At 38.6% G+C, this 144179-nt stretch overlaps 1 protein-coding gene across 5 annotated transcripts; it reads left to right on the top strand.

Moving 5' to 3' along the window:
* Positions 1-38749: 38749 nt before the first annotated feature.
* On the top strand, positions 38750-117424 carry LOC131038527 (uncharacterized). Of its 5 annotated transcripts, none has more exons than XM_057970978.2 (3): positions 38750-42893; positions 55226-55408; positions 116746-117424. In XM_057970978.2, exon 1 carries the CDS (start codon positions 39316-39318, stop codon positions 42763-42765), a length of 3450 nt encoding a protein of 1149 aa, XP_057826961.2. In that variant the 5' UTR covers positions 38750-39315; the 3' UTR covers positions 42766-42893; positions 55226-55408; positions 116746-117424. The 5 variants fall into 5 exon arrangements, with proteins under 5 accessions (XP_057826961.2, XP_057826960.2, XP_057826962.2 ...); XM_057970977.2 differs by having other exon boundaries at positions 116737-117424; XM_057970979.2 differs by lacking the exon at positions 116746-117424 and adding an exon at positions 109431-110646.
* Positions 117425-144179: the final 26755 nt, after the last annotated feature.

The following is a 144179-nucleotide window of genomic DNA, read 5'->3' as shown; positions in this document are numbered from 1 at the left end:
TTCGAGGTATGGTGAGTAAGGAATTACGGGCTATGGTTGAGGATTTTAGGGTTGATATGTATGTTGCTAAAGAAGTGAATTGCACTTTTCTTGCTTTGATCCCAAATATTGAAAAGATTCAATCCTTTTGGAGATTTCAAACCAATTTCTTTGTGTAACATAGTGTACAAAGTCATTGAAAAAGTTAGGTGCAAGGAATAAAATAGGTCTTATGTGGCATCATCTTTGAATAACAAAGTGGTTGTGTCCCTCGCAAATCAATTGTTGAAGGTATAATTATAGCTGATAAAGTTATTCATACAATCAGAAAAACTAAAGTGGATCGTATACTTGTTAAATTTGACATTTGGAAGGCTTATGACAAGGTGGACAAACATTTTATTTTTTCAAATCATGTACAGGTTCAGGTTTTGTTCACAGTGGGTAGATTGGGTCAAGATTTATTTTACAACACCGTGCTTCTCAATACTTGTAAGCAGGAGTCCATAAGGATTCTTCCAAACTTCAAGAGGTTTGATACAAGGGGATCCTCTATCCTATTTTCTCTTTATCATTTTAGCGGGAGCTTTAGGGAGGCTCATTCAAAAATTAAGGAGGGAATGGAAATGGAAGGGAGTAAAAATTGTGGTTGGTATGGAGGCTACTACTCATCAACAATTTGTTGATGATACCATCCTCTTTGGGGAGGCTTCTCTGAGGGAGGCCAGATGTATCAAGAAAGATTTGAATAGTTATTCTGACATGTTGGCACAATATATCAGTTGGTTTAAATCAATTTTTTTTAATACTGATCTCTATAAATATAGCTTGGAAATCTCAATAATTTTGGGTATTCAAGCTGGAAGCCTTCCGGATAAGTTTCTTGGAACCCCTCTTTTTGCGGATACATGTCAATCAAATCTATGGTAAAAACTAGTTTATAGTTGTGTAGGGAATCTAGAAGGTTGGAAGAGTAAATGGTTAATTGTGATAGGTAGATTGCTAATGCTCAAAACAATGATCTTGGCTTTACCAATTTTTTCTATGATGTGCTTGAAAATCCTGAAGAAGATCATTAACATTATAAATCAAAGAATGAGGAAGTTATTTTGGAAAGGAAAAAATGAGCAAGATAAGATACCTTTATTGGCTTGGGACAAGGTTTGCTAATCTAAAGCTGCAAGTGGTCTTAGGTTGAGGAAATGGAACATCATAAATGAGGCTATGGAGACCAAGATGGTATGAAACATAGATTCAAATCCAAACCAGAAATAGGCTAAAATTTTGAGATATAAAAATCTTGACTCTCATGAGAGGGAACGTATTCTGACCATTTAGAACTCTCCGAGAGGATATGCAGTTTGGAACTTCATGATGTCTTCTCGAAGTCCTATCACAAATCATGTTACTTTCCAATTGGGGAATGGAGAAAATATGGATTTTGGGGGGGATTATTGGGAGGGATATTTACCCCCTAGAAAGGAGAATGATGTCGCAGAGATTAGGCATATTGCATAAGCAAGGTAGGGTAATAAAGTTAGTGATTATGTGGAGAAATTTAGGGAAAATGGAATAGATGTTTGGAGATGGAAAAATATTTAATAATTAAATTTGAATGTGCTTTAGAAGACATATTTTAACAATATTTTATAGTCTTGATGGTTAATTATTTCAAGAGGCAAAGATGAGATTATATGGTGCGGAGCTAAAACAAAGAGATATTTGGTTAAAGTGGGGTATAAGATATTGTAAAGGGAGTTAGAGGAGGAGGGATGGCCCTTTAAACTATGTTGGAACAAAAAATTCCTCTCTAAGGCAAGCACCATTGCATGATTTTATTTGAGATGATGAATACTATGTTGGAATCAAGGAACACTGAGAGGGGGGGGTGAATCAGTGTTCTTCAATTTTTAACTTTATTAACTTGTTCTTTCAACCACTTAATGTGAATGAACAGAGGAAAGATACATAAACACAAAGCAAATAGAAACAACACCATAACACCAAGATTTTCTATGTGGAAAACCCAATTAAGGGAAAAACTACGGTGGGGATGAGATCCACAATATAAATATACTCTGCAGAAGCATAAAAGTATTACATTGGGAATGCACATGCATTCAGGCACACTACCTAGAGCTCACTGCTCAAAATATCAAGGGCTACAACCCTAGGAAGACTCATTGTCTTACAATATCTTTTACAAAAGATAATTGGAATATCTGAACTGAAAAACAACATCTACGAATGCCAAAGTACAGTTCTGGTTAAGCACAAAACACTTAATCTCACACTGCTCTGCTACACTGCTATGTTCCATTGTTCTGCAATATTCCAGAGAACAAATCCTTCACTTACGCATGTGAACTATGCGCAATTGATCACAAACACTTTCCACACACATTGATATCCAAAATTATCATATCCATCGGTCTTATATATCCACAACATAAAATTAGGTCTTCTACATGTCAGCTTCAAGAACACATAGCATATAATAAAACATGCATACATAATTGGCTCAATCTAAACTCCATGCATATGCAGACCAAAAGAAATTGTCTACACACTTCCCAAATGTTGGCTAAACATACTTGATCACAAAAACAATCACCAAAATTACTCCATCAATTTCGCACAATGATCAACTATTCAAAATGGTCATACCACCCTGTTCAACCCAAAAACCCTATACACCCGATCTTCTAACTCACATGACAATCATCACCAGAGGCTAAGATTCTGTAATAAGGTACTCTAGACATCTTACTATCTTCCTCTAGCTCCACAACACAAAAAATTCAACATAAATAAAATTCCAACCAAAATACTACATTCTGTCAGATGCTCTATTCACCGAACTTAACCAAATCTTCATTTTGACTTCCGAAAGGATCAGATCACAAACTACAAATGGAATATCTGACTTGAGTTGCCATTAGTGACAACACCAAATGACATGTGCATTGTCTCTTTCCAACAATCTTCCCCTTTGGCATTGATGACAACACTTAGTGAAAAATGACTTAAGTGTCAAAATCGGTACCAACATATATATACACTGCAAAACTCAAAATCTCAAAATTCCAAAATTTTGAAACTCCCCCTTAGATGAATACAACAATTTCCTATACTCCCCCTTTGACATCAATGGAAAAGATAGGGATCCACATGCCAAAAATTTACATAAAATTCTATATACATTGGTATATGTACACACAGACCTTACTAACTTATAGAAGCTGGAAAATATCTGCAAAAGTATTTTTCCAAAGAGCTCAAATGGTTGTCCCATCCCTTCTTGAGACATTCAAGAACTGATATGAGGCCAATGAAGAGGTATTCTTTCATTTCTACCAACTTGAGACCAGAGGGGTCACTTGTAGCTATGGCATCCTAAGCATCCTTCAATGCACTGAGCATTGTGTCTAACTTGGGAGTGATGTGACTCTAAAGTTCACCAACTCTGCCAACAATCTTTTCCTTTTCATATCTTAAGCACTTGATTTTTTCAAGTAGAGATATTACTTGATCTTCATAAATGGCCGCAGAGACTGACAAGGGATCAAATAACTGAAATATGTCGACTACTTATTTTTCATGCTCCTTGGACTGCTTCTCAATATCCTCAATTAACTTTGACAATGATAAAAATGACTTGTAAATATTGCCACCTTCGAATATTGCATCTTGAATGCTCTTGACACGGGTATCTAACACAATTCTATCATTTGCAATCATCCTCTTTAATATCCTGGGCCTCTTGGCATTAAATTCATTGTGGACCTTGACCTCAGTTGACTTCTCTAATGACTTAAAATGAGTACTTATGGAATTGATCAAACTTTTCAGCTAGCTGGAAGGGGAACCAGATGTATCCTTTTGAAATGTAGGCATTATTTTCTCCAAGATACTAGATGCAAGACTCACAAGCTCACTATCCTCTATGCGAGACTTTAAAATCTTCTCTCTTGCTTTAGCCTGTGCAAGTGATGCTAGCTTTATCTTATGAATGGGAGAGAGAGAATCCAAGTTAATTCGCCCATGGGACAATGTTGAATCATCAACCATTTGCTTGTCCTTTTCAATAAAATCTTTCACATCATCTGCAGTGTCTCTTGCTTCAACCCTTTTATCTTATGCATTTATTTCTGCCTTGACCTCTTTAAGACCTACATCACCAACAATCAGAGATTGAGTCTCAATAGAGGGTGTTATATCCATGGGATGATCAAGAGGATTTTGTGTATCCTCATCCTCATTACCTATCTCCTCTTTACCTTTACCCAACTCATCTCCTTGCTTATCTTTAACTACATCTATCTTTACCGGAACAGAGGGAACACTTACATCAGCTTGATCATCTTTGGGCTGCTCTTTTTGTGATGCTAGAGCAAATCAAACAACATCATACTGAGGGAATACTTACCTCAATATCCTTTATCACTTTATCTACTTGCCCAATCATAATCTTATTTATCCTAGTTTTACTTCTAAAATTTTGATGGGCTTCCTTGAGTATTCTTTTTATTTCCTCTGTTGCTATTATCAGACATATGATAACTATTACATATTCCTTCAACCTTTCATCTTTATCTTTAGCAATTTTTCTTCTCATTTCCAAAATTTTATATAAACCTTTTGGAATCTCAGACATTATTTCTATAAGTGCCCTACTGTAGATGTTCAAATATTTAATTGTAGATTCCTCTAGAGTTCTTTTGCCATCATCATCAAACTTTTCATAGAAATAAGAAAGAGGCTTTAGATTACCTTGTACTATTAATGGTTCTTCCACCTCTTGGACTGGCATTCCAGGCTTGTCAAAATCTGTCTTCACCTTCTTCTTGGCTTGGCCTTCACCAAAGGTCTTGTCTTTAGTGACCTTTGAAGATTTAGTGGCCTTTTGCTTTATTTCCTTAACAACTTCATCTGATTTTGTCTCCTCATCATCCATTATAGAGACATTAATTCATGTGCCCTTTTCCTTCTTCCTCTTCTCACCCTTGCCGAATGGCTTGGCTGGAGATTTTACCGTGTTGGCTACCTTTTGAGAACAAAAGGAAGGTGCAGAGCTCCTTGTTTGATTTGGCTTAGGAGCAGAGACTTTCGGTTTAGCCTTCTTAACAAGCTCCTCAGTAGGTAGTATGTTTCTCTTTCTTGCTTCTTGTGTTCCTGGACAACCTCCTTAGTGATCCCAATACTCTCTGCATATGCTTCCACTTCCTTTCTCACTTTCCTCTGGATTTTCGGTTTCTTGAAATAACTATGCAGTTTTAAGCTCTTCTCAACATAAGTTCCAAATCTCTCCTCAGTGGTGTCCACCGACTTTCTTAACAAATGTTGAGCATATAGCTCCAATATTTTCTCATCTACCTCATACCCCATGGACATGATCCATATAGTCCTGGGTTCAACAACCTCCATCAAACATTGGTCTGTATCCACCATGAAGCAAATGGTGTCCTGATACTTCTCAATTACTAACTTGGGGATTCTCTACCTTTCATGCACTTCACTATGAAATTTTTTGAAGTAACCCCATAGAGTGGCCTTTTGGACCTTAACATCACCAACCTCGTATAAAAATTCTCTGATTTTCTCTGCCGCAGGTCTATCATAATCCCATTGGACTTTACCAACTCTCGGAACTTCATTCATAAAGTAGAAAAACAAGCCTAGGATCAAAGTTTCGTATTTGAAATGATGTTTCTTGTCCTGTTTGATTTTGGCCAAGTTCTTCATCGTCTCACTCTAGAGCAAATCACATAGGTCATACTTTTTGTTCTCCCGAACCATCTCATAAGCTACATATATTGTTGCTCCAGATACAAAATTCTCTTTGCTGAAATATTATATATTATACCCAATCACCATTGAAGAAAATTTGACATCATACTCCATAATATCATTGATTGTCATGGCTCTTTTGTTGAACTTCAAACCGATTGCATCTATGACAATTTGGTTCTTCACCAACTTCAACAAGGGCAGTTCATCGAATGAACACAGCCTTGTTATGACCCTAATGGCATTTTCAATGATCTTGAATGGCTTAATGAACTCATCATGCATTCTGCTAAGAACATACCAGACCTACTCTTGTTCATTAAACATTGTAAATTTGATGAATTGCAAAAACCCTTTTCCTCCAACACTTGGAATTTTAGTTTTCGCCTGAAATTCCCATCAATCAATTGCTTGTTGTAGAGATTCAATAGATGAGAGCTTCTAAACTCCTTGATGTTGCAATGAGTGTAAACTCTAATATCCTTGATATGTACAACATCGTATGAAACTGATGAAAATGCACTCTTCGGATCATCTTCCATAGAAATAAATGTGTGTTTCTTGAAATTTGGTTAATCCCTCTTAGTAATGTCTACAACTAGTGGAGTCGCCATACCAAAAGCAGCCATTTCAGAAATTTCAAACTTGAAAAGTTTCACCGACAAATACCTCAACTGCCAGATTAGATTTTCGCTTAGAAAATCTCTTTAATGTTTGATCTTGCTTGTCAGTCTTCTTGAAGAGTACTCCAAACCTCTTCTCTTCGAATGAAAAGTGACAAATGAAAGATTTAAGTCACTTTTTATCATCTGCATACCTAGCTTTTTGGTGTAATAATGCACTTTTCTCTAATTCATTTGGGTACCCTACATAAACAGAGAGTCTCACAATAATTCTTCTGCATATCTTCAAATTCGCTCATACTCTTTCAGAACTCCTTCCAAAAGATCTGCACTACCAGAATGCAGCTACTAAAAATTTGTCGATCTTCCAGCATCATTTCTGGCAGGGGAGAAAAGGATTTGCATGAAAACTCCTCTTAGGCCAGAGCCCTCAAACTAATTCCCGAAGGAATTTCCAGCACTAGTTTCGAGTGCGGATCCATTCCCTGCATCTAAATCACTCTTCTTAACCCATGTCTTCTTCATTTGATCTCTGATCTCTGATCTCCTCCACTTTCGTTTTCCCTTTTTCATCTGACTACACATTCTTATTCTTATCGATCGGACCATTCCTATTAGCATTTCTACTTTTGTAGAATCTTGCAATATGACCAGATTTGTTGCAATTATAGCACACCACATTTCCTTGTCTAGGCCTGAAATTCCTTTGATTTCCTCTTGATCTACATTGATTAGAGATATGTCCAAAGCTACCACATGCATAATATCTGACATTCCTTCTATTTGTAAAGTCATTCATCATACTTTTGCATTCATTTGACTTATGTCCATACTTGTTGCATTTAAAACATTGACCAGAGAAAGATGCACCATTCTGATTCATTCTATTTCTACATTGACTAGCCATATGGCCAAATTTATTGCAAACAAAATAGTTACCATTGAACTTATGAGTATTATGTTTCCTTACTAGAGACCTTTTAGCTTTGTTCTTCTGATGTTGAGACTTAGGATTGCTTTGACCGGATCTGGAGCTTTCACCTTTCTCAAATCGAAGTCCTCGCTTGTCATCTTCACTCTTTAGACTTTCAAGCATCTCATTAAGTTTGGTTGAACTGATCCTAAACTTCTCCTTGTACTCATTTGCAGCTTCAAGATCATATCTAAGAAGAAGGATCTTCTTTCCAAGCTCTTCCTCATGTTGTCTGGATTCTTACAAGTCAAGCTTTAGTTGGCCATTCTCGCAATCAAGTCTATAGCATTCATCAGATTTACCTTTCAATAACGGAGCAAGCTTTTCTTCACTTTTCTTCCTACCTTCAATCTCCTTTGTCAAACCCATCACTATAGATTCCATCTCATGCTTCAAGGCTTTCTTTTCTTTTGCAATTTAGAGACATTCTTCTGATTTCTCCTTTAGGACTTGAGCATCTATGCTTTGCCTTTCTTTCTCCTTCAACTTATCAACAAGTTCCTTTCTTTTTTCTCTTGACTTGTTCAACTGATCTTTCAATGACTGGATGAAGTTCTCAACATCCTTAAGATTTGCTTTCATTTACTGGACCTCAACTTGGGATTTATCAAGATCCTTAAGTGCCACAATAAGCCAATGTTGAAGACTACCAGAATCCATTGATTCACCTTCCTGGATCCTCCTCAAGCTATTAGGATTCTTCTGAGAGACTAGGCTCTGATACCAATTATTGGAATCAAGGAACACTAAGAGGGGGGGGTGAATCAGTGTTTTGCAATTTTTAACTTTATTAACTTATTCTTTCAACCACTTAATGCAAATGAACAAAGGAAAGATATAGAAACATAAAGAAAACAACAACACCATAACACCAAGATTTTATATGTGGAAAAACCACGGTGGGGATGAGACCCACAATATAAATATACTCCACAAAAGTATAAAAATATTGGGAATGCACATGCATTCAAGCACACTACCTATAGCTCATTGCTCAAAATATCAAGGGTTACAACCATAGGAAGACTCATTGTCTTATAATATCTTTTACAGAAGATAATTGGAATGTCCGAACTGAAAAACAACATCTACAAATGCCAAAGTACAATTCTCGTTAAGCACAAAACACTTAATCTCCCACTGCTTTGCTGCACTTGAGTTGCCATCAATGACAACACCGGATGACCTGTGCAGTGTCTCTTGCCAACATACTAATGGGGGAAAGATTAAGCAAGTTGGGCTTTGATGACCCTTTTAGATGCCTACTATGTAAAGAGGCAAACAAAACTTCAGATCATCTCCTTCTAAATTATAAGTTTTCTCAACATTGCTAGAAGTTTATGTTGCAAAAATTAAATTGGCCTATCCCACTCCCGCTCAAACTCGTAAATTTATTCTAAAGTTGGAATTTAGAGTATTTGGTATGTTGTTCCATCCATCCTAATTTGGAAAATATGGAAGGAGAGAAATAGGATTTTTTTTAGGAGAAAGAGAAAACTTGGTAGCGTATGTGTGCACAAATAGAGAATGCAATTTCAAACATACTGAATGTGGCAACTTGTAATCATGATTTTCAGAAATACCCATTCAATATGGTAGATAAAATCTTATAGTCTTAGTGGTTACTATTGAAATTTAGGCCTATTGGTGGACCATCTAGGGTTGATCCTCCTCAATGTGCAAATAGTAGTAAAATTTGGATGAAGCTGGAAGATGGATGGATTAAGATCAATTTTGATAGGGCCTCTGAAGAAAATCCAAGATCCTTGAGGTTTGGTTGTATTGAAAGAAATTACATTGGTGAAGTAATGACAATGGGAGCACAAAAAATGAAGGATGGAACCAATAATGAAGCAAAATCCCAAGTGGCATTCCTTGCAATCTCTTTGGCAGACAGATTATCCATGTCTATATTTCACTTAGAGGGAGATTCAAAAATAGTGGTTGATACCATTGCAAAAGGGGAAGCACAAAGTTGGAAGTTAAAAAAGAATAATTGATATAATCATACTAAAGCTTAGCACCTTTTAAGATTTCATAGTGTGTAGGGGAAAAAGTGAGACTAAGTATGGAAACCCTAATCCCACTCTCATACACACTCCTGGAATACGAAAGAGCCTAGGGAGGTAACACACATCGGCTACTTCTTATGAGAAAGAGACGGTCATGGATTACCTCTTAGGTTTTCTATTCCTTTGTTGTAAATGAGAGAGAGAAATGATGCAAAATGCAATCTAACCTAGAAAGCAAATAAGAAAACAAACCCTAATCTAAGAATGCAGATCAAAGAACAACTGATACACTATTGAAAAGTACAGATCAGAAGGAAAAATTAGAGGTGCACCTATGTCTAAAATCTGAGCAGAAATATTCAGGACCAAGGTGCCATGCCACTGTCCTGATTCTGCAATTCTAGAGCTGCAACTAACAGGAGGGATTCTGAGATCTGCAAAGTATTGTTCTGTCAAGTCCCGCTGACAAAGGGAAGGACCATGGTGTCATGCCACTATCCTGGGTAGGACTAGGGTGCCATGCCCCTGTCCTTGATAGATTTATGCACTTCTGAGACTTTTGGGTGGTGTTGATGCCTTTTCCAGATCCAAAACTACCTTTGGATGCATGTTTCTGCACCTGCAACTAAAAATGGAAGGTTTCGAGTGGCTATATAAGGTTTTGCCTTAGTCAAACCCCCATGTTGGTGATTTTCACCTCCACGAATAGCTGATAATGTACTGAAAATGTGTGTGCAAGATCCTAAGAATGAAAGTAAACAACCTAGAGCAACCCTAAAGAGTAAACCCTAATTGCTTATAATTGACAAAGTAAATGATCTAAATCCACAAATGATCTAAATACACAATGCAAAGTGATCTAAAGCATGAATATGAATCAAAATGAAGCTTATGCAAAAACATGAAAACAACATGAAACCATACCCAACCCCAAGGGAGAGGTACAAGCCAATCGTCGGTTGGTGATCTCCTATTGTTCTTCTACATCTTCAAAAGCCCCCAATTTATAAAAATGATGCTTGATGAATGTTTAATGGATGAATGTTGAATGTTGTTGAAGACTTCAAAGATCTACTCTTTCACTACAAATAAGGCTCTAATACTCCAAAAAACATGTTCTTAGATTCTTAGAAGAAGACCGCTTCAAATGAAGAAAGAGAGCTCTTAAGTATGAAACCCTAGATCTTAATTTCATGTTTAGGCTGACCTAGGATTTGAATTTCCCGCTGATATTTTGGGGTTAAGCATTATTATATCATAAAATTGTGCTCTTGAAATTTTGGGGAAAAAGTCACGGACCATGTGCATTCCCACCACAATCCGACCAACTTTTCACCAAATTTTTGAGGTTGTTAGATATGATGATATTAGAGCGCATCCCAAAGTTATAGCTGATTTCGAGATGTTTTGATATGCGAAATCGGGCCTAAACTGTCAAAATAAGACATAATTAAGGTTTATGATTAAATGATTCATTGGAGAAATAAGATGAAAAGGGGCACACTTAGGGTAAAGGGCCCAACTTTATAATGCATAAAGTGATGAGACACGACCTTAGATTTAATTAAATTAATTAATTAAATGCTTAAAGGGGAATGAGAAATGCAAGATGCAAGACACACTAAGACAAGTGCTAACCTAAGTGTGAAATTGTACCACCCTAGCAAGGGTGTACAATTTACGACACTACATTTAGCCCCCACTTTAGCAGTCATATGACACTACGTGCATATGCAACCTAAAGTACATAAAAGTAAACATCATTTGAAAAAGGATATATCCATAAGTTGTCAAACGAAGCCCCCAGTGGTATCTGCAATACACAGTTAGGAACCACACCCTACAAAACCACATGTTAGATCACAAATTCACCTAATGCTTACTAAGGAAGGTAATGAAATTCACAAGTAGCTATATGACCCCCCTATTTTGACTTGCTTATTAGTGAGGTGAAACAGGGTATCATGTTTTCCACAACGAATTGTGATAAAGATTTTGATGAAGCAAGTTCACAACAAGGTTTGATTACTCATCCAAGCACATTATGGAACTAACATAGAGCAAGAGGACTACTCACAATTTTGCCACCAACGATGTGAGAATCAAAGCTTCCTAGCTCAAGATATGATAGATTGAAGAAAAAGTGCAGAAATTAGGGTTTTAACTTAAAAACATAAAGTCAAAAAGTGTATAACACATAAATATGAAAGTGACACCTTCATTTGTCACTTTCTAAATTTTTGGTACTATTCACTGCACAGGAGCCCACAGACAAGCCATCATGCCTCGATGCCAACTTGAGCGACCTATGCGGATGGAGATCCTACACCAGTCTGTAAATGTCGATCGATCGCTCGACGAGGTGAGTTGACCTTTCGTTGACTCCATTTGACTTTTTCATCTTTTCACAGTTTTTAGAAGTGATGATGTCATTACCTATTCCGGGTCGGGGCCCTCCCTTTGGACACCTAGGGGTCATAGGGCGCCCTAGTCCTCCTAGGGTGCCATGGTCCCAAGGGGATACCATGGTCCGCTCTAGATGCCATGGTCCCAATAGGGCACCCTGGTCCACTCAGGGTGCCCTGGTCCCTGTTCGGGGCGACCAACGGCGACACAGGATCAGACGATGAATGCTAGAAGTGATAGAATGATTACATTGATTAGATAATGATAGATGATTGATTGATTACTGATGATAGATTGCTTTGTGTTTTGCAAACACTACCGTACATCTGCGAGCATACCATTGGTCTCACCTTTCGAAGCCTTTGGAAGCAGATCTCGAGGCTAACAACGGGAGAGAGGGATTTGCTACACACTGTGGGCTTGTGGGATTTAATGACCATATCGGCCATCTGATTCCATGTTGATGGCATTGATGGAGAGGTGGGATGCAGACACCTCGACATTCTCACTACCTATGGGGGAGATGACGGTCACCCTTGAGGATGTATACCGCATTCTGTGCCTACCCATTAGAGGAGAGACTATTAGATATCGATCCAACCAAACAAAGGAGGATTACAAGAGAGAGAAGATATATGTTGTGGGGAGATTGGTACACAGCAAGAGAAGGGGTCGCATTATGGTCAGCTGGCTCATACACCCTATAGGAGAGGTTCCATTGGTGAGGCAACTCATGATTGCGACCCTTGCATTAGTTGTGTGCCCTAATGGGTGTGGCACACATATGCATGGAGGACTCATCTACACCATATGATCTATGGAGAGACATAGGAGAGTATACTCTTGGGTTTGGAGCATGCTTGCGCATCTCTATCACAACCTTGGGGAGTATGTGTTCGGACAGGGATGCACACTACTGCAGGTGTGGATGTTGGAACATATTACCTGCACTAGACCTGGTGGAGCCCCCATAGAGCTAGTCCCAGAGCAGCCTAGGGTATATGCTTACTCTCTTACCCATGAGTGGCGATTTAGCGATCTCCTATATTGGAGGTTGAGCTTGGATAGATTGACAGCGGGCAGGATCATATGGAGACCCTACCTCAGGATGTCCATGTGGGTAGGGATACGCAAACAAATGTTCAACATGCAAAGGAACCGTCTACTAGAGGAACGATATAGCCACATAGTCATTCCCTTCTACTTCGACCAAGTTCAGTGGCAGTTCGGGTTCAAGCAATGTGTTCCTACTAACGTGCCTGTGTACATCTGACACTGATGAGTGATGTCGAGGCTAGGAGCCATTCCTAGGCCTACCAGTGATGAGATCGACATCACATATTCAGATGGGTCAGATTAGGACATAGCGACATATTATAGAGATGATTTAGGTGCGCACCAACGGTACATCACATGGTGGGGGAGAACATACCCGGGAGGCATTTTCCCAGTAGACTTCCCTAGAGGGAACCCCAAACCATGGAGACAGTCAAGTGACAGAGAGGGATCTGATGCATTCGAGGAGGATTCAAATGATCAGGATGATGACATAGAGGAGCGGGATGCAGGCGGAGATGGAGGCGATCCTAATACTGGAGAGGGAGATCGGGATGGAGATGATGAGGAGGACGAGGAAGAGGAGGATGGCGAGGAGGATGACTAGAGGAGGATGAGGATGAGTCAGGTATATTTCATCACTCCAGGGAGGATACCAGAGCCCTAGATCCATCGATTCTCCCACTGCAGGCAAAGAGAGATCCCATAAGGGATGTTGAACTTGGTCCCCACCGGTCCACACCTACTATACAGAGATAGTATGAGCGCAAAGAGCCTAGAGGGTCCCAGTCTCAGGCATTCATTGTCCATGATCCCTAATGGTGAGAGGGAGATCCAAGTAAGGTGCTCTATTGTTGATTAACATATGTATCTTACCTACTTTAGATTTGATGATATAGAATGTTACAGATGAGAAATTTCTCTCTATCTTGCAGCTACCGTCCAAGAGTGGCGTTCTCTGATTCAAAATGCAGTGACAGACTTTATTGTGACTGTGCACGTTCCAAGTTCCTCACAGATAGTGCAAAGATCCCAGAGGAATACAGGATGACACGAGGACCTTTTCTCCCCTATTCGGACGAAGGTGGAGGTCCTACAAGAGAGATTATGACAGACAGAGCATGACCTAGCGGTGTAACAGACAAAGGCAGTCACATACCGAGGGATCATGATGGAGAGGGATCGCAGGAGCTCCTTGCGGAGTCACTCATGGTCTGTATCATGATACACCCCTATGGGGCCACTCCCACGACCAGATCAGGAGGGGGAATCTAGCCACCGTCCTCCAACTACTAGTCCTAGGGATAGGAGATGATTTTGATGTATTGATGTATATATTGTTGGCATTTTGATGATTATGTTGTGATTGTCATTGATGGACACACACTTGCCAATCTCAATCTCATAACAGAGATTGAGATTCCTAACATGATCTGTTCTGGTAAAGAACATTGTATGACCTTAACCGGTCTAGTTACTATTCTGCAAATAGTTACTTGTGAGTTTCATCTCACCGTGGTTTTTCCCATTTGGGTTTCCACGTCAAAATCTCTTGTGTTATGGTGATTGTGCTTCTGTGGGTGAATGCATTATTTTCTATTTGGTTTACATGTGTGTTAACAGGTTTGTTTGCTAAACTGTTTTACCGATTTACTGCTAGACTATTAAAATGTTTAAGTACATTATTTTTGGGTATACTAATTCACCCCCCCCCCTCTTAGTATTCATCAATTGGTATTAGAGCCAACCTTTCTATAAGTCTAACGACTTGGAAAGAGATATGGGGGAATACACTGTGACGGAACTTACTCATCGGTTCACTCAGTCTGAGCAAGCTTATGATGAACTTATGGTCAGATATAAGGCCTCTCAGGCAAAAAGAAGAGAGCATGCTGAAAAACCGATGGAGCTAACTGAAAACAGTTCTTCTGATGAAGCAGACATGGAAGCCCTAATTTAAGAAGTTGAAAAACTGAATGAGTCCAATGCCAACCTAAGAAGGGAACTTGAAGGCCTAACTATCAGAATGTGTCAAGAGCTTGAGAACTGAAGGAAAGTTGAAGATCTAGTAAAAGACAAAGATCATGAGATTTCCAAGTTGAAGCAAGAGATCAATGCACTTACTGCTCGTCTTCATGGAAGCAAAATGGAAAAAGAAGTGCAAGGTGAACTAAACATGGCTATCTCTGAGAATGCAACCTTGAAGGAATCCAATGCTGCCATTTCCAAAGAACTCACTGAGTCAAAGGAAATACTTGCCAAATTCAATAAGAGCTCTATCAAGCTAAAGCAGAAGCTTGAATCAGCTAAACTGGTAAAGAATACCAATGGAATTGGTTTCTCTGAATATGAGGAAGGTGAGACCTCTGGAAGAAAAAGTGGAGTATCAAAGAAACAATCGACATCAAAGGATAAAGGTAAGCAAAAGTTCAAACCTGTTCGCTTTAACTGTCTCAAGGAAGGACACGCTGCTAATGTATGTATAAGTAAGGCTTACAATAATTTTCCTTATTTTCTAAACGATAAGCCTAGATCCAATAGATTCAATGGTAATTGTTATGCATGCAACAAGTTTGGGCATAGAGCATTTGAATGCAGGTCTATCATGCACAATACCGAAAGGTATCCTCAAAGGAATCAAGGAGTTTTTCCTGAACCCTCTGGGAACCGGAACCCAAACCAGTTTAATACCTATAGTCATCAGTCAGGTAGCGGTGGCTATCAAGCGGCAACTAGATGGAGAGCAATCTGTGTGATTTGTCATGGTCATGGTCACACTGCTGCAACATGCAGAAGGAAGAATGGAAACATGAATAATGGACCTTGGAGAGCACCTGGAATGGTTTGCTATCACTGCAACAAACCGGGTCATACAACAAGATTTTGCAGAGCAAGAAAGAGTATATCGGATGACATACCAGTCACTCCAGAAGGAAAAATTGATGTTAAAATTGTTCAAGCAGATATGAAGAAAACCTGGAAAAAGAAGCCAGAAGAAGTGATTCAAGAAGAACCGGTTTCTGCACCCAGTGTGGAAGTCGCTGAACCGAGAAACTAAGCATCAAAAAAGCTTAGGGGGAGCAAACGGTGAAATATCTCGAACCCCCGGTAAAAGACCTTAACCGGTATGAGATACCTGTCAGATTGGCAGAAGATCGCAAACGATATAAGGCAAAATTAGGGTTTACACCCTAATAGTGGAGCATTTATTATGGTAGGTGGAGAATCTGTTTAAAAGGAATTTTCAAATCATTTCTCACTATCATTTTTTTGAGCAAAGAAGTTTTCAAGTTCAGAGTGAAGAAAAGCGATTTACATTACGATTCAAAGAATTTATCAAAATTCTGAAGAAGAATCTGAAGCAAACATCTGTTGGAGAAGTGTTGAACGCAAAGCGGTATTTCAATAACTGAAGGAGTGTGGAGCGAAGTTTAAATTGCGAAGCCCTAAATTTTGATCTACGAAGGTATTTTTCAAAATTCCCTGTTTATCATGGCTTCAGCATCACATGCTATCTCTACTGCACCCGTTGATTCTGTAGATCTCATTCAACGGAAGGCAAAATACAATGCCCTATCTCAAATACCCGCTGGTGTCATAGTGGAAGAAGGCATTTCAGATTTCATTGATTGCAAGATTGAAGACCTAGGATCTATGATGATCCATTCCTAGTTGAGTTTGTTCTGCGGAAAGGATAAGAAGATTAAACTAGAATTTAGCATTCTGGAAAAGAAGAAACTTCACAATGCAGCCTATTTTCTTGAAGTATTTTTGGATGATCACATTCGAATTATTCTGAGTAGAGTACACAGTGATAAGATGTACTTAGAGCAGACACATGATATCACACCAGAAGTGATTCATGTTGTCATCGGTTTCTACAATGTCGATGAAGTGTTAGACCTAAGAAAGATTAGCAAGACAGAAATGACTAAGCTCACTGGTTCTATGAGCGATTCACTAGGAATGACTGTCAATTCAATCAAAGATGATCTTGTCAAATATGCATGTATGGTGATAAGATATCGGACGTTCCATGCCAACAAAATCAACTCTGTCTCTGTTGCAGCGGTAAATGTCGCCTACAAGATGATCAAGGAAGATGCATCATTTGATCTGTGCACCAGTATGCAAAGACAACTTCTGTTGAACCTCAAGTCGATCAAACAAGACAATGCCCTGATGTTTTTATTTGGACAACTATTGGTTGGGTTGTTCTTCTACTTCCAAGGCTACTTTCCAGGAGTAGGTGATATTCAGTGGTCTACTGACCAACCGGTGATGAAGCAAATCAAGGAAAACCTACAAGCGGTTGGAACCGACTATCCAGAAGTGCTGAACAAATACTTTGATGAGTTCAGATGCAAAATGAACCAAAGGGTTAGAATATCCAGTGGTATAGTCAAAAAGTATGAGGAAGACATCTACTTCACCATCAAAGTTGATGAGTGCATAATGGAGGCGGTTGAGCCTAGACAGGAAGAAGTGGAACCAATGGGATATGAGGTGATGAATGTCATGTTAGATGGGTATGCCTCTACCCTAATCGCCTCGCCTCTTGATCCAAAGGAAAAGAGAACCGACACCTATCTAGAAAGGGTTACACCTGTTCAAGAACCCTCAGTAAAGAAGGGAAAGGCAGTGCCTTCAACATCAACACGGGTTACCATAGCAAGTCCCAAAGTGACCAAGCGAAAGACAAAAAGTGATACACCAGACTCAGAGGACACTGTCTCTGAAGAACAGTCTAAGAAGACCAGGCAAACGAGGAAAAAGATAAAGAGTGAACCGGCAACATATGCATCGGTAAATATTGATATTTCCTCTTACAAACCTTTGACGCATTGTCAAAGAACAATCAAGCATATTAGAAGAAAAGTACTTGGTGATTTGAAAGAGTGCTTTGATGATTTTAATGATGATGAAAAGAAAGAAGTTGAACAAGAAGTCATCAATTATTTATGTATTAATGACCGGTGACAATCAAAAATTAAATCTGAGACGCCTGATTCTTTGTATAATTCTTTAGACAACAAGTAGCGCATTGCCATATAAAAGGAACAAGAAATAAGAGAGGAAGTATTTGCACAATACTTTCCTGATGTGCCTAAAACAGAACTGTATGAAGTGGTGGAGAGATATAAGGGCCTCTTCTTCATGAGAAGAAGAAGACTCTTGTTATTGGAAGGAAAAGTTCTGGAAGTGGTCAAAGATACCCACTCCCTTGCTCAATCAGCTTTAAGACTGCATGAAGTGGCTAAAGCCAATAGGAAACCAGAGCAAGAACCAAAAATCACTCAACCGAATGAAGTATACAATAGTGAAGGAGAATCGGTCACCACTCAAATGGAACCGATTGATTTTTATGCCTTAAACGGTGACAATGTTACTCTGGATGCACCAATAGAAATAGAAGGTCAGGAGAAACAGGAAGAAGACAAGAGAAAATAGGCAGAGGAAGAAAAGAAGAAACAGGAAGAAGACAAGAGAAAACAGGTAGAGGAAGAGAAGAAGAAATAGGAGAAAGAAAAGGCAAAACAGGCAGAATAGGAAAAGAAGAAAGAGGATGAGAAGAAAAAGAAAGAGGAAGAAAAGAGAAAAGAATAGGAGAATAAGAAATGAGAGGATGAGAAGAAGAAGGAAGCAGAAAAGGAAGAGGAGAAGAAAAAGGAAGAGGAGAAGAAAAAGGAAGAGGAGAAGAGAAAGGAAGAGGAGAAGAAAAAGGATGAAGATGAAGAGAAGCAGAAAGAAGAGGAGAAAAAGAAGGCAGAAGAAGACAAGAAAAGAGCCAAAGAGAAAGAAGAAGCGACACAAAGCACTTAGATGGAGACTCTAAAGGCAACTGGTAGTCAAGCCAAACCGGCTAACATTACCAGTCCTATTAACCTCCAGTCTGCAAACGAATCAGAGCTACTACAGAGTATTAAGATTGCTCAAGAGCGATTGGATGCTCTAAGGAGGAAAAAGGAGGAGGATGTTATCCAAACTGCGGTGGAAACACTCACCAATTTGATACCCAGTACAAACCTCCCCAGTACTGATTCCTCACTTGCCCAATTAAAGCTTCTATGTACAGTTGTGGAAGACCAGGTCCAAAGCCTGGAAGAAGTTGCAGAAACAAATGCCAAAAAGGAGCATGAAAAGGCTCTGAACATTGCCTTGGTGAAGAAGTTGAATGAGCTTCGATCAGAACTTCAGAAGGCACAAAAGGACATCAGAGATGCAATGGATGAGGGCAATCTACTACTTAGTAAGATTTGTCAACTTCATTTATTCTGTGATGATGTGCTCACTCAGAAGGACAAACTGCAATCTGATATGTAGTCATTTATTAGCACCTTCAAGATGTCATATGATTACTTCTCCACATATGGACAAATTGCTCACCGGTTTCAACTTCAGTCTGCAAGAATAGAGGCAGAGATAAGCAACTAGACACATAATCTGCAGGAACTTCAACTGGTCCTACTGCCAAGACTGCAAATTCTCCAGAAATGCTACCTCAATATAGATGCCCTAACGGTTACTCAAGAGATGAGTGCCATGGAAGAGCAGGTTTATCAGATGCAAATGGAGAATGAGGTTGCTACCTCATTGCTTGAATCATTGTCTTTATCCATGAAGACATTTACGCAGGGTTTTAAATCAGTTTTTGACAAGTTTCACTCTTTATTGTCATAAACTTTAAATCAGTTTTTAATGCTAATGGAACAGGGGTTTTCAACTATACTTTGTCATTGTTGGCAAAGGGGGAGTAGTATTCTGTATTTTGTATTTCAAATTTTGATGCATGCTTTGCATACTCTCATGTTTATCTCAGTAAGGAAGTAGTATAAATTGTATTTTCTGCAAAAGGGATAGTGTATATGCTTAGGAGGAGTAATTTTACTTATGGCATAATTTTGTTGTAAAACACTTAGATGTCAAAAAAATTTCCTAAGTGTTGTCATCAATGCCAAAGGGGGAGATTGTTGGCATTTTGATGATTATATTGTGATTGTCATTGATGGACATACACTTGCTATGAGATCACTTTGAGAATGTATGAATTATGCTCAACCGGTAATTGTTCCAAATCGGTATCATGTTGTAGTCTTTAGACTACTGTTGTTATGCAGAAAGTATTTATCGATCTCAAGCGATATAAAGACCCAAGCAACATAAAGAGATCAAGCGGTTTAAGGATCTTAAGCGGAGCGGAGCAAAGGAGCCAGAAGCGGCAGTTACCTTTTTCCTAGTCTTCAATTTTTGTCAACCGGTAATCCGTTAAACCGGTATTACTCTGAGTCACCAACCGGTAACCGAAAAGTTGGACAAACCAGTAATACTCTGTGATGAGTTACAAACCAGTATATTTTTGTGATGAGTTACCATCCACCGACACTTTGACGGTGATTTTGTGTCGTGTTACCAAATGTGTCTAGATACAACGAACCTAGGAACTTGCAATGTAATCCTATTGGACCAACATGAAATCAGATTCCTTTTAAGGACATCATGTCTAGGGTTTTAATATGTGTGTAGCTGATAGGGTTTGTGGTGGTTGATGAGCTCTTGAATGTGTGATCTTAATTGAGAAGATCAAGTCTGTGAGTTGTAACAGAGTAAGGAGTTACTGAAGACTGAAGTAATGTTGAAATGCATTAGCTATGAGCTACAATGGATCTAATCAAGCAGATTGTGCCATTTTCTAGATCACTCACTTGTTGATTACTCACATCTTTGACAAGTTAGAAACCCTTAACTGGGTAGGCCCAGAAAAGCCTTTGTAAATCCTCTAACAAGGTGGTTCATATCTGTGGATCTGAAATCCTCTCACAAGGTAGTCTTTAATCGAACTTATCTCCTAACAGAGATTGAGATTCCTAACAAGATTTGTTCTGGTAAAGAACATTGTATGACCTTAACCGGTCTGACCTTAACCGGTCTGGTGACTATTCTACAGATAGTTACTTGTGAGTTTCATCTCACCGTGGTTTTTCCCATTTGGGTTTCCACGTCAAAATCTCATGTTATGGTGATTGTGCTTCTGTGGGCAAATGAATTATTTGCTATTTGGTTTGCATGTGTGTTGATCGGTTTGTTTGCTAAACTATTTTACCGGTTTATTGCTAGACTATTAAAGTGTTTAAGTATAGTATTTTTGTTGGTATTTTGGTATGGTTTTGTCATTGATGTCAACACCTACTAAAACTCTAGCACTTTGGAGATCCAGCAACATTCACCGACAAGCAAGTAACTTTTGCACAATCACCGGTATATGGTACACCGGCAGGATATAATGATCATCGACACTTGGAATGGCGTGGAAAACACTTGGTAATGTCGAAAACATCGTTTTGACATCTTGTCTTGAAGAATTGGTTATTGGTATATTCACATTTGCATATTTGCTATTACCAACAAATAGGTCCAGGGTATACACCGACAAGTTTATCTTTTCCAGATCAGCATGGCACGCTTTGGAGATGATTAATTATTGTTGTAAATGCATTAAGCCGACATGTTCAATTGGTTATTGCATCGGATATTGTTTTGTTTGTAAAATGCTTTTATTGTAAATATCTTGTAGAGCTGACCTACTAAAATTGGTCTTAGGTTATGGTATAAATGTAAGATCTTATTTGTAAGATCAAGTGTGAAATGCGAAAAAGGATTATGTGAAGGTATATGCGAGAATAAGTAGAGCTATACACGCAGACATCATTTGAAGATTGAAGAAGGGTTTTTGTGAAGACAATCAGAACTACACCGGTACTGAATCCAGCATATGAAGATGCTATTTTGTGCAGTACATTCTTATTGGATTTAACCATCCAACTATAGTCAGTGTGACTCCCATTTTGTGATTAAGCAGTGAGCTCTAGGCGCTTGGCCTTTCTGCATATTCACATTTGCATATTTGCTATTACCAGCAAATAGGTCCAGGGTATACACCGACAAGTTTATCTTTTCCAGATTAGCATGGCACGCTTTGGAGATGATTAATTATTGTTGTAAATGCATTAAGTCGACATGTTCAATTGGTTATTGCATCGGATATTGTTTTGTTTGTAAAATGTTTTTATTGTAAATATCTTGTAGAGCTGACCTACTAAAATTGGTCTTAGGTTATGGTATAAATGTAAGATCTTATTTGTAAGATCAAGTGTGAAATGCGAAAAAGGATTATGTGAAGGTATATGCGAGAATAAGTAGAGCTATACACGCAGACATCATTTGAAGATTGAAGAAGGGTTTTTGTGAAGACAATCAAAACTACACCAGTACTGAATCCAGCATATGAAGATGCTATTTTGTGCAGTACATTCTTATTGGATTTAACCATCCAACTATAGTCAGTGTGACTCCCATTTTGTGATTGAGCAGTGAGCTCTAGGCGCTTGGCCTTTCTGCATGTGCAGACCCCATTTATGTACACTTACTATCTGCAGTAGTATCATCTGATTGTGGGTAAGATTTCCCACCGTGGTTTTTCCCCTTACAAGGTTTCCACGTACAAATATTGGTGTTATGTGTTGTGGATGACTTTGTATTTATGTTTCATGCACTAATCCTTACTGGTATAGCAATTAACTGTTAAATCTGTCTACCGGCATATTGAACTAGTTTACCGGTATTAAGCATTAAGTTGGTTAAGTTGTTTTGGTTTAAATTTATTTGACAGCTGATTCACCCCCCCCATCCCCTCCCCCTCTCAGTTGTCTCCGGGACCTAACAATTTTTTGGTATACTAATTCACCCCCCTCTTAGTATTCATCATATATGATGACACTCATGATTATGTTATTTTTAATGCTTAAATAATGTACGCGTTGCTTAGATTAGAAGTAACATATTGAGTAATGAGCATGTATATCTGATTTAATTTCCATGTGATTGATTTCTCAATGCTTCATGATTAAATTGATACATGTGTGATTTAATTAAATAACTAAGTATTTTATCAAATTCTACCTTGATGATGTAAAAGAAGAATGTATTAAGCCTGAGAAATATATGACTAATGTGATTTAATTAACTCTAATTAAACACAACATGATATAATCTCTATTTTACACATAAGAAATGTAAATCCATTACAATTTACATAAAAAGAATCCAAGACAAACAATATAGTAATGAAACATGCTTGTCAAGAATGAAGTAATGTAGACCAAACAATACAACATCATTTAATCATACATACTTTAATGAAGACATGCTAACATATTATCCAATTTTGAAGAAAAAGATGATACAGAGAGAGAGAGAGAGAGAGAGAGAGAGAACTAGGCATAGTATCTATGAAGGTGCATAGCATTATGGGTTCCTTGAGAGGCGTACCTTCCACATCTGCTATCTTGTAAGCACCTGATCCATAGACCTCCACAACGATGTATGGTCCAAGCCAATTAGGACTGAACTTTCCTTTCTCCTCAGGTAAGGCATTCATGTTGTGTTGATTCTCATAAAGGACTAAATCCCCTATCGAGAAGGAACATTGAATAACCTTATCATTGTAGCTTCGTTGCAAAGTTTTATGATACGCTTGAATATGATTGAGGGCATTTATACGTCGTTCATCAAGCATCTCAAGTTGTTGAAGTTTTTTCTCTCTATAGGAATCATCATCCACTATGCCCCTAAGAGAAACTCTCAAAGAAGGAATTTCTAACTCCAAAGGCATAATGACATCAACACCATAAACAAGATTCTAAGGAGTACAACCTGTAGCAACATGTACACTCGTGCGATAGGCCCACAGAGTATAGGTCAATTGAGTATGCCAATCCTCACCATGCTTGTTTATAGTCTTTCGAAGAATTTGTTAAATTATCCTATTAGAAGACTCAACTTGACCATTTGATTGAGGATAATAAGGTGTAGAAAATTTATGTTGAATATGATATTTCTCGAAAAACTTCTTCACATCCTTATTTTTTAATGACGTTCCATTATCTGAAACTAAGGCGGAAGGTATCCCAAATCGAGAAATATTTTTTTCCAAAATGAATTGACAAATTACTTCAGCGGTAGTGGATCGAAGAGGAACATATTCCACCACTTCGTAAAGTAATCAATGGTGGTTATGATGAAAGTATGTCCTTGAGATGAAGGAGGAGATATTTTACCAACAAGATCCAAACCCCATGTAGAAAAGGGCCAAGATGCTACCTATGATTGAAGCTCTTGGGCAGGGGCATGGATCAAATTGCTATGTTGCTGACACTGATAACATCATTTAACAAACGCAAAGGAATCATTTTCCATGGTTTGCCAATAATATCCCATTCGGAGCAATCTTTGAACTAAAGACCTACCCCCAAAATGCCCCTCGCAAGCACCTGAATGTGCTTCTTCAAGAGCAATAGGGACTTCAACCTTGTTTAAGCATCGAAGGAGAAGACCATTATAACCCCTCCTATAAATAACATTAGAAAGAATAATGTATCTAGCAGACAATTTGTGAACCCTAGCCCTAGTATTCTTATTCACAGAGTTAGGAAAGGTGCCATCACTCAAATATCTTATGATATGTGAGTACCATTCATAAGAATCTATAATGCAACAATATGCCACATCATTAGGATTATCAGTAATAGTCGGGGTGGTGAGGTTGTGAATAGTGAATTGAAGATCTACCAAGGGGTCCTCTAGAGACACAAGAGAGGCAACACATGCCATCGCATCAGCATGTCGATTATCTTTTTGAGGAACCGGCTCCATGGTATAGGAATCAAATTTTACAACAAGGATAAAGCTAGATCTTTATATTGTCATAATTTGTCTTGCTTAGCTTGATAAACTCCTGTCATGTGTCTTATGATTAATTTAGAATCTCCATAAATACGTAGATGTTTCACATTCAACACCAAGGCTGTTTTAATTCCAGCTATAAGATCTCCATATTCAATAATGTTGTTGGTACATAAGAAATTGAGATGATATGATAAAAGAATAGGCTTCTTTTTAGGAGAGATTAAGAGCACCCCTACCCCCAATCTTGTACGACACTTAGAGCCATCAAAGTATAGCTCCCAAGTCTCATCAACCTCAATGGAAAAAATGTATTCATCAGGAAAAGACTTTGGATTAGGTAGGGAGAAGGGTGAAGGAGCATCAACTAAGTGGTCAGTCAACGCTTGACCCTTTATTGCCTTTTGTGAGACAAACTTAAGGACAAACTTAGTCAACATCATAACCCACTTAGCTAAGCATTTGGAAAGGTCAATTTTGGAGAGAAGATGTTTAAGAGGATCAAATTTAATGATAACATGGATCTCAACATTCAAGAGATAATGCCTCAACTTTTGAGTTGCAAAGACTAAAGCAAGGCACTGTCTTTCTATCATAGAATATCGGACTTCGTAATCGAGTAGAGTGCGGCTTATGTAATAAATCAAGCATTCTCTACCATCCTTATCACATTGTGCCAATAAGGCTGCAAGAGCTTGAGGGGAAGCAACGGTGTATAAAATAAATGGCTTAGTAGGATCAGCAGGTTGAGGAATAGGAGGATTGGCCAAATAGGTTTTTAGGTCTTCAAATGCTTGATGACAATCCTCATTCCATTGGAAAGTGATATTCTTTTTAAGTAATTGTATGAAGGGAAAGGTAGGATCTGCAAGTTGAGAGACGAACCTATGAATAGCTTGGATCTTTCCTTGCCAACTTTTGAGTTGGGAAACATTCTTAGGAGGTGGCATGTTAACAATGGCATCTATCTTCTTCGTATCCACCTCAACGCCACGATGTGAAACTATGAATACTAATAGTTTTCCACTATCCACACCAAAAACACATTTTTGGGGATTCAAACGCATGTTATACTTACGAATTCTCTCAAAGATTTGACAAAGGATCTTAACATGATTTGTATGAAGGACGGATTTGGCTAAGATGTCAACGTAATCTTCTGAGGTCTTAAGCATATAATCATGGAAAATGAGATGTCATAGCACGCTGATAGGTTGCACCTAAGTTTTTCAATCCAAAAGGCATCACAATCCAAGAAAACGTACCCCAAGGAGTGGTGAAAGCAGTTTTATATTGATCTTGGGGATTGATGAAAATTTGATTATATCCTGAGAAACCATCCATAAAGGATAGTAAAGCATGCCTTTCTACCGAATCCACTATCATATTAATATTTGGGAGGGGAAAATCATCCTTTAAAGAGGCCTTTTCAAATCATAAAAATTAGTACACGTCCTAATCTTGTTTTCGGCTTTGGCCACAACCACAATGTTTGAAATCCATGGGAAATAATCGATAGGACGAATGAATCCAGCATCCAACAATTTTTCAATCTCAGCATTAACAAGTAATGCCACTTTAGGGTGAATTTTTTGAATCTTTTGCTTCACAGGTTTAGCATCAGGAATTAGGACAATGTTATGAGTGACAATCTTAGGATCTACGCCAAGCATGTCAGAATATAGCCAAGCAAAGATCTCAGGAAATTCGTGTAACAACTCAGCATATTGTTTTTGCTCTTCTTCGTCAAGACATTTCCCTATCTTGAAGATCTTATCTTCAACACAAGGATCCATCTTGATATCAATGGTGTCATTTATTAGGAGTTTTCTTTGTTGAGGAGCGTCTTTCAATTGAGGAAATTCTTTAACTATCTCATCGTTATTTCTTTCTTTCCCAAAGTAGGCTTCTGCATTTAAACAATAGGGAAAACTATGATTATGACGATAACGAGGAAGGTTGTCATAAGCTCCCAAAAATTCAGCTAAGGAATCATCGGTAGAAAAAACATCCAAAGAAAAGACACAAGAAGGGTCACAGTCAATATATTCTGGATATTTTAGTGAGAGAGAAGTAGAAATGACATTAACAATAATAGATGGTCTCTTAGAGGCTTTAGTACGCTTGAAAGGATCATAACCAAGCCCAAATGTCATATCACGAAAGTTGTTTTCCAAGGGAACCTTAATCCCTTGTTCTTGAGCACCACATCCATTTCCATTATATCCACACCTAGCCAAGATGTGAAAACCAGGACCATAAAGGTTAGTCATTTCCGAAGAAGAAGGAGGATTTTCAAAAAGTGAAGGATCAAAATCCTCTAAACCAGAAACTAAGGGAGATGAAATCTAAGAAGCCGCCACAAAGTTATTACTCAATGGCCCATACAAAGTAGATTGATTTTTAGGTTCTTCTTCTTCTTTCTTCTTTTCGACCTTAGGTTCTCTAGGGGGAACCCTGTATTCTCATACGAAAGTAGGATTGAAATCAAGGGATCCCCAATCATCTTCGGCAAGAATCTGTTTAGGAGAGAAAGTATTCTCAATCGTAGAGTCGGGTTGAGAAGATTCTTCCTCAAGAACCTTAGGTCCACTTGAGGAAGTATCGGGGATCGATCCAGATATAGGAGACATGTTTGATGAACTAGTCACACTAATCAGAGTAGAAGCTTTAGAAGAATTATCTAAGAAAGGGGAAGAATTGATTGAAGAGGATTTAGAACTTGATGTTTTTAAACAAGCCTGGAATCTTGTGTCACCTAACAAGGTGTATGTTGTATTGTTGTGAATGAACTTAATTTCCCTATGCAATGTATAGGGAACAACTTGCATGCTATGAATCCAAGGTCTCCCTAGCAACAAGTTGCATGTCAACTCTCCAGACATGACATGGATAGGTGTGGGTAAAGTAACATGACCTACCTTAATAGGCAAGGTGATGATACCTAGTGAAGATTTAGCAACATTATCGAAGCCACGGATGGTAAGAGAATTGGGCTTAATAAGAGACGTATCAACATTGATCTTATGCAACAAGTTAATACTACAAACATTAAGGCCATAACCATTGTCCACTAGTGTTCATCTTATCGCACTATCATTTAATATAACCATAATAATTAAGGGATCATATTGTTGTTGAACTTTACTAGAAGGTAGATTGTCTTGTGTAAATACAATTTGAGCCTTAGGTGATGTAATAGAAAGAATCAAAGAAGCCATATTATTGGATGTCACCGCGGGTGGGACATTCAATGTTTTCAAGGCATCTTGTAGCATTCCATGATGAGTCAAGGAAGTTTGAAGCAAATCCCAAAGGGATATCTTGGCAGGAGTAGCTTTAAGTTGTTCGACAAGATCATATTCCTTACCAAGTGTTTGTGAAATACGAGTTTCTTGAGGAAGAATGAGTTGAGGATCAGGTAGAGGAGTCAGAACAACCGGAGGAGGGTTAGTTTGCCTATTGTTTCTCATGTTATAGGTATAGGCAACTACATTATAACTCTCCTTCGTTAGTTGTCTAGCATAGCTATAAGGACTCTTAATGGGATTCCTTCCCTGAACCATAATGATAGGTTTGTTTGGAGTGCTAAAGGAATCATGACCATAGCCACCTTGAACTGTGAAAAGAGGTTGATTAGGAAGAGGTTAAGTTGGAGAAGGACAAGCACCTTGGATAACAAAAATTGGTTTGCTATGTTAATTCACATTGATCATATTGATTAACCTTTTAGATGCATTATTCTTGTTTGAAAGTTTAGGCAAAGACATAAAGTCATCAAGGGCATCATCCAATAAAGCATGGTCATAGTGATTGAAAGGCTTATCTTTGGACTCAAAAGGAGACATAACATCATAGAGGGAATCATGGGAATCAACTATGTTTCTAGATCTAGTGGAGGAGTTGATAGGAATGTACCCATGAGAGGAATCATTCAACTTATCTTTCTCATCACCACGAAATGGCATAGTAACAAGGTTGATTAACTTTTGGCAAAATGAGGGTTTAGAAGGCTTAGGGTTTAAAAACTCATCTAGAGCCTCATCTAATTCATCCTTACTAAACTCATAATCAATAAAATTGCATACATCATCAAAAGCATGAACTTCTTGCAAATAGAAATCTGACATTTTGAAATGAAAATTGAATGAAACGTAAACACACAAAGCAAGGAAAATGAAAGAAACCTATCTCTTCTTTTTTCTGTTTTTTTTAATGTTTTGAAAGAAAATGAAATAAAATAGATCTAGATCTAACAATGCAATGCGATGCAAATGAAATTGGGTTCACATTGGGTTCACCAAAGATGTGTAGGGAAAAAAGTGAGACTAAGTATGGAAAACCTAATCCCACTCTCATACACACTCATGGGATATGAAAGAGCCTAGGGAGGTAACGCACGTCGGATTCTTCTTATGAGAAAGAGAGAGTCATGGATTACCTCTTAGGTTTTCTATTCCTTTGTTGTAAATGAGAGAGAGGAATGATGCATAATGAAATCTAACCTAGAAAGCAAATAAGCAAGCAAACCCTAATCTGAGAATGCAAATCAAAGAACAACTGATACACTACTGAAAAGTATAGATCAGAAGGCAAAATCAGAGGTGCACTCGTGTCTAAAATCTAAGCAAAAATGTTCGGGACCAGGGTGCCACGCCACTGTCCTAATTCTGCAATTTTGGAGTTGCAATTGACAGGAGGGATTCTAAGATCTGCAAAGTATTGTTATGTAAAGTCCCGCTGACAGAGGGAAGGACCATGGTGCCACGCCACTATCCTGGGTAGGACCAAGGCACCACGCCCCTGTCCTTGACAAATTTATGCACTTCTGAGACTTCTGGGTGGTGTTGATGCCTTTTCTAGATCTGAAATTGCCTCTGGATGTTTGTTTCTGCACCTGCAACTGAAAAGGGAAGGTTTGGGGTGTCTATATAGGGTTTTGCCTTAGTCAAACCTCCATGTTGGTGATTTCCACCTCCATGAATAGCCGATAATGTAATGAAAATGTGTGTGCAAGAACCTTAAGTGTGTGCAAGATCCTAAGAATGAAAGTAAACAACCTAGAGAAACCCTAAAGAGTAAACCCTAATTGTTTATAATTGACAAAGTAAATGCTCTAAATCCACAATGCAAAGTGATCTAAAGCATGAATATGAGTCAAAATGAAGCTTATGCAAAAACATGAAAACAACATGAAACCATACCCAACCCCAAGGGAGAGGTACAAGCCAATCGTCAGTCGATGATCTCCTATTGTTCTTGTACATCTTCAAAATCCCCCAATTGATAAAAATGATGCTTGATGAATGTTTGATGGATGAATCTTGAATGTTGTTGAAGACTTCAAATATCTACTCTTTCACTACAAATAAGGCTCTAATACTCCAGAAACTTGTTCTTAGATTCTTAAAAGAAGACTGCTTCAAATGAAGAAAGAGAGCTCTTAAGTATGAAACCCTAGATCTTAATTTCATGTTTAGGCTAACCTAGGATTTGAATTTACCATTGATATTTTGGGGTTAAGCATTATTATATCATAGGATTGTGCTCTCAAAATTTCGGGAAAAAAGTCGTGGACCATGTGCATTCCCGCCATGATCCGACCAACTTTTCACCAATTTTTGAGGCCGTTAGATATGATGATATTAGAGCGCATCCCAAAGTTACAACTTATTTTGAGATATTTTGATATGGGAAATCGGGCCTAAATGGTCAAAATAAGACATAATTAGGGTTTATGATTAAATGATTCATTGGAGAAATAAGATGAAAAGGGGCACACTTAGGGTAAAGGGCTTAACTTTATTTTGCGTAAAGTGATGAGACATGACCTTAGAATTAATTTAATTAATTAATTAAATGCTTAAAGGGGAATGAGAAATGCAAGATGCAAGACACACTAAGGCGGGTGCTAACCTAAATGTGAAATTGTACCACCCTAGAAAGGGTGTACAATTTATGACACTACACATAGTTTCTCATATATGGAGAGAGGGGAATGGGGAGGCATATTTTCTTTCTAATAAGAGGTGTGTTTTAAATGAGCAAGAGGTGAGATGGTGGAAGGTTTACGTGATAGATAGAGGATAGAGGAGGTGGTGGAGGGTGACGTCATGGGGTGAGTTGGAAGGCTCCCAAGATGACGTTTCATGTGAATCCGATTCTCCCATGAAAGTCCTCATGCTTTAATGTTGGGCAGTCACATCCAATAGAAATATTAATGAATGAACAAGGAGATTACGAGGCCAAAATTCAAAATTATGTGGGGTGGTGCAAGCCTCAAGTAAATTTATTATGATTGGTATATGTGAACTATTATGGCAAGGTGAGTTGGTGGCACACATTACACGACTTTTACCTTGAGTGGATTTTAGTGAGCTTGACAAGGCTTTGTCAACAGTTGCAAGGTGATATAGAGGAATACATTCTTGGAGCTGAAGCAAGTGGGGTGTATATCTATGCTAGTTTGAGGGTGGAGATTGTAGATTGTTGGTTTGTGCTTGGTTGGAGGGTGGAGAAGACAAGATCTTGGTGGTCAAACACTAGAAATGGAGGCAATTTTTTCTCAAGTCACAACAAAACATTTGGATTTCATAGGAGAGATATCAAAAGAAAGAACGAGAAATGTATTGAAAATTGAGTATCTAAAATTCTTCTAGATGGTGGATGTCTTGTTGGGGAAGGAATTCATGGAATCATTATTTCAGTATAGAACCAATGCTAATTTGGTTTCTATATTTTTTGCATGGGGAATTGAGTTAGGAATGAAGGAGGATGTCAAGTGGGTAATGAGGGAGAGTGTCAAGGAGTAATGGAAGTTGAAAATTGGAGACATTCATGACCATTGCAAGGCTATGGGAAGGATTTGTGTCCACAAGTGGCAAATGGATTCACTCTGCAAAGTTTGTGCCACCTTTGAGACCCTTTCTGATTTGGGGGGGTAGACATGGACCGGGAAGCTCGTAGGTAGGAGCTACAGGTGGGTTGGGAATACATCAAGGATTACCTAAGAAGCGGAGAGAAGATGGTAGAGCTGCTAGGAGCCGAAGAAGACAAAGAAAAAGAGTGCTTTCAAGAAGGAGGACTACTGGTTGCGCTGTAAGAAGCGAGTGATTTGAAATTTCATAATTTTTTTGTTTATCTTTTCATAATGCAAAGTTTTAGTGTGATAGGGAGTTTTTACTATGTATTAGGGACTGCAAGTAGAATATGGTGTGTAGGTATGTTTCTATGAATAGGGTTTGTTATGGTGGTAGAAATATGTATCTAAATATGTTAGATGGGGCTTTGCAGATTCAAAAACTGTGAATATATGTAGTTAATTTTGATAACATTAATAAAATATATACTATTTACTGATAAAAAAATGTTATATTTATATTTATTTATTATTATATATTATATTTCATTACGGAACTGATTAAATATAAGATATAAATATATTTTTATATGATACAAATTAAATCATATCCCTATTATATTTTATTTTTATATAATGCAAAATACTAAATTTATTTGAAAAACAATATTATAATTTTGCTACATCGATCAATTCGAAATAACCTCCTAAGATCATTGGACTCTACGTGGCGATTTTTGGCCCCACTTGCTATCTTTAGACATTATAGGACTTGTATATATCCCTCTCCCCTCTCTCTCTCTCTCTACATCTCTCCCTCTCCTCCTCTCTCTCTCTCTCACATATCTTTCCCACTATATCTAATCCTCTATCTCTCCCTCTTTCTATCCCTATCTCTCCCTCTCTCCCTATCACTCGCTATTTTTATCTCTCTACTCCTATATCCTCTTCACTCCCTCTTTCATTTCTCTTTCTCCCTCCCTCTCCCTCCCTCTCTATCTATTTATATATGTCTCTCCCTCTCAATCTCTACATTTTTGTTACTCTCACACACTCTCTCTCTCTCTCTGCTAGTCTCCGTCACTTCCTTTATCTCTCACTCTTTCCCTCTCTCTATCCCCATATCCCGCTCTACCTTTTTATCACTTTCTCTAATTCAATCTATATCTCCCTCCATCTCTCCTATTCTCTCTCTATATATCCCTTTCTCTACCTTTATGTATCACTTCCTATATCTTTATCTTTATGTCTTTGTCTATCCCTCTCTCATTGTCTCCCACTTTCTATCTCTCTTTTCCCCTTTCCATATTCTTTCTCTTCTTCCATCTCCCCCCCCCCCTCTCTCTCTCTCTCTATATATATATATATATATATCATATATCTCTCTTTCACTCATATGCACATACTCCTCTTTTCTCCCTCCCTATCTCTATCTCTATTTACACCTCTCTCTATGCCTCTATCCATTACTAGTCTCCATCACCTTTGTTCTCTCTCATTCTTGTCCCCTCTATCTCTATCTCCCCATCTTCCCCTCCCCCTTTCTATCTATATATCATTATCTCTACCTCTCTCTCTTATCCACACCATCTCTCCTACTCAATATCTATGAGTTATCTATTTATATATCTATCTATCTCCCTCTCTCTTCTCTCCCTACCTCTTTCTATCCAAATCTCTATCTCTTTCCTTATCCCTCTATCTCTCTTTATCTCCCTATATATATACCATGCCTCTTTCTCTACCTCTCTCTCCCTATCTCTCTACCTTTTTCCCCATTCCTCTCTATCTCTCTATATTGCCGTCAATCTATGTCATCTCATGGCTTGCTATGATTACAAAAAATGCACCAAATGGATTTGTTGAAAAGTCATTATAAATTTTTAAGCAAATGCAATTGACATATATAAAGACAATATTTGCAACCTTTGCTTTCTTTTTCCTTTCTTGTGCCAAAATGAGAGCTTTAGAATAGAGTATAGCATATATCACAACAATTGCCTTGGTAGACATGCAAGAAAAATGTGGAACCATAAATATGTCACTTTTACAATGTTAGTCTCTCTTTCTCCCCCCACTGCTTGGGCTCTCTATCTCTCTACCCTTTTCATTGTCTCTTTTTCTCCATCTCTCTCCATGCCTTTCTCTATCTCCATTTATTATCATGCCTTTAATGAGCATTGAATTTTTTAAAATACATATCATGTTTTGTATAATATTAATTATTAGATGTGTTTTTATCTATGCTAGATATATTATGTGTAATATTTAATTGTGTTTTTTATATATAAAATCTACATATGAACTATACTTACTATTACTTTTATACATTTTGTTTAATATAACACACATTATTAAATAAAAATATAACATAATATATAATTAATATAGAAAGAGGGGATATTTAGGACCTAAAGAGAGGAACAAAGAAATAGAGAGAGAAAAAGGGAGAAAGAAGTGATAGAGAGAGATAGAGGAAGAGAGAACAAAAGATAGATATAGATATCGCTCTCTCTATATCTCTATATCTCTATATCTCCCTCTATCTCCCCATCTCTCTATCACTCTCCCTATCTCCCTATCTATTTCCCTATTCCTCTTTATCTCTTTGTATCACCCTGTATTTATATCTCACGTTCTCTAAATATAGAGTTATCCCTCCCTCTCCTCCTCTCTTCCTCTCTCTCTCTCTAGATCCCTCTCTATCTACCTCTGTCCCTTTGTCTTCATCTCTACCTCTATCTTCCTCACCTCCCATCTATATCTAGACGTGTCTCCCCATCACTATTTATCCATCTCTTTCCCCCTCTCCCTCCCCCAGTATTCCTAGACCTCTATACCTATATCTCTTTTCCTCTCTATCTCCATCTCTCCATGTTTATTCTTCCATCTCTCCCTCTATTTCTATCTCGTTTATCTCTCCATCTCTCTCTACCACTATAACAGTTCCTTTCTCTCTTTATCTTTCCATCTTTCCCTTTTCATTATCTCTCCCTCTCTCTCCATCTATATATTTATCTCTCCCATTTCTATCTGTCCCTCTCCCCCTTTCTCCCTCTCCTTCTCCACGTCCATCTTCATCTTCATCCCCATCTCCATCTATATCTTATTCTCTATATCTATCCCCTATTACTATCTCCTTGTCCCCTCCCTTCCTCCCTCTATATCTCCCTATCTCTCCTCCTCTCTTCCTCCCTCCTCATTGCAAACATAACATGAACCTATTGGTAATAGAGCTTGATTATTTTCCTAATTTATAATTTTTGTTTTGTTTGTGTTTGGATCACTATAAGTGGATGCATAGTTGATTTGAAACTATCACTTCTCCATTGATACCTTTGTTGCACATCAACATTATTTTCTAAATCGACTACCAATTAACCTCATGCATTGCATTAGTATAAAAAAATACACCAATTTTTTTCCTAATTGACCTTCCACACTTATTAGGTGTACCCCTTGCACACCAAGGTGCAATTTCTACTTATTATATCCACTATGAAGAGGGATTGAATAAATATGATTTCATTTGTGATGAGCATATAGGTTTAATGTGGAGGCTGTCAATATGATGATAAAATATGGCAATGGGCTTTCCACTTGTGCATAAGGCATATTGGGTGTATACAAAGAAGGTGACATGTATTTGGAATTTGATAATACTATGGACACCACAATATGTTTGAGAGCCAAGAGCTAGTAAATGGTGTTTTGGGGGAAAATTTCTAATATGTGGCTTCAAATGGTCTTCAAAACTAGCTCACAACAATGGTTTTGCATGCAATCAAAATGGTGCTAGGTGAAGCCTATATTAATTTTGCTAACACATATTTTTTTTTGATCGGTAAGTGATAATTTCTATTGATTCAAAAGATTTATACATGAAGTTTTTCTGTCAAAATTTCCAAGCATTCCCTCAAAAAAACATTAATCGACAAGTTTAAACCATAGAGTAGCTACCATCCGGATCCTTGTTCACCCTACTATGCTTTATACATACTAATTTCAAAAAGAGAACCTAAACAATAAACCAACCTACAGACCACTTGCAATGGCCATTTCTTTGCCTTTGCCTTCATTGTTTTCTTCGTCCTCCCTCTGGTCCTCAGATTCATCCAGGTCATCGCGGTCCTGTGGCGGGAATCCAATCCATAATGTGCGTTTCTGCACCTTCTTTTTGGAACCCCTCAGATGCCCTCTCTTCCTCTTGGATGACAACCCCTAGCCCGAGTCCTCCTATGTTGACTTACCATCTTGCAGCCCCCACTTTGCCAGCTCCCGTCGGATGTCCTGTCTCTCCCATGACTGAATGTATTCTTCAACACCATGCAATCCAATTTGTGTCGATGCCCTTCTCACTTCTTTATTACTATCTGCACTCCATAGCAGATAAGGATGTAAAGGAGGTCTAAATTCTCTTGAATGAAGAAAAAACCCATTCGGGAAAACAAACCCACAGCCATCCCTCAACATGAGTAAGAAGCTCTCCAGGCCTCCACGCCATTCTTCCTTCACCGAATTAGTGACTAACCACTGCACCTTCTGAACTCTAATCGACTCAAAACACCATGCCGTGAACATGACGGTGATGTCTACGTTTGACCGATATTTGTATTGTGCCTTCAGATACTCCTCTCCTAGCATGATTTTGATCCGGGTCAAGAAGTCGTGGTCCTCAAAACGAAAGACATTAGAGAGTTTCATTTGAGATCTGGCCCCAAAAGGCCACCTTTGTCTCGCAGCCCGCAGGGAGAAATTGGGTTCCATGCCTTTGTGAGATATCTCTGCACTCACTATTCTTCTACACCACATACCATAGTTAAGCTTTGTCTTGTAGAAATAACTTAATAACTTCTGGCTTGTTAATGAAGCCGCTACACATCTCTTACCATAAATGACATAGTGTCATCCAGGGTGGTGGAGTGTGTGGAAGGTATTTCATCTTAAATGTTATTTCATGTGATACAATTCATTGACCGCCAACCTTGCCAATTGCCCTCACCACCCTGACTGAGGCAATCCTATTAGGTACCCTTGGGTACTTTTAGACTTTCAAATTTTGCCATTCGCCCCCCGTACTGCCGTAAAAAAAAACATCTTTCGATGACAACATTAATTCCACATTACCTCTGCCCTATCAATGTCCACTATTTCAAATCTTTTCGACCCTCTTTTAAAATCTTATTCAAAAACTTCATCTTCGACGTGGAGTTCCAAATCTTTGTTTGCATATTTGTCTTCATTCGAGTTGCCTCCTCTTCGTACATGGGACACTTTGAATTCATGAAACATTGCTAATTTTGCCTTAATGTCTTGGATCTCCCAGTTAATATTCCAGTATTGTGAACCCCTCGAATTATAGCATGCATGACGAATTGGGAGTCACCCTCAAGATCTAACTTTGACACCCCCATTCTTTGCGCCAATTGGATAGCCATTGAAGCTACCTTCACTTCTACTTCATTATTCGTCCCATGTGGAAGACATTGCTTCCCTCTAGCCATTATCACCCCCTGATAATCCTTAGCAACACACCCCGCACCTGAAGGTCTTAGGTTTCCCTTTGCCACATCATCGAAATTAATTTTAATCCAACTTGGTTTTGGTGGAGTCCAAGCTGAATCTTTCCCATCCATCTGCATCGACTTAACACGAGAAAGCCCATTAATGGGCGAATTTTGCTAACAAATATTGTGTCAATTCATATACAACTTTTATGTTCATGGCCATGGTTCTAGATGCTAAGGAAGACAAAGAAAGCATGAAGAAGATAATGGAGGCCCTGATATGGTCTTGATGGTGGTTGGGTATGTAAAGTTTCCTAGATATTGTTGTCATCGAGCTTAACCTTCTTCCACAAAATGGAGCTTGGTGGAGAATATATCAGAGGTTGAATGGGCCATGAATTCTATTTGTGATTGGGAGATGAGAGAGGATGAAGATGTAAGGAAAAACAAACATAGTGGGGAATTGACTTCCCTTCAGATGGTGATGCATGCCACCCCCAACATAGTCATTAACTCAACCTTTGCCTTGGTGGAATTAAAAATAAAAATGGAGATGGAGGAGAAGAAGAATGATCAACATGTAGCATGAAATAGCTCTACACACTTTGATATAGGCTAGGAGATAGGTTTTATTATTGTGCATAAGTGATGATTCCACGAGGGACCTTTTGGCTATGTCCCTTGTTTTCTTCACTATCTGACCTAGGTTTTGGTTCTTACTAAGCATTACAATGATGTATTGTTGGTGCTTGTATTCAGGTGTGGTCCCTTAGCCATTTAATAAAATAAATAAAAAATAAATCATAGAATAAAAATTATAATATTTATTATTGGAATGTTAAGATATATAGAAATTTGTTTTTGATTGGAATTATGATATAAGTGATTGATTTTTCGTTTTTATTTATTTTTTATTTTTTTAAGCTAAATTCATAGCCATGTTCATATTGATATCTTTTTGTACAAGGGAAGAACACCAATTATTGTCCATGTTCTAATAACAATTCACTCCTTGCACACCCAACCCCCCAATTACTAACTTTAAAGAAACCAAGAAAATGAAAATAAAAGCCCATTAATAAGTTTCACATGTACCAATAGTCGCCCATTTTTTAGTATTTTTGGACCATAATTGGCCCTTTTGTGCACCTTTATTGGTATCCATAGCGTACAACTACTGGGGCATTTGTGCATAAGTATTGGCAATTTTAAGTGAATGAATTATTAGGGCATCTTTAAGTAGGTATCAAGTGACACTTTGAAATGTATATTTTTTGACCCTTGCGTGCATAACAGATCTCACATCGTGCATTGTTACTACCTAGAAGCCAAAACAATAGCTATAAGCAGTTAAGTTGCATGTAGAGAGAACGAAAAAAAAATCGTCAATCGTCAAAATCCAATATATCGTAGAATCTGTGGGTGCACAACATTAGCTATAACAACTATTCCTACACTTCCCCTAGACGAAAGTAAGGTTTACAATTCAAAGTAGTCCAAATTTTACAAAGAATAGATTAAAATCTTATCTTAGAAAACATTAGCCTCTACATTTTTAGTTTTGAATTTTCAATTATATTTTAGATTTAGACCTTTTTCTATTAGTTTAAAGATAAAAATTATAATTATAATTATTATGATTAAAATCCATCAAAAATCACTAACTACTAAAAAATTCTAGGATATAAAATTCATGAAAATATTTTTTCAATATCGTTTCTTTCCATTTAAAATTAAAAAATACCAGTAACTACCTATAAATTTATGAAACCACTTAATTATCAAAGAATTCGTTTCAGAAAAAAATTGAGTGGCGGGAGAATTGTTGTGGCAGCCGACTCACCGAGTGCTATTCTGTCGTTCATTTCGTTTAGCAGAGAGAGGGCACTCATAATGATCTAACTGCATTCTCTTCCTCGTTCCAGCTCAGGAACAGAAATGCCTTCTTCAGAATATTTGAAGCGAGCACGAATGTTTTCCTCCAAGGCAAAAACAAACCCAAAGTACAAATGAGAAAGGGCAAATGATTTCATTGGGAGTGCAGCGAGGGCCAAATTGCTAGGGTCTGTCATGGGTGAACCGACATTACACATACAAGGACTCTGCGCTCGGAGATTTAAGATACCTATATTGGCTGAAATGCTTGTGCAATTCGACTTTTTAATGAAAACAAAAATACATTTTTTACCATACTCATATTATTGCATGGTTGAATGCATGGCACTCTTATGGAGTCTACAGTTTTCAGCTGGCTTGCTGTAACTTATATCAGTCTAGATTTGGTGTTAAAGCAGGAGGAGTTGTATAGAAGTAAAACATCAAGTCTTGGTGACATGATCTGAGTGACAACGGTTCCTTCCATTTCAGGCAGATGAGAGGAAAGGAGGGACATGAGTTGGGGAAAATGGGAGAGGGAGAGGTAGAAGGAAAGATGATGGTGCGGGGTGCGTATGAAGCAGAAGATGGATTGGAGAGGGTCATGCTGGAAGCATGGAGGGAGAGGGAAAGGAAGGGGCAGAAGCATTTTAGTTGTACCCTCCCTCAGTCCCCTCATGAATACCAACGGCTAATCCAAGCCCTTCTCTATGCCATCTTGACCCAACAGCAGCACCAAGCCCAAATTGACCTTACCTACCTGAAAGCTATAGTTACAGATGGCTATGCCGCATTGGTCCACCTCCTTATTAAGCTGGTGAATGAATGCTATCCCAAGCTGCTGGAGCATGCAAAGCGTCAACTCATCTGGATTTTTACACAGCTGGTGGAATTACAGGCCACGGATGTGCAACTCCTCTGTCTTTCTCTGCTCAGAAGAATTGGCGGAGGGGACTTTACTCCGCCTAACCTCTGGTTAGCGCTCGAGATGGTTCGCATACTGCAGAGCAACTGGGTTTGGGTTACGGGCAACCAGGGAGTGCTTGCAGGCGCGCTTTTCACTTACTTATGTTTACTGCGAGATCACTTGAAGTTAAAAGGGGCATCTTTTAGTGTTTTGAAGAAAACTGAAACTGAGTTGTGTGTTAGGATTTTGAGGGAGAGGTTTGAGGATTGTCTTTGTATTGGGAGGGAACTTGTGAGGCTTTTGAAGGACGTGGCCTGTGTTGTCGAGTTTAACTTGATTTTGAAGAACTTGTTGGCCAATCCAGGGGTTGTTTCCCAATTGTATTCGAGCAGGACACCTGTTAGGTATGTGGTGTCCAGGGTGACGCCAGAAATGGAAATCCAAATTCGGTTTATGTTGACCCATGTTAAGTGGGGTAACCAGATAAGGTACCAGGCATGGTTTGCTAATCGGTTTCTTGTTGCCCCTGAAAGTGAAACCCTAATTTGTGATCTCATTAGGTTTATTTGCTGTGCACATCATCCCCCAAACGAGATACTTCAGTCCGATGTTATTTCCAGGTGGGCGGTTATTGGGTGGCTTTTGAAATGTTGTAGGAGTAATTATGTCAAGGCTAATGCTAAGTTGTCATTGTTTTATGACTGGCTTTTTTTCAGAAATCAGACAGATAATATCATGAATATTGAGCCTGCCATTCTTGTAATGGTCCATTCAATTCCCAAGTATAAAGATATTACACAATCACTTTTGGAGTTTTTGTTTCTTCTGATGGAGAATTTTGATCCTGATAGGAGGGAGCTTATTAATCGAGGCGTGTCTGCTTCGTTTGAGATATTGATCAGAAAGGGTGTTGTCCAGTCATTGGATCCGTTATTGTCATGTAACCTTATTGCCCCTTCCCTTAGAGAGAAACTTGCCTCCTATTCCGTGGCAGTCAATACCAAGATTGACCACAGTATTGCAGTAATCACCGAGACAAAGATGACAGAGGCGGCCACCAAGACCAAGATTGATTGTAGCGTTGCAGAGATTCTTGGAAAGAAGACCACAGAGGTGGCCATGGTAAGTAGTAGAGAGCAGTCTGTGTTCGGGTTGCAATTGGTAGGTCAAAGTTCAGCGTCTACTAAGTGCCCCAGAGGGAATCAGTCTCATGTTCCAGAACGTAGGAAAATAGATTCAAGCCACAAGAATTTGGATATGGCTAGCACTGAGAAAATAAAGAGATCGCGTGATGATGATGTAGGTGATACTGTACAACAGAAGAGAATGTGTTTAGATGATGTAGAAAGTACTGTGCAACAGCATATAAAATGTAGTGATGATGTAGTAACTGCGGTGCAGCAGAAGAAAATGCCTGTTGACGAATCAAAAAACATTTCTGTAAATAATCTTCTTGAAACTGCGAAGAGGTCAGATGAGTCTGCCATTGACATGCTTGATAAAATATTAATGTTGTTTTTGGGCATTCCTGAGCAAGATGTTGATGGTCCGGTAGGAGGATATAACCTTTCCAATCTTTCTGCAGACTCTTCTCCAGAAATCACTGGAGATTTAGCTCTGCGGATAGAAAATACATTAAAGGTTGGTGGGCATGAGATGTTTTTACCACTTACTCATACAGCAGATGGATTGGAAAGGGATGAAATATTGTCTGCAACTTCTGTTGTTCTTCGCATCTATACCTTGTATCAACACCCAAAATTGCAAGAAATGCTTTTATTTTGGCATAAAACTGGTTTAGCTGTTGGTCCACGATTACTAAGTTATGCATCTACTCTTGCTAATGAACTAGAGCAGATATCAGGTATGAAACCTATTATGGACAAGTGTTCTTTAAACCAAAATTTGCATGGATTGGATGACTTATTGACAAATGCTATACAAGAGGAGCATGGATTAACTGACATAAACAAGGGTTCAGTAAATAGTAGATCACAGAGATCACAGTCTCTATTGAAGTGGCAAGCTCAAAAGTACTCCCTTTATGCATGTGCGAAGAAAGCTACTTTCAGTTGCGTACAACTTACAGAGAATATTGGGATGGAACAATTTTCCATTATGGTGGAGGAAGCTTTTAGAGCATATAAACAGTTTCTTGTTATGACTAATATTTCTACGCCCATGCCTCCAGTGTTTGATTCGAACCAGAACAGGATGCTACTGGTAGAAAAATTAGATGGATGCTTAGGAAATCATGAAGTTCTCATCAATCAAAATGCAAGTAATGCATTGTTAAAAGATTTACGAATATTGTGTTTATGGAGTGTCAGAAGGTTACAACAGGTTTTTAGAAGCATTTTCTGTTACCTATCAGATTTATCCACTGGAAAAGAAGGTGTAATTCGGTTGCTTGTGTGCTTTATGGTTCCTGCAGAACTCTTGAGATTTGAAATTAAACTAAGCCTGAAGGAATTTTCTATTTTTGGACAGGATCCTCAAAATCTTTGTGCTTTAATAAAAAGTTCAGTTGACTGGGATTTTACCGAACAGCAGTGTTTTTGGCATTTACTGATATCTGAATTACAAGTCTGCCAGGTTCCATTTATGATGACACTCTTGAGATTTTGTGCTGACACTTTGAATCCTTTGGTGCATGCTGGCACAATTTCTGGTCTTCTCACATTCTTAAGGTCCCAGACTCCATCGGCTGAGCTTTTAAATGCCATCGTATGCCTACCTAAAAGATTTGCAAATTTTGCAGCTTCTGTAATAGCAAGTTGGTTGGTGTCGAAAAGGTCAGCAGTCATCCCATGCCTAACAGACTGGACAAATGCTTGCATGGACGACATTCAGACTACAAATGTGGGGAACGGATCTTGTACTGAGAAATTGAATTTGGCTACAATTAGAGCCTTAATACATTTTCTTGACAGTCATGATGGGGATGAGAACATGTGTTCCAAAAGTTCAACAATTTTATGTTTTCCAGAAATCAAGGCCAGCCTATTAAAACTGGTCAGCAATATTGGCTTCAGATAAATGGTTGCTACAAACAACAGAACTTGATCTGTGAAATTATTTTGGAAACACCCAGCTTGCTGATTAAACTGTATTTATTCAACTTTGGTGCAACACTCGTGTTATAAAAGCATCTTCAGGTCTTCAAGGTAATATTTTAAGTTATTAAGAGGAAGTCTCCTTTTCCTTTAGGCCTTTAAAAATTTAAAAAGTGACTTTTGGGGTTCTAATATTAACTGTTGCAAGAGAGTTTTTCTTGAAAGTAGGCTGCATATTTCATATCTTCAATCGACTATAGTTCATACTTATAATTTTTTTCTAATTTCAAGCATTGACAAATGTTTGCAGTAAAGGGCTTTTTCCATTGACTTTCTCATTGTTTTTTGCATAATAGAAATTCATCAAATCTGGCAGCTTAGCCAAAGAGAATAATCATAATTTTGTGTATGCGGTGTGCTTTATTTGGGAGCTTTTAACCAAAAAAGAAGAAAAATTAGAATGACCTCTTTGTTTTGTTCAAAGAGAAAGTGGGAGAGAGGAATTGCAGATTTTGTTGAGAAAAATTACATATTCATGTCAAAATTTTAAACACAAATGCCATTTCCCAATGACTGGAAATCAACTAGAGCCCTAAATGAGGCAAAAGGGTTATAGACACACCATTTATGATTATTCATATAACTTATAAGTGAATTGAACAGGGTAGTGTTGTGACCTTTTCACACATCGCCCCATTGCAAATGGGGACCCCCTTCTTTTTTGGTCCTCTCGGTCTTTTGGTTGTGGTTTTCTAGGTCTTTTTGTAGTAATCCCTTTGGTCTCCCTAGGTCTGCAAATGTTCAGACAAATTCTGATGAAGTTTGCAAGTGTTTTGAGTAAATTTGGCCGAGTTTGGAGCTTGTTTTCTCTATTTTAGGGTTTTTGCCCTTTAGAATTTGATTTGAAACCATTTGCTTAGGGTTTTTGGAAAATCTGAACGTTGCAATGAAGTTAGAACCCTTCAAAGAAGCTACCAGTGAAATTTGAGCAAATTCTGAGCTCTTACTATTTTTAGTAAGTTTCACTGCATCCTGGATTGACTTGTTTTTGCGTGTAAACAAACATACTATTTTTAGTAAGTCTATTTTTGGTAAGTGTCATCTTGTCCTGATTTGCCCTAATTTGATGTTCGGAAGTACTTACTATTTTAAGTAAGTCTATTTTTGGCAGGTCCATCTCTGGTAGTGGTCAGGACATTTGATGACAAAGCATTCCTAAAAATCCAAGTCCAAATCCAGAAAGTTGAAAAAGCAGGCAATTGATCAAAAAAATGGTCTGGATTTCTTTCCCGAAGTGGAAAAAACATGAAAAATGGAGACCCTTTTTCACACATCGCCCCAACTTGGCGCTAAAACCATGAAGAGGAGGAAATTCCGCTCAGTATATGACCTCAACTTGGCGCTAAAACCATGAAGAGGAGGAATTTCCTCCCACTTGCAAATTCCTCCTCCATGAAGAAATGCGCCAAGTTGAGGTCATGCAGGAATTTCCAAATTTGCGAAAATCCTTCACCATGGCAAAATGACGCCCAAGATAGGAGAAGGGCTCTAAAAAGGGGTATATAGGAGGTGTTGTGACCTTTTTCACACATCACCCCATTGCAAATGGAGACCCTCTCTTTTCTTGCTTTCTAGGGTTTTTGTTAGTAGCTCGTGGCCTTCCGTCTCAGTTTTGCCAAGCCTTGCCTAGTTTTAAGCGGCTCAAGTCCTAAGGATTGAAAGTTAGTTTTTGCAAATCATGTGATTCCAGAATACGAACACCACCAAAGTGCTTAGAAAGGCCAAAGGACGAAGATCGCAATTGATTTGGACGAATTTGGACAACTTTCTATTTTTAGAAAGTTTGCTTTTTTGCTTTTTCCTATTTTTAGGAAGTTTTGTTTTTGCCGTTTTTAGCCCGATCCCTGGTATGGCTATTATTTAGAAAGTTTTTCCTATTTTTTAGGGATACCTGCTTTTTGCTTTTTCGGGATGGGAATCTAGGGTTTGCACTAACACCACCGACCTGCTTCGATCGGGACCCAAAATTTCCAAGTTTTGACCTTAAAAGCTAGTTCGCTACATTTTAGGGGTTGTATTGCTTCAGATGGTTTGCCTAAATATGGATTTCAAATTTCAAGTCAATCGGGTTAAATTTGGTTAAATTGTGAAATTTTGAAATTTTCTAAATTTTTCTAAGTCTGGCTAATGGAAGGTGTTGAGTGTTGTGGCAGGTGTTCATCAAAAGTCCGCCATATTGGAAAAGATGATCAAGGACCGCCATGAAGCTATGCTTGAAAGTCCGCCATGCAATGAAGAAGGAGCATCAAAAGTCCGCCATGTTGGAAAAGATGATCAAGGACCGCCATAAAGCTATGCATGAGACCTTCCAAAAGTCCGCCATGCCTTGGTAGTCATGCCTCAAAAAAGTCTGCCTTAAAGGTTGTCCTCCCTAAAACTCCGCGCTATGATGAAGGGTCATCAAAAGTCCGCCTAGAGGAGGTAGACCAAAACTCCGCCATATAGGAGAAGACATAAAAGTCCGCCCTAGGAGATGTATTGGAGAGACCCACCAAAAGTCCGCCATGCCTTAGGAGATACCTTAAAACTCTGCCCTGCGTAGGAGATGCCTCAACAGTCCGCCCAATTTTGATGGATAAGATGGTGGGGTCAAGAAAGTCTGCCCTCATGAGAAGTTGAAGCCCAAGCAAAGTCTGCCTTGCTTGAGGTAACATCAAACTCCGCCTTCCTAAAGTCCACCTTGGAGAGGGGGTTTGAAAGTCCGCCATGTTGAACACTTGAAAATCCGCCATGATGAAAAGGAAAGAAGTCTGCCAAACATGAAGTCCGTCCGCCATGAAGAGAGCTTCAAAACTCCGCCTTATGCCTTGGAGTCAAACAAAGTCAACAAGTTTGGAGTGATGTCATCAAAATCCATAAAGATTTCGAACTTAAAAAAACAAAATAGAAAGTTTTTTTTGAAAGGGAGTATTGGAAGATTGCCAAAGATTTCGAACTTAAGAAACCAAAATAGAAAGTTTTTTTTGAAAGGGAATATTGGAAGATTGCCAAAGATTTCGAACTTGTAGCCAAATTAGAAACTTTTGGAAGATATTTTCTTCAAACTTGGAGAGATGGCAACACTTTCCTAAAGAGTGAAGTTAAAATTGGAAACATGAGTTGGACGATTTTAAGGTATTTCTAATTGAAGATTCAACTTTGTAGTAACTTCATTTCTACACTAAGAAGTTCGAAGTTATTAAGGAGAGCATAGTAAAGTATTTTCAGATTGGAGTTCATCTGAAGAAATTTCGACATTACTTACAATTGGGCAAGCTTTTTTTTTTGGCAAGAGTTTCACAGATTTTCGAGAAAAGCCAACCAGTATAAGGAAGAATTGTTGAATCCTTCCTGAATTTTCTGAGTACTTTTGAGAAATTTCCAGCCTTACTTCCATCCATTCGAAGGTGAAATTGAATTCATGATGCAGATTTATGTATTTTCTGAGTATTTTTCAGAGTTTGAGAAATGATGCTTAATTAATTTATTCGAATTTCTAGGGGAGGAAAATCATTTTTTGGCTAAGTATAAGAAAGTTTTCGAAGTTATAACACTTGGTGTTGATTTACGATCACAACCATCCTTGAGATTGAAGGGTTTTCAAATGAAATTTCAGTTTTTATGGCTAAGTATGAGAATAAAATGAAAATTTCAAACACTTAGCCATTTCGCAGCCCCATTATTTTCTTCAAATTACGAATTAATTCCTAACTTAAAATTTCATTGTCTGTTTGCAGATCCTAGGCACTATGAATTTCAAGTGGATAAAGATGCTCCTCCGGAGTCAAGGATGACTTCGAAATGGAAAAATGTTAGCGACATCAACCTCGGACACATCAATCTGAGGGAATTTAAGAAACGGATGTTTGGTCTGGACAACCTTGTGCCTACCACAACCGCACGAAAGATGATGAAAAGTGGCATCGTGCATGTTGCTGGTTTTCTCCCCACCATGCAATGCATTGAATTAGTAGTTGAATGTGCTAAACATTACAACCCCGCCAGTAAGGACATTGTTGCACCTGATGGAAGAGTGCTGGCGAACATCAGTGATGAGGCCATCAGAGAGGCCTTCAGGATCCTAGAGTACCACAACACGGTGTATGTAACAAAGGATGAAGCTGATAGCATGTATCAGGACCACTTGGAGGAATTTGATGCCATAGTCAACCATTCTTGGTGGACAAGCCAAGGAAGGGCGCCTCCAAACTTCAAAGGAAGAGCCTGGTAAGAGCATATTTCAAGGAAGACATTGGAGACATGATCGTCCTGCTCAACAAAATAATGGGAAATCCGCAAGGTGCTCCATTCGAGCCCTGGATGTATTATCTCGTTAATGAGATAATGAATGGAGCAAAGATGATAGACTGGGCCCAGATGATTAGCGACAGCCTAGACAGCCAGCTGAGGAACCTAGAAGTGAATAGGACCTTCTTCATGAGCTCGTACCTGTTTTATTCTTTGGCCATAACCTACAAATACAGAGGTCTCACGTGTAGAGGAGAAGTAGGGAACAAAGAGAACCAGTTTCCAGTTTATGATTGCTATCCCCAGCTCCATATGGAAGAAAAGTTCCATTTTAAAAGAGTGAATGATACCTTCCTCATGCACATCACTCGGACATTGCAAGGTGGACTGCACCAGAGACTCTCTCAAGAGTCTATGGACTTCATCAGTCAATTCGAGTATTGGTATATCCAATATCCAAAGTTCACTTACCTCCGAATTCAGGGATTCTCTGGGTCTCCCTACAAACTTCCAGCTTACCCTACTAACCGAGTTGTGTTGCTCGAGGTTGTGAGGCAATTGGAAGGGTATATGGCGATTTAAAGGGATAAACAGAAGAAGGCAGGAACTTCCTCTCTTACAATTGGTAATGGGCTGGAAACATGTCCATCGTTACAAGCTGCTGCGACTGCTGAGAAGGAGCTAGCCTGGTATCCCTTTTATCAGTACAAGGCAAGAAGGAATTTCGATCCATTCCACAGAATAAAGAAGGTCAAAGGAATGACATTTGAACACAGGGCTGATCTAGAAGATTATTGGGCTAACGCAGCCGATAGTTTTGAGATCAGGAAGAGGTTTTGGTCGAGAATTCCTTTGAGCATGGTAAGAGCAACAAAGGTATTCAGAGTTGCTGACCAAGTAGAGGATAGCCTTGAGCTTCAGCAACCAGGCTTTGAAAAGATGAAGAATGAACCACTAGTTTTGATAGATTGGGCAGAAGGTGAGAAATCAGATCTAGCAGACCTCATGAGGACGGTGGTTGAGTATTCTAGGTGGTGGACATCTGAAAGGACAAGGCAATTAAAATCCAAAGGTGTGACCTTGACCTATGAATTGATGGGAGTGGATGACTCTTTGTCCTCCAAACCTTGTACCTCTGCAGGTAATGCCCGAAATCCAGAAAGTGTTGGGTCTCAGAAGAGGAAGGAGTTAGTTGGAAGCTCTGTAAAGGTCACAGGAAAGAAGATTGTAGGAGAAAGAAGGGAGTCCAGTGAAGGCCAGTCCATCCTAGGTGTCACTTCTATCGTACCCGATCATAACGCAGTTGGGGAGCAGGAGATGAACATGTGCATGATTAATGATGAAGTGAGAGTGCCTTCTCCTTCGGTTGAGGACGTAATGAAGGAAGTTGTCCAAAGTCCGGACAGAGAGCAAACTGAAGCGCCTACAGTCTTCTTAGATGGCATAGCTGCAAACCCGGGAGGGATAGATGATGAATTTGACCAGAACACCGTAGAGCAATCAACTATCCCGGATTGGCTAAGGGAAAGAATAAAGGCTAAGGTCCCTAAGGAGGTGTGTTCGGAAGAAATCACAGCAACATTTCTAGAGAAGGTAAATGAGCCAGCTATAGCTAAACCATCTAAGCCTGCCAAAAAGTTTTCTTTAATCCAGAGAGATAGTGCAGGATTCAGGACAGTCCAGATAACAGTGCCTAAAGAAGGAAAAACTAGGGACAACGTTGCCGCAGATGATTACAAGATCACCACCATAGAGCTGGGTAAGCCCACCCAAGACCAAGAGGTCTAGTATTTCGATGACTCTTGTAACGCTCTGAAGGCAAGTTTAGCTCAGGAGAATGAGAAGAGAAAGAAGGTTGAAGAAGAGAACCATCAATGGAGAAAGTATGTTCTCCATCTTACCGGGCCACTTAACCATGAGATCCCGATTACCCCTCCACAGCCTCTTCAGCAAGAATCGATGAAGGATTATGAGGATATGAAGGGTACGTTCACACAGGCCAAAGAGTGGATTTCAGATGCTTCAGCACGTGCAGATATATTGGTAGAAAATTTAGTGTCAGCACATGAGTCGGCCTCTTCACTGGTCAGTCGTATCCAGGATCTAGCTACCAATTGGGAGGACATGGAGGAAATTCAAGATGAAATACTTCCTCATCTGAAGGTTATTCGAGGTTTGTCGAAGAGAAGTCTGGTAGATGCAGGTGTCATACAAGCTGGAGATAGGTATGACTTCAACACCTGGTATTATGCCTTTTACCTGATTGAAGTTTTGAAGAAATCCGAGACCAAGTGCTTTGAGACAGAGGAGAGTGTCAGGGAGATTTTGAGCAAGGTGTTTCATGTAGCGTCTGAGATTTGGAAGAAAGAGAGTATAAGGGAAAAGCACTTGCAGGCAGAGAACCTGAGAGCCAGGATTCAGTCAAGCTTCTTCAAGGATTCAGGGATGATTGACAAGGGCGATCTTTCAAAGATTGCAAACTTTCTCTTCATCGATGAAAACTTTCTTGCCTAGGCGGTTGAGTGGGAAGGTATCCTCGCCACATGTACCGATGATGTGGACATCATCGACTTCCAAATTAGCAGTTTGCCAAGTGTCACTATGGAGGAGGTCAGGCTTATTGTGTCTAGGTACATCAAATCTACGAAAGAGGAAAGTAGGCGCTTACCCTAGTGAGGTTAGCAGCTGTGCCACGTGTCACTTTCTTTTTCATTCAAACTGATAGCGTTTTAGGAAACCCTTATTAGGGTTTATAGCTTTCAATCTTGGCCCTTGATCACTGTTTGATCTTGGTTGTTCATTTATTTTTGAAAAACTATATAAGGCTACCTCCTCTTATTTGGAGAGTGTGAGGTTTTTTGATGTATTGTTGCGTAAGGTCATTTCCAGATAATAAATTGCATGTGCGCTTGCTTTGTAATCCCTATTGTTTGAATGATTTGCATGGTTTCAATTTCCTCAACACTCAGTTAAAATTAATCTAGATTTGCTTTCATTGCTGTTAATTTGAATGAAGGATTTTGATATTTGTCAATCAATGGTGTATCTCCGCTCATACTTTTGGTGAATGGATGATTTCCATTTCACCATGCAAAGTTAGTCTGAGCTCATCCTCTGTGCATCCCAACATCTTAATCATAAGCACAACCCATTGAAGATTGCACCGGCTTTGTGTAGTTGTCCCTAGTGTGGCGAAGCAAGGTTTGGTTTCTCAAGAGCACCCAATTGATACCGTCTCTGGAGTTTGTAGGATTAGATTAGCCCTCTCAAACCCTATCCCTTTTTCCTTTTCTTGTGAAAGTCTAAATCCCTAGAAAATCTAAAAGAAAAAAGAAGAGCCTAAAATTGCTAAATCCATCCAAGTCCGGCAGTTCAAGACAGTTGTTAAACGTAAGTCCCCCTTGAGATTTTCAGCATACACTACCCAAGAAGTTATTTCACTAAAGTCGCTTGTTCGCACATATAGACCTTGGAATCAGTAGTGATTTTTCAGGAGAGGATAGAATACCTTCGTGTATCCTATTCTAATGTTTGGTAGATGATAAAACAGACACCAACAGGAGGAAAATCCTCCTTAGACAAAAAATCATCCTCCATGTGAAAATTACGCCCAAGATAGGAGAAGGGCGTCAAAATGGCATCAAGGAGGAAATTTCCAAGAGCCTCAAAATTCCTTCTCTAGTGCAAAATATGCTCAGGTTAGAAATAGAACGTGGAAATCAAGGACAAGGAGGAAAAGGTTCAAAGTTTAAATTCTTTCCCTCCACTCAATATGTTTTCAAGGACAAAGAAGGAGCAAGGATTTCATGTTAAGGAAGATTTTTTCATCTTCACAAGAATTCCTTCCTCTCCTCAAAAGTGCGCCCAGGTATGCACAAGGCTTTGCAAAACATAAGACTTGACTAAGGTATGAAGAAATTCCTTCCTCGGGGGCAAAATGAAACCAAGGTCAAGATAGGGTGCCAAAATGATGCCAAGGAGGAATTCTTTCCTTCAACCAAATTCCTCCTCTCTTGAAATGCGCTCCAGGACAGAGGTAGGGCGCAAAAAGCGTGGTCAGGAAGGAAAATTCAACTTCGACAAAATTCCTCTTCGGTTGAAATGTATCCAAGGCAAGAAGAGGGCGCTAAAACCATGTTGAGGAAGAATTTTTCTTTTGAAGGAAATTCCTCCACGACACCAGAAATGCGCTCCAGGACAGGTGGAGAGCGCCAAAATCTAGTGAAGGAGGAATTTCTAGGTTTCATAAAATTCCTTCACCTCATAAAAAATGCGCCCAAGGAAGACAAAGAGCCACAAAATCCAGTCAAGGAGGATTTTCCTCCTAGGATGAAATTCCTTCACCCTAGTAGAATTGAGCCCAAGTGTGAAAATTTTCAAAATTCTTGGAAACAATGAAAAATTGGCTTAGTGTTGGAAATTCCTTTAGGATAGAATTCTTCAAAACAATGAAAAATTGGCGAAGTGTTGGAAATTCCTTCCTTCAGGACAAAATTCTTGGAAACATTGAAAAATTGGTTAAGTGTTGGAGATTTTCTTTCTCCAGAACTTCGGACAGGACAAAATTTCTTAGACATGGAAAAAATGGTCAATTGACAGAAAATCTTTCTACAGGACGAGGTATGCACGAGAACACAAGAAAATTCCTTCAGGACAAAAATCTCTCTAGAAAGATTTTCTCTCTCCTAGAATTCTAGGTGTACAAGATTCCTGTAGAAGTGGAAAAAAATTCTTCCAAGGCGGAAAATCTTTCAAGTAACGAGGACACTTCAATGCTGGAATTCAAATTGGAGACTGTGCCAAGTGTGTCCGTAGGAAAGTTGGAGGCCATCATCACCAGATTCGTTGCATTCGCCATAAATGAATGGGATAATGGTCGTCCATTTTTGGACGAGAATCTATTGATTGCATGAAGGCATGGTGTTGCATTTATTGCTAGTGGATACTTTGTCCTAGTAGTGGTTTATTCAATGCATGGCAGTCGTCATATTTGAGGAGGTAGTGGCTCATTAATGAATGTTGGGTGATTTTGGAGGTAGTGGTGCATTTAATGCATGTTGAGCGATGTTGCATGTAATAGGGCATTTAATGCATTATGGATGCCATTTTAAGAGAAAGGAGCAATTAATTGGTAGTGGATGTGATTCCTTCATTTATGATTATTCCCACTACATGGCGTCATGGTTGGGAATCTTTGGTCAAACCCTAATTAGGGTTTTGCATGTTTAATCTTAGCCATTGATTGGTATCTAATCTTGGCCGTCCATTTTCCTCTTGGAGGCCTATAAAAGGGGATCACCCCTTCATTTGTAAAGGGGGAGATTGTATGAAATTGTTGCGATAAGCTATTGAAGTAATAAACAGTGATATGTTGTTCTTTGATGGTATGCACTTGCATGGTTTCACTTTCCTCACTTAGTCTAGATTTATTCAAACATTTAGATGAACAAAGTTGATTGTAGTGTTTTAAGGTGACGATCGCTTGCTCATACCTTTTGTTGATAGATGATTTTTATCAACAGTGTAAGGTTGGACTGAGCTATTTTATGTGCGCTTAATTTGATTTATTGGATGAACATTGTTCTCTGATGGTGTTCATCAATTGTTTAAAATCTTTCAAACACAACCTCTGAAGATTGCACCCACTTTATGTAGTTGTTTGCTAGTAGTGAAGTGAAGTGTGGTAGATCTCATCCGAATCATTGCTATCTATTGAGTTCTTAGATTAGAATAGCTTTCCTAAACCCTTTCCCATTTTATTTTCCGCATTATCTAATTGAAAAGTCCAAAAATAAAGAGCCATTCATAGCCAAATCATTTGCCAAATCTCTTTGAAAGTTTAGAAATTTGTTAAAATCTTCTTCAAGTGTGCGTAAGTCCCCATGGATTACCAACAACATCGTCAAACGAGTCTATATCCATAGTAAAGTCGCTAGTACGCAGTTGGAACCTTGGAGTCAATGTATGATCTTCCTGCAATCTTAGCATACATCTGATTTTGATCAAGAGAGGATAAAGTGACCGCTGGAAAACTTTATTCTGTGTTGGTGTGGTCACAAAACACCGGCCAATAGGTAGGTAGATCAGTGGAAAAGTAATGCTCCATGCAAAAGTGTATTAATGGTGAGTTGAACACACAAACATACATGGATGGTTTAGGGGTGTCTATGTAAAGAAAATGAAGAGAATAAAAAGGATCGGTAACAATATTAACTATTGAGGGAAAATTAGTGCAATGAAACAGACAAAATTTGACAAATGCCTCCTTCTAGAAATTTAGTAGGTTGAAGCCTTATTTAAAATCATTGATCTGTTGAAATAACCATTTTTCTAATCAGTTTCTAGTTGTCTGAGTTCATATAACAATTACAATCCTTGACTCGATATAATTCTCAAATAATTTTTCCAGGGAACAAAAATGCTTAGAAGGCAGATATAATCCCTCAAAACTATAACTTGAGAATTCTCAAATATTTTTCCGGGGAATAGAAATGCATAGAAGGTAGATATAATCCCTTAAAGCTGTACTTAAATAAATTATGTGATAGCTTACTGCTTTAAGGTTGTCTTCATTAAGGACATACAACACTTTCTTCTTGTTGCAATCTTTTTTTTTTTCCCTTTCTATAGATAGGTTAAGGACCCAACTACGTTGAATCTTAGCAAACATGGTTGGCAGTCATATATATACACTAATTTGCATGTAGATAATAACGTTGTCATTTCATCACCTGCATATGCACATGCAAACAGCAATATGACAAGATATAATCATCCTGACCCTGACAAATAGCTAACTGCTATAATGCTAAGTATTTGATCTGTGTATTGCCAATTCCTTGCCTTTTTTCTTATTTTGAGCCTCATCTATTATATGTTAATTTGTAATTTACTTGCATAATGTTTTAGTTTTGATTACCTCATATACTTGTATAGTGTCATGTGTTAAGTTTTGTGACCCAGATCAGTAATCAGATTTTCAGTATTTAATCGTTTTCTAACATTAAGTAAACTATAAACAAGTAAATGAAAGAATGAAAGCAAGTGCACAAGAGACCAACACAAATACCCTGGGAAAACCTCCAAGGAGGAAAAACCCAGCACTAAAGACCCACAGGTCAGATTATGTATTCAATCTTAATTATACCAATACAATACTTAGCTGGACTCTTCAGATCTGCTCCTTTTTATCATATCAGATCTGCCCCTCTAATTACACCAAGTCTGCATCAAGTCTGCTCTATAACCGAAATTAGGAACACCAAATGCCTTTAATCTCCTTGAATAAATTCGCCCAATTCTCTTCTAAATTTCGCACACTTAGTTGCAGAAGAATTTCGCTAGTTGCATGAGAATGAATGAATGATTTGTGTTTGGCAATTGATCTTTATTTATATGAGCATTTAACCCATATAACCCTAAGTCGGCCTTGATTGAATATATGCATTTTGGCGCCAAGTTAATTTAGTGTGGCGTGGTAAATATAGGGCTGGTCTTGTTTTAGGGGCACGTTATCCTTTTAGGACCGGTCCTACATGTTACCTTTAAGGGAAGGCCCCAGTCCGATAGGGGTTCGGATGTTGCCTTAAGGCAATCTGAACCTCTTTCCTAGTTACAAACAACATCATGTCCCCTCCTTGATTGTTATAGATTCTGTTTTTTGGCCTTCATTTTGTTATGGTATACACCCAAAACATTTTTGATCCCAAAATGTTAGTTTTATTTTTGTTACATTTGTCTGAAGCCAGTGAGAAGCTCCATGCCACTTCCAGCTTCTGACAAAGTTTTAACGTTAGATCCCTTGTGTGTTCTGTATTTGTAGTTTTATTTCCAGCATAGAGATGCTGGATAGACATTGTGTTACTTTCTTTATTATGGGAGGTAGGTGTTACCTTAATTATCAAATTACTTGTAAGATACTCTTAATTTTCTTATCTTTCAATTATGTTCTTCCTTTCAATGATTTTGAATAGCTTATTCCTAATGCTGACACAAACATACAGTACAGCATGGTGATTTTTATATCAAGCATATGCTAAGTTACTAACAGTGCAAAAACCAATGCTATGTAATCTGTTGACTAATTCTTCATGCATTATATATCACTCTTGACTTATTTCCCAGGCTTACAAACATTTTTTTTTGTACATTCCAAGGTATTTGTAGCTTACTACAACAGCGTTCTCTAAGAAACACTATCTCATTCAGTCCAGGAGACAAAGACACATGCAGACAGTTCCATTGGGAAATTTTGAAATAAACATGTGCTTGGGCTCCTTTTGAGTTTTGACCCTCTGCTTCAGGACCATTAATCATTTACCTGGAACAAAATATTTCAGGTTGGTGTAAGCAATTATTAATGTGCCATCACATTTTTTTTTCTTAAAATGTGAATACAGAGTTTTTGTGAAATTTTTGATGTTGTTTTAAACTTGCTGCCGACTCGCTGAGGGAACTGGGAAGTAATTCTACCGTGTTTTCATTGTTCTGACTAAACATCTTATTTTTCCTTTCTACAGTATTCTTGAGATTCCAGTTCATCATGTGCATTGCTAATTTAAAAGAAAAAATGATGCAAACACTATGAAATGTTCCCTTATTAACCTGACTGGTTTACTCATTACTGCCGGAGTGAATTCAGTTATCTTGTACTTAGTTAGGGTGTTAGCAGACCAATATTCACTGATGAATCCATTTACAAGCTTAAGCAGGTTTGAGGCAAATTGATGTCAATATATATATGCTATTTCAAACACTTGAAAGTCTGATTACTTTCTTCAGGTGGGTGTCAAACTCTTTGTGTATCAGTGTGTGGAATACATTCAGATAGACTCTACACAACTAATGATATAGCGAACTCACAATTTGACCTGCTGCGCCTCCCAGGGGGTGTTAATGACACAAAATGATGGAATTTTCCGTTGACAGACTTCAGTATGCTGCCTAGATCTGGGTGTGGTCTGCAGAGGTTCCTCCAATACTCAGATTTGGAATTAGTGAACCCAGGTCAGCCTTTAAACAAATCAAAATTCCTTCCTCGACCTCTCAAAATACTGTGTGGCGACTTTCCCACTGCTGATGAGATCTGGATGGTTGATTGATAGTCCCTCCTTTGTGTCCTTACTAGATCTTGCCCTGGAAATAAGCGGTTGGGGGTGATCGGTCCTGTAGTGAACTTACCCTCAATCTTTCCCAGCGACTAGGTTATCATATGGCCTCCTTGTGCAAGATTTATGCAACCCCGGTGAATGAAAAGTCAGTGATCTGTTTAATTCTACTGCCTATGTTGTATCCTGTCCTGGTGCCCTCAAGATGGGTGCGACCTAAGAGTGTGGGGAATAGAAGGTTCCTGTGTCTGCTCTGAACCTTATGATTAGCAATGTTTAATACCTGAAAAACTATGTTCCACCAAGTTTCTGGGATGGAGGGATGCATTTCGGAGATGGAATTTTTTGAGGCCATCTTTGGGGACGCCAAAGCAGACCGCTATATAAAAAATACGGAAAATTCTAAAACTACAGGGAATTTTCAAATATTTATATGATAACATTGATAACAATGAGACAGCATTCATCATAGAATCCTTAATGTACAACAAGAGAGCTCACATGAGAGTCCAACAAATTAATATTTTCATTGCTTATGTAATTCATTTTGGATGTGCATATGATATTGATGTAACTTTTGTTTGTGGTAGCAGTAGCTCTGCAAAATATGTAGAACATATCCATTCTATAATTGCATTTGGTTTTGAGGTAAAAATGGTAAAATCAAATGGAGACTTTCTTCTGTAAATTTTGCCTCCCAGACTGTTTAAATTGGGGGCCTAGGTTTTCAGACGAATACAATGGTGAATGAAAAACAATAAAACCGCCAATCCTATAAAAAAAATGGAGTATTACTGTCCAAATGCCTTGTTCATCTAGCATAAATAAGATAACATAAATTTATTTGATTATTAAATTTAAGTTACGTTAGGAATATTACGGATCATATTCCAGCATATGCCTTGTCCATACACAATTGACTTCCTACAACTCATTTTTAGAAATTTAAGAACTATATATGTGCAAACTCATTCTTTGAATAAAGACAGCTTGGAGACCTCTTCGTACAACTGGCAATTGACATTCTCAAACACTCTCTTTTAACTTTTGTCCTCTCTTTGTTTTGATCTAAAACCCATGCATTCTTTTGATTGAGGATACTACACAAGTCAGTTGCCCCAGAATCAACAGTCACATTCACTCCTCATATTAGGACTCAAGAATATTAGTGTTGCCCATGATGTGAGATCATTTAGTCATGCAATTAGGTTGCTGCTTCTTTTGACAACCATCTAGACCTTCTCAAACAACAATGCATACCCGCATAAACTTCAAACAGCTCTGCAGATGCCCAATAGAGAGCAAATGTGGGTTTGGGGCAACAATGCATGTGAATGTTGAGGGAACATTTTGTACGAATAGATCGACCTTAAGGCACAAAATGCAGAGAATGAATAACAAAGGAGAATTTCTCTCACAAAATTTGCCACAAGAAATATCAGTAAAAGAATTTTAAGTACTTTTTCTTGAGTAAATGTAGTTTGTTTGCTGGAAATTTCAATAAAATTTGGTGCTTAACAGTTTGAAGCAAGAATATTTGAAGTCCATGCAGTTGAGATAAGACATTCCAAAGTGGGGAATAAAATCAACGAATACAATGAATTTTAATGTCCAACCTCTAGATGCAATTATTTCATATAGTTTCCTTCAATTCCAACGAATGTAGTAACATAGATCTCTTTAAGGCTTAGGTACATTAATATCTGAATTGGCGCTACAGCTGTAGATGATAGCTGGCCATCCCAGGGACGTTCAGGGGATGGTTTGAGACATCACCAGCCGTCCCATACCTGTCCCCTTCCTGCCTATGTCTTTGGGACATGTCAACAAGATTTGTTTTCGAATGGGGATGGCTAGGAAACACCCCAAATCGTCCCCACGTCTCCGATAAAAAACCCAGGAATAAGTCCTCGGGGAACATTTCTGAAAAATGAATTTAGTTATGTAGATTAGCTCAACTTTGCAAACCCTATTCGGATTCGCGTAGATAGAGGTAGGGTTTTCATCCAAACCTCGAAAATGCAATTGAGGGGTTTCGTCCTTCTTGCATAGCATAAAAGAAACTCTCCAAAATCCAATTATGCCCTCCAAAAGACTCCCAAGCAGCTCTATACCTACTGGAAGAAAAGGGTCGAAGGCCTCAAAATTGGGTGCCAACTTTTAAATTTGAACAGTTCACTTTATTTTATTTTTTATTATTATAGTATTTATATATTATATTATTATATAATATATTTTAGTGTTAAAAAACACTATTAAAAGTTAGGCAGGATTAAGAACAGGAAAAAGAGGACATGGCACACTAGTAATCAATTTTTCATTAGGTGATAATAAATCGAGAACTTTGTTATATGACATTCCATTCATTAAACATATTTGATACGTGTAAGACAAAATAGATGGTCACACTAGCGTAGCCAATAATGCTGCTTGTGATGTTACATCTCTTACTTCCTCATCCGTGGGATCTCCTGGCATCACTTCTAGGATTAAGTATCTAATTAGCTTTGCATGGCATTAAGGCACATACGTCAGTCTTTGGAACCTTTAAAACACCTCCGTTGATAATCGTTCAATGAGCTTTAAGTTGGTTGGGAATAATTGCCAGATACGAGTTCAAAATAATGGATTCATTTAACTTGGTTATCGATAGAATGTGAACAAATTTGATACTAATCACAGTTCCTTTCATTATATATATACTTATTTTCATAGACACATGAGTATTCCTGATTTATTGATTGAATGACTGTCAAACATTTGTTTCTATAGCTCAAAAAATTCAACTGTAAGTTGTCGAATATAAATTTGAGTTAACTGGTCTATTTGTTCTCTTCCACATATGTATTCACTTGATTGGATTAACTATGGAATTTATTTTCATAAGTTTAGATGATAGGCTGATTTGTTCATTGTCTAGTTTGCAAGTTTATTTCCTCCAAGAAGGGTGACATTTTTGTCTAGATCTTTAGTTTGTTTGTGTCGTCATGATTTGCAGCAAATAATTATTATTTTTAGAGCCAAGCAATAATTTTGGATCTTCACAAGGAATTATCTAACATCACAGACAATCATTTCATATCACACTTGCATTGGCATAACCAGTAACACAAGTAGCTTTTATACTGCAATCGGTACAAGAGCATGTTTGAGGTTAGGCCATGCAACATTACTGAAATCAATTTGGTATATGTGCCATGTTTGTAGACCACAATTCAGACCCAAAGCATATAAATGAACCGTACAACTTATCTATGATTGATTGGAAATATGAGGCAGCTCAAACTTAAAAGACTTAAGCACAGAGCTAGTTGTATCTGGAGACCATTCACGTGGTTATCAATCTCTGGATGGTATGTGGAGATGAGATAGTGGTGGTACTATATAGAGAGAATTAGAGAGAACTAAGTAGCTCTCATAAAGAAAATAGCTTCATGATATCCTCGCAACATCAATGAGTCCACATGATAGAGAGAATGCGAACATAAACAGTCTTAGAATGAGTGTTGAAGCAGGTTCCTTTGCAATGAATAATGCTTCTTCCTTTTGGAAGAAAGAAAGCTTGAGCTGCAAGTCTATTGAATTCCCATTTGAAAGGTGGAACGAAGGGCAGGAACATGAAGAATACCTCTAGAAAATGCACAAATTCCAAGATAGTGCTCAGATGTGCCAAACTTTGATCAGGATTCCCAGGCCTAAATGTAGAAGATGGCAATAAGGAAGCATCCAACAGAGAAGAGAGAGAAAAATGGTTTACGAGTACCTTCATTGCATCCAAAGAGAAAAAATCGCCAAAAGAAGAAAGAGAACCATAAATAGGTTCCAAAATAAAGGCAATGTAAGCTTCCCATGCACTAAGATGGTCCCTTAAAGAGAGGCAAAGAGAGACAAAGAGAACCCCCCACCAAAAGAGGGATTACAAAAATAGGACTTATAATGGCTCTCAACATAAGTATGAGAATTGAACCAAGATCTAGGTATTCTTGTAGAAGTTGTCAACATAAACAATGATTGTGATGAATCATAGGATCCAAGAATTTTAGTTTGTGTCACTTTGTAAGTAGTAGAAGTTGAGAAAATACATCTAGAGAAGTAGATGCAACTTCATTAGAGTCATCATTAAAGAAGACAAGTATCTTCAATAGTGTCGATAATGTTGATTTTGTAACTAGGTTAGAAAAATAAATAGGATTCGGATTGCCTTAAGGCATCATTCGAATCCTTATAGGGCAGGGCCCTATCTATTGTATTTATGTGTAAAACAAATAGGGCTGGCCCCCTTATATCCTCCACGCCAAACATAAAAGAAACTCATTATAGGGCCGACCCTATATTGAAATGTACTAAGTTAAGTCTACACTCCAAACGTGTGGACCTATCCACATCATTGTTATATGCAAATATGGTTTTAGCGCCCAAGGTTAAATGGGCCAACCTAGAGATAAGTAAAAAGATGAACCTCATATATATTCCAGCCACTTGCAAGGCTTAAAAGGAATATACACATTCAGCGAATATTATCTCTGTTATCAAGCAGCGAACTACCTTCAGTGATCAGCGAATTTCATCTAGAAGACAGCAAACATATCCAATGAGCAGCGAACATATCTAGAAGACAGCGAACATCATCAATACACAACAAACCCTATTGGTATCGCAGTGGTAGCACAACGAACTTGCTCAGGAGCACAACGATCACCTTTGGAGGTCTGCAAATTCCATTTAAGGGGCAACGAACTTCATTCTTGTGACTGTAACATCGGTAGATAAGCTCTCTATTACAGTGTGCCCTAGTTTAGAATTATTACTGTGATTAGTTTAGCTTCAAGTGTGAAGCTCATTGTAAATTCAATTGGTTATTGCCTAATCAGATCTGAGGATCTGTTGTTGCTGGGTTTTTCCTCCTAGAGGGAGGTTTTCCCAGGGTACTTGTGTCTTTGTGTTCATTTTGCTTATCTCTATTTATCAGCAAACAATCTAATTAGGAGCTAATTCTGATTTCTGAGTTCTTATATTAATCTGAAAGGCCAATTTCAACATGGTATCAGAGCTCTAGGTTCGTATAGAGGTTGTGATCAGATTTGTGCTCCTATCTAACCTGCTGTTCAAAAGTTTAGTCCTCATGGCTTCTTATATTAGGGTTGAAGATAGGTTGGAAGGTCACACAAACTACTCTTCTTGGAAGGTCAAGATAATGATGGCATTGAATGATCTTGCTGAATATGTTAGCAAGAATGCTAAGGAACCTGAGAATGAAAGTGAGAAAGAAGCTTGGAAGAAGAAGGACTTCCAAGCTCAAAGGATAATAATAGACTCCATCAAAAATCACTTGGTGCCATCCATCTCCTTGAAGAAGACCGCTAAGGAGATGTTCACCACATTGGAGAAGATGTACGAAGTCAACAACACCAGCTACATACTTGCTTTAAGGAATCAGCTCTCTTACATCAAATTAGAGAAAGAAGAACCTGTTGCTGCTTACTTCATGAGAATCTCTGAGCTAAGAGATCAGCTTGCTACAGTTGGGAAGAGCGTTGAAGACAGTGACTTATCTATGACTGCCCTAAATGGTCTTCCTCCCTCTTGGGAACTGTTTGTTCAAGGAATCAGTGCCAGAGTTGAGCTTCCTAAGTTTGATCAGTTAATGGGAGATTGCATTCAAGAAGAGTCTCGGCTGGCTGCAAAAGGAAAGATTAAGAACCCCTATGATGAGCAACATGTCCTCTTGGCTAAGAAGGAAGGCAACCATTGGAAGAAGAATGATCTCAAGAGAAATAGAGATTTCAGATCTGCTACCCCTCATTCAAGGAAGAGACCAAGAGATTTATCTCACATCCGATGCTTCTGATGCAACAAGCTTGGCCACTTTGCAAGGGATTGTCAAACTCAGATCGAGCAAGAAGATGCAAACATGAATGAAGTATCAAATCGTGAAGATTTCCTCCTTTGATCTATTGGTTCGTTGATCTACCAGTAAGTTAAAATTCTGATCTTGTTGTTTTATTTCAGTAATAATGTATTAGGAAACTAATCCTTACAGTTGATCTATTGAAAATTATTGGTTTACAAGCATGATCCATGAAGGCCCACTTCAGCCATTGCGTTTGGATCTAGATTTGAAACTCTACTCTAACTTTCTCATTATTAAGGATACAAATTTGATTGAAATTTGTTGTGGATTTATTAGCTAGTTAGGCTTTTAGAGGGAGCCTCATGTTTTCTTGATTTTGCTGAGTTCTAATCATTGTGTTTCAGATAATGAAATTGATATGTCTAAATGAATTACTTGATTATTGCAAAATGTTTATTTTATGATGATACTAAACATGATACATTGGGTGTATCATCCACCCTTTGCGGAGTGCAAGGTGGCAGTTCTCTCTCACCCTCTGCGGAGTGCAAGGTGGTGGTTATTTCCCACCCTCTGCGGAGTGCAAGGTGGTGGTTATTTCCCACCCTCTGCGGAGTGCAAGGTGGCAGTTATTCCCACCCTCTGCGGAGTGCAAGGTGGCAGTTATTTCTCACCCTCTGCGGAGTGCAAGGTGAGTTCACCCTCTGCGGTGTGCAAGGTGACAAATTGTCCTTCTCTGAGAGAAGTTTATATCCTCTGCGGTTGTGCATGATCTATGTTATATGGTTATGTATATCTTTGAGTATTAATTATTGTAGGTGTGCATATAGAAAGGTCTCTTTCATCCTCTGTGGATGTGCACGATGAAATATAATGGTGTTATATGCAGGTTCCCAGGAAAGTGTGAAGTTATGAAGCGTTGGCTTCTTCCTCTGCAGGCATTACTAGAGAAGATCATGTAAAGGCTCATTGTAATGTAATTGCGTGATCAAATCACGAATTGTATATTGATTGAACTATTAGGGCTGGGCCCTAATCCTAAAACTTGTAAATGTTCATGCCATGGATTTGTCCATGTGAATTTGGTTATGTATTTATTTTCCTCCCTAGTTAAGAGGGAGTGTTGATTTTGTAACTAGGTTAGAAAAATAAATAGGATTTGGATTGCCTTAAGGCATCATCCGAATCCTTATAGGGCAGGGCCCTATCTATTGTATTTATGTGTAAAACAAATAGGGCTGGCCCCCTTATATCCTCCACGCCAAACATAAAAGAAACTCATTATAGGGCCGACCCTATATTGAAATGTACTAAGTTAAGTCTACACTCCAAACGTGTGGACCTATCCACATCATTGTTATATGCAAAATTGGTTTTAGCGCCCAAGGTTAAATGGGCCGACCTAGAGATAAGTAAAAAGATGAACCTCATATATATTCCAGCCACTTGCAAGGCTTAAAAGGAATATACACATTCAGCGAATATTATCTCTGTTATCAAGCAGCGAACTACCTTCAGTGATCAGCGAATTTCATCTAGAAGGCAGCAAACATATCCAGTGAGCAGCGAACATATCTAGAAGACAGCGAACATCATCGATACACAACAAACCCTATTGGTATCGCAGTGGTAGCACAACGAATTTGCTCAGGAGCATAGCGATCACCTTTGGAGGTCTGCAAATTCCATTTAAGGGGCAACGAACTTCATTCTTGTGACTGTAACATCGGTAGATAAGCTCTCTATTACAGTGTGCCCTAGGTTAGAATTATTACTGTGATTAGTTTAGCTTCAAGTGTGAAGCTCATTGTAAATTCAATTGGTTATTGCCTAATCAGATCTGAGGATCTGTTGTTGCTGGGTTTTTCCTCCTAGAGGGAGGTTTTCCCAGGGTACTTGTGTCTTTGTGTTCATTTTGCTTATCTCTATTTATCAGCAAACAATCTAATTAGGAGCTAATTCTGATTTCTGGGTTCTTATATTAATTTGAAAGGCCAATTTCAACAAATAATGTTTGAATGGTGAGTGTCCACAAACATATGTGAAGTGTCTAGTTAGTAAACCTCCCAAAGAAGTCCTATAGACATGAAGAACCTTGCTACAGAGAATCATTGGAAGCCTTGAAAGAAGTGACATTGCATTCTGATGAAGCAACAAATGATGGAAGAATGCCCTACAAGAGGAAAGTTATGTCCTCAATGGTGTCATATAGATTTGAAATATAGGAATCTACAAACAAAGGGGATGTTTGGTAGGATGTCTCCCAATGAGGTGAATCTAGAAGACATGTAATCTTGCTGAAAAGAATCATGAGAAGCTCTTGAAGAAGCAACTTTGAACTCTAAAGTAGCCTTTGGTATAGGAGGAATGTTCAACTATAAATAATGTATAACAAGGATAAGTAGTAGTCTTACTATCATTCATATGTGAAAATTTCTCCAAGGAAGCATTATGATTAGATGAAAAATCAAGGACTCCATACAATTGCGAAATGAAGGTCCAAGGTTTAACAACCAATCTAAAAAATTATTTGTAATTAGTTTACATGTTCTAACAACCAATCTAAAAACTTATTTGTAATTAGTTTACATGTTCTATTCGTTGGAGTAATTATATCAATTAGCAAATTATTTTATTAATTAGGTTCTTTAATTGCTTTTTCACTTAAGCTAAACTTAGGTGCTTTTTTATTATCTAGAGTTTGCTTTTCTAGTTGTAGTTGAGCTTAATTTAGCTCCTCTTTGCATTGCTTTAGTTCTCCAATTTTTAGCATTAGGGTTTGCACCTAGGGTTTCATTCATCCTTTTATAAGAATTCATTCATTCATTGTAATTATATCTCAATCATTCGTTGTGCAATAATACATAATTCTTTGGTTGTTATAGAACATATAATCTTTGCTTGATCTCTTTTGTGTGATAGGTGTTTTGCTTGTAGATGAACTTGGCTCCTATGGTTGATCATCAACTCTTACATGGTATTAGAGCTATTTTGTCAAGTTCTTGTTTGCATGCTTGAGGGATCCAACTTGGGGTGATTTTGCTATGCACATTGGGTTTAATAAAGTTTAAACAAAGGTTGCTATTGCATTTGCAATGTTGAAAAACCCTAAGATCGACTGTCATTCATCAAAATCCGAGCAATTGAAAAATTGGATCAAATTGGCCGAGGGCACAAAAATCGAGGCAAAATCTGGGGATAGCTGAAAAATTTGGGCACTTCGAAGTGAAACGGATGTCACCATCGTGCTCAGAAGGCCCAAAAACCATAAGATCGCTTGTCAATTCGTCAAAATTAGAGGTTGATAAATTTTAGGTAAAATTTTTTGGGGCCCGTTTTATGAGGTCTGTTATGCCCTACATATCTAGTCCCATCATTTTCATTCTTGTGAAAATACAGGTCCCCTTTTTTTGGTTTTTGTCCTTTTACCTATTAGTTTTCCTTTGTTTTTAAGTTTTTGCTTAGGCCACCTCGGAAGTTCGGGTTCCCAAACTCCCGAGGTGACCTTTTGTTTGTTTTGGCTCCTTGTTCGGAAGTTCGGGTTCCCGAACTCCCGAGTTTGCTTTTGTTTTGTTTCGGAACATCACTTCGGAAGTTCGGGTTCCCAGACTCCCGAAGTGATTGTTTGTCTTTGGAGTTATCACCCTAGAGGTTCGAGTTCTCGGACTCCCGAAGTGATTGTTTGTCTTTGGAGTTATCACCCCGGAGGTTCGGGTTCTTGGACTCTCGAAGTGATTGTTTGTCTTTGGAGTTATCACCCCGGAGGTTCGAGTTCTTGAACTCTTGGGTTGGTTGCTTGTTTTGGCTTTTTGGTATCCCGAAACCCCGGAGATCCGAGCTTGTCGCCTATGTTGCACTTCGAAAACTCGGGTTCCCAGGTCTTTGAAGTCGCATTTAATGCGGTGCTTGGTTGGGGGTATAAATATGGTTGGAGGTCATTTTGGAGTTCATTTGTGCACACACGTCCGAATCCAGAGCTCTGACCTCACGTTTTCGCACTCCCGTGCTCCCAATCAAGCTCCGTCTTCGTATTTTGTGCCAGGTAGGTGGATTTCTCGCCTTCCCTGTTCGGATTTGCGTGTGTTTTAGGTTAGACTTCCCTTTTTTTTGTTTTGCTTTCTTTGGTTTTGTGCCCTAACCTCGAAATCTCAGGATCTCGAAGTTCCGGGTTAGGGTTTTTTTTGCTTTCGTGTCACTTCAGAAACCCGGGTTCCCGAAATGACAGTCTTAGGGTTTGTTGTGTGCTTTCGCACCACTTCGGAAACTCGGGTTCTCGAGTTCCCGAAATGGTGGTCTTTTATTTTTGGTTTAACTACTTCGGAAACTTGGGTCTCCGAGTTCCCGAAATGGTGGTCTTTTTGCATGTCTTTTCAACTCGGAACCCCATAGTCCCGAGGTCTCGAGCTCCTTTTTTGTTCCTTCTTGGTAGTTTACCGGGACTTAGGTTTTTCGAAGTTCCGCGTTGCATTTTAGAGTTCCACCCCGGAACTTCGGGACCCTGAAGTCCCAGGTTTGTTTTTATTGTCGGGGTCTCACCACTTGGGAAACCCGGGATCCCGATCTCCCGAAGTGGTCTTATTTTGTGCTTTTGGAGAGTTCGGTATCACGGGTCTTCGGGGTTCTGAGTTTGTTAGTCTTGTTAGCGGTCTTAGCTCGAGACCCCAGACTTCTGGACTCTCGGGTTTTCTTCGTGGTTTTTGTGTTTTCTCACCTCGGAACCCCGAGATCTCGGAGTCGCGAGGTGAGCTGTTTTTGCAGTGATTTCTCTTTGAGTAGTATTTGATGTTGGTTTGGTTTGTTTTGCAAGGTTAGTTGTGTTTAATGGAATCTTTCCGAAAGACAAAGGATCTTGAGAAGCTGCCTCTCACAATGAAATATCAGTACTAGGGGCGAACATACTCCTCCAAGCTGGAGGATGCTATCCAATGGGTCACAGACAGAGATCGGGCACATAGAGCTCAAAGATATAGAAAGACAATTAGAGAAACTAGGATTAGATGCAGAATACAGGAGGATCAAGAGATCCGGTTTGGTAGAGGCGCCTGTTTTCCCACAGTCATTACAGGCGCCGAAGTTCATAATGAAAGTTGCACAATTTTATAACCCCGACACTAGGCAATGTGTAGATGCTAATGGGAAACCGGTGATTGATTTATCGCCGAATATGTTGGCCTTGGTGTTTCAGATTCCCACTAGGAGGGAAGTATTGGTTGAAGGGGAAGAAGATGGTGAAAGAGAATGGAACCAGAATATGAGCCAATGTAAGAAAAGAATGAATGAGGAATGGCTCGAGGAGGAGAGAAAGACAGGCTTGAAGGCAAATGAAATTCTGAGGCAGGATTTCAAAGAACCACAAAGGGATTTGATCATAATGCTTAGCAAGGCATTCGGCAAACCTGCATGCCGACACTTTCAGCCATGGATGTTCTCATTCATGCTAACAATTTCGGATGGACGACAATATTATGACTGGGCTCAAATTTTGTCAGATAACATCAGAGACCAGTTCAGAGAAGTGCACAATACGAAGAAATTCTTCTTCACATCTTATGTTATTTGGGTTGCAGCCAGATCAGGTCAATTTCCAGGGCTGCAGACCGAGGGCAAATTGGGTGAAGAAGGACAAAATGCTATATGGGAATACTATACACAATTGCTCTTAAAAGAATCCAGGTTGCATTACAAGAGAATCAATGACGCATTTTTGTTTCCCGTTATTATAAGGTTAACAAGTGATACCGGATTTAGGCTAAGCAAGGAGGCGATGGAGCTAGTAAAGAAGTGGGGGTGTTGGTTTATACAAAACTCCCGATCTACGTATTTGAGAATAAGTGGGTTCACTGGAGAACCATTTTTGCTGCCTAGATATTGTACGGATAGAGTGATTTTGTTGGAGTACGCAAGACAGATGGTGCACCTGCAAAACTTACTATCATCAAGACATAAGACCGGGGTTACAAGTGAAGACTTCCCCTTGAATTTATCATTCTTTTCATGTTAGAAAATTCATGTGGCAGAGGTTGCTGAGCAAGAATTGCAAGACCTACAGCCGAAGCCTTTTAATTATTCTAGACAATTTTATGATCCATATAATAAATTAAAAGGACAGATGCCAAAGGTATATGAAGGACATCAACCTGCCGTGGAGGATTTGTGGGCCAATCTTCAGGATAGCTTTGAGGCAAGGGAGAAATATCACCATCGCTTCACTGTTCCGCAAATAAGAGATTTTGGTACTTAGACTAACATACCCAAACAATTGCATAATGATGGTATTTTGCTAGATCCAATGTATAAGGAGACATGGATAGATAAGAGGCCGCTCCCTCCAATCAGATGGTCACAACAGGAGGTGGTAGATATTGATACAATTTTTCAAGCAGTAATAGATAGAACCAGAAAGTGGTTAAGTTTGAGGATTAAACCAGGTGCCTCCAAAGGTAAACAAAAGAATATCCCTACTGATAATCCTCAATCTAGGGTGCATAAGGAGTATACAAGAAGAACTCGATCAGAGTCAAGGAAGAATACCTCTACGGATCCAGATGAGGAAGCTGAAATTCCTTTGACTACACAAGAGTTGAAGCAAAAAGTAGCTGAGAAAATGAAAGAAGCAGAATATCTGGCGAAACAGGTAAGCTTGGGGATTACAGCGGGTCTAGGGGCCAAACCACAAGCAAAGATTCATCCTGTTAGGCCTTCCATTGAGGGTGTTACAGCAACTACATAACAACCTTCTCAAGAGGCTCAACCCTCTAGTGCCTCCACCGCTACTACAACAACTACTACCCCAACTACCACTACTACCGCAACAACACTAGCCACCACATCAACTGTGCCTGTTGCAGCAGCTTTTTTAACACCACCCCTGCCATTGGCTACAACAACTGTTACTCCATCTTTTGTTGCTTCACAGATGCCTACACCTACAATGACTTCTACAACTGAGACATTAACTATTCATAATGTGGAGTCAGACTCAGACCAAGAGGAGGCTGAGCCAACACCAAAGAAGGTGGAACCTAAAAAGAGAAATAGAATGACTCCTAGTGTAGAGAAACGAAAGGAGCCTCTCATACAAAAAGCATCAGAGCTTTCACAGGTAGCTCCTATGGATGTAGATGATCAGGGTCTGCAGGGACATCAACAGGATGAAGAAGAGGAAATTGAGCAAGGACAAGCTGAAGAACATGATGAAAGGTTGGTTCTTACTCCACAAGATGTAGAAAATTTATTGAAAGATATAGCAGGTGGAGATAAAGAACAACAAAGTCAAGAGCCAACTAAGGACTTCAATGAGCAAGTGAGCGAGAAGTTAGAAGAATATCAGCAACAACTCAATATTGATGGCGCTCTACAGGCAAGCTTGGCTCAACAAGTGCTTCCACAACAACAACAACTTGCTGTACTAGTGCTTCCCACTCAGGGAGAGGCCCAAGCTTCTCCGGATACACAGGTTGAGGAAGAAGAGAAAAATGAGGAAGAACCGTCACATGAAGTTGGAAGGGTGACAACACAAATAACTACGGAAGAAGGGAGCGTAGATGAGGGAACGCCACAATGGCTAACCTTCACTTTTGATAAGAAACAAAAAGTAGTGCTACCTAAACTCACATTGCAACAGGCCATTACAGAGGAGCCAAAGAAAACAAAGAAGGCTAAGACAATTCATCATTTGTCTAGAACTGGCTCTGGTGAAGTAATTGCCGATATCGCAGCTCTTGTGGAGACAGAGGGAGAAGGCCCTTCGAAATACCAAGTGTCACAGGTCAGGCTGGGAAAGCAAACAAAGTGGGGAGAGCTTGATACTTTAGAATTTGCCACCAGCACAGTAAGGAGTAGAATGGAGAAGGAGCATAATTCTCAACTATAGGTAAAGGCACAATTAGATCAGTATAAACAATTGCTTGTGGAAATGGGGAAGCCTTTAGATTCAAGAACAAATGACACATTGCCTTCCACATCATCGCTGCCAAAGGGTGATGTAAGAACATTGATTGAAATAAGGAAAGTAGCCACCACTACAAATTCTTGGGCGAAAGAGAATGTTTCAAAGGTAAGACTTTTCCTATAGCATACAACAGGTATCTATAAAAAGATCCTCAAAACGGAGAAGACAATAAGAGATTGTTCAGCAAATTGGGAAGTGAGGATCAGAGACTACACCAAGCAATGTAGAAATTTGAGTAAAATATTGCCCTTGGGTGAAGAAGTGATTAAAAATGAAGATTTGTTGGTAGATGATTTTGGTAGTTTACAATCTTGCCTTTTTATAATAGAATTTAAGATAGAAGTTCTTGAGCAGTGTAGGTCAAAGATATTGGAGGCACATTCTCCTTTTTTGAAATCACTTGGTAAATATGAGAATTTTGTGAAGTTATTAGGGGCATATGGTCATGATATTTTGAAAGACGGTCGTCTCAAGGAAGGTGTAGTGCTGGATCAATGGGATCAGTATGCGGCTCATCATTTTTCACCTACAATGGAGTTTAATTCAGAGTTAATGGATAGATACTCATTTTTGACTTCTCAGTGTATACATGCGGAAGGAGTAATTGATAAGTTGGTCAACAGATGGGAGCAGGCAAAGGAAATTTTGAAGAAGTCTGAGTTCCGGATTTCGTATGTTGCTGATCCTCCTGAAGATACAGTTGCATGTTTTATTAGTAACTACAAGAGCTATAAAAAGAAGTGAATGATGAACACCTAGTTACCACACATGCAATTTTGACAGCGTTTTGGAGATATTTTTGGTTGCCACTAGAGCTGAGAGTTCAACTGTTGTGCAACATCAACTTCAGTTTTTGGGCAAATTTTGCATGGCTATAATGGCCAATTTCGGAAACACATGTTTCGTAGTGACAGTTAATTAGTAGTTTCACTGGAGTTTAAGGCAGAGACTTGCATGTCAATTGCGACTCCTTGCTTTTGTAGCACTTAATTTAGATAGCTTTAATTCCTAGAATTTAGGACATGAAACTCTATAAATTAGAGATTTTGATTCATTGCAAGGGTCCACAAATTGATGATTTGAGGTCCATTTTAGAGATTCCATTAGAGATTTTAGGCAGCTTTTTATAAGTTTAGAAGATTTTGTGATACTCTTTGAAGTTTTATACAAAAAGCAGCTTGTGGATTGCCTGATCTACTTGTGTGTTCTATATGGTTGTGTTCTTCGTGATCTGGTAACTTCTATCATTTGAATCAGCAACTAGTTCTTTTGGATGCTTTATTATTTTATGACCCATATTGTGCATGTAAATGGTATATGAGGATTGAATTGATAGGGCGATTATTGGTTTGGTGATATTCATTTCCATTGGTGTGTGAAGTTGTCTAACTTTATATACTTTCTGGAGCTCGTTATTTGAATGCTGATTTAGTGATATTGATAATATTTGGATTACAAAATTCTAACTGTGTGGATCATTTAGTTGTTATTGTATCGATTTCATTGTTATTTCTTTGTTCCCCTGATCTATCTTTTGCTGTTTATTTTGAGAGAATCTAAATCAGAAAATACAAAAAGAAGTAGGTAATTCGAAGTTGTTTCAACCAGCAGGGCCCATGACAGGTACAATCACATCAACCATTGAGTTGCCCATCACTGTCGAGACCCGACTATAGAGACCTTGGAGTAGTTAGTTTCCCAAAACTTACTGCTTTTCAAGAGAGGTGGTGAGTGTTCACATAAACTACTTGATTGTTGGTGAGTGTGTCAAAACACCCGTCAACAAGGTCAAATCCATATGGTCCATACGGTTGTACGGATTCGTACAACTGTACCATCTCTGCAATAGATTGGGTATGGGCTGCATCAAAATGTAGGTTTGCAAATTCCATCGCAAATTTTTGGGCAAATTTCTATTAGATGTTTTGAAAGATTTTAAGGTTTCGAAAGTTTATGTAAAAATTTATAAGGGGTTTAAAGAAAAGGTCAAAGGGCTTTCAAATCAGCATACATTTTCTGCCAGCCTTGCAATAACTGACATCAGCAATTTTGGTGGCCACCTCTATTTTTGGCGGCCCCATTAAATTTGGCCTCCTCTAAATTTAGCAAAACTCCTCTATTTTTAGCCCTCTTTTGCTCTAAAAACCTACCCTTAGTGTTTTCCTCATAACTTCGTCATACGAAGTCAAAATCAAGCAAACGAGATATCGTTGGAAAGTTGGTTCCGACGCCAATCTGCTCATGGTGGTGGTTATATCAGATTTCACATCAATTTTTTGTAGGAGGCCTCCAAAGGAAGCTCTTGAAGTCCTCTATTTAGATCTTGGGTCCTTTTTTTCAGAATCTTCATCAAGTACTCAAAGATTTCAATCTTGTCCTTTTGGGCTACATGCAAATTAGATCTCTATTTGTATTGAGGTTTTTTGGAGATTATTTTGAGGAGTGAATCATGTATAAGGGTTGCAGGTGTAAATATTGCGGGAGCAATCAAGATGGGCATGAATTGTGTCCTAATTTCTCACATGCTGCTTTTCAATTCTTGCTTGAGAGTGCATTAAAATCTCAAGTGGCTTATTCTCCGCCTCTAGAGACAGTTGTTGTACCTTTATTGATTGAGACTCTTATTCATGTTAAGCAAGATAATTCATCTATTTGTTTTCCTAATTGGGATTCTTATTTGATAGACATTGCTTCCTTGTTTGTGGAGTCCCATATTGCAGATTTGGAGGATTATTTCAAGGACATTCATCTCCTCTTCGCTGGTAACCACATTAGTGTTGTCAACACATCTTCGCTGCCCATGGATCTTGTTCTTCATTAGTTTTTGCAAAGTCCCGATTTGTTCTCTTCTACATTGATTGGGCATGTACCTGATTGGTTTGTGGCATCATCATCTTTCAAGGACATAGCATAGCAGTTTTTGGAGGCACACACAGTTTGGATATGGGCTCCTACATCTTCCAGTTTATGGGAGTGGCTTATCCTAACTCCAGTGGATTTGTTTCTTTTTAAGGGGAGAAATGTTGTTTGCAGACAGTGGACCATGTTTTGTCTTCATGTGTTCATCATTGGTGTAGGAGCTACTTCTTCATCGAGGGGATTCCTATCCTCATTTTTATGGGCAGGATATTCATTGTACTATTATGACAAAAGTAGTCCTTGGGGGGTCACATTGAGTCCTCCTTTCCTTCTTTCTCCAGTGCAATTTTGTATTTTCTCTCTTTTGGAGAGGAGTTTTGCCCCACTGGGTTTTTTCCTTTTCTCCAAATTTGAGAGTTGCATTGGTTTGTACATGAGTACCTAATTAGGCCTAGTTGTCGAGACTCATTTATGCAATGCATTTTCCATTCATCATTAGCTCTTTAACTTATCCCTAAGTTAATCTTAAGGGGGGTGAGTTTTGGAGTAATTAGGACAATTATCTAATTATTTATTTAATTAGGTTCTTTAATTTTTTTTTTACTTAAGCTAAACTTAGGTGTTTTTTTAATTATCTAGAGTTTGCTTTTCTAGTTATAGTTGAGCATAATTTAGCTCCTCTTTGCATTGCTTTTATAAGGATTCATTCATTCATTGTTTTTGTATCTCAATCATTCTTTGTGCAATAATACAAACTTCTCTGGTTATTATAGAGCATACAATCTTTGCTTGATCTCTTTTGTGTGATAGATGTTTTGGTTGTAGATGAATCTTGGCTCCTGTGGTTGATCATCAAATCCTATACTATCTAATTACTTTGCATGTTCTATAGATACAATGACTTAATATGATGATAGACTCTATCACTTTCGTAAAATTATCACAATAGTTATCTTCAATATTGCCTTCAAATATTACTGCTTCATAGACAAAGAAGGAAGCATAGAAGATTAAACATATTTTTAAAATAAGGGTAAAATTAATATGAAAGTTATTCCTTCAACACTATCCTTCAAATGTCAGGTATGGCACTTCATAGACAAATAATGGAACAATGAGAGATTAAATATGTATTACTATTTTATAGACTAGCCAAAAACTCATATGTATTACTACTTCATAGATTAAATAATGGAACAATGAGAGATTAAATATGTATTACTACTTCATAGACAAAGAAGGAAGCATAGAAGATTAAACATATTTTTAAAATAAGGGTAAAATTAATATGAAAGTTATTCCTTCAACACTGTCCTTCAAATGTCAGGTATGGCACTTCATAGACAAATAATGGAACAATGAGAGATTAAATATGTATTACTATTTTATAGACTAGCCGAAAACTCCTTTGTCCCTCCCTGGGCACACGTATCCTCGTATCCGTTCCCCGTATCTGAATCGGATACGTATCCAATACAACCCGGATACACGTCAAATACTGTACCTGCACGTGCACAAAAATCCTTGATTTCCAATAATGATAAATACTATGTGATCTAATTGTTTTAAAATTTGATGTAAATCTTCCTAAATTTAATTTTAAAAAACTTCATTCATGCATTTTTAAAAAAAAAATTGGTATAAACAAAATCTACACCAAATGAGAAAGGCAAATGAAATGTTTTTCTATTTCAGTGACCCATTTTTTGGGTTATCTTCCAATGCAACTGTACTATTTTTGCATATTGTAAAATGTTAAATCAACTTATCATTATTTATGTAGCAATTATGTGACTATATTGCTTTTGAAGTAATGAAGATCTCCTCAAATAACTTAGAAAGTTGTGTTAAATATAGGTGTATGTGTTTTTTATGAATGACACATCCAGCCGTATCCATATGGGTCTTAAAAAATGGCCGTATCCGTATTCGTATCCGATACCGTATCCGTATTTGTATCCTTATCTGTTTCCATGCAACTTTGCTATTTTATAATCTGCAGAAATTTTGATATTCTACCTAAAATTTCACCTCAAAAAAATAATTGAAGGTTAGAAAATTTACGTACCTTAAAAAATATTATTACAATGGAATATATTTATCAACCATTGATAGGGTAAACTGAATCCAGTGGTGAGAACTCTTTTGGTGCCTAATTAAATTCAAAAGGGATTCAGATGATTCAAAGAAAATTGACAGACTAGAATCCAACAGTGAAGAAAATGACAAAGATTACACATCTGTAAATTTATTATTGTCTTAGTTTGTTTTTTCATTGTAAGTGATAAATAGAATATTTGTATGTGCAAATAGTAGAGTGCAGACATGAGATGCATAGTGAGGATGAGTTTTATTGTGTTGGTGTAGAGCAGAGCTGTCAGTTTTTGAGGTCTATGTCGACGGGATACATAAGCAACATGAAGGCCCTTAGGATCAGCCATGGCACTGTTAGTTTGCAGATTTGGCATAGATTTTGTGTTCTCATGAGCAGTGGAGTAGACCATCAGATATGAGCATTCATACCCTGAAAGAAATTAAATTTTGGTTATGTTTTGGTGGATGTCCATACCCTAACAAAATTTCACTTCCAATTATGAATTAGCATAGGTTATCAATTATGCTTTGGCATAGGGTGAGAGGATTTAAAATTTGTTGTGATGTTTAACTTTACACCTGTCAAATGGACTTGTTTAGTGCGTGAAAGAAAGTGCTTAAGACTGAAAGCAAAAAGATTTGCATCACAGCTATTACATACAAGTTGATTTCAAAAGACACAAAAACAATTTATAGAGTCAGCAATTATTTATTACATGATGGATGATTTCGGAAAAAAGAGAAAAGTTACATGGTCAGCCATTAACGTGAACATCTCACAGACATTACACTCAACCACCAGCATGCCTGACTTTATCTGTAGCTTACTTCTCTTAGCACAAATATGCAGATATTCTTCAAGGGAACATTGACTCTTTGAGAATGATCTTAAAACTGATTGTATGGAACCAGCACATAATCATAAACAGCATAAAGGGAAAACCGAGAAACAATAAATGCTAATTTCAAATTCTGAAAACCAATTCTTTGAAACTCGTCAGAACGTACATGATATCCTAGACTTGCATATTTGGTCATCCATTTTACCCTAAGTGTTAAAAGGACAGCTATTGTTACTTTCTACAAAGCTATTCTGCACAAATCAAGAAACTGCATATAGATATGACTAATTCAACCATAATATATTCTACCTGAAGCCCTGAGAAGAACATCACATTTTGGTTTACAACTTTACATAGAATGCAACAGGACAAATAAACACTATAATGAATTTAAAATCCTTAGATCCTATTCAGGTCCATAATTACAACATATGAAACATGAAAGAAGCACAAGAAGCTCAACCAATGGTTGTGGGGAAATATGGCTCAAAAGTAAAACTTTCTGTATGCATAAAAAACATACCCCAATGGGGGTGATCCATGTGGTTAAAACACTTGCTTGGTGAAACTGTCACCAAGGTTCAAATCTCCGGGCTGGTGGACTTGCGGATTTGAACAGCAATAGTGCTCAGCACCTTAAAAAGTGCCCCTTACCAATCAAAAGAAAAAAGAAAAAGAAAACATATCCCAATGTAGTATTTATAGGGTTCTAGAAAAAAGAACTTGTCAGTAACCTTCATCATTAAGAAAAAACCAATTACATAAACTCTAACTTCTATGACGTGATCAGTGTGAACCAGTTCCATTAGCTCTTAGTACTCTGTTGCATTCAAGTGCATTTAGATTCAAGAAAGGATTGAAGATGTGATCAATGGTAACTGCATTTGCAAGAACAACTTAAATTGGGTGTCATATCAGATTTTATAACTGCTAAGGTTGATCTAAGAAAGCACATCCATGTACTCTGACATGCTACTCAAGTTGTACATCATAACAACAAAATAATTAAAATGAATAAATAGAATAAACCACAACAGTAATCTTATGACATTCATTTTATTTAATAGTAATACTGTAGAATGCCTAAAATGTAAGCACAGCAAGAATTCATTGAAGACATGAATACTACCTTAACATCATATGGTAATCATCATGTCTGCGAGGCAGCAGGGCTTCTGGAATAAGAGCTTGTCAAAAATTATCAACAGCCTCCTGTTCTTTAGGATCCTGTACATACCGAATTGCAACAGAATTGTTGGGTATATGAAGCCCAACAGGCACATGGCTGTTTGTCTTCCCCAGAAGACTCTTCATTTCATATTTGATATGTTTATATAAATGGCTGTGTGCAGCCCATACATGATGTACTGTGTAATTGGATATTGGTTAATAATAATTTTCCTTGCGTTTCTAGTGGACGTAGCCACTTAGTGGTGAACCACATTAATCTTGTGTCTTGAGTTCTTTGTTGTGTCTATTATTCTTTTTGCTGTTTTTTGTTCATTATTATGTGTTTTCTCTACTCGTTTTTAAACTAACAATTGGTATCAGAGCCACAGTTGGCTTGAGCAGAGATGGGATCCGATTGGATAGTTGATCCTGGATATGGGTGCCCTTACTTTGTGTTTGATCCCGGAGTTGGGTGCTTTTATGTTATCAATAAACAGGCTGAAGTTTTAGATGATGAGGCCAAATCAGTCATCGGAAAATTTCTTGGCAGTCTAGACTCGGTAGAGAGTGATGTCCAAGTGGAGGTTGAAACCAAATGTCATTGGTGGGATGGTTGGAAAAAGGAGGAGACTTTGGCTGAAGAAGAAGAGGGTTTGTTGTATTCGCTGTTTGAAGAAGAGACTGGTTTGTTTCCCTTCCAAGATGAGGAGGATGCCTCCCGGGGTGAGGAGGATGTAGTCTCGAATCTAGCGAATGAGGATGACCCTGAAAAAGAACAAGCAGATTGCAAAAGTGATGATTTATTGTTGCAGATTGCAGCAGTGGAGGCAGAGTGGAATGCATTGATTGCAGGTACTGCATAAGTTTCTGCACAAAATACAACAAATTCATTTAGTGAGGCAATCATGAGAATTGGGAGTGACGTTTGTAGACTATTCACACCTGTACGAGAGTTTTATATTCAGGTATTAAAATCTGATAATGGTGATCTAGATATTCTATTACGGGGGAGCACAAGAGCAAGAGACTTTGATGGAGGAGTGTATTATGCATCAACAGATAGTAGTGTTCCTGATTATGGATTACCAGATGAAGTAGTTAGAGAATATTTCTTTAACTCTGATCTAATTTGGAGAAGATTAATTCGCACTGTTCATGAACAGAGTTTGGCGATAGTAAAATCTCCTCAAGAGCTGGTTGTAGTATGAGCCTTGGAATGGAGATGCAGGGAATGTTACAGGCTGTGCTGGTTGGACTTCACGAGGGAGATTGTTGGGTATATGAAGCCCAACAGGCACATGGCTGTTTGTCTTCCCCAGAAGACTCTTCATTTCATATTTGATATGTTTATATAAATGGCTGTTTGCAGCCCATACATGATGTACTATGTAATTGGATATTGGTTAATAAGAATTCTCCCTGCGTTTCTAGTGGACGTAGCCACTTAGTGGTGAACCACGTTAATCTTGTGTCTTGAGTTCTTTGTTGTGTCTATTATTCTTTCTGCTGTTTTCTGTTCATTATTATGCGTTTTCTCTGCTCGTTTTTAAACTAACATCTTCTTCCTTCTATTTTTCTTTTAAAGAATGCCTAAATTTCATGGAAGTATTTATTGCTTTCTTTTTTAAAGCTCCAATTTTTTTTTTTGTTCTCTCATCTTCAGAGTTCTCTACATCGGATTTCCTTTCTCTTCTTTCATCATGTTTAGAAGATACCTCAAAAATTGGAAACAGATTCATTTCAAGAAAATCACATGCTGAATGGCATAATATGGAATCTTAAATATAACCAGAATGCATCATATAGAACACTGCTTCTCCAAACCAACATAAAGTTATTCAGCAAAGTTGCATGGACATGGATACGGATATAGTTACAGATACTGTATCGGATACAGATATGGCCATTTTTTAATACCCCTAGTATGAATATGACATTCATAAAAACCACATAATTTTCTAAGTTTTAGAGGAGATTTTCATTACTTCAAGTTTAGAACATAATTGCTCCATAGATAATTATTAATTATAAGTTGATTTAACAATTTACAATATAAAAACCAGTACCTATATTAAATGAATAATAATGTAATGTAAATCTAAATTAAAATAAAATAAAGTAAAATTTTAAATATAAATTAAAAAAAAAAAAATCTAAATTTATTAAAATTTTAAAATTTAAATATAAACAAGTAAATAAAAAAATAAAAATCTAAACTTAAAAAATTATAATTTATTTTCACATTTAATTTTTTAAATTTTAATTAAAAAAACAATAATAAATAAGTAACTATAAATTTAAATTTATATATTAATAATTTAGTAAAGAATAAATAATCAAATATGTATTAATAATTTTTTTTATTTAAAGAATTATTATTGGAGTTGAGGAAAAATCAACTCTACAGCTCCCAAAGATCACCTACATGCAAACCTGTCATGGAAGGAGAGAAGCAAAAAAACTATGGAGGCCAGAATTCAGAGATCCAGAAAAGAGGAGTCATATTGATTGTGCAACAAGAATGCAATTCAATAATTACAGTTATGAAAATACAAAGAGAGAATCCTTATAAAAGGATACTCAAAACCCTAAAGGAGAAAACCCTAAAGAATTATAAGATTCCTAAGTTTAACTTAAGCATAGAGTATAATAGACTAATAATTAAATAAATAATTATTAGCTAATAAAAGATAACTCTAACACTCCCCCTTAAGATGAACTTAGGGAGTAGCTAAACAACAACTAAGGACTAAAAAAACATGTAAAAAATGTATGAAAGCAACAATGGGTCTCGACAACTAGGCCTGATGAGGTACCCAAGTATAATCAAATTTCTATAAAGTGGAGAAAAAAGAGAAAACCCTGTGAGAACAAAACTCCTCTCCAAGAAGAGATGAAAGCTCAAGTGAAGGACTAAGAAGCTTCCAAACAATAGTGTTCCAGAAGATGGGAACAAAAAAAAGCAGAAGAATACCACTGAAGCATGAAATAGTTGCAAACACTGTTGAAGAGTAACTGCTGATCTGAAGAACCTCCACTGAAATAGAACATGACCAGGTAGAAAAGACTGTAATCTGCATGAGTGCCCTCAAATGACACTACTCGAATCAGATGGCAAACAAAGGCAAACAATTAAACTCGAAGATACAGATGGCATGAAACACCAAAGCCTGAAGAGCTGATCAATTGAACCAAGGAAGCATTAGAACAACAGGACAAACCTCCCCATAATGCTGAAAATGGGAGAGGGTTAGGTACACTAAAAAGAATGGCCAACAAGAACTGCATGACGAAGAACCAGGAACATCGAAGGTGCAGAGAAAGTATATAGTGTCATGGAAGGAACACTCACTTGACACACATCATGAGGCTAATGCCGTGGAAGGAACACTCACGTGACAAAGGTAGATGGCAAACAAAGACAAACATCAACCCTCCCCATGACACTTTATAAGTAGTGCATGTACAATAAGGCACAAGATGTGCAAGATCCCAAGTATACAATGCATGATGGCACTTTATCTTAGTGCGTTTGCATAAATAAAATGCTACAATGATCAAAAGAGACAGATGACTGGAAACAGAAAGCCAAAGACGAGACATCCTACTCAAAGAAAGAGATCCTAGGACCTGAAACATCCAAGATATTCACCAGAGTGCTGAAAAACAAAAAATTGAATAAAATGTACCTAAAGCAGAATTTGGAAATAAAACTCATATGAATGGAAAGTGCACAGAACAAATTTTCCAACGATATAAATTTTTCGAAAAACGGAGTTCGGATGCTCAAGTGATGTCTCCTGGAGTGCAAAAAGGAATGACTTTGACAGCAAAAAACGGCATCAAAAAAGAAAAATCAAAAGTTCAAACCTCCAGATCTGGATAGAGCTCGGAAAGAGCTTTCCGACGATATAAGGTTTTTGAAAAAGCGCCTCCGTATGACCAAGTTACGGCCAAAAGAAAAAAAAAAAACCCTTTTTTTCAGGCTTAAAAAAAAAAAAAAAATTTTTTTTTACGCATTTGCAAGTACAGCCATACGGTTTTTTGTGCCTCAAAAAATGTGCCAATAAAAATCATGCCCCTGTCACCGAAAATAGGCAAATTATATATCAAAATTCATGGAATCAGCCTCCTAAATCCAACCGTGAGGTCCTTTTGGCACCAAAATGTACCAAAAAATCAGCTACCCCCAGAAATGAAAAAAACAACAGCCGCACAAACCTCTGAATACTCAGATCTAAAGAACAAGGCCCAAAAACTCTCATGAAGAGAACAGGGGCATGCAGATCTGGAGCTCTGATACCATATTGGAGTTGAGGAAAAATCAACTTTGCAGCTCCCAAAGATCACTTGCATGCAAAACCTGTCACGGAAGGAGAGAAGCAAAAAAACTATGGAGGCCAGAATTCAGAGATCCAGAAAAGATGAGTCATATTGATTGTGCAATAAGAATGCAATTCAATAATTACAGTTGTTATGAAAATACAAAGAGAGAATCCTTATAAAACGATACTCAAAACCCTAAAGGAGAAAACCCTAAAGAATTATAAGATTCCTAAGTTTAGCTTAAGCATAGAGTATAATAGACTAATAATTAAATAAATAATTATTAGCTAATAAAAGATAACTCTAACAATTATTTTTGTTAAACTCTAATGTTTAAACAATGTTGTATAAATATTAAATATAAATATAAATTATAAACAATTATTTATAAAAAAATCTTTTAAAATTAAAATCCTCAAAAAAATAGTGCAGTTGCATTTGAAGAGGACCAGAAAAATGGGTCACCAAAATAGAAAAAAAATGCACTAATGAAGTTTTTTTAAAATTAAGTTTAGAAGGTTCACAACAGACTTTAAAAATCAAATCACACAATATTCAACATGGCCTTTAGTTGTAAGATTCATAGATCAGGTGGTTGTATTTTAGGAGGATTGGCTATCTCGTTTGTGACAATATCAAGGCCAGAGTATCATAGATAGCTTATGACTTCCACTCCAAATACATGTGGCTCCAGGTTCATAAAAGGCCTCCTCTTGTTTGAGCTATGTCTTCATTGTTGTGTGCTACTTCCCCTTGCTTCATCTCCATTTGTCATTCACATTGATGGGGACTTGTATAGTTATCTATATCTAGAGATCTCAAATACTCCATAGTTGGTGATATCATTCTTTTGGCAAACTTTAATGCTATATTGAAACCCACTAGATACCATTCTTGATCTTGCAAAGGATGATTTATGTCTACATAAGATGATAAGATGGACATAAACGAGTTTGGTTTATATAGAGTTTACATTGGCAAATATTGTTTTTATGGCCAATGGGCAACACCTCTAGTTAGGGGAATCTCATAACCTTCATATTCTTAATGCTAAATCTGCATTTTATCATATCTTTCTATCATTATTGGAGAAACCCTTTTGGTGATCTGAAATTCTCATTCCCCCAGGATGCTCTTGCTCCCACCCTTTACTTTTTATACTCCTACCCAATGCCCTTGCCACATCTTCTTGCCATCACAACTTTGTGAAAGCAAGGGATGCAGCAAGTTAAGGTTTTGAATCCCATCTACACCAAAGCCATCACGAATCATTTTATTATCAAGCTAAATTCAGAAAACTGTTTGTCTTGGGAACAAATGATAGAGAATTAATGCATTATGTAGGATCAATGCTCTATTTCTTTGGACTCATTCCTAAGCCAAGTGACTTTGAACAAAAACATGATTGGTTAAACAACAACAACTAGGTCAATAAGCTATCATGTCCCACTATTTCTAAGGATATTGAGCATCAAATAGAGTTTTGTCCTTTAGTTGTAAGATTCATAGATTAGGTGGTGTTTGTATATTGTGTGATTTAAAACTTGTTTCATGCACCCTTTATAAACCTTAAAGACACAATAACATCATAAAATAGAAGCTAATTTGATATTATGTGATTCATAGATCAGGTGGTGATTAAGTTAGCTTCTATTTGATGATGTAATTGTGTCTTTAAAGTTTATAAAGGGTCCATGAAACATGTTTTAAATCATAGGTTATTTGTGGGTTTTGGCATTTAGTTGTAAGATTCATAGATCAGGTGGTGTTTGTAGTTTAGGAGGATTGGCTATCTCGTTTGTGACAATGTCAAGGCTATAGTATCATAGATAGCTTATGATGTTTACTCCAAATACATGTGGCTCCATGTTCATAGAAGGTCTCCTCTTGTTTGAGGTGTCTTCATTGTTGTGTGCCACTTTGTTAGGGGTCAAAACGTATGTTAGTATGAATAATAATTATAAGTGTGTTATGTGTGGTTATGTTTTGCTGTTGCCGAGAGGTTCCTGTTGGGTAATTGGGAGTTGGTGACGGTTGGCAACTTGGCCAACTGTCGGGTCTATGTATTGTTTGGTTGGAACCTCGGCAGGGGGGGATTATGTATGGACAATCCTAGACATTGGAATAAAGATACAACTTTCTGGTCTAATTATTATCATTTGTCATTTATGTTCTGATGTACAATTATTCTGTTTCATGAATGGTTGGTACGAGCAGGAAATACTGTGTTATCTGATCATTCACCAACTATACATTTAGGACTAAACATTTTGGCGCCGTTGCCTGAACGAACCTGGAGATAACTATGGCGGCAGGTGGAAGCAATTAATGGGCCGACCGTTTAACCAACAATTAATTGTCGTGGACAACGACTCGTAAAAAGAGAGTACCGCGGAAGAGGAACAAGAGGATCAGTTGACGGCAGACTTGCTGGAGTTGTGGGACGTGTTGGTCATGCAGTACGTGCAGCGAGAGGCTCAGGAGAGAGCCATCTCGGAAGGCACGGTACGTGGTGAACTCATCGTCAGCACCCCCGTCTTTGACCTACTTGGGAGTATTCCAAGGTTACTCGCCAGAAATTTGATTGCACTCCAAGACCAAAGGGAGGAAATGGCAAAGGAACTTTCGCGGCAACAAGTTCTCCGACAGTAAGTTGAACGGAGTCGTAGGGAGGAAGAGGAGAGGGAGGCCAGTCGGTGTTGTACCTCTGGCACTTGATGCCCCTACGACTGAACAAAGACAGACGTACCACTCCTACCGAAGGAGTAAACGAAGGAACCGTACAGAGATCTCTCCGTATAAAAGAATAGGTCAACAGGAGACAACAACTAAGAGAAGTTGCCGACTCGAGGAGTTCGGAACACAACAGAAGTTCGAGTGTGAGTCGGAGTCGTAGTCGGGAGAGGCAAAAACTGTGTACGTGGAAGGAGTTGGCCGAGGTCGCCAGGAACCTGCCACTTCTAGACGTAGCGGAGGAAGATCTCGCCGACCAGGCCCCACACTCGACTTCAAGTGAAGAAGACTCCAGAGCTGAATCACAAAGCACCCAATCAGAATTTTCCGTACAAGGAGAGGAGGCGGTATGAGACCTGCACGAGGAAATCACCACTATTTTCGAAGCAACGTTGTCCGACATTAAAAACTTGTCCTTGTTGGAGAGAATCAAAATAGGAAGATCGGATCCGAAAACCTCGGGAAGGAGGGACTATAGAAGTGAAGGTGATCAAAGCCCGGTTGGCAAGGGCCCAACCAAACCAGGAGCGTACGGTACCCTCCAGACACATAGTACCTTTCCGGCATATAGCCATTTCCAGGCACTGCATAAAACCGCACATAAAAGAACGATGGCACACACCCCGGAGAAACAAAAACTCCCAAAATTCATGGGCGACGGGTCAGAGGACCCCGTACGACATTGCAAGACATGCGTCACCATCTGGGAAGCAAATGGCCAAGACGACCGAGACTACTGGGTGAAGGCATTTCCGGCCACTTTGCGAGGAATAACTATTGGCTGGTACACAGACCTTGATGCTCAGCATAAAACATCCTGGAGCAATCTGAAGAAGGCCTTCGAGGAAGAATTCAAACTCCTACGGGATGAAAACAAAATTGTGGCGGAAATTTACAATAGCAAACAAGGAAAAAACGAAAGTGTGCGCGCATATAACAAGAGGTTGAGGGAACTACTTAACAAAACGGAGAACCAGCTGTCAGATGGCCTCAAGAAGCGGTGGTTCGTGGAAGGATTGGTACCATCCTTGAGAAGGACGATGAAAGTAGTCCCTCCGCCATCGTACGATGAAGCATACAACCACGCCATGGATATTGAAAATGAAAACAAGACATCCCGAGGGAAGCGACAGACCAGTGATGGTGACAACACGGACGAAGACAGCGACGAGGGATCCAAAACCGTGCAAGCACTTCGGAAGGATATGATGAGGATGATGGAGTTAAAAGGTGACAAAGAGAGTGGTAGGGAAGGAAAAGAACTATGGTGTGCTGACTGCAAGACGGAAGGACACACTAAAGGAAGTTGTCCCTGTGAAGTTTTCTGTGACATCTGCCAAGGAATGGGACATTCTACTAAGGAATGCGCGTACAACTTGAAAGCACGGAGCACACAAGTGCTCTACGCCCAACCCGACCAATCCACACCGCCGACGACATCGCTGAAGCCAACAACAAACTTTGACACCTCACCTGGAGGGTACAAAAACAATCGGCGGGGTAACAACAAATCCAATAATAACACACCAAGGAGCATAATTCAATACGACGGGAAGGGGCGACCCATGATTCAGTGCAAGAAGTGCAACGAATGGGGTCACTTTGCCCGCGAATGCCAAAACGGAGGCGATGTAGGAAGTTTGCTGTGCAGATGGTGCGGTCCAAGAAATCACGAGGACATAGATTGTCCAAAACAAAAAGGGGTGAACATGCTGGATGTGGAGGGATCAAGAGAAGACGTACTAGCAATCACAAGGATGCAAAACAAGAAAGCCATATACCTAGACCCTCAGACAGAAAAAGAAAGACTCAAGGAGGCAAGGGCAGATATCGAGCGGGCGATGGCTGGAGAGCGAAGGGCCTCGCACTGGGCTGCCGATACACCAGTCCGGTTGGAACCAGAGAAGACTATCATCAAGCAGATGTTACAAACCACAATACCCGTATGGGTGTTTGACCTTCTACAGACCATGCCACAGTTAAGGATAGCTCTGACAAATGTAACCGGGGACACTACCATCAGTCAGGAACACCAAACGGTGACAAAGTCTGGTACGGACCCGGTGAAGGGATCTGGTACGGATGCCATGAACCTTATGCTACTAGCGGTGGGCGTCGGATGGAAACCCGCAGTGGTAGAGATGGATATATTGGGGTAAAAGCTTACAAACACCATTGTTGATGGTGGGTCCGAAGTCAACGTACTGCCGGAAGAAACTTGGTGAAGCCTCGGCAAGCCGACAGTATGGCCACCAACCTTCCACCTAGTCGGGGCAGATCAACACGACATCAAACCCCTTGGTACCCTCATGGCACAAAAGGTGGTAATTGGGACGCAACAACTCCTTCTGGATTATGTAGTTATCCCACTGTAAAGGAAAGCGTACGACGCTCTTCTAGGAAGGGGGTGGCTGATCATGGCCAAAGCTAACCACAACTGGAAAAGGAATACACTCTCAATCGAGAACGATGGCCATAAGTATGTAATTGATCTAAGGAACCAGCCCGTTAGCGAAGAGCTCGCGTCATCGGATTCCGGCTCAGAAGATTCAAATCGATGGGAGTGGGGTTCTGACAAAGACAGAGGAGGGAAAGAACCCGATGAGGAAGGAGTGTTGGAATTGGATGGGTGTTTCGAGGATGGAACCAGTTCACTGGCGGGACTGTTTCATTGGCAAATGGAGGACTATGAGGTCTTCCATCCAGAATGTCACATGCTTCAAATATGTGAGATAGGAGAATCAAGCGGCGGGACGAAAGAACAATCCTTCCCCCCAAAGTACGGTAGATACCAAGAGGGAATGGCAAGAGTGGACGACACGCCAGCACACCAGTTTGAATAGGATAAACCCATCAAGTACGAGGAACAGGGTGTGGAGAAGATTAATCTAGGCAATGAGGCAGAACCACAAGTGATACTAGTAGGAGATGACTGAAACCCTGTGTTGAAGGCAACAACCTTCAAGATATTTCTGGAATATAAAGATGTCTTTGCTTGGACCTACAAATACGTGAAGGGGGTACTGCCGGAGCAATGCGTGCATCGCATAACCCTCGTACCAGGAGCCCAACTGGTACGAAGGAGGCCATACAGGATGAACAAAAACTACGCAGCCAAAGTAAATGAGGAGATGAATAAAATGTTGGAAGCAGGGATTATATTCAAAGTGGAAACAAGTGATTGGGTTTCTCCAATAGTCATCTCCCTTAAAAAAGAGGCTAATCAGATAAGGATATGTGTGGATTTTAGGTACCTAAATGCAATAACCATCAAGGATCCATTTTCGATCCCATTCATTGACAGTATCCTGGAAGAAGTCGTCGGGCACGAAATATACACATTTCTGGATGGATTCTCCTGGTACAACCAGATAAGTATTGCGGAAGAGGATAAGCTGAAGACCACATTCATGGTGGAGGAAGGGGTGTATGCCTATAATCGCATGCCCTTCGGGCTATGCAATGCGCTCGCGACCTTCTAGCGAATAATCTTGCATATTTTTGACAAGATGTCAGTAGGGAATTTCAGAGCATTTCTGGATGATTGGTCGATTTTTAGCGATCAAGACACCCATTTGAAGGCTTTGGGAGAATGCATGGAAAGATGTCGGAAGGCTAGGTTAGCCCTGAATCCAAAGAAGTGCAGGTTTATGGTACCACAAGGGAAACTCCTAGGCACATCGTCTGTAAAGAAGGATTGAAGACAGACCCAGACAAGATAGGAGTAATCGTCAACATGGAAAGCCCAACGAACGTAACAGGGGTGAAATCATTCCTCGGCCATGTCGGCTACTACCGGAGATTCATCAAAGGCTTTGCGCAGGTGTCTTGGCCATTAGATAAGTTGACAAGGAAGGGAGAGCCGTTTGTGTGGGGTACGGAGCAAGAAGAAGCCTTAAAGGAATTGAAAGACCGGCTGGTGAGCACACCGATATTAGTGTACCCAGACTGGAACAAGGAATTTCACGTACACGTCGATGCCTCCAACTTTGCAATTGGTGCTACTCTCGCCCAGGTAGGGGTGCAAGGACTAGACCATTCCATCTTCTTTGCAAGCCGACTTCTATCAAAGGCCGAACGAAACTATAGCACAACGGAGCGAGAGGCACTATGGATGGTGTACGCAGTACAAAAGTTCCAACACTACTTGTTGGCTACGCCGTTCACATTTTATGTGGACCATCAGGCACTAATGTACCTAGTGAATAAACCAATCATTCATGGGAGGGTAAGCCGGTGGCTATTGCTCTTACAGGAATTCACCTTCACCATTGTCGTACGGCCAGGGAAGTCCCATGTAATAGCCGACCAACTATCAAGGATTAGATTAGGGGAACCGGTTGAGGGAGTAAATGAAGACTTTCCAGACGCACACTTGTTTCAAATTACAATACTACCAACCTGGTATGAAAAGATAGGCCAGTACCTATCTACCTCCACATTTCCAAGCGAGATGCCTTCAGGGGAACGAAGAAAGTTGGCACTAAAGAGCAAAACCTTCCAACTAATCAATGGGCTTTTATATAAGATGGGTCCTGACCAAATCCTTAGGAGGTGTGCCATGGAGGAGGAAATTCATGGGGTACTAAAGGAGGCACACGACGGATTGACAGGCGGGCATATGGGACCAGATGCAACCGCCAGGAAAGTGCTTCTGGCAGGTCTATGGTGGCCAACCCTACACATCGACGCACGAGAGTGGGTGATCGGATGCGACACTTGCCAACGAGCGGGAAAACCTCTCAAAAGGGACTTCATGCCTCTCTTCCCTTTGCAGCCACAAGAACTATTCGAACAATGGGGTTTGGACTTTGTGGGACCTCTCAAGATAAGTAACCTACACCGGTGCAAATATATTGTAGTTGCCACAGAATATCTCACCAAGTGGGGAGAAGCTCGGGCCTTGCTAGATAACACGGCTCTGAGTACGGCCCGGTTCTTGTACGAACAAATTGTCACCAGGTACGGGATACCACTTCAAATCACCAGTGACAGAGGAGTGCACTTTGTCAATCAAGTAATCCTTACCATGACCGTGGAATTTAAAATATTCCATAACCTATCTAGTCCGTACTATCCCCACGCTAATGGACAGGCAGAAGCAACCAACAAGGTGTTGGTATCAATAATCTACAAATCGTGTGGGGTGGAACAAGAAGACTGGGAGGAAAGATTGCCAGCCGTGCTATGGGCCTACCATACAACATACAAAGTCACTACCGGGCATACACCGTTTCAGCTCATGTATGGGTAGGAGGCAATGGTACCAGCCGAGTACACCGTACAGAGCCTTCAGTTGGCGGTAGAAAATTGACTAGGGGACACCGAAAGCATGAATGCAAGGCTTGATGGGTTGATAAAGCTGGATGAACGGAGACTGATGGCACAATGGGCAACTGAGGTGGCACAATGTCGGCAGAAGCATTGGCACGACCAGCATCTGAGGAAGGCCAACTTCTGGCCAGGACAGTTAGTTTTGAAGTATAGCGGTCGGAACGAACTTCGACCAGGGAAGTTCAAGGTCCGTTGGCTCGGACCTTATAAAATCAAAGAGGTCGGTAGAAACAGAGCAGTGAAGCTCGCGACTTTGGATAACAATCCGATCAGGGACCCGGTGAACAATTCCAAGTTAAAAATCTACAGGGAAAGAAATAAACTTGTGATTGGGATCAACATGCTAGGATACGCCATGAGAGGGTATTGGACCATTGGTCAAAGCAAGGAGATCGAGGAAGACCCGGTAGTAAAAGGAGAATCCTATCGCAGGGATGACGACTGCGCGAAGCCTGTTGGCGGCAATATTGTACACGGAAATAAAACTAGTTAATTAAGTTGTAATTGTGTTGGTTAGTTGGCAACCGAGGGGTGGTAGTTGCGGTGCGACGGTTGGCGCTCGCACCCCCTCGGCATCTTTATATACTTCCGAATGTAACTTGTGGACAAGAACGACTAGGAATAGAATAACATATCTTATATTGCATCTGATATCTATGGCATTATTATTCTGCATTACGTGTTTTATCTGTGAGCTTTAAGTTATTCACCCGAGAGGGCAAACATTTGGCGCTGTTGCCTAGACGAACTCGGGAACGGAAGACACGGATGGCGCACGGACACGATGGGCCTACCCGTCGGTGAGACCGCCAACACCAATTTACAACCCTCAGAACCATACGAAAGTCCATGGCGCACAACATTTCTGTGATATTTTAAGATGCCAAAAACCCTTCTTCTCCACTCTAAATTTCCAGTGTCCTGGCTTCAAACTCCAGCGAATCATTTTAAATCTGGTCGTCGTCGTTTTTTTTTGTTTTTTTTTTGGCACTGTAATGCCCCATACAACCTCCCTGTATGGTCAACAACAGCACTGGCACCTCCAATCGTGCGGCCACCTTCCCGTGTTGTCAACACCCCTCCACCGTACGGTGGACCACTGACGACGGAGCGGCTGCGTGTGTTTGTGCGTCTTAATCTTTGCGTGCGTTTTTGTGTTTTGGCCTTTCCGCATGACGATGGTTACCACCACCGGTGGTGTCCACCGTCGGTGGCCCACCGCACGGTGATCATCGTCGGTGTCACCACCGTCAGTGTCGCCACCGCCGGTGGTCCCACCGTACGGTGTTTCCACCGTGGCGCTTTTGTTTTCTTGTCTTTTTTTTTTTTTTTTTTTTTTTTCTTTTTTAATTTTTAATTTAATTTAATTTTATATAACTTTTTCAGCCGTATGGCCAACTGCCGTACGGATCCGTACGGCCATACGGTACTCTCTCTCTCTCTCTCTTTTATTTTATTTTTTTTATTTTATTTTATCAAATTTCCTAATTTAGTTGTCTAGAGAGTCTTCGGCTCGAGTCCCCTGTCTCTGGGATCGCCCTTCATCCTTCTCGGTTTGCCTTGCCCGAGAGTCTCCCGTTTTGGTCCTGTGCCTGACGAGTCGCCTGCCCGGCCTCTCGGGTCCCCCTCCGGACTCTCGGGTGTCCTTCTGGCCTCTCGGGTCCCTTGCGCGCTTCTCGTGGTAGGGTTTCAATTTGAACCTATTGGTGGCAAGTTTATTTTCCATGGCCATCCGAAGACCTGGAACCACAAATTCTACAGGGACCACGGTCTCCTTCCTGTACATAAGAAGAAGAAGAAGAAGAAAGATTTTGAAGGCTGCAGCCTTCCACACAGGGTTCCAATCGTTGCCGACACTCTTCGGATTATCTACCTCGCCAGGGTTTGGGGCGTCTCCCTTCCAATATTCTCTGTATTCCGACAGGTACACCTTTGTTGGTTGCTCTGGTTCCTCTACTTCGAGCTTGTAGCTCTGGAACATTTCGTAATCCTCCATCTGCCAGTGGAAAAGCCCGTTCAATGACCCTGTCTCATCCTCAGAGCACTCTCCTAGTTTGAGAATCCCTTTGTCGTCGGCCGGCCCTTGGCGTCATACTGGATACGGCTTTCGTTATTGTTATTGTTGCTATTCCTTCCGCCACTGCGTCTGTTGTCCCGGTAACCTCCAGATGATGCCGTTGTGTTGGTTTGCGAAGTTCTGACGGCCGGCTGCTCTTGCATGAAGAGAACTTGTTGGCTCCTGGTTTTCATATTGTAGGGACATTCCTTTGTCAAATGTCCCGTAATCTGACAAATGACGCAGAAAGCCTTCTTGGGACAGGACCCCTTGGTGTGTCCGTCACTCCTACAGTCGGTGCACCACACGTCATTTTCTTCCGTCTTACTTGTACTCCCTTTCATGGCTTTGAATTCTTTCAGCATTCGTTCCATGTCCTTTTGGAGAGCATGCACCTTTTTACTCGATTCGCCACGGCTACTGCTTTCCCCGTCAGAATCTTCATCATCGTCAGATGAATATTTATTACTTTTCTTCTTTCTTGATGTTTTGTATTCGCTCTCTAGGTCCATCGCCCTATTATAGGCGTCGTCATATGAGGTCGGGGGTACAATTTTCATTTTTTTCCGTAGGGAGGATTTCAATCCTTCAACGAACCATCGTTTTTTCAAGCCCTCAGCCGGTTGGCTTTCCATTTTACCCAACAATTCCTTCAGTCTCCTGCTGTATGCCCGTACTGTCTCCTTGGTACCTTGTTTGGTACTGTATATCTTTGTTACAATTTCGTTGTCATCACGGAGCAACCGAAACTCTTCCGTGAATTCCTTCTGTAGGTTGGCCCACGTGGCCACTTTTTGCTTATCTACATTGGAGTACCAATCTATGGCAACTCCACGTAACGTGGCTGGGAACTGCTGTACCCAGTCATCCTGGTCTGTCACCCCGTTGGCGGACCAAATGGTTTCACATGTACGGCAGTGCCGTAAGGGATCTCCCTTGCCCTCCCCTGTGAACTTTGGCAATTTCTGTTTACTCGCCATCCCACCGCTGGGTCTTGCTCCTCTAATTCCTTGTGTGCTTGTACCTGGCGATCCTCTGCCTCCTGCAACTGAACCTCCACTCGTGGGTCCTCCAGAGGAAGTTGCTAACACTGAATTGAACAAATTGCCTCCCGTACGGTACCCTTGTGCTCCCTCGGCACCTTCGGTCGTACCGTCACCTTCCGTTGTCTCCCTCTGGTTGTCCTCGAAATGGACAAATTCTTTAGTAGGTCTCTGGTAGCGTCGATCAGGTTTAGACTTCGCCTTGTTTGTTCCACCAACTCTTCGCGACTTCTTACCCTACGGTGGTATTCTGGCGAACTGTAGAGTTCTCCTTTGGCACCCTCCGTGACTCCTTCTTGGTTCCCTTCGGGCAACCCTACGACTGTGTAATTCTCTCCATCTATCTCTGCCTCTGCAACCTCCGTGACACCTCCTGGGTTCCCTTCGGGCAACCCCTCGGCCGGTCGTCCCTCGACAAGCTGCCTTAGCCTACGCCTTCGTTCTATCTGCTATCTGAGATTCAACGTGGTTTGTGCCACTTCCCATTCGTCACTTTGTATCTTTTTATTTTTGTCCTTATTTAGTCTATTGGGCATAAGTCACTTTCGTACACAGCAAACACACGCCATGTACAAAAAAAACTTTTTATTATTTTTATTTTTATTTTGCCTTTTGGCCACGATTTATATCAACAGTGTGTCGGGATTATTCCAGGGTTCAATTTCCCCTTCCCCTCTTGCCATCACGCTCTGCGTCCCACGACGATTGTTCCCTTTGCGCGTCATCGGCCTCTGGGTTAATCTCATCGACGAGTAGGCCCATCGTGTCCGTGCGCCATCCGTGTCTTCCGTTCCCGAGTTCGTTTAGGCAACGACGCCAAATGTTTGCCCTCTCGGGTGAATAACTTAAAGCACACAGATAAAACACGTAATGCAGAATAATAATGCCATAGATATCAGATGCAATATAAGAGATGTTATTCTATTCCTAGTCGTTCTTGTCCACAAGTTACATTCGGAAGTATATAAAGATGCCGAGGGGGTGCGAGCGCCAACCGTCGCACTGCAACTGCCACCCCTCGGTTGCCAACTAACCAACACAATTACAACTTAATTAACTAGTTTTATTTCCGTGTACAATATTGCCGCCAACAAAGCCCTTGTCGGCCATGGAAGAACGACTTGTGCCAAAAAGGGTGGAAGGTGTAGCGGTTCCCAGGATTCACAAACATCTCACAAATGCGTATTTCGGAGACACAGCTGTGTGGGTACGAGTTTCAGGATATTGGAAAAAACGGGCCCCATACGAAGGAGCTCGGGAGGGATACGTTGCATATGACATTGACGAAGAAGCAAAAGCCCAGAAGAAAGCTGAGAACCTACTTAAAGGGGTGAAGCCGATGGACCTGGAGGAAGAGCTCAACCTGGAAGAATATGGGGCAACCCTAGGCCCATGTTTAAAAATGGTACTGAAGATAGAGGACCTATTTGTCATCGCTTCCGAAGCAGGTGAGGTAGAGGCCGGACCTAACTCATTGTACCGGGTGATCCCCAACCCGGCTAGACAACCGAAGATCGACGAAGAAAGAGTAAAATGGTACCACCAATACGGGAACCGGTACATTGACGACCGCTACAAGGGTGTGGGACCCGCCCCACTGGTGGACAAGATATGGGACCTGGAATACGTAGGGATGTGCTGTGCACAAGAGTGCTACAGAAGACTACCACATGTGTGTACGTGGTTGCACGGCTTAGAAATAAGAATGAGGACGCCCAACAATACCTCAGGAGCAAAAAGGAGGAACAATGGGGATGGAGACTCCGAACAGGAGCCAAACAAGAAATGGAAGGAGGACAAGACGAGGAACGACGAACCAAGGAAGAAATGGAGGAAAAAGCAAGGTAAAGGGCCAGTAAGAAGGAAACAAAGGAGACAAGGAAACTCCTTGCGCGCAAAAACACACACAATAAACTGGCCAGTGGCCTACAGAAGGCGAGCCAGATGGCACAATCAGGCCAAGTGGTATCGGGGTAAACTAAAGGCAAGGAAGCTAATATTGAAAAAGCCGTGCCAGACAAAAGAAGTAAGACGACTGGCAAAATAGGGGGTCTTAAAGGCTAAGGAGGAGAAATACAGGAAGGCCAAATCAACAGGCATTAAAAAATTGGAATGTCAGGCAAGTACAAGCAAAACCAGTAAGGAAAATTTAAGACTGCTGAAAAAGAAAGCATTTTATGTTAAATTAATAAAACATTTATACCTAACCCTAACCCTGGCAAAGAAAAGTGCTTATAAAAGTTGCCATGAGACCCCATTAGGCACAGCGCAGGAAAGCGAGCAGGGTGAACCCGACAGCCAAACAACATTGAGCAGAACTACTTGTACGGACGCCGAAGAAAGCCAGAGGGAGTTGATCAATCCGTACGGTGTACGGATTGCATAGTCAAGAAGGCACGAGCGCCAGGGAGCTGGACCGTACGGCATACGGATTACAGAGAGTTGCTAGCAGATCATACCGTACGACGTATGTATTCAGGATATAGGAGAGTCAAAGATCAGGAGTTACCGTACAGCGTACGATGTACAAAGCACGAGGAGGGAGAGCACAAATTCACCGTACGTGTACGACGTATGAAGTTCAGGTAAGCACGAGCAAGTATCACCGTACGACGTACAAAACACACTTGTCGTACACGTACGACGCATTTGGTTTTGGCATACAAGGTCCGGGGTGGAGGCTATTGTCCGTACGTGTACGGTGTAAGAAAACCCTGGAAGAGCCAACATGGGATACCATACGACGTACGTCACTGTACGAACGTAGCCCGAAGTAGAGACACATCTCCACCATACGGTGTACGGTCCGCACCCACTAGCACGTGCAAAAGCATTTGCATAAGATAGAATCCGTACAACAGCAGGCAGAGAAGCGTACTGAGTACGACGGCAACACCATATCCGTGCAACAGGTACTTGATAGGCCAATCAAAGAGGCAGTATGCAGGTATAAAAGGCAAAGGGCCGATCTAGTAGAACACAAGAAAGAAGCCATACAACAGGGAAATTGAGCGGGATACAATGGGTCGTACAAAGTGGCAAGACAATCTGTCAAGCAGTTATAATAACGACTCAAGGAGTATGGGAAGAAGAACGGAGAAAGGCAGTAGCAATGCAGCCACAACCATGACTGCCACAGAGCCCGCCAGTAGCAAGAAAACCAAGAGCAGACTGAAGGCAACGAAGGACTCAAAGGGACTCACGGTAGCAAATGTAGCATTCAAGAGTGTGACTGGTAGTGAATGCCGTACCTGGTGGGAGGAAAACCCTCCAGACCATGTGACGAAGGAATCTCTCAGGAGGGCACAAGTCGACCACATTGTGCAGATGCCCACATTCAACATTAAAGAGTTCGAGCCAGTCCTGCGAACCATGGTATTCGGCTATAATCCGCACGAACGAGCTTCTGTCATCCAGTTTCAAGGGCACACAGTGCGGGTTTCATTCAAACCTGAGGATTTCAGGTGAGTATTTGGCATACCGGAGAAAGGAGCATCTGTTGCCAAGCCAACCAAAAAACTCACCAGAGAAAAGAAGAAATGGTTGATGGATCTGGTGTGCAGAAACAACCTCACAGAAGAGCAGTGGAAGAGCACCTGGGCTGACAGCAGAGGAATGAAGCGTACCTTTATCGCACTTGGGGAATGGAGGATGTTAATGGACTTAGTCAAAAGCCGCCTAATGGGGGCCAGCCATGCCTTTGACATAGCCATATGGATGATTGGATTAATGAATAAGATCAGATGCGGGAAGGTGTACGATTGGGGGCAACTCCTGGCAGAACGCATCCACGACTTCTTGAGATTAGAGCACAAAACATTCTACATGTGTCATCATGCTACCAGTTTGTTCCTAGATGCCATACGCCTGCAAGTGCCACCAGAGGAATGGGGGACATTTGAACCAAGGGGAAGGGTAGAACCAAGTAAACCCACCATGTACTACTATATTCACCTGGACATCCTTGGCGACACAGCGCAGCCCACACGGAAGAGGAGGAAACTAGACACATCTGTAGAAATTGAAGAGGTTAGCAGCGCAGAGGATTCGGAGGAGGTGGAAGAAACAGAAGAACAGGAAAGTGGGGATGAAGGGTTCCACCTATCAGGACACACCGTTGTAGAGGAGGAAGAGGAAATAGAGTCATGGCAGTAGGAAGAAGATGAAGAGGAGGAGCAACAGGGAGGATTGCGGGCGCGATGGAAGAGTACGAGGGTAAAATTTACACCCTCGAAACTAGCCTCGGCACACCTGGTACCTCAGGAGGCGTTTGCAGTAGCTAGCCCAGTGGGAGATGTACAACCAGTGGGGGTACTATTTCAGAAGATTGGAGAAGGGGAACCGTCGGTACAAAGACGGGTATCGTTGCCACATATCAGTTTGGCCGTACTTGCAGCAGGAACATAAACTGGTACGGTGGCAACAGAAACTGGTACGGTAGCAGGGACCGGTATGGTACTAGCTAACTTAGAGGCAGCCTTGGATACTCTGACAGATGACGATATAGACGCCTCGCTAGATGGATGGTTGGGGCAGTTCGCGCTCGCCCCACACCTTCCTCCCTCTCCTGTACCACATAACATGGCCATTGGGCCAAGCATGACCACATATAGAGAGACCTTTGTCCCAAACCTGGCAGGAGAGAGATTCACTGATTAGGAACGACAGGAAAGGGACAAGCAGAGCACTGGACCGGCATGAGCTTTCACGGGACTTCATATCACACCACCCGACCCGAATGACCCAGCAGGCTCACTCAGACGATTCTTAGAGGAGCTACAAGGGCTCTCTGATGTTGCATGCAGCATGGCTCAGCTTACTGGACAGATGGAGGCCGACAATTCAGCCGACGCTACACAGCTGAGTCACTTCATGACCGAAGGGTGCAAGGATGAGTTCACACAACACTTTGAGCAGCAGGGGTGGCCGGACCATAGTACGCCCGAGATGATTCAGAACTGGACCCACAGGCATTTGATAGGAGGTACATGTACCTTAGGCACCACCTTCCGCAGCATGGAGGGGGCTTTCCGAGAGGTGTACTTACAGATGCAACAGCATCAAGTGGAGAAAGAGGCTCAACAGATGTACATAACAACCCTGGAAAAGGAGAGTAAGAAGCAGGCAGAGTTGGCCACAATAGAGAAGAGTTTGAGGAAGGAGATGGAAATGAAGATGACTACCTGTGAGGCCTGCTGTAGCATACAAGAGGAGGCACAGGCATTAGCAGCCCAGGTGGCGGCGCTCACTTCACAGTTGGAACAAAAGGACAAAAAGCTACTGGAAGCTACTCACATGGTAAAGAAAGCTCGTGAACGACAGTTGATGGCAGAAAAGAACTTGAAACTACAGGCCGGTCAACAGCCTCCTACAACGACCACTACAGGGGCACCTCCTCCCTCTTCTCGGTCTTAGCTATGTTTTTCATTTCAGTTTCTCTTGTCTGAGTCGTCTGGAAGACGACTACGTTTTTGGGGGGGCTAATGTTAGGGGTCAAAACGTATGTTAGTATGAATAATAATTATAAGTGTGTTATGTGTGGTTATGTTTTGCTGTTGCCGAGAGGTTGCTGTCGGGTAGTTGGGAGTTGGTGACGGTTGGCAACTTGGCCAACTGTCGGGTCTATATATTGTTTGGTTGGAACCTCGGCAGGGGGGGATTATGTATGGACAATCCTGGACATTGGAATAAAGATACAACTTTTTGGTCTAATTATTATCATTTGTCATTTATGTTTCGATGTACAATTATTCTGTTTCATGAATGCTTGGTATGAGTGGGAAATAATGTGTTATCTGATCATTCACCAACTATACATTTAGGACTAAACACACTTTCCCTTGCTTCATCTCCATTTGTCATTCATGTTGATGGGGACTTGTATAGTTATCTATATCTATAGATCTCAAATACTCCATATTTGATGATATCATTCTTTTTGGAAACTTTAATGCTATATTGAAACCCACTAGATACCATTCTTGATCTTGCAAAGGATGAGTTATGTCTACTTAAGATGATAAGATGGACCTAGAGGAGTTTGGTTTATATAAATTTTACATTGGCAAATATTGTTCTTATGGCCTATGGGCAACACCTCTAGTCAGGGGAATCTCATAACTTCACATTCTTAATGGTCTCCCTTGCTTCCCCAACTTTGGTAGGTTTACTTGCTTTCCTCATGGTGGTGGTGTGAGCGTTGTGGACCATTTTCTCACTTGAAAGTCTCTCATCCTCCATATTTGTAGTTTCCTTACTCCCCCCTAGCTCCCACTTATTGACCATGTTGCATTGACATTCAACCTTCATGCTGATTCCCACCCTTTTCACCTAGCCCCTCCTACTACATCCACCAACACTCGACACACTACAATCCACTTTGATGATGATTGCACCCTTGACTATTTTGCTTGTCTTTCCCTTTGCTTGAGTTCTACTCCCTCCCTCTTCCCACCATTGATTCCATGCATGAGTTCTTTCATCAAGTCCTTTGGGATGCTACCCTTTATTCTTGTACCCACACCATTCATTACCTTAGATCATCTCGCTTACATAGATCTTTCCCTATGAACCGGTGGTTTCATGATGAGTGTAAATCTCTTCATCAAATATTCGATTCTCCCTAACATGTGACCTTCCCTCCATAATCTCCATCTATAAGGAGAATTGTTGTCTTTTTCAATCTAAGAAGTGATAATTTCTTTCTTCTCGATTACTTTCCCTCCTTGTAGACCTTCATTTCTCCCCTAAGACATGTTGGTGCACTCTTTTCTCAAGAAAAACTATAGCTTCTAATTGGTGCTTGGGTTTCCAATGCTAGCTCTCTCTACAATGTGCTTGACCAACCTATTGTCATGGTCCCCACCCCAACGCCATTTTCTACTGTTTTCTCCATGTGCATAGTCAAGAGGGCTATTTTGAAGTTAAGTACTAGCAAAACAACATATTGTGAATGCCCCTAACGAGAATTAATCAAATATGGGTGTGATCCCCCTACCTTTCCTTTGGCAACACCTTTTAAGGAGGTGGTTTGTTCAGGCTTCCCCCAATCTTTTTCTATTACAGAATTCATCTTGTTCATAAATTTGGAGGTCTTTTCAACCTTGCAACTACAACACCCTCATTATTGGGCATATATTTGCTAAACTTTATGCTAGGTGTTAGCCATGTAGTTTCTTGAGCACTTGGAGGATTAACGTTAGAGCTTAGGGGCAAGTCAACTTCATGAGATATCATCAGATCATTGACCACTTCTTTATACTTTGGGCTATTATCGAAGAGGCTTGTCATCAATCTTCCTCCACATTTGCAATTTCCTTGTTTCCACCTTGCTCCCACTTGTTCACAATGCTACCTTGATACTCACCCTTCATGCTAAATTTTCACCTTCCCACCCCCCCGTGCCCCCATCATATCACCCAACAATGAACAAACGACAATCTACTTTGGCAATGATTGCACCCTCAACTATTCTGATTGTCTCTCCCTTTGCCCAAGTTCTCCTCCCTCCCTCTTCACATCATTGATTCCATGCATGAGTTCTTATGTCAATCCCTTTTGGATGTTGCCCTTGATTTTGGCCCCTACACCATCCATTACACCAGACCACCTCTCTTCCATAGATCTTTCCCTATGAACTAGTGGTTTGATGACGAGTGTAAATATTTTTAGCAAAAACTTTGGATCTCACTAAACCTTATACCCTTCCTCCATAAACTCCATTCGTAGGGAGTATTTTTTTCTTCTTTAATGTAAGAAGCGAGAACTTCTTCTTCTTTATGACTTTCCCTCCTTGCGGATCTTCACTTCTCCCTCAAGATCTTTTGGCACACTCTTTCCCCAAGAAAAACTATGAACTTCTAATTGGTGTGTGAATTTCTTGTGCTAGCTCTCTTTATGATGTCCCTGACCAAACTGCTCTAATGGTACCCACCCCAACACCATCTTCTATCTTTTCTCCATGTGTATTGTCAAGAGGGCTATTTTGAAGTTATGTGCTAGCAAAGTAGTAGATTGTGAAGGCTTCCAAGTAGAATTTACCGAATATTGCGTGGATCTCCTTACTTTTCTTCAGAAACTTTTTTAAGGATGTGATTTGTTTTAGGCTTTCCTCAATCTTGTTCCTAGCGCATATTTCATCCTATTCATAAATCTGGGTACCTCTGTAACCTTGACATCTATAATGCCATCATGGTTGGGTATTAAATTGCCAAACTTAATGCCATGGTGTTAGACCTGTAATTGTTTGGGCACCTAGAGAGATGTAACCTTAGAGAACAGGGGCAAGTTGGCTTGAAGATAGATTATTAGACCATTGACCACATTTGTATACTTTGGGCTATTATTGAAGAGGCTTGTCATTGGTTTTCAACAATCTTTTGGTGATATATAGACTTAAAGAATGCCTTTTCACTTAGTTCTGAGATGCTTTTTCAGAGAATTCATGATGTCAATATTTTTGATTCTCAACACCGTAGCTTGGAGGTGTCATGAGATAGTTATTGGATGATTCTGTAGTTCTTAATCTTTTCTACTTTGTGAAGAGTGCCCTTGGGGTCAAACTACGGTGTCCTCTCTCACCAACTTTCAACATTTACCTGCTCATATGGGTGATGGTTGTATTTTACATGACGTAGTTATAGCTATACTAGTTTTTGCCAATTATGTTCTTTCTCATTTCCATTGAAGGTTTATAGTTGCAACTGGATGCCCTTGCTCATTTTTGTGAACTTTTGCCAGTTTTTGGTCAGTCATAGTAAAAGTAGGATCATGATTTTCAATATCTCCAAACATTCACTTCCTAGATTCTAGCTATTATTGAAGGGAGCAACTTTGGAGATGACATTGGCGTACTCATACTTGGGAGCTCAATTTTCTGGTCCATTCTTCAACATGAAGTGGGCCTCTCAATCACGTCTTTGTAAGGAATATGCCTCTCTGTTTTGGAGTGTCAATGTTTCTAAATCTACTTCCAAGATATACCCTCAAAGTTTTTGTTTTTTTGATACAATCATCAATCCTGTAGTTTTATATGGGTTTCTGATTTGGGGACCTATTTTGGGATCTATTGATTGTGCTCATATTGAAAAACTCCCTTCTATAGGTGCGTGAGCTTTTGCAAGTGGACTGTTCCTTAGAGCAATTTTAGGCGAGTTTTTTGGCCAACCATCATGTCACGAGATTGTTTGTGGACTTACTCTCTACATCCACATACTCAGATCTGTGGGAGCTTCAACTTGTAGTCATGAAAGTATTCATACTTAGCTTTTTGTATCTTTGAGCAGATTGCTTCATTCCGCTCCAATCGCTGCCAATGTTGTTGGTATTTTTGAACTAGCTTTCTGCTTTCCATTGGCATCTCTATTGATATACTACCTCCTTTCACGTGTTCTTGGATGCTCCTACTTGACTCCTTCCTTTGAAGGAAGCCATCAGTAGAGCTACCAAAGAGGACATTTATAGACAGTACATCTATGTCACTTGGACCCCTCTTGTGCCACTCATCCCAAAGCTTTCTTTTTATACAAAGTATTTCTCATAGCTGGAGCATTATATATGATGTTGTCCTCGCTATCTTTGGCATCATTAGCTACATGGCTTGAGGTTTTCCCCTTGGTCAACTGAGGTGGTATTCCCACCAGTTACGAGCTGAGATAGACTATCATATTCTTCACTAGGACTAAATATGCTGTCTTTGCTCTCTCCAAGAGGTGGAGACTAATGGGCACTTCATTTTCAGATGCCCTATTTAGTTACGAGCTAAGATGCAGAGGGTGACTCCACCTTGCATTGCTCGCAGAGGGTGGAAGATGTAGATTGAATTGCATCACTAAGATTGAGACTCCCTCTCAATCAATGTTGTGTTCTCCACCATTCCAAGCTTCTCTCTGAAGTACTCAAACTTCACCCAAGCTAGAGGCTTGGTGAGAACATCAGAAACCTGTTCATCAGTGCTGATATATTTCAGTTGGATGGCACCTCTTTGTGCCATATCATGAATATAGTGATAAGGAGTTTCCACATGTTTTGACCTATCATGAAATACAAGATTATTAGACATTTTAATACAACTCTGATTATCGCAATAAATAACAGTGGATTCCCAAGGTTGTCCAAACAACCAAGCAAGAAGCTTGCGAAGCCAAACTGCTTCTCTAGTTGCCACACTTGAAGCAATGTATTCAACTTCTGTAGTACTTAATGCAATTGAGGACTGTTTCCTAGTGGCCCAAGAGATCATAGCGGAACCCAAGCTGAAACAGATTCTTGAAGTGCTTTTCCTGTCGGTAACACTTCCAGCCCAATCAGAATCAGAGTAGCCTTCCAAATTGATTGCTGTGTTGATTGGATACTTCAGCTCATAGCCAATTGTTCCACGCGAGTATCTCAGGATGTGCTTGGCTGCCACCAAGTGAACATGCTTTGGCTGGTTCATGAATTGGCTAAGTGCACTCACTGCATAGCAAATATCTGGTCTAGTGTTGACTAGATACATCAAGGATCCAATCAACTGCCTGTACTCTGAAGGATCTGCAAAATCAGAGTTAGCTGTAGAAATACTCAATTTCTTCAAGTTAGTTTCCATAGGAGTAGACATAGCTTTACAATCCATCATACCAAATCTTTTCAATATATCAATAGTATATTTACCTTGACTTAGAATAATTTTATTAGGTCTTTGCCACACTTCTAACCCTAGCAAGTAATGTATTAGACCTAGATCCTTCATTTCAAATTCAGTAGCTAATTCTTTCTTACACCTAATGATGAGACTATCTTCACCAGTTAGAAATAAATCATCAACATATAGAACCAGAATTAGCATTTTACCATTAAATACTTTAAAGTAAATGTTAGGGTCAGCATCATTCTTATAAAATCCTAAATTGACTAAGTACTTATCAATTCTTTCATACCAAGCTCTAGGGGCTTGCTTAAGACCGTAGAGAGCTTTCTTCAATCTGCACACATGAGTCTCTCTATTATGAATCTCATAACCTTTAGGCTTTTCAATATAGACTTCTTTCTCAATAACACCATTAAGGAAGGTAGTTTTTACATCCATTTGATGTATTTTCCAACCTTTGGCTGCAGCAATAGCTATAATAGTTCTAATAGAAGTATATCTAGCAACAGGAGCAAATGTTTCTTCATAATCTATGCCTTCCTTTTGAGAAAAAGCACGAGCTACAAATCTAGCTTTATATTTCTCTATACTACCATCAGTAGCATGTTTAATTTTAAACAACCATTTGGAAGAAACAAGAGACTTACCTTTAGGTCTAGGCACAACATCCCAGACATCATTCTTGATGATGGATTGATACTCTTCGTCCATAGCTAACTTCCATGTTTGCTTGTTCATAGCTTCTTCTATGCTGTATGGTTCAGCCTCAATGATGTTGCACATCATTGCAACATAGTTAGGGAGCTTCTGAGGACTCTTACTTTCTCTGAAAATGCCACTAGGCGCTGCAAATTTTTCTGCATCTTGAATTGTGCTTCTAACCCAATGCGGTCTTTTCTTGCTAACTGCAATATCTCTAAGTCCATCAGTTGGAACCAGAGGCTCAGGAGGATTATCATGCTCAATAGGTTCAGGAGGCTCAATAGGCTCCCTTTGAATCTCAAGGTTAGTATCAATATCCATATCTTGATTATCATTAACTTCTTTATCATTATCAATAAGAGAACCTTAGATTTCTTGAAAGCAATATTTTCTTCACAGGTGACATCCCTACTTACCTCAATGTACCTTTGACCAGGAATGTAGATGCGAAATGCCTTGGAAGATTCACTATATCCAACAAGGATACCCTTCTTCCCGGAAGGCTCTAACTTAGTCCTCTTTTCCTTTGGCACATGAACATAGACAAGACTTCCAAAGATCCTTAGGTGGCTGATATCTGGTTTGACTCCTGTGAAAGCTTCCTCGAGAGTTATGTTCTTCAGGACACGGTGAGGACATCTATTCTGAATGTACACAACAGTCTTGGATGCTTCAGCCCATAAGAAGGTTTGCAGGTTCTGATCGTGAATCATAGCTTTGGCAGCTTCAACAATTGTTCTATTCTTTCGTTCAGCTACACCATTTTGTTGAGGATTGTAGGGAATGCAAAACTCCCTCTTAATTCCTGTTTCTACACAAAAGTCATTGAAGCTACTTGAGGTGTATTCACCTCCATTGTCAGATCTTAACACTTTAATCCTTTTACTAGACATATTTTCAGCTAGAGCTTTAAATTCTTTAAACCTACTTAACACTTCATCAGATTCTTTAGATTTTAGAAAGTAAATCCAAGTCTTTTTAGAAAAATCATCTATAAATGTAACATAGTATAGAAATCCGCTAGGTGAAGGAACAAACATGGGTCCACATAGATCAAACTAATTTTTCTTTAGCTCTACTTTCACTTTTATGGAATGGATTTTTAGTGTTCTTACCTAATGCACAACCTTTGCAAGCATCATCATGAGATTGATTAAGTTTAGGCATACCTTTAACCTTCCTTTCAAGTGAAGGAAGTGCCTGATAGTGAAGATGACCGAGCCTTCTATGCCATAGCTCGCTAGATTCAGGAGCTTCATGAATGAGTGCTCGAATGGGGTTAGCAGAAAGCTTATACAAACTATCATATCTATTTTCAATAACATGAACCGATTTAATACTAGATTTCTTAGGCCATGCAAGTACTTTACCCTCAGAAAATGCTATTTGATAACCTTTATCTTCTAGAACAGAAATAGAAATTAAATTCCTCTTGATTCCCGGTACAAATAAGATATCACTAAGATGCAAGGACATGCCAAATTCTAAATTTAAAGAAGTGCTACCAAAACCTCTTACCGAATACTGAGCATCATCACCAATTACCACATGAAGGTTGGACTCTTTCTCCATCAAGTCTGAGAGATGCTCTTGATATCCCGTGATGTGTCTAGATGCACCACTGTCGATCAACCAAGTGTTGCTATCGGTTGGCACATTGCTGGACAAGGCAGAAATGAAGAGGTAGTCTTCATTGTCTTATGAGTTTGCAACTTCATTCAGGTTGGCCTCTCCTTGCATGGGCAGGTTTTGACATTCTTTAGCATAATGTCCAAACTTGTCACATTTGAAGCAACAGACACGTGAAAGATCCCTTGACTTCTTCCTTGAATCGTAAGCAGGAGGTCTGAAGTCTCTATCTCTTTTGAAGTTGTTCTTCTTCCAATGACCTCCCTTTCTTCTAACATGTTGAGATGCAAGCACATGTTGATCTCCTCCATGAGAGCCTTTATGCATTTCTCTGGCAGCAAGACGTGACTCCTCTTGAATGCAATCTCTCCGAAGGCGATCAAAGGAAGGGAATTCAGCTCTTCCACTTATGCTTTGAATAAAAGGATCCCAAGAGTCAGGAAGACCATTCAAAGCAATCATGACAATATCCTTGTCCACAACCTCGCTTCCAATGGCGCTGAGTTGGTCATTCAATTCTGAAATCTTCATGAAGGAGGACATGACTGAATCACCTTTGCTCATTTTGACTTGAAGAAGTTGCTGCCTCAATGTAATTGTCCGACTGATGTTGTTGATCTCATATATCCCTTCTAGATGTTTAAACATCTCTCGAGCTGTCTTCAATTTGGAGATGACTGGAACAAGATGATCCTTCACGGAATCAATAAGGTACTTCTTTGCTTTGAGAGAATTTTTCTTGAATTGCTTTAGCTCTTTCGGATGCGAAGGTTCAGTTAGATCCATATCTTCCACAAACTGTAACAGCTCTAATTCTTCAAGAGCAAGGAGGACACAAACCTTCCATGATGTGAAATTGAGGGCACCTTCAAGTCTATCCTCTACTTTCAGACTTGTAACTGTCTTGCAAAACTAAAACAACAAACTGAAAGTGAAGGGCAACTAATAATCTGATTATTTGAATGAACCTAAAGCTCTGATACCATGTTAGTTTTAAGCAATCAGATGTTAATTTAACCAATCAGGTTATAATCAGACTGTGCATAAACAGTAACAACAATAAAACACAAGACACAAGACACCAATACCCTGGGAAAACCTCCCTCTTGGAGGTGAAAAACCCAGCCTTTAAATGTGATATGTATTATCTCAAATGTAGATAGTTTACAAGGCAATGACTTATCTCAGATTGCTGTTTAAGATATCGGTGATGAATGCAGCCCTTTATCAACATCACATGATTAGGAGGAGCAGCAGATGTTCAGATCAGATTCGCACAAGAGACCTTATGAAGAGCTTTGACATCTTCGCCACAATCAACATTGAAGAGTTTGCACAATCGCCTTATACAAGTTCGCATGAGGAAGGATCGCTGCTAGGAGAGGAGAGAGCATTTGATTATTATTGTGTGTTCAAAATTCAAATGACTTCATCTTGAAGTGGCTATATGTCACCTTTGGCGCCAATTATCCTAAAGTCGGCTTGCATGTTAATAATGTTATATTGTCATTATACATTTCCCACGTTAGACATTTGGGTCTAGCCCAATAGTCATTGAATTGCCTTTTCATGTTGCCTTTGGGCCCAACCCAATAACATATGTAATTCCCTCTACACGTTACATTTGGGTCCAACCCAATAATATATTTAATTGCTTCCCACGTTACATTTGGGTCCAGCCCAATAACAAATTTAATTGAGATAATACATACGAATTTTAATTGTCATTTGACAACATTAAAATTCGATAATTAGGTATCCGAACTAGCTAACATTTTCAACAGATTGAACCAATAATTTAATTTTTATTAAGTGTTTGACCGAACGTTTAGAAAATTATGATATTAGTCTAGCTTATATTATTTGTTTATTTATTTATTTACGAACTTTGATTAATGCAAACACATATGGACTATGGCCATTTTATGTGTACATTTAATATTTGTGTATATATATATATATATGATTGAAAAGACTCATCTGAAACTTATAGCCACGACTATAGGAGTTTTCACTCTACTCAGGAAAATACACATTTAATCATATACAAGGCACGCTCAATCGACTGGTTGACAATATAGACAATCTTCAAGACCATGCGAATCAACTCGAAGCTACTCTAACATTAGGGTTCTTTTGATTACTAAACCCAAAACCATTGGTCAAAGTACTTGCTCCCACAACGGTTCAATGTTCATAAAAACTCCAGATGGCATCTACACATTTCCCATTCGTCTATAATCCTCTCCCGAATGATACTTTCCCTATTTTCTTCGGAGATGCTGACACAACAACCCCTTCTCCTGGTTAACACTTGGTCAATGCAAACATGTGGTTAGACCATATTCAGCATGTTGGTTAAATAATCATAAAATCCCAGCATACATAATCAAATATACATTCCATAATCATTCCCTTATTATTCCATCGCAAACTTTAGGAACATAATTGACTATAAAATGACATCACATCTTGTCATAAGAAATACTCGTAATTTCACTAACCATTACAAAGATAGGTTTAAAGTAAACATTACAAAGTTCCAAAGAGGTTCTAGGTGAAATTTGGGGATGTGACAAGTGCTTTTAATGATCAAGACAAGGAAGAATTGAAATGATCAACTTTATCCACGACTTGAGGAGAGATTTGCAAATTTGTCCATGCTTTTGGAAAATCCACGACTTTTCCAAGGAATTAAACATGCCAAGAAGGTGAAGAGAGACCCACTTATACTCCTAAAATCCACAAAATTGTGGAGTTGATAGCAAGTTTGAATTAATGAAGGAAGAAGCAAGAAAATCCATGACAAGGTGATCAAAAATCAATTTTTTTTTCTTATACCTTCAAAATCCACGACTTAATGCCCTTAATGCTCAAAGTGGATGAGAGGTGAAGTGAGCAAATTTGTCTAGGAGATTCAAGAATCCATGACCAGCAAGAATCCACGACCTAAGGGTGGAAGGCAATGTTTATCCTTGAGCCTCCAAAATCCACGACTTTAGAGGCTTGATTGGGGTGCATATTTGGAAGGTGGTGCGTTATGTTAATGCAAGTTGGCCCTCCATGAAGACAAAAGTGTTTCAAATTTAAATTTAAATGGCAAATTGAAAGGTCGGCATGCTTTAGGAATTGAAAGGCCAAGGGGTGTGACTCATGTTTGAGCGCCTATATAGAGGGGTGAGCATTTCATTTGCTCACCAAATCCAAATCAATTCAAGTCACAAGCAATCAAATGCAGAACTAAAATTTGAATTGCATAACAACATAGCCTCAGACATTCAAGTGAACTATTACAATCATTAAGGCAAGCTAAACAAGATCACCATTGAAGGCAACTTCCTTCAGCAGTAAGAGGAGTGAATTCCATCAAGTACTGAAGGCGAATCCGATCGACATCATAACAAATCTATCAACCCTTAGATTGAGTTCAAGGAGCAAATTTCAATCAAACCCTGCCAGCATTGAATATGAATTTGATCATCAACAATCGCTGCAAGTTTGACAATCAATATTGAGGGCGAATTGGTAATTACACCTCACTGATTTCCTGCATTTTTAGAGACATCTGTTCCTCCTTTCTTTAGGTCCAAATTAAAGTGAATCATTGATGTGATACGAATTTTATTCCTGATTTTCTGAATCAGACTTGAAAAGTTTCATTTCCAGATTTAAAAAGAGGTTTCCTGAAGAAAATTTGATGAAATTACTAATGCTATTATTGAACAAAGGTGATTGATGTAAGGAGTGATGCATGTAAAATGGAAGAGGCATTCAACAATCATTCAATCAAATTCAAATCTAATTCTGATTGTAACAGCAGAGCAGATCTTAAGTGCAGAAAATCAGACCTGAAAGGATGAAAATCAGACCAGAAACAAAACCATTTCCAGACCCGAAACTTCAGTTTTTCAAGTGAAAAGTGTCATTTCCAGATTTTGAAGGGTTTCATGAAGTGAATTTATGGATTATTTTGCATTTTGCTTACTTCAGGTATTGTTCGCCATCATAATTCAAGGTTCTTTCTTTTGTTTTTCTAGGTTTAATGCAGGCAATGAGGTGTATGGAGCACGAAATGAAGACTCCATCAAAAGGAGAGGACAACATTTGTAAGGACAAGATCAAGAACTTCAAAGGAGATGCATAAGGAGGTGAATCAAGGATGAGAGACTCAACAACAAGGTCATGCAAGGAGCAGAGGATACAATGTTCACAAAGACTTTCAAGATTAAGGATTCCACCACGTGAGGCAAAGCAAGTCATACAATGAATTACTTCAAGGAGATAGCAAGGAGAAACTTCACAACAAGTCCAAGAGATCAAGTCATACAAGAAGAGGGAATGCTAGGGACAAGATCCATACATTCAAGGTGATTGCAATGGATGAGAGGTTAAGATGAAGAAAGTATAAAATGAAGTTGAATACAAAGCACTACAACATGAGAGATGGAGCAAATGCAACACGAGGATGATGAGAATTCAACACATTTGAGGGAAGACTTAGAAAGAGGTTCAAGGTTCTCACACCAAGAGGAGAACAATAAACATGAGGAAACATTGCAATTATCTTTAATTTCCTCGAGAAATCCAAGATTCAAGGCTAGTACACCATGAAGATATCCCTACATCAATACAAGGATCAAGGTCAAAAGTAGTCAAGGTGGAGGATTCCAAGGTTGAAAGCTGGGACACATCATAAGGTGAATTCCCAAGTATGAAGAAGGATAAGCGAAAGTGATCAAATCATATAAGATGATGCAATCTGGGAATATCTCTCACTAGCATCACATTCATCAAGGAGCAATTTGAAATGTTGAGTATCGAGAGATGTTGCTCAACCACAAACACTTGTGCTGAGTTACAAGGTGTGCAAGTAGTTGAGGTGGCGACAACTCACCTTCATCCACCAATCAAATGATTCTAAGTCAAAGCATCTAGATTCATTGAACCTAACTTATCTCTAATTATGCATGTGGAGGCACAAAGTTCAATATACCTAACCTTATTTCTTATTGGTAATAATTTAGAAAAGGCATGTGTCCAATTAATGTAATTTTGTCATTGGTCGAGAAGAAGTTAGTCCTAACTAACCCTAATTAGGGTTTTATCTTGTAATATTGGCCATTGATTTGGATTTGATCGTGGCCATTCTTTTGTAATGAGCTCTCTATATAAGGCTCAACATTCTCATTTGTAAGGGTTTGATAATAGAGATTAGTTAGTAATCAGATGGTTAGATAACAGTTAGAAGTAGAGTAGGAGGAAACTTGAAATTGTTGCCAAATTATGTTGAAATCAATTCAATAACTTCATTGAAGTTATGGTGGATGTATGTATTGTGTTTCTACATATTGCATGGTTCCTTGTTACTTCTCAAAGATTAATTAGAGTTCATTGATTATGGTGGATGCTTATGAATATATTGTAATGAATTCCTTGGTTCATACTTTTTGTAGTTTACTGATTGTCAGCTACAGTGTAAAGTTAGCCTGAGCCTCATTATTATGCTAATTTCGATTGTGGATACTTGTTCAAGTTGCACTAGCATTGGGTATTTGAGTGATGTATTTACAATGTATCAAGTGTTTGTGTAGTTGTTGTCATCATGGCGAAGCAAACCTTGGTTTGAGGGAGTTTGCCTATCTAAGTAACATTCATCATACTCATTGATCTTAGGAGTAGCATAGTCTTTCTAAACCCTTTGCCTCTTTTGTCTTTATTTTCCAAAGTTCAGTTAGAATCCATGTTCCAACAGAGTTCAAGCAAAATGTAAGTGCCCTTGTGATTTCAGCAAATTCACATCAACACACTGAGTCTATCCATTTATAAAGTCAAAACCTGACTATAGGAACCTTGGAGTCATCTCATTTGATCACGAAGCTTATCATTTGAGAGGTTTTTGTTCAAGAGAGGATAGAGTACCTTGGTATTTTATCCTGTGTTTGAGGTGCATAAAAAACATATCAACAGAAACTAGTGCTTGGAGTAGACTTTGTAACTGTCAAATGAATAACTCTTTCCAAATGCACTAAGAAATCTATTATCTCTATCATTGATTGTGCTTTTAGGCAAATCATGTAATCTAAACACTTCCTTGAAAAATAAATCAACAACTTGAGGTGCTTTGTACTTAGTAGAGATAGCAAAAAAATGTGCATATTCAGTCAATCTATCTACTACAATATAAATGCAATTTCTCCCATGTACCTTGGGTGGCCCTGTAATGAAGTCCATGGAGATACTTTTCCATTTTTATTTAGGAGTGGGAAGTGGTTGTAACAACCTCGTAGGAAATTCTTGCTCTCCCTATTCTGCTGACAGTTTACACATTCTTTGATATGCACAAGAACATCCTCTTTGAGACATTTCAATGCAAATCTCTCTCTGATCTGTTTGTACGTTTTGAAGAAACTTGGATGTTCTGCTAATGGTGCATCATGGAATGCTTCTAATATCTTTGTCTTCATGTTTGATTTAGTAACAATGAACACTCAATTTTTGAATAAGATCAGCCCATCTGCCACTATGTACCTATCATCCTTCTCCACTTCATCAAGAATATTAGTATCAAATTCATTCTTAGCATACTCAGCTATGATGGAAATTTTTTTCAATCTGCAGAGATAGTGGAAAGAGAACAGAGTAGACTTTCTATGGAGCATTAGCTACAACATTTTTCTTTCCCTTCATGTATTTTATGTCAAAATCATATGCCTGTAGCTTACCCATTTTTGTTGAAAATATTCAACTTCTTTATGGCTTAAGAAGAATCTCAAATTGTTGTGATCAGTTTTAACAACAAATCTACCACAAATCAGTTTTAGTTACTCAGGCTCATCTAAATTTGAATCTTTGTCCTATACAACTTCAATATAATGAACTTGCCCTTTGCCAAGGCATCCGTGTCTTGGAGTCCATGGCTCCCTACAAGAAAAACATATCTTCTTCTTTCTAAGTTCATTCTTTGTCTCCTCATCAATTTGCTTTAGTAGAAAAAAGATTGTGTTCTTTTGTGCATTCCCCCTACATTTATTCTAGAATGGTGGTCATGAATAATTTTTTGTTGGGAAACTATCACCACTGAATCAGAGGCCTTCACGATAGCGATAAGCCTTTCTCCAAAATATCAGTTACGATAGAGACCTTTTGAAAATCAACAGCACAATCTTCCACATTACCTTTTTGCTTGAGTTGAGCTAACTCTTTGACATACTCTTCAAGATCCATCCCATCAAATCTTTCAATCAACTGTTTACTGAATTTTTCATAAATGTGGATGAGATCATGTCCCTAGGTAATCAACCCATGGTACCGCCAATCATGAGCTATACCCTCAAGATGGAGGGTGGAAAATTTTAAAGCTTCATCATTTGCCATTGGTTTGAGAGACAAATAAGTATCTAACTTTTGCAACCAAGCTCTTTCCGTAGTGTTCTTTTATCCATTGGAAGGAGAGAGTTAATTTTCCCAAGGTGTGCTCCAAATCCTTCAGTTTTTTTGGCATCCTTGGCTCTTGCTTTGCTGCGCCCTTGGTCCTCCTTATTATCGTGTAGTTTGTTAATGACATAGCCTCCTAATTTGTGGTGGAAGCGCTCTGTATTCTGCATGGCAAGTTGAAATATCATCTTGAAGTGTAGTTTCTACCTCTGAAACTTCTGCTTTTTGAATGAAATTAGGCTTGATGGGTCCAACTCTTGAACTTTGTATAACTATCTTTTCCTTTCCCTCTTCCATTCTTAATTTCATCTGAAGTACTGGCTCCTCCATTGTTATTGCCATTGTTAATTTGTTAGTATTGTTCTTTAGACATTGGACTAACTGGTTGACCGTGTCCGCAAGGTGATTTTGCCCCTCAGTCACATCCTTCATATTGTGTATATGGGATTTTTAAGTTATTCATATTGTGCATATGTAATGTACGCTTGAGTGAATCATATTGTGTATGTACTATGTACGCATGAACTGGTCACATTGTGTGTTGGGGATGTATGTATAAGTTAGTCACATTGTGTACATGTGTTTTATACATGAGTTAGTCTCTTTGTGTGTATATGATGTATGTATGAGTCGTCCCTTATGTGGATTCATACATTGATGCTGGCGTGGAACTAACATTTGTTTGGAATGGTTTGGTTATCATACTATTACATGTGGACTTGATGTAGGAGCATCCCCGATTCACAACAATCTTGCATCAACCAAAAACATTTTCCTTTCTGTTTTGTTTGCAGTTTCAGTTTTCTTTCTGTGTGTCCTGGTTTTGGCTCACCGGATCTTGTGGAGTTGGATTCTACTTGAAGACTTGATCATCTTTCTTGCTTTCAAACCACATCTCATTTGGATCACTTTCCGGCAAGATATCGCTATCGGTTTCCATGATAGTTTCTTGTTACCGGTTGTTCCTTTGTTATCGGTTGCCTGAGACCTATTTTGGTGATCTACCGGAACCCTTTCCGAAGCTTGCGGAGCCTTGAGCGTTGATTTCAATGTTTCTTGGCGTGTGGCCGACCTTCTACGTTTCATCCTTTGGATTTTTCGAAGGAATCTCTTGGCGGAGACCGACCTTGTTCATTTTGCACGTTAGGTCTTGTTCTTCGGGTTTTGATCCCTTTTGGGCCGATTGGATCCTTTGGATCGATATATATATATATATATTTGTAATCTTGCTTTAGAATGTAATAAATCAGAATCAATTAGAATCAATCAAAGTATCAAATAGATAGACTATGCCTAGAAAGATATTTCGATTCAAGGTCCCGGTTGCGACCTATTCTACCAGGCCTGTGTGCCGGTATGTTGTAACCTGGTTGTTACCGGTTGGATGTAATTAATTTTCATGCAATAAAACTATCTGTTCTGCATTGCCTCCATCATATCTGTGTGTTTCCGTTGTGTTTACTCTTGCTGACCGGTCCGGATTGATCTCCTTGAGGTCCCTCCTCACCGGTGACTGCTTCAAGTGGTATTGCTGACCGGTCCGGATTGATCTCCTTGAGGTCCCTCCTCACCAGTGACTGTTTCAGGACTGTATTAGAAGCATTCAATCAGTGATTGAGGTTGATCTGATCCCAATTGTGTGGACAAAGTCTTTCTATATTGGCATATGAATTTTGCCACCTTTGATTCCCAGAAAGGGATACATAGGTAGAGCCATCTTGAATCAACCATCAAGGATTAGATCTAGGTCTAGGGATTTATTTTGTTATGTGAGCTTATCTTATGCAGTGTAAGATTGTACAATTGTTTGGTAATGTTTAGGAAAAAGAAAAAAGAAATTGGTAGTAACCATGGTTGATTATTAAAACAATCTGTTTAACTCATTTATTAAGAAAAATCCAAATTCTTCAAGGGAGTCTGACATGAGCGCTTCCTGAATTACCTTTGTCAACACCATTTCTTCAACTTAAAAACACACCACTGACATCCTCATCACTGTTTTGAATATCACAATCTTCTATTGCTGCGGTTGCTCTTTGCCTGAACATTTTGTCCACAAAAATTTCCACTGAACTTTAACCATGCCCTTCTCCTGAATCAGGACCACAGCATTGAATAAGAAATCGAAGATAACCTAGCTATCATAAAGGCTTTCTCCTTCACAGTCCAACACTTCATATTGTACAATTTTTCTTATAGCCCTTGTGGTCAATGGCAATCCAATACAGAAAGCACCTTTCATTTTCTCCAAGCTGTATATGAATTTCCTCCCATTTGGCAATTGGTAAATATATGTGGAAATTCATCTTTACCAGTTGGTGTGAATTTGGATACAGAGATTTGCCTAAATTTATCGTATGAGTGACATTAGTATATTTGGTACTCTAAATCATTTTGCTTTTTGTTAGATTTATGTCAATTATCTGATCTGTAATTTGGTACACACTATGTAGGTTACTGGTTTGTCATGTCAGTAATATTATGCATTTTGCTCTCTATTTTGAAATTCTACATTTCCTTTAAGTTAATTCCTTCCCATGCATTTGATTTTCGGGAATGATTAATTTGGTTCTCAAGGGTGATCAGTAGCAAAGTTTGCTAGTTCATTGTCAATTTCATTCCCTCTATATAACAGCGTTGAAGCAAAAAGGAGTTAAGATATTTCCAATTTTGACCAAATCATTTTAATAATATTGCTCAATTTTCACTTTGTGGAATGCTGATATTAACTATAACTGTACTTGTAACTATCATGGAATCACCTTCTATTTGAATGTCTGATATTTTTATCGCCAATTTAATAAGACCAAGTAAGAGTGCCATTAGTTCAGTTTCATTGTTTGCATCACGAGGGAGCTTCTTGGATGTGGTGGCCTTTATATTACCTTCATTGTCGTGAATTACACAACCTGCATCAGAGACCTGGATTAGCCCTTGTTGCCCCATCAAAATTAAGTGTTCCTAATAGAGTGGTTTTCCATTTTATTTTTTCCCTTGCTTTTTTTCTCCGGGTAAACACACGTGCCCCACTTAAGATACTTTTTTTTATCACTATCCCACTTGAGGTACGTCAATTTTTATTTCATTGGCTTCGTATCCTTGATATCACCACCTCACTTATGGCAATTTCTATGTTTTTACTGACAGTAAATTCCGAGAAAGATTGATCTGAAAATACTCTCCCATTTCTTTCTTATCGTATTTGCTGTAATACCATTGAGAGAACTATTTACTGATTACATGCAAAACAACATGGCACGGATTATTGGTCAACTTTGTAAAAATTCTCCTAATTATTTGGAGAAGCTTCCATGCCAACTCAGTTGTCTACATTGCTACTTCCAACAATTTTCTGCTGAAATGCAATTATTTATGCATTAATGATTCAGTACTTGTAAAACTAATATAATATTAAGCACCACCTTAGTGATATGGCACTATACATAATCTATTGAATAAATTTGAACTTTTATTTAATACATGATGTAATACTTATGATCTCCTTAATTCAAAATATGATGGACAATGATACCATTTTTGCGAATTTTAATATCTGCTGTGATGACTTTTGAAGATTGTTAGAATGATTTTTGACAATTGAGGAAGTCTGGCTACCAAACAGCTCTGCAATTTTTGTTATTCTTTATTGGACGTTCCTAACCATTACCTATTTTTAATCTGTGATTTAAACTTATTTTAAGTCCTTGACTTTGAACCTTTGCTCCTTTTGAACTTCCAAAATTTTCTCAGTAAATATGCAGTGTAATACTAATATATTCAGCACTACAATCTTCATATCACTTAAGATGCTATGAGCTGTAAACAATTATCATTTAAATTTCTCTAGCTAAATCTGTAAATAATACTTGAAACGCTGATATGACCTATGCTGTGTTATTTTGGTTACAGTGTTTGCAGTTCTATGAAACATAAATTTTCAATTGTAGAGGGTGCAAGTTCTTGGTGCATTGAAGGAAATTCAATTTGAAGGTAACATTAATTGTATATTGATGTTATTGATTCATTCGCTCTGCCTGAAGGAAAATAATATATTTGCAGAAACCAGATGAACTAGACACAAGTGAATATGCCTGTTGTATGTTTCACACAATGTTAGATTTCTGCACGTGGTCTTGCGCTCATTTTTTTCCCAGGAGGGAACCATCAGTTAAGGCTAAACATATGGCAAGATTATGGTTAAGCTGTTTCCAGCCATTGATGCATCTGACCTTGTGTTGAGACTGGTCCCTTTTTTCTTTCCCTGCATTCCAAAGTTTCGTTAGAAAAAGTGGATTTCTTAGACACAGTTGATCTTATTCCATCTTTAGTTTATATATCCACACATCTGCACATATCTAAATACAAAAAGAGCACATGCCGATGGGTGCAGGTGTCTTGATGATATGCTAAGACAACAACAGGGTTATAATAGTACGCTATTCCTGGTCATTTTAGAAGCATGCTAAGATATTATTCTAAAATAACAGCAGGGTAATTACATTCTATTATTGCTACAGATTTTAAATAATGTCCATCCAGTCAAATGGTACTGGAATTGCTTAAGTACGATTTTAAATAATGTCCACCCAGTCTAAATGTGCTGGATTTGCTTGAGTACGACACTATGTATTGAATACTGAGATAGTTTTTTGCACACTCATGTGTTAGTGGAAGTATTTCTCTTGTAGATTTGGAATGCACCAAGCTTTCACCCAAGACATAAGTGGTAAAAAACAAACTCATTTTATTTGTTGGGTGATGAAAATGCAACATCAATAAGTCATAATACTTTCATATGCACTTGAGATGTTGTGATTCAAGGTATGCAACGTCAATGCACCAAACATGACAACACAAGCAGAAGACTTTAACTGTTTGTTGTGACAAAGTCATCATGACAGACATGCGGAAGTTAGAGTTTCCTCTAAGATAGGGATTAGACACCAGTCTGCAGTCTCATACTCTTGAGACACAAGGATCAGAATGAGAGTGACACATCGCTTTCCTCCACATCCCAAAATGACACAATCGATATCCAAGATATGGGAATGACATCCACTCATTATGATTACCCTCTCAAGTGGTAGGTCAATTGGGAGACTTGTACTCTAGGGTCAATAGCATCCATAAATTTAACATAAATCAAAGGATTCATTTTAATTGAAAATTAATTAATTATTAGCATATCCTTTTATCTCATTCACAACACAAGCATACATGGTAGGTCTTGACTCCTACAATTGAATGCAAACCATAAATTAAATGATTCTACTCTATAGGAATTCATAACACGTCTTGTTAGTCTGATAGTTTCGTCTTTTTTGAAGCCAGAATAGACACAGCCCTCTAAGGCCACCATACACCCAAGAACACAAGAATTAACCATCAAGGAGACCATCACTCTATAGGAATTCCTTGGCACACAAGAGGGTCATATAAGGCCGAAGCTATTCTGGCTCCAAAACAGACCTTTCGTACAACGTTATAGCGATGTGTTAGTCAATCGCAGCCATTTATTGCAAAATCAACAGTGTAAAATGCGCGACTAACACGCATGTTAGTCAATCCGTACTATCGTTTTGGAGCCAGAATAGACGTGTCCATAAACCCTAAACAACATACACTCATTAATATCATGCTAGATCGAACGAGACAACAAAACCATTGTCAACATGAGCATCCAAACACATAGACCACACAAAGGCAGGACAAGAGCTCACTCTAACGGAGCTAGACACCAACAATCGATCCTTAGACAACTCAAGGGGCTCTCACACAGGGGTACCTACCCATCCCAAGAGGTGCAAGCAATTTAGGAGGCACTCTTCCTCCACCGCAAGCTACTCGGTTTAGTTCATCTCGACTCTTGAAATTGCCACACGAGGCACCCAAGCAATAAGCTAAAGACTATCTCACAACACAACCACTCACAAAACTATGCGCTAACAACATCAACTTCATGGGCAACAACATAACTAGATATCTTATTTTTGCAACATGGGCTCTGATACCAAATGTAATGCCCCACCAAGGAACCCTAGAGGATAAGAGCAAACTATACAATAAATGCATGTATATATATATTTTTTGAAGTAATTAAGTGTCTTTATGCATAACCTACACAATTATAACACTCAACCTCAAGATAAGGTCAACTATTTGTTAACCAACTATGCACATGCAAAAGTCTAAACTCATGGAACTCCATATGAGATAACTCAAGTCACCTCTAAGGGTTCCCTAATGTCACTACCTTAGCAACATATCCAAGACTAGGTAAGTAATTCAAGACCCATTAGGAGATGACTAAATCAACCTCCAACACTAATTTGAACATGTCTAAGTTCATTTTAAAACACCAATTGAAATGTTCTTATGATAACATCATGATACACCAAGAATAGAGAAGTATAAGAGATCAAACTTCGTGCTCGCTCCCAACACTGGTGCACATAAGCAATACCAATACATATCCAATATCAATTATTATTTCCATCTCCAATTGGAGTGTTAAAAACATACATGATCAATGATGCAATACATATCTCATAAAACCAATGATTACATCATACAAGAAAGAGAAGAGAATGAGAAGAATCCAATGTTGAGGAAAGAGGTAGAAGACATTGAGCCAATCACGAACCAAGTCCTTTGATCCCCACGGTGGTTGGCAACGTCACTCAACCATGTGGTACCCTCAAGTCCACCCCACCGTGCTTGTGGAGATAGTCACTCGACCCAACAATAACACAACTATGCAAGGGAAGTGCAATGGGCTTACATAAGAGCCAAACATGGAGCAAAAGTTCAACATAACATATCAACCCAACAAGAGTCATAAAGTCACAACAGGATGAAAATGCCAACAATACATCACTCACAACAAAGAGCAACAATCAAGTAAGACAAGGTACCTGGGCAACAATAAGCTAAACCCAAAGAGCGAAAAAGCATACTCAATCGACAACAATTAGTCAAGAGACACCATTCAACATGATGATTGGGTTTTTCAAAAGCTACCAACTACGGTAGTCAGGGCTCAAAATAACAAAATAATGAAATCAAGGGAATTGTTCTAATCAAGGGGCAACGAGTTTTGGCTTGGGTACTTGGCCAGTGTGTTATCTCTTGTTAACCATCGTTGAGGATGTGGGCATCCTCAAACCTATGGAGCCAAGTAAAGTCAATGCCTTGTACCTGTAGTCATTGAAACATTCACACATCAAGTGTACTTGCTCATATATATATAAAATTCAAATCGTTGAAGGAGATTTTAACATCATATGCATTCTCGTATATTCAAATGATATGATATCATCCCTTTCACATATGATAATCAATTAAACTTTATAATAATATTTTTCATCTAATTAATTGCATTAACATCATGAATATTATTTCTCTACATCAATGAGCATATAAATATCCCCCAGATGGGGTCAACATCATAGCATCATTAGTAACATAATATCTCATCAAATTAAAATAACATAAAATATGATTCACTAATCTAGTAATTCTAATCATTACTCAAATAAACATTTAACATATGATAATACCACATCATGAATTAGATCTATCTAAGTCATCGAAATACATTAGGTTTGGATCATGCCATAACAACTACCCAATGAGTCAAGTACCCAAATCAATCATGCAATGGTTCTCACAACCAGACACAAGAAGGAAGCACACATCTAATTAGCAAGCTGGAGGAAAGGAAGGCTGCCATGAAGAATTTCTTGATTTTGATCCCAGAGATCCTCAACTCTGAGACTAGAAACATGGAGGAAATAGCCAAATACCTTGACAGTCCCAACCCTACCAAGTCTATTGTGGACCTTGATGAAGAGGTTGCTACTGAGCTTGGGAATGTGGAAAGTGCTCTTGGAGGTGCGGCTAAAAGGACCAAGGCGAGCCTAAAAAATGTTGCATTGGCTTCTTCTAAGGAAATCCCAATTCTCAGGGAGAATATCAAAGAAATGCAAGGGATTAGCGAGAAATTGGCTAATGCCCTTAAAAACATAATGTAATTTGTCTTTTTCTATTTTTGCTGGTTGTGTTGGACTTTTGTGTTGGCTTTTGCCCAACACTTTGTTGGTTTTTTCGCTATCTATCTCGTTTAGTTTCTTAATGCTTTTATCTTTTATGGTTCTTTTGTAAAGGGTTTCGGGGCCCCTTCAAAACCTAATTTTCCCATAATCAAAAACAACATAATCAAATAACCATGAAGCAATCCAACACATCACAAGACATACATCAAAATTGAGCATAAGATAAACACTCAAAGTCACATGCACGACAATAATGAAAAGTCCAAAGCAAGATCAAACAACACAAAATGATCCACATCCAAGCTCCAAGAGATACAATCCACGACATAAAGCCAAATCCACATAAAGAAATATGAAATGCAGAAGAGCAGATGGGAGGGGCATTACACGAGGGTTGGAAAGTTGAGTTTTGGTGACGTAGTAGTTTAAGCCTAGTTAGAGACCCCACATGGGTAGGACATCAGTTGAGGGGAGTTTTAGGAACATAATCAACCAGTTTGGAGCAATTATGAGACTATTTTTGCATGATTTTCCCTTTTGCACAACCAAAGGAGATTTTCTCATGTAGGATGATGGATAAACCAAAGACAAAGACAATAGTTGAAGCATATTTCAAGCCCTCATGCAGGTCAAAACTAGAGATCAGCTCCAGTTTCATCTCCTAGTTGAAGAAAGAAGAATTGTTGCATATAAACACATCTTATATTCTCTTCTTTCTTAGTTCTTTCTTCTTGCTTTAACAACTAGAAAAAGGCGTGATAGTATTGTAATTCATTTTTCAAAGAGCTTCTTAGTTTTAGAACAATTTTCCACATTTTAACAACCAGAAAAAGGTGTGACAGTATTGTAATTCATTTTTCAAAAAGCTTTTTAGTTTTAGAACAATTTTCCACATTTTAACAACTTAATTTTTCAATAAAAGACAACGACTTTCCTTCTCATTTGTTCTTATCTCTCATGGCGAATGAATGATATTTGATGCAATTACTGTGATTTGTTTAGGAATCATCTGATGTCTCATTCATGCATTGTTGAAGCAACAAGTTGCATGTTTAATCAATCCTTAACTTCAAAATAGATTAATTATAAACAACATCAACTAACTTAGCAATAAAACATTAATCATCAACACATGAACACTAGATTTACGTGGAAAATCCAAACAGGCAAAAACCTTGGTGAGAATCTAACACACAATATGAATTAGAACGATTACAAAGTTTTAGGCTTAATACCAAGGAGCAACAACACCTTTGCAAGACTAAGACACATTGCCTTAGGGCAAGATAGAAGGACTTGCACAACTGAGGCTCATTGCTTTAGGGCAAGATACACATTGCTATCGAAGGGATCACTTTCAATTAACAACAAATGAAATAACTAAGTGAAATTGAGAAGGATTCCCCTGAACATGAAATTGTCTTTGAACAATTGGATCAAGTGACCAACATCATGGAAAACATCTCTCATAACCTCTACTATCACAACACAATGTCTTACTAAATATGTCACTTTCAAAGCTCTTCTTAATTTGATGTTCACACATTCACAAACTCAAATATGCTTGCATATCATTCACATACACTTCTCATCAATTCACACACAATCTACTATTCAACTCATCCATTCACATATCTTATATATGAGATAGAGCATTAGAAACCTAATTGAGGGTCAACCAAGATAAAATAAGCAATAATACACAAAATAAGCCACCAAACCAAAAATACTCAAAGCGGTCACTCTAGGACAAAGAGGGAACTAAAATATATTACAATACATCGTTCCAAGATAAATCCAATCATCCACACATGCTAATACATTCTCCAAAGTCATTACCAAACATAATGTGTAGATATAGCAATCAGTCGACCACAAAACATCTTCCAATGCAAAATACTTCATGCAAATCTCCACACGCCATGGTGAGACCCTTAACAATATCTCAATACAACTTCCAACTTATATCCGGACCAAAAGAATATGATCCAATTAAGATAAATTAATCGGATACATTGAGCCATAACAGAACTGAATATCTCAAACATAGATCAACAAAGCTCTCTTGCTGAACAAAGAAACCACTTGAGTAACATATTGAGAATAATACACATGCCATGAAACCACATCCACTAAACCGCAACACAATCTGCAACATATCCAAAGGGCACCAAAAGCTTCCTAGACCATTCTGACAGACACACTTCCTGTCAGAGAACAAAGATAACTACAAAACAAAATGCCATAACCAACACCAAGAGTACTAAACTCAATTTGCAACACGAAACACAACTACAACAACCAAGAGCATATTTAGACCAACATCCATCCGAATAATCAAGTTTGACATCAATGACAACTATACAAGCTCATGCTTCCAATAATCTCCCCTTTTGTCATTGATAGCAACACTTGAATTCAATGCTTGAACAATTCTAGCAAATCTTGCAACAATTCTCTTTTTCCCATACAACTTTCTCTCCAATCTCACAACTCTCTTTCTAATCTCACATCAACTCTCTCTCCCCCTTTGACAACAATGACAAAGGACACTTCATAACATACTGACCAACACACACAAATGCTCCCCCTTAGAGCAACAACAACATCAATCTAGGAGATAAAGGATAAGCATTAAAGGATAAAGGATAATGCATCTAGTTAGAAAAAAGGAAGGGCAATAACCCCTAGTTTCTACCTGAGATGCTCAAAAGTATCCTTTGCCAACGCCTTTGTAACAATATCTACTACCTATTCTTTTGTAGAAATGCATTCCAATCTAACTTCTTTCTCTACAATCGTCTCTCTTAAGAAATGATAGCGAATTGAGATATGTTTTGTTCTTGAATGCATAACTGGATTCTTTGAAATGTTTATAGCACTAGTATTATCACACATAATAAGAAAAATTTCATCATATATCACTCTGATATCCTTAAGAGTATGTTTAATCTATATAACTTGAGTACAACAAGATGATGTTGCAATGTATTTAACTTTTGTAGTAGATAATGACATTGATTCTTGCTTCTTACTTATCCATGAAACCAATCTATCTCCCAAAGAAGAATGCACCACCACTAGTACTTTTCTTGTCATCAATTCTTCCGACCCAATCAACATCTGTATATGCTTTCAACATGAAATCTCCATGTTTCTTGTACCAACGTCCGAAATCCATAGTCCCTTTTATATACCTAAAAATCCTCTTCACTACTTGTTCATTAGTTTACTTTGGACTAGCTTAAAATATCGCAACTGAACATACGACCTGCATAATATTTGATATAAAGGCAGTTAGATATAGCGGTTCTCCAATCATAGATCGATACTTCTTTTGATCAATATCTGAAGATGTATCATCTTTGCCTAATTTACAACCAACAACAAAAGGGGTAGTAACTGGTTTATAATTCTCCATATCAAACTTTAACATTTCTTTGACACATTTAGCTTGAGGATTAAAGATTCCATCATCCCACTGAGAATACTACACATGCCATGAAACCACATCCACAAAGTCCAACACAATCTGCAACATATTTGGAGGGCACCGAAAGCTTCCCAAACCATTCTAACACACACACTTCCTACCAGAGAACATAGATAACTACAAAACAAAATGCCACAACCAACACCAAGAGTACTGAACTCAATCTACTACACAAAACACAACTACAACAACCAAGAGCATATTTGGACCAACATCCATCAGGATAATCAAGTTTGACATCAATGACAACCGTACAAGCTGATGGTTCCAACACATCCTCGTCATAGGTGATCCACAGCCTGAGGATGATCCCATGTTTCACAGGATAGTTGAGTTTACATTGAGCTAGGGTGCAATCCTTTGTGACAATAAGACCCTCATATCTTTCCATTTTTAGAGGATCTTGCACTATATTATCTTATTCCCCTTGCACATGTAGGTTGCATACCCTATGATCATGTTACTTTTGAGATGTTTGAGTATATCACAAGTCTTTCATGTCCTGATGGATTAAATACTTGTCTCTTAGTTCTCAATCCTTATATTAAGACACCATCTGAATCTTCATCTTCTGTTGTTCTTGATGAACATGGTATTTGCACATGCATGGTCTACATTGATTTGGTGTAGTAGGACACCATTCTTACAGACACAACTACTTAGGATTCGTACCTTGTAGACATGTCATCATTGTGTGTGGAGTCTCATATTGCAGATTTGGAGGATTATTTTGAGGACATTCATCTCTTCTTTATTGATAACCTCATCAGTGTTGTCAACCCATTTTTATTGCCCATTGAGATTGTTCTTCATTAATTTTCATAGAGTTCTATTTTGTCACCTCCTACATTTATTGGACATGTACCTTATTAGTTTGTGGAATCTTCATCTTTCATGGACATAGTGGCATTTGAGCAGTTTCCAGAGACACATAGTATTTGGATTTGGATTCCTACTACTTCCAATTTATGAGAGTGGCTTCTCATATCTCCAATGGATTTGTTTCTTTCTAAGAAGAGAAATGTTGTTTGCGGGTTGGAGATCATGCTCTATCTTTAGGCATTCATCATTGGCACAAGAGCTACTTCTTTAGTGGGGGGATTCTTATCCTTATTTTCTTTCTCATTGGGGGACATTGATTGTACTATTATAATAGAAGCAATCCTTAGGGAGTCACATTGAATCATCCTATCCTTCTTTCACTAGTGCATTTATTGTATTTTCTCTCTTTTGGCGAGGAGTTTTCTCCTAATGGGTTTTTCTTATTTTCTTCGTTTGTGGGAGTTGCATTAGTTTGTACATGGGTACCTAATCAGGCCTTTGTTGTTGGATCTTGTTCATGTTTCAATCTTTGCATTCTTCATTAGCTTTTTAACTTCTCCCTAAATTAATCTTAAGGGGGATGTAACAATATTTAGGATATTATCTAATTATTTAATTAACTAAGTCATTTAATTACTTTATTTACTTAAGCAACTTAAGTGTTTTTTATCGTTTATTAGATTTTATTTTTTTGATCAATAAAGGGCCAAGGCCAAAGATATTTTATATATATAAAAGAAAGAAATACATTTAAGTTTTTTTCTATCTAAAGAGGTCGGAAGAAACACGCCCCAATTAAAATATACATTAAATGCCCAAAAAACTATAGGGGCAAACCAAAAAACCATCTTCCACACATAGAGTTGGCAGATAACCAGAGAATAAACTAAGACATTTACAGGAAAGAAGAGCAATCTAAAAATGCCAAACCCGACCAAGAAGAGCCACAACAAAGCTACACTGGAGAAAAGGGACCGGACACTAGCGTAGCAGGAGCAAAGATAATTTAAGTGTCCACCCAGTAGACTATCGTCGGAATCCGCCTACCCCACTCAATTTTAGGAGGTTTTGGAAAGTAGTCAATCTTTTCCGTAGGCTCAAGGCCCCCACGAGCAAAGACATCGTTCAGTTCAATTTCCCAATCGTCCACTCTTTCATCTGAAGCAAGTCATGTTAGCCCATGAAATTCTAGATACTTCCTTATCCAATTTTCCTCTGGGGTTTTTGTCAATTTGAATATTGCCCAGAGGAAATTTGCATTCTCTTTTATAATGAAATGCCTTTCTTTAAACATTCTTTCATTCTCAAAATATAAAATGGGAAACCTAGGGGGAGGTTTCTCGTTTCTGATAGTAACTTTGAAATCTATAGGTAGAGGGATGGTCAATTTTTCATCGATATTCTGCAGGACGTTACTCAAGCCACCCAACAAATCTTCCTTAAATACTTTCCTACAAAGCCTCTCAGTTTTGTCTTTGGGCAAACCAAAGTAAAGGAGAGTAGCAACAAACATTGTTGGGATTTCCATATTTACCCTATATTTACAGCTCTGGCAATTACAAAATGTGGCCCAAAGTAAAGGAGAGTAGCAACAAACATGGTTGGGATTTCCATATTTACCCTATATTTACAGCTCTGGCAATTACAAATTGTGATTCATTGAGGACCTCATGCATCCTTTTTTCCTTAATGTTCCCTAAAAAAGCCTTATGTCTCTTGGATGAGAGAAGCCAAATGGGGGTATTCATTGAATTTGGTCATCTTTGGCACCTGCAATCACAAGGAAAATCGCCTACAACACCACTCACAGAAGAGAACCTTTAGTTGTAGAGAAAAATTCAATATGACAGATTTGAAATATGTCTAACTGAAAGCTTGACAAAGAGGCAAAGACACATTCAATTCCATTTGTAATCCCAAGGAAAGCCTCAAGTGGAGGCAACTTTCCTTGTCAAGTCCTATCACTGCAATTCTCCATCATTTCTAATTAATGCTCCATCTTCGTCGGACAAATCAAATATATCCATAATGTTGAATTGATACTCATTAATATTGAAAAATATAAATTAGTTCCTTTTGTCAAGTCTGGCCAGTTTTTGCTGGTTTTTTGGGGCTTTAGCTGGTTTTCTCTAGTTTTTATGTTAGTTTTTCTTTTGTTTGTTTATCCTTGTTTCTTAATGCTTTTATCTTGTAAGATCCTTCTGTAAAGGGTTTCGGGGCCCCTTCAAAACCCGCTTTTACATTAATAAAAAACATGCCACCAAATGTGTCGACTACCTAAATTATATATAACACTAGACCAAAGACTACTAACTTCATTTAGCAGAGTGATTGACAAGACCTAGCAAATCATAAAGATCTGCCATTTGATGGTTTTAGATTTGATTTTTGGCTATTGATTGCATCAATATCTTTAAACTTAGCACTCCACCACCTCAGCCAATACATATAATATTAACCTGCCGCTGAGACCTTTTTGAAAATCTAGCCACTAGCATTAATTCCAACCATAAATTTACTTTTATAAAGTAATACCCCCAATCCCATCAAAACTATCGTTGAAGGCAATTTGACTGGTAAAGGAAAAAAATGGTGATTAAAATAGTTAATAACTTGGTCAACTTTATTTTTTGAAAATCTTGTTTATTTTGAATTTTGAAATTTGCCAAAATCACCACTATTATCATTTCAAGACTAAGAAGTATCTTTTGGAATTAAACTAGAACCAAATGTTAACATAAAACACCCTCAAATAGGATCAGAGGCTTCAATCTCCAAAGGAAAAGAAGTTCTGATAAATTTTTTGTTAACACCATCTGCTCCTTTATTGGGTAACTAATCTGCATCATCGTTAGCTTCTCTAAAGATATGATTGATCGTCAAGGCTTCAAAATTCTTAAGTAATTCAAAAGCTCTACTTAAAAAGGAATTAAGTGTCCAATTGGGAGTTTTGCCTATCCTTAAAGCATTAATTATAATAGTTGAATCACCTTCAACTTCAACTTTCTTGATGCCAAGTTCTCTACATAATGCCAACCCTTCAATGGTTGCTTGAATTTCTGCTACATTATTAGTATCCTTTGCTAGAGCTTTTGCTAATTTTAGCAACTATCACCCCATCTGATGAATGAATTATACATCCTACTCTTGAAGCACCTGTGTTACCTTTGGAGGCTCCATCGAAGTTCAACTTAAACCATCCATCCTTTGGAGGTGCCCAAACCGCTGAAGCTCTATTTTGACTATTTCCTCTTCTCCTTTTCCAACAAAAGGTGGAGTTTTTAATCCAAACCAATTTTTTTTCATTAAGCTATCCCAATGAAAAAAATGGGAATTATCTGATGAATGTGAAAAAAGGTCACTGTTAACTAATTTTACAATGGTCACTTCTAGTTTATTAATAAAAGATTCCTAAGGCATTTTTTCCCCTTGGAAAATTCTTCTATTTCTTTCCTTCCAAATCTCCCAAATTAAAACAAATGGAGAGGATATCCATAATGAATTAAATAAACTTGATCTGTAAAGAATGGGCCAACTTTTGAATAGACTCAAAATGTCATTTGGCAGGGCAGATTTCCAACCTAATTTAGCACATAACCACTACCAATATTTGGAGGCAAAAGGACAAGTCAGTAAAATGTGATTTGTTGATTCTTCTTCAAATTCACATAGCACACACTTTGAAGGACCTAAGTAGCCTATCTTCTTAAACCATTTTGTTGTTGGAATCCTACCCTGTAAAGCTGCCCAAGCAAAATAACCTGCTTTTGGAAGACATTTCTTGTCCCAACAAAGAGAGATATGAATTTCAGTTCTTTCTATATTCTAGTTGTCAACTATAGATTTGTATCCATCCTTAGAATTATAGTTAGCAAAATTTGCTCCAATCCAAATGATCGAATCAAACCCTTCTTTTAAAGCCAAAAATCTCTTTTGAAGAATATCCATTAGAGACTTAATTTTTTCTCTATCTGTTGGAAGAACATAAAAAAATTTGCATTTCCAACACAATGGAAAGTTTTCATCTACCATCTCAATATAATCGCTCACAAAAAGGCCCCACCTTGCTTCAAACATTGCCTTTAAATTACTTTGCCCCATCTCTTTTTTTAAAGCTTGATACCCACCCCATGAATCCGACCAAAAGAGAGCTTTCTTCCCATCCTTCACATTCCAAGAAATATTATCTGTGATAAGATTTCTACAATTCAAAATGAGGTTCCATACCAATAATAACTTCACTTAATTGAGATAATCTTTAGTTCTTTGAGCTAATCTTTAGTTTCCTAATTTTAGATTAGGTTTCTCTTACTTTCTATAAAGCAAGTCATTCATTCATTATAATCTATCAACTTTAATTATATGTTAATCCACATATCAAATTCCTCTTTGAATCAATTCTCTCTCTTAGGGTTGCATAGCATTAATCATGGTTTATTCTCTTCATATGTGATAGTTTTTTTCCTTAGATGTTATCCATGGGCTTGTGGGGTTGAACAAATAACTCCAATAGATACACTCAATCCAACTTTTTCGTCATGACACATATTTTCATGCATCTACATTACAAGGATAACAACGCATGGTTAAAACATAGGTCTATAGGGATGCAACAAACACACAACAAGACCAATTAATCAAAAACCAATGATCCATATGCTCGATGGAATTATGGTGTCATAACCTATGCAAACATAGGAACCTCTCTATGTGTTTCTATAATGAACTCACCTCTTGTTTGTATAAGGGTATTAACCTCTATGAGGTAGTTGTGCCAAAAGAATATATCACTAAGAAGGTAATTGGATATGTTGATTGTATCAAAATTGATCCACATTTACTTCCATTCTTTAAAGTTTCTTGCATCCACTTGCTTATATACACTTTGTCAAAGGGTGTTCTCCATATTCATGATAGGAAGAAGATTACAACGCAAGGACCAACATTTACAAACAAAAGTAATATATCTAAGCCACCATAAATTCAAAAATACCAAAAGAAAAGAAATCTCAATTCCCACAATAAAGTAGATAAATGTTAGCGATTTCAATAATAAAACAAACACAATCCCAAGGGCTACATGATAAAAAATACTAAAGATTTATGGTTTAAATTATATGAACAAGGATAATAATAATCATTGGCTTACACAAGCCTATATTGGCACAATGTGATGGTTAACTTATGGTATTTTGATTCTTGTCACCTAGTTTTAGAACCCATTGGGCTATTATTGTTGACTTCTATGTTGGGGGATGAGGTATCACATTTTTTACCTCACTAGTTCATAACTCTAAATCAAAAGTGTTTACCTTAAAAAAAGTATCGGTTCACACAAGAAAGTATGAAACTCATAAATGATTAAAAGAAATGTTTATAGTTCACAAATTTACACAATACATCATTATTCGATTAACATCAAGTCATTTATAAGGAGGGAATTCATGGTCATGATTATCAAATAGTCCTTTATGTGCACTTTGTAGAAAAAGCATAAAAAAGCCCCACATAGCATGACATTGGGTTTTGCAAAGAAATGCAAAATCCACATTCCACTCATGGCATCATGGTTTGTAGATAAAGCATACACAAGATGTGTGGCTCCTAACATTTTTCTTTCTAGAAAAGACATACAAAAGCCACATGCCACTCCTAACATTGTGCTTTGTTAAACTAGCATACACAAGCTACATGTTGCAATATAGTGTTAAATGATGTTCAATTTACATTCAATATGCAAGTTATATTCTAGTTGATAATATCTTGTTTTATGTATTACCGATTTAAAATATAAATTTGACTATCTTCTTTTGTATGGCAGGTGAGAGGAGCATTTATTAATTTGATGTCCTTTCTCACAAATGCTATTTGATATATATAGCAAGCTAGGTACGATCAAGCAATGCCTTGACCGGTCATGATTGATCAAGACATTACTTGATCGTGCCCCTTTGCTAATTATATTAATAACAAACGGTGTATATTAACAATTGATGTCAACCGGTATATGTTTACCTTAACAACCGATAACTATCGGTGTATGCTTAACTTTAACAACCCGAAAGCAATCGGTGCTTCTTTACTTTGCCACCTGATATTAATCGGTGCACATATAACTCGATATCAATCGGTGTCAGTTTATATTAACACCCGATACTAATCGGTGTTTGGTTAATTCGATAATCATTTATTTACTATTAAATATGTTAACTGATATAAATCGGATTGCATTGGTTAACTTGATTTAGTAATCAGTGAACACAAATAATGTTGTGGGATGATTATCGATATTAAGCATTTGATCGAACTAAGAAGATTAATTATATACAAATGAAGAATGATTATCAAGTGAAGGATTAATTGCTTGAAGGTTTTCATCATAATTATCGATAGGATAAATGATTGAATGAGAGACTTCATTTATCTCTCATTCAATCATTTATCTTACCGAAGCTATCATGCATTAACACTCCCTCTTAGCTAGGTAAGATAAATGCAAACAATATATTCAAGCATCACAATTCAAATGATAGTTTGCATTCTTCACTCAATCTGACTCTCTAGAAAATCATATCACCTAATCACATGATATGAAGTATCACCTAAACACGTGATACAAATGTCCATCACGTCAATCTTGTGATGATAGGATATCACCTAAGCATGTGATATTAGTATTTCCTAAACACACAATATTTAAGGATAATCATATGAGAAGGATTAAATTATCATCTTATCCAAGTTGTGATACGTGCACTAATACCTTATACAAATGTTTTATCACAACACAATCATGGCACATCCATGACACACCAGAGATCCAAAATTATAACTGGTTTGGGCATCATAAGATCGTCACCTTATAATGTCTACATACAAGTGTTCATTATCTTGAGAGATCGTCACCTCTTAGATATGAACCCAGGGGATAAAATCAAAAAAAAATGTCCTATCATGACAAAGAAGTTTACACATTAAACATCTTATAGATATGCAAATATAGATTACAAAGAAAATTACCTTTCTATCATACCTAATCCTTTTCTGAAGTGATTAACCTTCACTCTGAAAAGAGGTTTGGTCAGAATATCTGCAATTTGATCTCCTGTACAAACATATTCTAATTAGATTGCATTCATGTCTACCATATCTCGCACATAGTGGTATGGAATCTCTATATGCTTGGATCTGTCATGGAACACTGGATTTACTGAATTTTTTATGCAGCTCTAGTTGTCACAATGTATAACAGTGGGTTTCATAGGTTCTCCAAACAACCCCACAAGCAACTTCCTAAGCCATACTGCCTCTTGGGCAGCCATAGAAGCTGCAATGTATTCTGCCTCGGTGGAGCTTTGAGCTACAGAAGATTGCTTCCTGCTGATCCAAGATATCATAGTTGAACCTAAACTGAAGCAACACCCTGAAGTGCTTTTTCTGCCAGTCACACTTCCAGCCCAATCTGAATCTGTAAATCCATGTAGGTCTATATCAACTTTCTCATATTTGAGACCAAGGTTTAGGGTACCTTGTAGGTATCTCATAATGTGTTTTACTGCAACCATGTGTATCTCCTTCGGTTCACACATAAACTGATTAGAGCATTAACTACATAACAGATATCTGGTCTTGTATTTACCAGGTACATCAGGGACACAATCATCTGTCTGTATTGAGTAGGGTCAGTGGGTTGTGACTCTGCTACTTCTTCTTTAAGTTTATGTAAATTGGTTTCCATAGGAGAGGTCATGGGTCTACACTTTAGCATTCCAAATCTCTTCAAAATATCCAAGGTATACATTCCTTGGTTTAGTATAATGTTGTCAGAATTGTGCCATACTTCCAATCCTAGGAAGTAATGAAGGAGTCCCAAGTTCTTCATATCAAATTCTTTGGATAGATCTTTCTTGCATTGATCTATAAGGTGATCATTTCCTGTGATTAATAAGTCATCAACATATAAAATCAATATTAGCATATCACCTTTATTTCTTTTGTAGTAGAGATTAATCTGCATCATTTTTGGAGAAGCCTAGTCCTGAGAGATAGGTGTCAATTCTTTCATACCAGGCCCTGGGAGCCTGTTTAAGCCCATAGAGAGATTTCTTGAGTCTACACACATGAGACTCTGCATCATGAATTTGAAACCTTTCAGGTTGCTCTAGGTAGACTTCTTCTGAGATCTCGCCATTTAGAAAAGTTGTCTTAACATCCATTTGGTGTACCTTCCACCCCTTTGCTGCTACAATGGCTAATACAACTCTTACTAATGTATACCTGGCAATAGGTGCAAAAGTTTCTTCATAATCTATTCCTTCCCTTTGTGGGAACCCTCTAGCTACAAATCTGGCCTTGTGTTTTTCAATACTGTCGTCTGCAGCATGTTTGATCTTGAAAAGCCATTTAGATGAAACCACATATTTCTTAGTTGGCCTAGGAACAATCTCCCAAACATCATTTTTCATAATGGACTGATACTCTTCAGACATGGCATCCTTTCATACTTGATGTTCAAGTGCATTTGATACATTATTTGGTTCGGCTTTAGAGAGATTATTCATAAGGGCAACATAGCTAGTGAATTTATTAGGCCTTTTGCTTTCCCTGAAGGTTCCTAAAGGAGCAACAAACTTCTGAGCTTCTTCTACAGTCTTGGTGGCCCATAGTGGTCTTTTCTTGAGGTTTTCTCTAGGTGGACTTTCAGTTTCACTTATAGTTTCCTTAGGATTCTCCCTCTGAAGCTTAGAAGTAGGATCTTTATCTATGCTAGGGGTGGGGATATAGACTTCAGGGTCTAGGGAGCTTTGGGCTCTTTTGAATGCTAAGTCTTCTTCAAAGATCACATCCCTACTTAGTTCAATATTCTTTTGATCATGTATATAGATCTTGTAGGCCTTGGAGGTTTCACTATATCTTACAAGGATTCCCCTTTTTCCAGAAGGCTCGAATTTTAATCTTTTCTCCCTAGGTACATGAATATAGACAGGGCATCCAAATATCATAAGGTGGCTAATATCAGGTTTTGATTTAGTAAAGACTTCCTCAGGGGTCTTATCTTCAAGATGAGAGTGAGGACATTTGTTTTGAATATATACAGTAGTGCTAGTTGCTTATGCCCAAAGATTGACATTTAGATTCTGATCAAGAATCATAGCTTTGGTAGCTTCAACGATTGTCCTATTTTTCCTCTCAGCTATCCCATTTTGTTGAGGGTTATAGGGTATTGTTAACTCCCTCTTAATCCCTAAATTTTTACAAAACTCTTTAAATAATTCTGATGTGTATTTCCCCCCATTATCAGTTCTTAGGGTTTTAATTTTGTTACCAGAATAGTTCTCTGTTAGTGATTTGAATTCTTTAAACCTATTAAGGATATCTTCTGATTCTTTACATTTCAGAAAGTAGATCCAAGTTTTCCTAGAGTAGTCATCAACAAATATTACATAATACAAAAAACCCCCCAATGAAGGCACAGACATAGGTCCACATACATCAGAATGAACTAACTCTAAAATTTTACTTGTTTTCCTAGTACTATTCTGAAAAGCACCCTTAGTATTTTTACCTAGGGCACATCCTTTGCATGCCCCTGAATGATATTGCTTTAACTTAGGTAGACCTGTGACAAGGTCTCCCATTGATGATAAAGCTCTAAAATTTAGGTGGCGTAGTCTTCTATGCTAGACTTCATTAGCATTTGTAGTTTCATGAATTAGGGCTAAGTTGGGCTCTGTGCATAGCTCATACAAGTAGCCTTGTCTTTGACCAATCGTTTTAGCTTTCTTGATGGATGAGTTCTTTGGCCAAGCCAATACTCTGTTGTCCATGAAGGTCACTCTGTATCCATTGTCCTCCAGTGCTGATATTGAGACTAGATTTCTCTTAATGCCTGGTACATATAGTACTCCTTTAAGTTGTAATGATACACCTGACTTTAGTTTGACGGTGCAGGTTCCAACTCCTTTGACTGGATGTGTAGAGTCATATCCGATAGTTACTTCCTCATCATTCTCCTCTTTCATGGAGTCTAGTACTTCTCTGAATCCTGTAATGTGTCTGGATGAGCCGTTGTCGATCACCCAAGAGTTAACTTTATTACATGCTTGGTTTGTGAGTGTTGAATGGAGTACATACTTCTCAGGGTCCTCTTCCCTTTTGGATTTTCCTGTTTTGGCAAATGTGGCTTGCTTAGCTCTTTCTGGGCATTTGACAACATAGTGCCCAAATTTGTCACATCTGTAACATTGAATCTGAGAAAGGTCCTTCTTGAAGGTGTTCTTGCTGTGACGACTTTTTCTCTTCCTGAATTGTTTCTGCTTACTTTTCTTGTTTAAGTTTGTATTTAGAACTTGGAGATCTTCATCTATATTCTTTTGCTTGATCCCTTTCTTATTTTGCCTTGATTCCTCCTGGAGACAGTCAGCCTTTAGCCTATCAAATTTTGGAAATTCATCCCTTGCACTGATGCCTTGGACGAATGTTTCCCATATGCTAGGCAACCCATCTAGAGCAATGAGTGTTAATTCTTTTCTTTGGATATCATATCCAAGGGTCGCTAGTTCATCCCTTAGGGCAGATATTCGCATGAAGTAGGCATTGACTGATTCTCCTTTGATCATGGCTATGTTATTTATTTCTCTTTTTAGAGCCAAGGTTCTATTGGCATTAGATATCTCAAATGCATCTTCAAGTGCTTTGAAATGTTGAAGGTTGTTTCATGCTTCCTTATGATGGGCATAATATTGTTTCTTACCCCATCAACTATGATTTTAATAGCCTTTTCATTTCCCTCTCTCCAAGTTGTTTTGTCAGGTTCAGTCTTAGGTTCTTCAGTTTCAGTTTTTACAAATGATTCGATTTTATTTCTTTTAGATTCATTTAAATTCTGAACTTTCTTGCTGAGAAGTCATCACCTCCTCCGAGTCTGTCTTCAAATCTGATAGCACTAGCCATTGAAAGAATTGTGATGTTGAATATATGCTTGATTTGAATTTTCCGCAAAATTGAATAGCCTCAGGTTCGATTTAACTATAGCTCTAATACCATGTTAAATGATGTTCAATTTACATTCAATATGCAAGTTATATTCTAGTTGATAATATGTTGTTTTATGTAATACTGATTTAAAATATAAATCTGGCTATCTTCTTTTGTATGGCAAATGAGAGGAGCATTTATTAATTTCGATGTCCTTTCTCACAAATGCCATTTGATATATATAGCAAGCTGGGTACGATCAAGCAATGCCTTGACCGGTCATGACTAATCAAGACATTACTTGATCGTGCCCCTTTGCTAATTATATTAATAACAAACGGTGTATATTAACAATTTTTGTCAACTGGTATATGTTTACCTTAACAACCGATAACTATCGGGGTATGCTTAACTTTAATAGCCCGAAAGCAATCGGTGCTTCTTTACTTTGCTACCCGATATTAATCGGTCCACATTTAACCTGATATCAATTGGTGTTAGTTTATATTAACACCCGATACTAATCGGTGTTTGGTTAATTCGATAATCATTTGTTTACTATTAAATATGTTAATCGATATAAATCGGATTGCATTGGTTAACCCGATTTAGTAATCGGTAAACACAAATAATGTTGTGGGATGATTATCGATATTAAGCATTTGATCGAACTAAGAAGATTAATTATATACAAATGAAGAATGGTTATCAAGTGAAGGATTAATTGCTTGAAGGTTTTCATCATAATTATCGATAGGATAAATGATTGAATGAGAGACTTCATTTATCTCTCATTCAATTATTTATCTTACCGAAGTTATCATGCATTAACATATAGCACTCAAACTAGCATGTAATTAATGTTGTAACTTGCTAAAATAATAACAATTTTTAAGTTACTATTTCAATCATAATTTATTTATTTTAGATGCAACACATCCATAGTTAAAATATAAGATACAAAAGGAAATAAGAACAAACATACACCAAGTATCACAACCTTGAGCAAAAAATGTAGTTAACAGTAACATAAAACTATATTCAAGATCTCATGTCAATTGCCAATAGTAATATTAAGTAAAATAATGCAAGATAGACTATCATTATGGACCACTCAAGGGTCCAATGAATAAGAAGTAACAGGTACCATTGCATAGAAAGGTATGATCACCAAGACCCTAAACTAATATAATAACATAACACCATAGATTCCTATACTTATTATATCTACTTAACTCCACAAATGTTGAGGTCATCAATTGCAAGGTTGTCTCCTAACAAGGTGTTGACAGGAAAAGGGCAGCCAATTAGGCTTCCAAATATCTTGCCACATCTCACCGCATCAAACTCGCGGAGCATGATAATTTGAACATAACATGTAGGCTAGGGATACTTTGTAAGGGTCACATCCCATGTGATAAATATAAGTATACTAAAATATACATTCACTAGTAGTGAGTAATAAGATATAAGTAACAAGAATATAAGAAATGCATTGAAAAACTTCATTAAGAGATGGTACTGTGATCTTCTTTTGGGGCTAGGGTTTCTCATGAACAATGGCACAACGATTTGAGGTGCCCCTCTATCTCATTGGCCTTTTTTATTGATGGTAGGCAAGAATAGATTTCTTATTCTTATATAGTGGTTTAAGATCGTGTGGTTCCTATGAGTGTTAGAAGTGGTTATTGGGGCATTGGCTTGGCTCCAATGTTTTTGAATGCCAATGGAGAAGGGTGCTCCTTGTGGGCAGATAGGGTGCACACAAGTGGGTGTGGAAAACATGTTAGGGATGGGAAGAAAGGGCAAGCAATATAGATGAAATTGGTGATAGACGAACATGGGTGTGTGCAACGTACAGAGGATGGAAGTAGGGTGTAGAGGATAAGTGATGCCAATGGTAAAATGTGGGTTGAGCCCTCACCAAAAAGGTCGATAGTTTCTTGGAAGAGGAGATTAGGAAAGAGGTGACGGAAAATGAAAATATTTTTACAAAGATGGGTCTGATCAAGAGATACAAGGGTTTTTACCCAAGCCTCAGTGATCTACACAATGGATTTCAAAGTTTTGGAGCCTCGTTTTGGAGGGAGATGTTCAAATTTACCTCGAGGCTTGAGGGGTTTTTGTGGTAGTCTTTGATAATAAACATGACAAGCAGAGAATCTTGTGTGAGTATCAATGGAGTTGGGAGGACAAACACTTATTGATGTTAAAACCTTGGTAATCGACATTCAACCTTGTCATTGAATCCTTTGATAAGATTCCTATACGGGTAAGATGCCCAACCTTCCTTTGCAGTTTTGGTTTGATTCGTGTTTTTAAGCTATTGGTAATTCTATGGGTAGATTTTTGGGGGTGGATGAGGGTTCTTTAGTGTTCCTCCATCTACATATGTACGCATTTTGCTTGAGATGGACATGACTAGAGCTCCATCGATAGACTTATCTCTAAGATTTGAAAATAGAAATTGGTTGCCACCAGTGGATCATGAAGGTATCCCTTTCAGATGTAAAAGATGTTTTCTTACAAGACATTTGGTTGCAAATTGTGTCAAGAGGATGCAACACAAACATGCGACTTGGCGGAGGGAGGTTTCTCCACATCATTACTTGGTAGAAAAGGATGGCAGTGATGCACCAAAGGAGTTAAAGGAGTTAAAGGGTAAGGAACCCAAAAAGGCCATAGGAGAGGTTGAGAATGCGAAAAAAGAAAGTGTTAATGTTGAGTGTTTCCCTACAACACAAAAAATTGAAAATCAAACATGTTTATAGAGCATGGTTGAAGGGGGAGGTCTTTTTCGAGAAAATCTAGGGGTGAGTTGCAAGGTGTTGAAGGGAAGGATGAAGGATGGAAAGTGGTGATGAGGAAGAGGGACAAGAGATAAAACAAAGAAGGTAATTTCAATATTCTTCTGCATTCTCATGATAGAGACAGAGTCAAAATGAATTTATAATATGCTTACCATTTAATGGGTTTCTGCACTGTGGTGCTTTTCTTTTTCAGGGGAGTTGGCTCCCTAGTTGTAGCCCCACTAGGTTTGGGCCAGGCTTAAATCCTGATATACTATTACAAAAAAAATATCTTTTACCGATAAAAAAAAGAAATATATAAAAAAAGGCATAAAGTGTGTGTGCGTGTGTGTGCATGTGTGGGTGTGTGCGCGTGTGTATTTGTGCATGTGTGTGCATGTGTGTGCATGTGCGTGCATGTGCCTCATATTTCTTGGTAACATTGGTTCCATTGTCGGGACCCTATTTAGCTCTTGTTGAGGATTATATAGAAATTTTCAAATTCAAAACTTTATGGTAGATAAAGAAAGAAAGAAAGGAAATGATGGAAAGGATATGAAAAGATGCAAAATTATCCTCTTCATGTCTATCTTGTGAGAGGGGGTTAGGAACCAAGGGGATGGAAAGTGGAAAGGGGGAAGAGGTCTGGAAGAGACCCATTAAGAGATATGACCAATAAAAAAAGTTACCAAATAACTACCAAGGGAAATAATGAAGAACTAATGCAGCTCTAAAATTAAAAAAACCCATGGACAAAGTAGACAAAAGAAGTACAAGATAAATTAAGGAGAAAATTGACCTAAGAAAGAAAATTTTAATGACAAATACACATGGAGAAGAAAGAAGATAGAGACAAATAATAGAAAGCGAATAAAGACACCACAATAGAATAGAAATTGTGGCAAAAAAGACGTTGGAGTGCATCAATGTGGGTGTTGCTGAGAGAACCATAATGGGTGTTGTTGAGAGAAGAGAGAAAGTAAAGAAAATGAGGAGAAGATCCCAGAAAAGACAAGCTCATACTTGAAAAGAACTAGAAAGTTATCAAACAATTTTGAGAAGACTATTAATGATCAAGAATAAAAAAGATTTCTAATAGGGGAATGCAGTAGCATAGAGGCTCCTACCCTGCTACAATATTCAATAAACCCAAGATAGAAACCAAACCTATTCAATATAACAATCAAGTTGGATAATATATTTAGAGAATTTCTACAAACTTTGGAGAAGGTCTTAAACCAAACCTATTCGATATAACAATCAAGTTGGATAATATATTTAGAGAATTTTTACGAACTTTGGACTAGGTCTTATCTGTTGGATATTGTTGCTACTAGGATATGTTGTTGTCATTGATGTCAACATATTCCTATATTTTGGTGTTGCAAAAAGTTGTTTGGTGTTCTGGTGATTGCATATAGTTGATATGGTTGGTTTATCTGTTTTGGGATGCTGGAATACTTCATTCTGTATTGGTTTTGTTGGCTTGATGATGATGTTTTGGTGTAAAGAGTTGATTGGTGACTTGTTTTATGTTGTCATTGATGGCAATTATGTTTTTATAGTCACATAAGTCTTGTAAGCCAACCGGTAAAGCATAAATGGTAGAGAAGACAGTTTAATAGTGAACTGACAAATAGGTCCTCAACCGGTTAACTGGAACAGAGTTGCATTCAAGCAACCAATACAGGCAATTGATGAAGAGTTGGATGATGCGGTTTTACAGGAGTGATGGAGACAAGTATTTGGTGTTATATTCATTACCGCATTAGCAGATTCAACAAGGTGATCGAGATTTGATGTACAGAGCAGGCTATCTAGAAGAACACTTAACCGGTAGTGATAAAGTCACTAAGATCGGTAAACCGGTACAATTTTGTTTTATTTTTTGGTTTGTTATGTCAGTGGCCGACACAAGTTCGATGTGTAATGTAAGTTTGTCTAGATTCATTGAACCTAGGAAATTATTCCAAGGTTATGAGCCGACTAAGTTGATGTCTATAAAAAGTGTGATGAGTTATGAGATGAGGTATGAGATCGAAGGCTAATATTGAGATTTTGATTGTGCGGTGATTAGTGAAGCTCTATATTGATGTGTTGTTGAAGATTTGGAGGAGCTAAAGCGGATCTTATCAGACACAGAAGTGTTATATGAAGATCATTGAAATGTTGTTATCCTAACAGTTACAGTAGCAAAATCCCTTAACCGAGTAGGTCCTGACAGGCCTTAATCTGTAAATCCCCTAACAGGGTAGCTCAACATCCGAGTATAAATCCTCTTGCGAGGTTGCTCCTAACAGGACTCATCATATCAAATCCCTTCACCGAGTGACTCCTAACAGGGTATGCTCCTAACCGGACATATTTATAAGACCTTAACTGGTTAGAGATTTCTATTCTGCAGATAGTGAATCTTGTGGGTACTAACTCCCACCGTGGTTTTTCCCTTTTGGGTTTCCACGTATAAATCATTGTGTTATGGTTGACATGTTTTATGTAGTGTTTGCTTATGTGATTACTTTCCTTGCATGCTTATTGATTTTAATGTTGTTAAGAGGTGTAATCAGATTCTTAAGGTTTTTACTTGCACTGATTCACCTCCCCCTCTTGGTGCCTTATAATTTTATCAATTGGTATCAGAGCCAAACTTCCTTGAGGATTAACCGCTTGGGAAGGATCCCTAAGGTAGACATGGGGGAAGGAATGAGCTATAGAGAGATGTCTAATAAACTTGCAGAAACTGAGGAAGCCCTAGAAACATTGAGAGGCAAGAATAAAGCTTCGCTTGCTAAGAGAAGATAGTTAACTAAACAACTGTTGGAGGTTTCTGAGAGCAGTTCTTATGATGAAGCAAACATAGATGCATTGGTTGATGAAGTGGAGAAACTAAATGATGAGAAGGCTAACTTGAGGAGAGAGCTATAAGCCCTAACCATCAGAATGAGTCAAGAACTTGAAGCAAGGAGGTTAGCAGAAGACAAGATCAAAGAGAAAGAACATGAGACCTTTAAGTTGAATCAGGAATTCGGTACCCTGTATGCTCATTGGCATGAGGAAAAAGAAGAAATAAAGGTAGAACTGAATATGGCAATGTCTCTTAGAGAGAGACTTATGAAAAGGAATGAAGACCTTACAAAGGAACTTGTTGATGCTAATGAAAAAATTGCTAAGTTTAACAAAATTTCTACCATGCTTGATGAACAGATTCAATCACAAAGGATGAAAGGTGACACAACTGGATTGGGTTATACTACATTTGAGAATGGTGATTCTTCTTGTACAAAGGGCAACATGGAAGGAAAATCTGCACCTAAAATTCAGAAATCCACTAGTAAGAAACCTTATAAACCTGTATGTTTCAATTGTCATAAGCCAGGACATACTGCTAATGTTTGTAAAAGCAGATCTAATGTTACTAATGGTTATAGACATAATACATATCAAGGATATAAGCCTAGAACTTTTAATGGATATTGTTACACTTGCAACATGCATGGGCATAGAGCTATTGAGTGCAGGTATGGAGCAAATATTTTGGTACCTCACATGAGTCAGAGGTCTGTTGGTGATTGGAAAAGAACCTTTAATGACCAAAGAAGTCCTAATTGGTAGAGACCCTATGTTAACCAATGTAGCCCCTATGAGATGGAAAAGAGGATGAATGTGGTTTGCACAATCTGTCATAACTACGGTCATGTAGCTATGAATTGCAGAAGAAGGACTGGTAGAGGCAATGCTGGACCTTGGAAAGCATCTTGTATGGCTTGTTATCATTGTCATCAACCGGGACATATTGCAAAGTTTTGCATAGCAAAGGTGAATCAACTGGTAAATCAATATGATGACCAAAAAGGGAAGATGAAAATTGATGTGGAGGAGACCAGAGCTGAAATGAACAAAATCTGGAAAAAGAAGGATGATGAGAAACCATCTGAAGATCCTAATTCTTCACCTAGTATGGAGAACCCTTCACCGACAAACTAAGTTGTTAAAAAGCTTAGGGGGAGCTTAATGTTAGATCCATTTTAGAACCCCCTGAAGGACCATGAAGTAAGTTAAATCTGCATACTTTGATGCATTATGATATTGAGAAGTGATTTTCTGATCAAACAGGTAGGTTTGATGTGTTATGAGAACTAATAGTATGTTTAAAGATGTTTTAGGGTTTTACTGGTAATAACATTTAATGTGATAAATAATGGGCAAATAAAAAGAACTTTGTGAATGTCATTTGTCACTTTGGATTCTTGTGAGCACTCGGAGAGTGAGAAGAGCAGAGGAAAGTTTGTGTTTGCAACATCTAACCGGATTGACAGAGTTTTGAGGAGATTTAAGGTGATCCACGATCGACAATCAGCGAGAGAACATTGTCGGTGTCAAAACCCTAGTTGTGAAAGCGGTAAAAGGTATTTATCCGGTAAATCCTATTTTCTATATCTGAAGTCAGAATATTTGAGAATGGATACCCCACATCTAGTAAATGTTATAGACAAACCTCATCCTGAATTTAAAAGACACTCATTTAAGTCTGTTGAAATTGGTCCCGTCGGAGCCTAATCCGGAGTTCCCTATGGAGTGTTACATGTAGAAGATGTTAGATATTTTTATCATTGCAAATTGGAGGATCTTGGTATGTTTGCAATCTTTGACCAATATAAATTGTTGTGTGATAAGAATGGAGTGGTGAAGGAACAATTTAAGAAGGTTACCGAGAAAGGTTTTCACCATGCACTAAATTCCATTGATGATTTTGATGGTGAACATGTCTGATATGTTCTTAGCAGGATTCACGACCAATTTATGTGGCTCGACATACCACATAAGATTACAAAAGAAGCTATTCATGCAGTCACCGGATTTTGTGCCACCGATGAGGTTCCAGTATTGAGATTCATTCCTAAGAATGATATTGAAAGGCTGACTAATTCAAGATGGGATGGAAGAGCAATGAGATTAAATAATATTAACGATCCGACAATTAAATATGCTTCAATGCTTATTGGTTATCAGATATATCATTCTAGCAAGATGAACAACATCCCTACTGCAGCCATTCATACCGCATACCAGATGATAAAGGAAGATGTTGATTATGATTTGTATGAGGCATTGCGAAGTCAACTGATGTTGAATCTTGAGTCCATCAAGAAGGATAAGAGATTGAAGTTTAAATTTGGACGGTTGATCATTGGTTTATTTTTCTACTTTCAGAACTAT

This window comes from Cryptomeria japonica, chromosome 10 (genome assembly GCF_030272615.1).
Source record: "Cryptomeria japonica chromosome 10, Sugi_1.0, whole genome shotgun sequence".
NCBI lineage: Eukaryota > Viridiplantae > Streptophyta > Pinopsida > Cupressales > Cupressaceae > Cryptomeria > Cryptomeria japonica.
Note: the sequence above shows the minus strand (reverse complement) of the source record. Positions and strands in the feature narration are given on the sequence as shown.

What these genes read in the sequence shown, in the direction of transcription:
- LOC131038527 (XM_057970978.2), top strand. Translation starts at nt 39,316, where the DNA reads ATGAGAGGAAAGGAGGGACATGAGTTGGGGAAAATGGGAGAGGGAGAG.